This window comes from Protomyctophum parallelum (genome assembly GCF_964188405.1).
Source record: "Protomyctophum parallelum genome assembly, chromosome: 23".
NCBI classification, from domain to species: domain Eukaryota; kingdom Metazoa; phylum Chordata; class Actinopteri; order Myctophiformes; family Myctophidae; genus Protomyctophum; species Protomyctophum parallelum.
This window is the reverse complement of record NC_139715.1, coordinates 14049356-14193534: the sequence shown is the minus strand read 5'-3', so window position 1 is coordinate 14193534 and position 144179 is coordinate 14049356. Positions and strand designations below refer to the sequence as shown.

Genomic DNA, 144179 nt, shown 5'->3' with positions numbered 1-144179 from the left:
GTTGTTCTTGAAATGGAACCATTTGTCAGTGACTATACGCTGGCATACGCACACAGTCACACAGTCACGTGAGGGGAAACCACAGTCTGCTCGTTTTGCTTAGTGTTTTACATTTTTGTACAATTACATTTTCAGCACCAAAATAAAATACAAAGTAAACTAGAAGCAGTTTGATTCTTCTCTGGGCTTTATCATTCCCTCGTCTCTGGCATTCACTATTTCGGACATCTGGATTCTGGGCCCTATGGCCGTCATTTATCAATCGAGTGTAAAATCTGCCACAGATTCGAGTGCAGGTTTCGTAGTACTCCCACGTCGCCACGGCATTTATAAAGTTTCCTGAGCTTGCCTTGCTGCCCCCTCTCTCATACACACACACACACACACACACACACACACAAACAGACGCACGCACACGCAACTTGTTGTATCTTAAATAAATAAACCTGCATGAATTAAATAAAGCTGTCTGTTTCTCCTCTCGCTTCGCTTCCCTTGCGGCTGGTAGCTCCTACCTATCTCCGATGCGGTTTCAACTTGCGCTGGCACGGTACATTTGGCATTCGAGCGACGCGTCGGGTTTATTAAACGAGAAGGAGATGGCACATGTAACTCCAGAAAGACATCGGCCTGCTGTAGATTAGGCTACAGTATAGGCTACCCACGTTAATTGGGACTCTCCGTCATGGCGTGCACCCATATTTTGGCGTACGCACGGTTGATAAATGAGGGCCTATATCTATAAAAAAGTACTTTTGCTTTCTTCTCAGATCAATGCAGTACCATAATCATATAGTACTTATAACGTCATATTGATAACATCTACATATGGGAATAAAAGGGTCACAGGTACGCAGACAGACAGACAGACAGACAGACAGACAGACAGACAGACTTTCTCCTGAGCAGTGACATGGCTCTCCAAGTCTACAGACGGGACAAATACGTATTAGCGTATTAATTATACGTGTGTGTGTGTGTGTGTGTGTGTGTGTGTGTGTGTGTGTGTGTGTGTGTGTGTGTGTGTGTGTGTGTGTGTGTGTGTGTGTGTGTGTCAATCAATCAATCATTCTTTATTTCAGACCCAGGAAGATCCATATCACAAACAATACAATACAATGTGTGTGTGTGTGTGTGTGTGCCATTGGTTAAGGATATCCATTTGACCAATTATACCATTTGCATGTGCATGCGTGCGCCGCGCACATGCGTGCGGCGCATGAGACAATAGTTTGTGGAATCCTCCTGATACCCAATTAGGGAGCAGCTTTTGACATTACCTCTAACATCAAGACCAGCCCAAAATCCAACTTGAAAGAAACGACTTTGAAGCACTTTGACAAAATGGCCTCGCTAATGAGGGAACCCGAGTGCAACTTTAATCCGGGCTGACATTGTGTGCACCCAAAGGGAGTACACGCTCCCTGATTCGCCGCCGTAGACTATACCAGGACTCCAGAACAATACAGCAGTATTCTGTTGCAGGCATGGTGGTGCATTTCAGACTGCAACACAGTGTTGTTTTCGTCGAATAAAACTATGACGAAAAATGTTCGTCGACTACCTTTTTTCACTGTCGAAAACCAAATGGAAACTAAATGAAAACTAAGCTATGATGACTAAATATCGATTTTGTCAACAAATAAAAACTAGACTAAAATGTTAGGAAGGGACTAGTGGACACTTCGTCTTTTGCCCAGAATTATGAAGTTGGTTTGAATTGACGTACTTAGTTAGTTGCTAGTCAAGTCAGCTATCCTTGGGGCATGTAGAGGGCACGTTGCTGTGCACACTGCCAGTGGGCCAAGGAAGGAACTCCAATTACTCCATGTATTGTTTTTTAGCCTGGTCGCCAGAGAATATGCCGCTCAACGTTTCTGCACAGCACAAAAAGTGGGGAGACCTATAATGAAGTCCACACTGTTGTCAAGTGGTGAGAAATGCCTTAAAACATGTATAACATTCCTTTCGCAGTGTTGAGATATAGTTGTTAATAGTCTCAATGTTCTCTTAAAAGCAATTATAGAACAAGATTGTGGTTTTGGCAACAGGGTGATGAGTCCGGTTATAGCTGTTCCAAAACATTATACGTTTTATAACATTACATTATAAAACAGGTATTGCATTTTTACAGTCCTTGATTAAGAATGACTGATTCACATTTGTAGCTGTATGGGTGTTGAAATTGAAGTTGTGGGTCTGTCTGTCTGTCTGTCTGTCTGTCTGTCGTCACAGCACCGATGGGGAGCCAACTAAAAACTGAACCACAGACTGTTATGGGATTAAGCAACGCTGAGGATAAATAACGGATCTTGCTGCATGTGGTTTTGTTCATTCCATGCACAGCCCATAAAGCAGGTCTCGGCCTAGTCTTGATACATAACTTATAAACTTAGGTTTGCACATTAGTAATTGTAATGTTGTAAACAGAGTTTGTTTTGCTGTTAGTGGGTCAATCTGGTGAAATTCTGGTGAGGGATAACATGCAGAGCGCTGCAGACGAGAGGAATTATAGATATAGAGATATGCAGCCTTCTTCAACAACCCTATTAACCCATTTAGGCCTGACGTCGAAATTAAAATAAAAAATACTTATAAAACCATGTTTGTGCATCAGTGGTGCTCAATATTTCATGTAAAGGACCCCAAAAATGTTATGTAATTGGCCACCGACCCCCATCTGAAAATATGTAAACCCCTCGGAATCAAAGATTTGAGTTTTTCGCTTAAAGAATATATATTCAAATATTTGCGCCACACTTTCACGATAAAAAAAATATCAGATCTACAAGCTCGTAACGCGTAGCTTGTAGATAGCTAAAGTATAACAGAATAATTACGATAATGTAATGAAATCAGTGGTAAGCTTACGCCTAAATATGCAAATTATAGAGGCCACCATTATGGAAAACGGTTTAGTACTCAAAGGGGTCCTTTTATTTGATTTAATTTTCTATTTATCTGTATTTTTGGTTTAGGATTTAGGCTTAGGCTTTAGGACATCTAAAATACAGATTTAGATTATCCCATGTAATAATCCTGGGCAAAGTATACATTTGGCCCCAGGTGATCAAAAATATATTGAAGTCAATGGAGGGACTGCAAGGGGATAACATTGGAGCGCAGGCTCTAATCCAACCGATGGATTGCTAGCGCATTTCAATTGATATCAAACAAGATAAAAAAATTTTTTAGTTGGCCTCTCCTTCTGCACCATACTCCTTGCTCTTCACGCATGCGCGCTGCCGTTCACTTCCCTGTATACGGCTCAGAAAGAATGCATCGTATCTCCTAATCTAAGGAGCTCTCCGTGGTTTTGACCAGATGGATAATACTAAGCTCTTCATTTCTGACTTTATCGTAACGTAAGCAAGCAAAAATATTTCTCCCGGTTTTTGTCTGGAACCGAAGGGGGCTTACAGAGTAAAAGTGGGCCATATCTGCGCGGCACCCCGAGCTGTTATTTTGAATTGCCGATTGTGTTAATGGGAGGATGGTATGCACTTGGTTGAACGTTGAAGACACCCAGGCGTGGGCGGCACCATCTACCACCATGTCTTACTTATAGGGTTAGTAAAAGGCTACGACCGACCCTTGGGTGGGTGCTTAGATCATACTATACTCTCATAGGAGAGGAGGGGAGCTAGGGAAGGAAAGGATGAAACAGAATATATTGTCTAACAGTCAAATGTGCTGATATGGCTCTCTGATCTTCACACAGGCGTTCGTGCACCCATAAACATGCACATGTGAGTAAAGTATTCATGAATATAGCACACGCGCGCGCGCGCACACACACACACACACACACACACACACACACACACACACACACACACACACACACACACACACACACACACACACACACACACACACACACACACACACACACACACACACACACACACACACACACACACACACACACACACACACACACTCATCACATTCTGTGAAACGATACACAGACATACATGTAGTAATAGTACACACGCTTCGCTGTCATGTATGATATCAATTGGTCGCGTTGCACTTTTGACTCTATCCATGGAGTGCATATGCAGATCCTATGGATGGATTGACTGTGTGAGGGGCAAAGACTTTAATTACCATACATATTGACTGCACACGTGCACGGCTTTGATGTTCAGCCGAGGAGGATGACGACGAGGCCCTGATGCTGTATGTGAGGAACCTGGAGGGCTGTGAACGGAATAAACAAAGTTATCAAAGGAAAGAGGAGATCCGCACACCGTTTTAAAAGCTACCAAAACAATTGATTGACAACAGAGCGAAAAACAGTTCAACGTTTCGGGCCTCAGGGGCCTTCCTTCGTCAGGTGTGAACGGTGTGCGGATCTCCTCTTTCCTTTCTTAGTTATTCTTTTGGATCCTGCACCCGTTTAAATGTGTAGATGTGCGTCATAGAGTATTAAAAGGATAGAGACTGAACCGGAGTGACAGCCCCCCCCCCCGCTATTAATTTCAGTGGAAGTTGCTCAGTGGTGTTTTGAAGCACACGGAAGAACCGTCTACTTCCACATTTTTTCGATTTGGACACATTGAAATTTGGCGTCCAAAATTTGCAAGAGAGCGCTCGATGTTAAAGCCCAGGTGCACGGGGCTTCCTCGTCATAATTCCACGGGTCCGCCTGCAGTCCCAGCTCCGAGCGCCTCAACGTTGGAGAGCCTCACTGGGGGCTTGATGTGCGTGCACCTCTTGACCATTACGTTTTCACGTATCCCCGTAAAGTTACGTTTTCACGTATCCCATGCCAGCAATGACCCCACACACACACACACACACACACACACACACACACACACACACACACACACACACACACACACACACACACACACACACACACACACACACACACATATTATTTGAGTGCTGAAATGTTGCTGACAGACCACTTTCTCATTCAACCTGTGCATTGTAGCACTTTCTCTCTCCACACAATCCATCAAATCTCCCCCTGTGTCCCACCAGCATCTCAGGCTTTCACACAGACCAGCTATTATAGAGTCTAACTCTTAAGTCGATGGCAAAAAACAAACACACAAACAAACAAAGAAAAAGAAAGAAAGGGAAGAAAAAAAACGAAACGATTACAACAGGGATTAGAATTAGTGGAGAGTGATTTGGACCCGCGGCATTCCTTGGTGGGAAGACAGAGGCATGGATCACAGAGATGTATTTGATTACCGTGCTGGTAATGACGTAAAAGGAACAATTAAAGTTGCTATAAGCAATAATATGTCAAAAATGTAATAACCTTTTTTTTTTATTCAGACAGCCAGCAATGGGTAGAATGCTCCCAAAATAAATTAGTCTCTGTGACACATCTAGGGAATGCAAACTGCATTCAAAGATTTTTCCTAGAAGCTTTGTCATTGGTCGATTTGCCTGTCTATACTTCCTGATTGGTTAGTCATTGCGAACAGGTTTTTTTCCGACGCTTCTAGGAACATCTTTGAATGCAGAGACGTATATTATATTTGGGGAGCGTTCTACCCTTTGCTGACTGTGTGAAAAAAAAGGTCATTAAAATGTTGACATATTATTGCTTATAGTTAGCAGCTTTAAGGGAAGGGAACTGGAGAAACAATAATAGAAGGAGTAAAGAAGCTGTGCACAGATAGTCAGATACTACAGTCTTGAGTTAAGAATGGGTCTAAAGGAGCTATGCTGAGCCAACGATTCCGTCTGACAATATACGGCTGGAAGATTCTGAAGCCTCGTCTCCCAAACAAAGCGGGGCTGCATTAAAACTTCATGACAAGCCAGGAAACGGCTTGTAAACAAAGCAGCTGCAAAGTTCGACAACAGTATAATAATAAAATATAATAATAATATAATGTAAAACGTTTTCTTTGGCGACCACACACACACACACACACACACACACAGGATTCGATCGTAAACAACATAGAAGAGCATCTTGGGAGTTCTAATGGACATCCTTGTGACAATTTATTTCTCATCAATAAAAGTACATACAAAGAGCGGCCCTTGCTTCTCGGTATTGTGTTTTGATTTGGCCCAATTTGAACAGCGCCAGTTAAAATTGCGCCAGTTCAAACTACATAATATGACAAATGCCCAAATTGAAAAGTTTTACGGCACAATTACCAAAGCCCAATTTGACGTGTTCTATATGGCACAATTTCCAACTCTATATATCAAATGGCTAATTACAACGAGTTATACAACATTCCCAAAGCTTCTCCCAGAAGACAGATGCAGTGTGGAGGGGATCTAAAGGTGCTTTAAGGCAGCGGTTCTCAAACCTCTTTGGCTCAGGTCACCTTTTGTAAAATACCTTTTTCATCCACAGCACCCCTGAATTACATTGTTACTTAAATGTGCCTTACATTTATGTCATATAGACTACTAAAAAATATATATATATATATATATATATATATATATATATATATATATATATATATATATATATATACATACAAATAAGTAGCTTACTTTTTCCACTGTACAGAAGTACAGATACTCCAAAACAATATGCTTACAGTACTCAAGTAAATATACACCACAGCTGGTGTTTGTCAGCGTGTCAGTGAGTGTAGGCTATTATATATAGTTTCACCTCTCTTCCATTTGCACCCCACCACTGTTTTGCACCTCAGGAAGCACGGATGTCTTCAAAGTACTGTAACCTTGGCATCCGAGGTTATACTTTGAAGACATTCCCCTGACGTAAACCTCTCAATGTACCAGAGTGGAAATGGTGGGAAATCAACAATACTACACAATACAACAGCAGGAGAACAAAGGTGTGTGTGTGTGTCATGTGTGTGGGAAGGTGGGAATGGTGAATTCCTCTTGTTACATGGAGGTCATGACTCATGACTTTGGAGTCGGTGAGAAGTGAGAAGTGGAGCATGCTTGCTGAATGCGGCCAGGTCACTGTGGCCGGTATGAGCCGGCAGGCATCAGGATGTGTATGCAGTGGTGAAAAGGGAATTACAATTTTAGTGGCACTATTGTGTTGTTTTTTTTAAGAATAAAATCGAAACACTCTACCCAGCTGTATGGTAGAGTATGTTAATACAATATAACATATACAATTGGTTATTGCGACAGAAGGTTAACTATATGTTGTGCATTTACAGTCAGTGTATCACTCAAAATCCCAATGGGGAAAGCTTCCATATATGGCGCCCATCAGATCTTCATCAGGGATGGAGATCCCTGATGTCATAGTTAATGCGACTTGCTGTCGCAATTAAGCCCAATTATGGAGATCCCTTCATCAATATTAGTATATGGATATATGTGTCTCCTGTTCTGACATTCCATGTGTTGATCCTTCCCCATCCATCCTTCCTCTACGATGTCTCCCTTTTGACTGATACCTGTCCCTTTAAACGTATATTTATAAAATCCTCCTGCTTATCTGAAATGCAGAGCAGCTGTGGCCCGTAGATCACAACAGTGTTCTTTGGCATATTCTGCCAAAGACATACAGCCAGTGATATTATAGTAAAGCAAGTAAGTGAACATGGACTCGAAAGGGTCAGGCAAGCTGCTAGTACCAGAAGAGAGCTTATTGGGGACTAATTATTGTGTTCACAGAAAAAGTGCAGTCCCGGAACCTCTATCAGCTCCCACAAAAACAGAATATGTCTCTTGACTTACACCAGGGGTTCCCAAAGTGGGGTCCGGGGACCCCCAGGGGTCACTGAGAGTTCCAGGGGGTCCCCAGCTAAATGAAAATTAGGAACCAAATGGACCCTTATGGGTCTTTAACTCTGAGAGTGTACAAATGGAACCAAATGGACCCATTAGGGTCCATTTGGTTGGCACCATTTTGGTTGGCTAAGTGCCGCCAGCTTGAACGGCTAGCCAAAATACGCGGTCTAACTGCTCACTTTGAGGCCTACAACTCACAGCAGCAACAATACAAGGAATGCACCTCCCACTACTCCTCCACTATCCAATCTGGCAGCAATAACCCCAAAACGCTCTTCTCCACCATCAGCAACCTGCTCAAACCCATGGACGCCGCCACCACCTCCTCCTTCACTATACCAGTCAATGTGAACCATTTCTCACATTTTTCAAACCAAAATTGATTTTCTTTCTCTAAATACCATGCTTAGAGCTCACTTAATACGTTTACGCACTCATTTAAACCTATTATCGTAGAACAACAATAAAGTCTCTCTCTTTCACACACACACACACACACACACACACACACACACACACACACACACACACACACACACACACACACACACACACACACACACACACACACACACACACACACACACACACACAGTCCCCCTTGTGGCTCCTTGCCTTCAGTCACTCTACCTCTCTCTCTCTCCAAGGGGATTGTTCTCACAGCCCTGATCAGAGACCACCACGAAGATAGCATAGCGTTAGCTAATGGTCCTTTGTGTATTCCACTCCTGCACAGACATTAATCCCCACAATCCTCAAGGCAGAAAATGTTTTTGTTATTTAATGTCTGGACACAGTACAATCCTATGTTTATATTCCTTTGGCATGATTAGACTTTTTGAATTGTAACATTGTATGTCTTGTCTAAAGATGAACCTGGTTAGCTAGGTTATGGTAAAGCAATACAAATATCATAACCATATATGAATAATATGTCTACACTCTTCGCTCCTGGGATGTTTGCTACTGTATATGCATTATGTAAATGTTGTGCTCTATAAGAAGGGTTAACAATCAAATCAAACATTTAACCAGGGACACATGTTATGGTGTGATTCATTAACATTGCAGTGATGTTTCTCTCAGCCAGAGGCCTTCCTACATTCTGAGACCATTCAGCAGAGCGCAGCTTAATTTCCTTTATTAATTGGTCGTAGAAACAAATATTGCAACTCCTGCACATCATCTTATTCTCCTAGTGTGACATGTGATTTTTTTATATGTGTTTATTTTTGCAATCTGTCTGTCTGTCTGTCTGTCTGCAATCTTCTTCCCCCCCCCCCCCTTTTGCTTAGGGAAATAAAATACAAAAAGCGTTGCCATAAATCAGTATGATTCACGGCCTCTTTTAAGAACTAAACAAGACATGTAATGGTGCAAGGATTTCTTCTTTACGGCTTTGTTAGAAGTTCAATTGATTTACCAGTTGGTTCTGTAAACCAATAGGGTAGGCAATTATAAGCTTTTAGCTTCAGCCTACACCTTGTCGGGCCACTCAAGTGTATAATGTATTATGTATTGTTATGTGAAAGGTTCAAAATAAACTAAACTAAACTAAACCAGTTGCCTATTCAAAGTAAAGTGATTAAAACAAGGGAGTAAAAGTTAGATCTGTGAACTCTTGAAACTTTTCCAATCAAACAACATTACGCACAACAAAGGCCTTCAGGCTTTCAAAATAGTAAACTTCAATTGTACGAGGTTTGCAAGGGAGTAGAATTAGAAGTAGAAAATGAAAAAGGCCTTTTCTCTGTCTGTCTGTCTGTCCCTCCCTCCTTTTGGGATACCCGCCTGTGTCTCCATCCGTAACTTTTCTACGTGTGTCAGTCAGTCAGACAGACAGACAAGTGATACATGACATAAGTACAAGGACTGTTAATCTCCTAAATATGACTTTCTTTTTGTCTCCACCAGGCCGAAGGCATGTGGGGAGAGTATGTTTTGCACTCCGTCCGTCCGTCCGTGTGTCCGTGTGTCCGTCCGTCCGTCCGTGAGCAGCTAATCTCGGCCACTGTTAACCCATCGATGCCAAATTTTGCACACACACTCCCTGGATGCCAACGATGAACCTCTGCCCCAAACTTTCCACAACGGCCTGTTATAGCGCCACCAGGAGGCCGCTTTGTGCAAAACAAGTTTTTGCACAGTACACCTACAGATTTTGTCCAAACATCACGCAAATTGGTACACAGTCTCTCTAGAGCCATTCAACGAAACCGGTCTTTCAGATTTCTCACACTCCATCCTGATTGGTTAAGATTGGCTTCCAAAATTCACAGGAGTGCTCAGTTTCAAACAAAATGCTGCAAATCATGAGCACATTGCGTGATTTCCGTGAAATTGTGCACCCACATTCCCACTAGGCCGAGGACGAAATGCCACATGAACAATTTCAACTCAGACTCAAGGTGGCGCTATAACTGGCCGAAAAGTGTTTTTACCTCTAACTGCACGGATCTGTGGATAACTTTGTATGCCAACTCCCTAGAGGCCAAGGAAAAACCTTTGCCTGGAATTTTTCACATCTGCTCTTTATAGCGCCACCAGGAGGCCGACATATGTAAAACACATTTTCTATTATTACTCCTTCAGATTTTATCCAAATTTCACGCAAATCGGTATACACTATCTCCATAGTCATGTGATCAACACGGAGCGGCACCATTTCCCATCTTCCATCCTGATTGGCTAAGATTGGCTTCCAAAGCTCACACGATTCGTCCATTTCGAAAAAAGGCCACAAATCACAAACACAGTGTGCAATTTCCGTTAAATTATACACGCACATTTTCACTAGGCCGAGGACGACATGCCACAATTTTTCCCTCAAAATCAGCCTCACGGTGGCGCTATAACAGGCCAATTCCTGTTTTTAGCTATAACTGCATCGATCTGTATACAACTTATGTATGCACACATGGAAAAACATTGTACCTGCATCCCTCCAACACCAACCTCCGGCCCAAATCTTCCTCAACAGCCTGTTATAGCGCCACCATGAGGCCACAACCTGACCTGCCCTGGTGGAGACCTGTGCCGATTGTTTCATACTGTGTTGCACAACAGACATTCTGTTAAAGAGAAGCGCATGGAACCGGCCGGTTGCTTTAATAGTGCGAGATTTATAGATTTTGGGCCTAAATAATATATTAGAAGCTTTTTATCAAGAATTGATCAATGTCAACATGGTCCACATACAACACTGTATGTGTACACAGAAAAAAGAAAGAAAAATGTTTTTTCTTTTTTTTCTAATGGGCACAATGTTGCCCAGAGGGAAAAGGCCAGGGGGTGCTGTAGCACTAGGGCCTAGTGTCTATCTGTGCACACCACTGGAGACAAGACTGGGAGTCCCAGTCCCACTGGGACCCTGTGGTTCACAAGGAACACACAGCGTTTCTGTGCACACACTGGCAGAGTCACCACCAGGCACCCCCAATGCAAGCCAATGTTAAATGGACTGCAATCAATAACCCCTCTTAGGAGAACAGTTGGTTGTGCACGGGGTTTGCGCACACATGTTTGTTTGCTTGCGGTTCATTAGACCTAATTGGATTTGAAAATATCCTGGAGAAAGGTCCCAGCTGAAGGGAGCAGCACGCTATGCGTGTTGGAATGTGTTCGTGTATGAGTTTGTGTGCATGCATACATATCTCCACGTGTAAACACTGCAAAGACAATGTTGATCACACTGCCTTTACTGAAACAATATATATCAATATATAAATATATTCATATATCAAAATATGAATGAAAAGAGAAGCGAGAATTATAAATACTACTTTGCAGTTGTACGCCTCCACCAACCGGTTACATCTCATAAGACTTTGAAGCAAATGAATTAATGTGTTTTGTGAGATCAAGTGACCTAATAATCACTTCATCCTCCAAGTATTGAAGGACGAAAAGGAAATGCATTCCTGGGATACCGTGTTTACAATATTGTGACGGACAGGAGGACATATGGGCGGACATACGCACGCACTCACGGACGGACAGACGCATGCGCTTCTGAGGCCGAATTCAGGCCAGATTGACACATTTGCAAGCGACGTGTGATGTGTGAGTGAGGGGGCTCAGCAGCACCAATAGCTGACCCTGTACAAATCCATGTAATTAATTCACCAGCTGATGCTGATGAGATTGGCTCCTATATGGTGAATAATTGCAACCTACAATGACATTGAAGGTTGATGGGTAATTGGCTAGTGTTTTTTGGATCAGCAACAGGCGTGTCACCACACAATGACACCATTTTTGCATGCTGTATAGCACGAGAAATTATGATAATTCATTTGGATGGTTAACCCATTCTGGGCGGGAACCCCTTTTGGTGTTTATAGCATTAGCTATTGAAGAATAGCAGATCTACAAGCTCATAGCGCGGCACTACGAGCTTGTAGGTCTGCTATTTTTTTAAAGTCTTGAAAATGTGGTGCAAATCTTTGAATATATATTCTTTCAGAGCCAACATTTAAGTCAAATCTTTTCTTCTTGGGGGTCCCTGGAACAACATATTTTCAGATGTAGGTCGGCGGCCAATTACAAATATTTTTGAGGGTACTTGACATGAAAATGCTTGAGAACGACTGACAGAAACATTGGGTTTTTCAGAAAACTGTCAGAAGTTTTCTGTTGTTAGAAGACATTTGTAGAATCGGTCTCAGGTCTAAATGGGTTAATGCCCTCAGGCTGGGGGGACGGGGGGACGGGACGTGAACCGTCTCCCTCACGTCTTAGTACGTTTTACTTCTCACACTTCCCTTAACTTCTATTATCTTCCCTTACACTGTATTCTCTTCTATTCTGTATTCTCTTTTCATCCGCTCAGTCACGTTGCAGCACATGGCACTCCGCTCTGCGTTGAGTTAAAAAAACAAGTTCACTTTCATTTTGCTTGTCTCTCTCACCTTGCATACTTATGACCTTGTACAATGGAGGTGGCTTAATTAATAGCAGCAGCGCTGTTATCCAGAGCGACGTAAAAGTGTGAGCTCGGCATGAGCAGAGTAAGCTCCAACAAACACCAAACAACACGAAACAACAAACACCATGGTAAACAGTCTCATGTAGAGTTCAGAGAGAACAATGCAGTGTCACAAAGAAAGAATACCGGGTAAACAACAATTAACCTAGCATCTGTCCAAAGAATGCATCATTTTATTCTCACTCTATATATGGAGTTGGAACAACAGATGTTCAGGATGCGGAGGAACACACCATGACCCTGCCCTTCACGCCACTCTCCGTGCTCCACGCCAATCTACCTGATGATGACCCTATTTATACCCGCCCAGAACCACCCAGAATACTCCATGCTTTTCGTATCCCTCCTCCATGCCCTGTCACCACCTCAGGCCCAGCCGCATCCCCTACCTCCCAGTGTTGTTTTCGTCGACTAAATACTAAAACGAAAAAATGTCCGTCGACTACCTTTTTTTACTGATGAAAACTAAGCTATGCAAGTGTAAAATCAGCCATTACGACGGCATCAAGGCCCGCCATAATACATTTTAGTCGACTAAATCAACTGTAGATTTAGTCGACTAAACTAAAATAGCTAAAACTATATTTGCAATGCTGATAAAATGCAGTACAGCCGTCGCTTGCCGTCTGACAGCCATTAGCTCTTTTAAGATGTATTGATCTTGAATCGAACTCCATCCATTTCCTTGACCATTAGCAAAGAAATGGCATGGGAGGGCTGCCTCATAATTGGCAACCGAACAGTACAGGCAGTGTCACAACTCACAATGTCAATTTACGTGACAAATTATGATATTCACCTCTTAACTATAATTAAGCAATTCAAGATATGTGTCCCAATTGCTTTCTGCCAAACATGAGTAATTGGAATATTATGTTGGACCCATATTCTCTTTAATTGGGATGTGTCAAAGTAATTTGTTTTTGCTCACACCTATTTACTTAAAGGGACAGCTCTCCCCCTATCCACAAGGAGGAGCAGTGCACCAAAGAATTATGGGAATTGTAGTCCAGGAAGGTAGTGAGACCAGTGTCCATGACATCAGAGACAACAGGCTCACTGCTACAATCTAAAATAACTAAAACCACATATTACACACATAAATACCCCCAGGAAAGTGATCTAAAGCTTCTAAACGTCATTAACATATATTTTTTTGCAAAAAGGGTGAAGTGTCCCTTTAAAGCCTCACTTATGTAAAAAAAAAAAAAAAAGTCGTTTCTACAACAGCCCCAGACTGTACATATTGGTTGTTTTCCCACAGTGAAGCAGACATGCACAGTTCATAAATGTATTTTTCAAATCCATCTCTGCTGGGCTTCGGGTTACTCCGCCACGTACTCCCAGCTGTGATATAATCTGAGAGTACAGTGAAATAGCACGTACCCACCATAGTGTATATATATGTTTGTTCCTTCTATATATTTTTCTTCCTCTCATTAAATCTGGGTTGGGAGTCCAGAAGCTGCGGTATAGCTCATGTTTAATTTATAGGACGGTGGGGGGGTCGGTCAGGGATGGTCGACTTCAGAGGAAATAATCTTTTTAATATGCTTTTCGTTAGAGGATGTTCAATATGTATCACTGTAGTTTTCCATTATTCGTGTGAGAATCTATAGGAACAATGTGATGTCAAATTAACTGCAGTCTGAGTAGTTCAGTTTAAATGAGTCACCCAAAATGAGGGTCTTGAACAATTACAGCCAGGTGCAGAGAGAAGAACGAGCCGAATAAAACTGGCTATGTCGAAAGTATAGGAGCGGCAGATTGTCTGAAACAACCATGCAGAGACATGGCACAATATGACACTGTCCATGGTGCTGAAATCTGTGCACAATGCTGTCCAAAGTGTCCATGGTGCTGAAATCTGTGCACAATGCTGTCCAAAGTGTCCATGGTGCTGAAATCTGTGCACAATGCTGTCCAAAGTGTCCATGGTGCTGAAATCTGTGCAAAATGCTGTCCAAAGTGTCCATGGTGCTGACCTGTAGAGCTTGTTCTGTGTGTGTGTGTGTGCGTGTGTTTGCGCGTGCATGTGTGTGCGCGTGCGTGCATGTGTGCAATCAATCTGACATGCGTGCGTGTGTACACGCGTGTGCATGATCATGTGTGTGTGTGGTCGTGTGTGCATGCGTGTATGTGCGTGCCTTGCATATACATATAGCCTGTTTGTTCAGTGGCAGTGTCTTTCCAATTATAGTAAACAAAACAGGAACTACATTTTCAGGGAAAACCAATTTCTCGGAATCCGGAGAAATAAAACTCATGATACAGAATGCATATGCGAGAAGTGAAGTGAAGAAGTGAGCGGACACACTCGGAATTTGAACAATAAAAATGAAAATAAAAATGTATTTTCTGTTCATTAAAGAGCTGGCCCTGTTCCTGAACAAAAGCGATATCATCGTAATGTTGAGCTTTGGCTTATTAACAAAATAAACCATAAAATATGACTTCTGTGGAATATGACTTCTGTGGATTTAAACATTGCTTACTTTCATTAGAGGGTGAAAACACTTGTCTGTAGGGGGTATGTGAAAACCAATGTCATCTCCTGTGAGCCAATACACCCTCCATGGTCATCGGTTAAGACTTTACAAAATGCCTAAATGACTAAAGGACACATCATTATAGTGAAAGGCAGCTACAGTGTTCCACACAGACTAAAGGACACATCATTATAGTGAAAGGCAGCTCCAGCGTTCCACACAAACAATTTATCGCTTAATCGTTGAAATTCTTCCCCCGAAAATCCAATAGCAGTTCATTTGGATGAGCTTCAAATACCGTTATTCATCATCTATGTGAGCTGTATACAACAAACAGCATTTCAATTCAAGTATTAAAATGTTTGGCTGTTTTCCAGAGGCATTCAAAATAATCCAGACCAGTCATTTTTATCAACATGATATCCACGGAATCTTTGAAATTTCCTCTTTTAAATGAGATGTGAGGATTAATTTTTTGCACGGTAATGGGCTCGATAACGTTGATAATAGTGCTGTAACATAAATCAATTGATCTTTCCAAACATCACAAATAATGCATTTCCCTCTGATGTGACTAATCAAGATTTAGTTTATCATAATTTAACACCGACCTTCACCGGCTCCCGATCAAACACACAATCCATTTCAAAACACTACTAAGCACCAGGTACGTGCACAACATAGACATCAAAGGGGGCTTGAGCCCCTGCCCTTTTACCCGTCTGTAAAACAACTGTCAACTGCCCTCTCCAGACCACGAATGCAGCATTTACTATGGTGTAAGAAATGCAAATGCCCTCCTCTCCTCTCCTTTCCATGCCATACCGGAAGGCAGCATTCAGGAGAATTGCTTTTTTCCCCCCGAAGTCTCCTGAACTTGAACGCAGCATTTTGTGTTCACCGCATCTCCAGTAGATAAAGAGTGCGTGGTTGTGCCCCGAAAATAGCTGATCTACAAGCTCTCAACGCGTCGCGACGTGTTGTGAGCTTGTAGATCTGCTATTTTTGTCCAAAAGTGCCCTCTTACGGTATTTCAGCCCGCTGCCTCTCTAACACTCTCTGCACGTGCCTGCTAAGCACCCACAACAAACCACTAAACAACCTGGCTCCCCCCTAACTCTGCCATCTCCTCAAACGCCATGTCCCCTCCCGCATCCTCAGGTCTGGTGAACAGTGGTGATGCAAACCTTTGAGGTCCCCCAAGATCACATAGAGCGAAGTCTTGATGTCACTCGCTCATCCCCTGGTTCACAGAAGTAATTTCTCTATTGGAGAATAACCTGGGGTCATCTTAAAATCGTTTCATATAAGCGTTGTGGTCCAAAAATAAACAAGCTGTCTCTGCGTTATTGCCAGGGAGGCGTGTCTCTGTATCGTTTGCGACAGTCAGTCACTCATATACAATACAGTCTGTGTGTAGCGAAAATGTAGAGAAAATGTAACTAATTCAGCAGCAGTATAACAATAGCGTTTTCCCTCAGTCAGCTGATTCTTCATATCCATATGAGTGAAAATGCCGGAATGACATTTTTTTTCAAACACATTTCATATATGAGGCGATCTAAAATCCCCCTATGGGGATTACAATGCAAATAAAAAGTACATGAACCCGTGGATTTGCCCCCTCTACCGATATTGATCCATCAAACTCCGGTGCTCTATACCGTACAGAGCTTTTGCCCCAAACCACATGTCACAAACACGTGCTTTATACGTATTCATGTGTAAATAAACTAATTACACTGCCTTATCATAATGTGCTCCAATCTATCTGGCGTACCGTACTGGTTACGTGATATCCTAAGCACTTCAGTATAATAGGTAGATTGAGTCTAGACATGAGCTTGGTGTGGTTGTCACCAGCCTGTTAGAAAAAAAAACCTAGCAGGAAATTAGCTTGGGCTTTAACATGGCTGCTGTCAAGAATAGCCCCATAAGATCTGTCATTGTCTATGCAACGGAATCATGTCATTTTCATTATAACCCAGCATGTCCACTCAGCAGTGAAAGGCAGCAAGGCAACTTGGAATCTAATGAAACCGCAATTCCACAGGACAAATTGAGTCTTGAATTCAATTTAAATGAGGACGCCTTGATAGTAGTGTCTGCTGTTGATTATGTGATCTCCCCTGTTGGCCCCATGGGAGTATAGTTCATGTGATTGTGTTAGAGGAGACACTGCAATGCACGATTGTATGGAAGCAATGCACTGCTGTATTGTCCACTCATAACTCAAGGGGTCTGTTTATTTAATTTCATCAGGTGCTAATGCAGATAACTCGTTTAAGCAGGCCTATTCGTATTTGTTTGTTACTTTGTTTCTTTATGTGTTTGTTTGTTTTTGGGACACCAGACAACTGCCTGAAAGAACATAATTCGAACCCCAGATAGAAAATAAGCTTATGATTCAAGCCGGCTGTGTTTTTATCCACTATCATGCAAGAACAGAATAGTTAAGAGTAAATAAACAGAAATAAAGTGTCATTATGGCGTTGGTGGAAATGCTTAAGAACAACATAGCCTCACTTAGTTGTGCAAACCTCCGTTAACACTTTGCAATCTGCAAAGCACACAAAAAGTGATCATGCGGGTCTATGACAATACTGCAGTACTGAATTGTGTCTGCCTGCCTGCCCCTCCTTAATTCATAATCACGTTCACTTCAACTTCTAGAGCCCTTTGCCTAAAAAGGTGTTCTAATCCAGTCAGAATAAATTAAGTAACATGAATTAATGCCCTAGAGAGTGGTTTACACTACACTCATTCAATTTGCATACGTTAATTGTAGTGTGGTATAGTGAATTGACCCTAAACCTAGCTGTTTTCCATATCCGCTATACCTTTCTATTAACTGGGCTCATATGAATAGCGGCGCCTCACAGCATTGCATGGGCCTTGGGTTATTATTGTGAACTGAAAAATTATTTCCATTCGATCTTTCGACAGAATTATAAAAAAATATATAGCATTTTGGCAGATGCTTGTGGTTGTAGCAACCAGTTTGTTCTCTGGAGCTACCATCTACAATCACAGACAACAGAATCCATTACAAAAGAAGAGTACATTGTAGATACATTATAGATCGCTTGTCATCTGTTAGAATGAGATATTTAATTTCTGAGCGCTGATCAGTAATGGACAATAGATATAGCTTTCAGCTTAGCAATCAAGCACAATATAGAGAGAGAGAGAGATAAGTGGCCTTATATGTGGCCCATAGGGCATCTCCTGTTTCTGGAGCTTGATGCTTAGTTGCTAGATCAGTTTGATTACGCACAAGACTCTAGAGTCTAGACTCTAATTTGCAGTTGACCAAACACCTTTCTTGCCACATGAGAAATTAAACAAATCTGGAGCTTGAGTTGCATGCTTCTACCGGTTTTTTGTTATTTCCACCAGTTGTATAGTAGATGGTGAGTCCCCCCCAGCCAATCCACTGCCTTGTCGTCTCCACAGGCAGCTGTCTCTAGTAATCAATCAATCTGACATCAATTTGCCACATGCAGGCAGCTGTCATTCAATTTAGCAATCAACAGTCTCCACTAGTCTCCACCTCTAAACAACGTTCCACCCCAGAACACAGGACAGTAATACAACATAATACAATAGCCAAATATATGCCAAACTATCTAAATACAAAATATACAAATAATAGTAATAATACAGGCACTTGCACCAGCTAAACCACAGTACCTTCCCAAACGTGAGATGAGATGCAGTGATCAAACACATTCATCTTCAAAGTTAGTTTTAGTTCTCTCACGTCGTGAATCGCCTAGCAATTCACTCGCTCGATTGAGTCGATTCACTAAACTAACTGGGGTTGCTAAAGTAACCTAGAGTTTCAAGCCAATATATATTTCTATATATTATATATTGGACAGTATAGTAACACTAGTTCATGAACAGTGGTGCAGTCTCAGCAATTGTGGGCTTTTTCAGGAGAGAACCCTTAAACGAGTTAGACAATGCACTTCAAGAACCACTTAACCCTACTTAAGAGTGAGACAGTTGACCCCCCCCCAGCAGCTCCCGTGAGCTGGAAAATGAGCTTATAAAATCTTTGTGGTGCTAATAAAAGATACTATGAGCCACACTGTGCTGTAATAATATCCAAAAATAATCCATAATGTGTGTGCCGTATAATGCACACACAGTACACAGCGGCTGCTATGTGTGTATATATATATATATATATATATATATATATATATATATATATATCTTATCACAGGTATTACTGTATGTGAAAAAATAATTCGTTGCTGTCGTGAGGAAACCTCATAACTCCCTTTATGATTTTCTTTTGGGCATAAATCAGTGCTATTGAACACTATCTGTGTGTTGTTTCGAAAGTATTGAACCAATGGAAAGTAGTCAAAAGTGCTTTGGACAAAACCTCTTAAACCCTCAAATGTCTGCTAAAGCAACTAACTCCACCACCACCACAAATTTACAACACCAACTTTGATGAGGCTGTATTGCTTTGTTTTAAAAATATAAGGTTTTCTTAATTTCCTGAACATTTTGGAGTTATAAGATTTCCTCCCGACAGCAGAGTTATGTTTCTTTGTGGAAAAAGGAAAAAGCCAAGAGACCCTTTGGTTGTACCGTTTGTACCAGAAGAAAAGCCTTTCTTTCCCCCCTCCAACTTCCAACTTGCATCGTTCCAAGTAGGCCAGTGCCCAACGGGCACCGCTCTAGTCTTAACGATTCTCTACTAACCCATATAATTTGCTGCATGGTTGCCCTGTTGAAACACAGCTGGCATCGTCGATATAACGAGTGGATTTAAAGGACATATTGTTTACGATTGTGCGTGTGTGGTTTTTCATGACATTTTCTTTTGAGCGGGACATATTGGAATATTTGTTCGGAGAAAACAACCTTCTCAAGTATAAACCGTGGCCTCCAAAAATTCCACCCCGACATGCGCTGAAAATAACCAGTATTTTTGCAGTTCTATTATGAACAGCCCTACAATGAAGCTGCCATGACATATCTAGATTGGCATGTGGGATGATTGTTTGACATTTAGCATCAACATCAGTAGGTTGACCTACTGCACTTTTAAAATATCAACTGTTGTCACACCTGGCGACTCGCTTTCAGAGTGTGGCCAAACTGAATGACGCGTTTTAGAGGGATTGACATATTGATATTCTCGAACCATCACACTTTTGCCCTGCATTGTCAGCAACCCTTTTCACTGTGCCATTATTTGGTGAATGTTATCTGTGTGACAGTTAAATCCTGTTTGTCATTTTGAAAAAAGGTTTTTCAGCCCAGGGTACGTGGTCAACAAACTCTGGACTTTTGTGTCAGTTTTAAGTCAAATTGCAATTGTCAAATCAGAGACTTAACCCATTCAGGCCGGGAACCCCTTTTGATGTTTTAAGCCAGGGCTGCCAAGTTATAGCAAATAGCAAGACTGAGACCTAAAAATGTGGCCTTTAACAGGTTCCGTCCATCCGACGTGTCCACACGTCATAAGCAATCCAACCGTTCTTCAATGATATCAAACGAGAAAAGAATATTCTGAAATTCTTCCTTTTTAAAATTTTGAGTGGGACTCCAAAGCCACCGTACGCTTCGCTCTTCGTTCATGTGCAGTCCCGTTTACTTCCCGTTTACCACTGTATCGTATCTGCTGATCCAGGGCGCTCTCCATTGTTTTGATCAGATGGATATACTAAGCGCTTCATTTCTCATCCGCCTCTCGTATGAAAATATGAACGCTTTGGATTATTTAGCGATATAATGGAAATGAGAGAAAGGTAAGCAAGCAAAATAGCGGCCATGTCTTCCCGGCACGCCAGAGCTCCTATTTTTAACTCAAATCTTTGCTTCTGAAAACATTTTTTTAAAACATATTTTCAGATGGGGGTCCTTGACATGAAAATGTTTGAGAACGACTGACTAGAATCGTCCTCAGGTCTAAATGGGTTAATTGTGGAAGAGCATTGCATTCATACATTCAACATCGTGATATGAACATCTGAATAATATATGTTATTATGGTATCAGTGGGTCATAGAGCGGCCATCTGGATACCAGAAGGCTCCGCGGTTTGATCCCTGGGACCCTCCTAGCTTTGTGTCCGTGAGCAGACATTAACCAATTAATTACCATGCACTGATCATTTTCAAAAGCCACTTCCTGAATGGACTGCGTTGGAAGTGGGAAAATTATAGGCATCATCAATGCATCGAAAGTATTGGCATTTAGAATGAGACTCACATGAACCCTAGCCTATTCGAGGGGGGAACATTCAGAAGAATTTGCAGATTCACAAGCTCTCGATGCGTCACAACACGGCGCGATGTGCGCTTGTAAACTGGGACATTATATTTAGTGTGGAGTGAACACAGTAGGGGGCCTAGACAGCATAGAGCCCTCGGGAATCCGCATGTAGGGCTTAAGTGGTTAATGCTTGCAGCTTGCATGGCACACTTTAACGGCCTTGCATTGATCTGTGTGTGAGTGTGTGTGTGTGTGTGTGTGTCAGAGAACACACGACAAAAGTAGCGTGCAAATTCAATCTTTCCCCCACGCACACATTCACCCAGGGAGGTGAACTTTATGGAATAGAATATAAATATAATGGAACAAATTAGAATGAATTAGAATAGAATAGTCGTGAATACAAGTGGCCAAAGTGAGTTTTCTCTAACGGGTGGCTGGCATCTCCCTTTAAGATAATAGGGTGAGAAGTTCAGTCACGCGAGAGAGACTCGGAGTAGAGTCGCTGCTTCTTCTTCCTTGTCGCCATTGACTGGATCACCACCAACACCACAGCTGACAGACCGAGAGGCATCCAGTGGACCCTATTCTCCCAGTTGGAAGACCTTGACTTCGCTGATGATCTTGCTCTCCTATCCACAAACCACAACAACATGCAGACTAAAGCTGACAGGCGTCCTCGAGGCAGACCAAGGCGCAGATTGAAGGATTACATCGACCCATTGGCCTTGAAACGCCTCGGGATGCCCCAGGAGGAAGTTACTAATGTTGCTCTGGAGAGGAATGTCTGGAGCTCCCTGGTGGAGCTGTTGCCCCCACGACCCGACTACGGATAAGCGGTTGAAGATGGATGAATAGAATAGAATAGAATAGAATAGAAAGACAATTTAAAAAAAGTACAGTTTGCCGCATAGAGAGATAGGAAATAAGGGCAGATATTATGCGTCGTACAGTATAAAACACTGCGATTACATGGGCTGCCTTCTAGCCTGCTCCGCCACAAAAATACACAAATGAGCCACTGGTTTGTTTGGATAGTGGTTTGGACACAAGCCTGCATGATACACACGTACGCACACATATACACACTGACGCACGCACGCAACGCAACGCACACACGCACGCACGCACGCATGCACATCAACAGCCTTAGGTTATCAGCAAAATAGGCGTCGACCCATGCATCTAACTGCATGCCACTTTTATGCAGAAATAATTTGTCAACTCACTTTCTTTTGGTTGGTGGCGATCTGGCCGCACGCACACTTCACATGTGTGTGTATTCAATTATGTGCATTGTATCCACAGGCACGCCCTGTCGCCATTCAGCATTCACATTTCATATATAGCATTCATAGCAGCAGCAACAGACTGCTGGAGGCAACAGATGCTATTTGATTATTATTAAGTCACACCATGTCTCTAAAGATGGTGACAGGAACCGATGTGGATGTGGGGGTCGAGTGGTTGGGTGCTTATGACACAACGATGTGAGCAAAACGGGGACTGATGCCTAATTTATGCTTCGTTGCACGCCAAAAATAGCAGACCTACGAGCTTGTAGGCCGTCTATTTTCGATGCGCAGCGCCGCCGTGCAATAAAAAATATGAATCGGCCATGAGGATGAGTGTGTGTGTGTGTGTGTGTGGGGGGGGGGGGGGGAGGGTATCTGAACAAGGTGCAGGGAGGGCATACTTGGATGGTGGGAGAAAATGTGGGATGGAAATAACGATTATGCAATGTGAAAGACTAAGGGGTCAGAACAGAGGGAAGGAGAGGGCATGGGGAGAGCGGCATGGAGGAGAATCGAGGAGGGAGGCTGTTCTCCAGGGTGTGCATGTTTTAATGTCACTGTCAAAGGACTCTCCAGTCCAAATAACCCGCTCATCATAAATTCATGACTGAACATGCAGTGACAAATAAAGGCAGCTACTGCTGTGCAAGTGTTGTGAAACTGCTTGTATACCGTGGTAGTGATAAAACGCACAATTTAAGATGCTTGTGCTTGGCAACGGGGCAGCTGAAGAGGTGTTGAATATTTTACATCAAATCAAGGCCAACATTGCCTGGAGATCCATCTAGACTTACTGCAACAACATAAGATGCCAAAACATCTCTCTCTCTCTCTCTCTCTCTCACTCTCTCACACTCTCTCTGCATGCTTTGGTCTCCAACCAACAAACACTCACTCAATTTGAGAAGCCCGCAAAGAGTAAAAAAAATAGAACACTTTGATTACTATTCACCTTTCGGAGAAGATCACCACTGCTATACTGCCAGAGAACATGAATTATTCTAGTGGTACAGTAACTATATGATGGAACAAAAACGGCACCCTTCCGGCACACAGTAGTAGACACAAGAACTTGGGCCAACAACCACACAAGAGAAAAGTGTGGCAGGAAACAAGAGACAAGAGTGCAGGAAACACATGAGAAAAGAGCGCAGGAAGCCCATAATGCATATTCCAAATTGGAATGAATCATCGCCTAATTGACACTTTGTGTAATACAGAGCTCTGGCAATATGCACATGACGGCCACTTTCCTGGTTAACTCATAATTGCGAAGGGCTGAAAAGCAGAGGCTCCATTATTCAGTGCTTGGAGGCACATACTGTACTCCAAAGCACTCTGCCTCTAGCATAATAACAACCGGAGGCATCATTAACTAATTTAATCCGTCCGTCTGCTTCTGATCACAGTGACTGATCATTTTGTACACAGGTTTTGTGTAATATTTAAAACATGGCGTGAGTTTACTCTGAGAGGCAAGAGTTTCTTCCTCAAAAGCTAAAGTATATCCTAGGCAAACATTTAAGTTCCTAACCTCTGTGGTAGTGAGCTGACATAGGAGTGTGGGGTAAAAAAAAATGAAATTCCAAAGGCACTCCACTCAGTCGAGTTTAAAAAGCCGTTAAAACATTTAAAAACGACCTACACATTTCGGGCTATAGAGCCTTCATCAGATCACACTATCCATGTCAACTACCAATACCAAGGCAAGGAACTTAAATATGTTTACCTATAGGCCAGCTTTTTTTTCATAACCCGGTCGTCCCGCCCTAGCCTGACACTCGGTCTGAATTTTCATTTCGTTTCACTTCTTTATTCAGACTGAAAGCCTCCCCCATGGCAGCAGTTTACGGTATGGGCGTTGTCAAAGCGGCAGTCTTAGGCGATTGGTTCATACCAACCAATCAGAATAGTAGGAAATAAGATGATGTTGTCAATCATGTGGCGATGTCTAACCCGTTTGCTAACCAAACAAACACAGCCAACAAGCGCTACTATAGCATGTAAACAAAAGCGGTAAAATATGTCGATGATGATGTTCTGTAAAGAAACTATTTATCATACGTCGATTTATTAGCCAGATTGATACGGCCGTGAGTCACCGCAGTGCCATGTTTGTTGTCTGATGCTGTCGAGTGAGGGGACTGATGGCCAATCAGAGCTGCTGTGAACAGATTTTCGACCGAGACTGACGCAGTCGTAGGGAGAGTGACCAGATCTGAATCGCCAGAACATTATTTTCTTAATGGGCGTGGCTAGCGATTCAGGGCTGGGGCCAGGCTAGTCCCGCCCTGCCACGGGAGCCAACGGGCCCCGCCAAAAAGATACATGAATCAACAACCCGCCCGACCCGCAAAAACTCAAAGTAGCCTATACCGACCGGCTTTTCAACGCCCAACAAGTCCAGCCCATTCAATTGCTTTTGAAAGAGAGAGATTTACATCTGTGCAGCATTTCATTCGTAATGTTCCCGATTGTTGATGCCATCTGTTTCCAATGTCATATTGTAGTAGGCGAGTGTACAGTAGACCCGCCGAGCCCGCCCCACGATGATTGCGCTGAGAAACTTGAGAAAGTGGGCCCGCGCATCACTATTACCAACTAATGAACCCTCTCCAATGAGCATTGGAGAGAGTTACTGATAACTACTACGGACCACACAGTGCCTCCTCTTCTCTCTACTAAATGAATCCTCTTGACTCAGACACAGAGGGGATTTGGGGGTTTTCAAATCAAATAAAGCCTGCTTTTTTTTTTATGCAACGGTATGTACAGTATTGTGCAAAACGTCACTGTAACATCTTTTCACCATGGAAGCTAATGGCTTGTTTTCGCCCACGGAGAAAACAAGATAATGACGATTTGTGGGCGTTCCTGATCCTGTACATGCCTAGCCTATGGCTAACAGTTTAAAGTTGAATAGCGCTCCAAATGTCTTCTAGCCTGTCGCTTTGTCGCTGCTATAGTGTGAAGGCAGTATAATAGCACAGCATTCGTTTGGTCTATAGAAATAAAACATTCCATATCAGAAACGCACAGCAATGCACCAAGGGGCTTTGTTTGTTCCATTCCATCCCAAGGTTGATGATAACACTTTGACAATATTGGCAATACAATATACAAAATACAATACGATATTGTGCAATGTGTCCCTTGCTTAATCTTTGCCATTTGGAATAAATTGCCTTGGGAAATGATGTACTGTCTCTGTGGCGGTGCAGCCTTTCATTATATGAAAAGGACGCTGCACACACACACACACACACACACACACACACACACACACACACACACACACACACACACACACACACACACACACACACACACACACACACACACACACACACACACACACACACACACACACACACACACACACACACACACACACACAGTTTACATGTTGAAACAAGAGGGCAGCTATTTACGTTTCCATCGTATCGTAAGACCTCCAACCTAACGTAGGGTGGAGAAGAATGTCTCTTCACTCAGAGAACAAAAGGTTACAGCATAAAGAAATAGAAAACAATATTGAAATAGCAACCTGTACATTGAAACTGCAGGATATCGGTTGACGGTTACACAAAACACAATGAACCTAGCTCTGTTTAAATAACATGCTATCTAAATCGCATCCTTATACTGGAGAGAACGTCGGCACTATCATTATAATTACACTCTGTGTGAATGCTTTGGCTTAATTAGAGACATTTAGAGCTGCAAGACATTCTGCTGCAAATGACCAATCTGATGCCCGCTGGGGTCCGACGTTGAAATGGGGGTTGGAGTACAACATGGAGTAAGGGTAGATGATTGTAGTGTCTGCACACTAATTATGTGCGAGAACTGTGAATCTGCCACACCACACATAACGTGTGGTGTGGCATGTTGAGTAGAAGCTTGAGAACACCATGATGAAAAGCACAGGCTTACAGAAAAGCCCTTCAAGATTAATTGGAGAATGCTATAGCCGTGTAACATCTTGATGTTATAAAGATGGCCTTTGTGTGTGTGCGCGTGTGTGTGCTCTGTATGGCACGGCACTGGCTATTATACAATATGGCATTTTGTCCTTAATCAAGTTTATAGTCTTAAAAACTGAAAATACATCATAAAAACAAGCAAGTTAAAATTATCTATGAACTTTAAATATGACTAATAGTTTTGACATTCAAATCCGTACAAGCCTGCTACAAATTATACTGTGACAAATAAAATATCTTTTGGAAATGTAGTGGTGCATAAATGGAGGCAGCAAATAAACAATTTACAGTGCCATTGTTCCAGAGCTGTTAATTGGACAATACTGCAGGTTCATTTGCCAGCCTTGCTGTGGTTGTAACAAGATTAATTCGCTTGGACACGGTTCTCTCCTATAGATTTCCAAGACTTTATCAAGTGGAAGGAGTCAGGTGACTCACCTTGTGTGAGGTACGGTGATCCATCACAGGTAAATAGGCTTAGTGTCAGGCAAGCAAGCAAGCTCAATTGCCATCTTTTGTCATGAGACATGAGTCATTGACAGAATGTTGCGTGAGCCTTCCCAGGTCGAGCCACTATGTCTTGTCCAGTACATTTCAACATATAGACTCTCTGTCAATGGCCCCACACGGTTCTGAGCTCTTGTGACCTCTAACCTCCTAAATACAGCAACAACACAAGCCGATTTTAAATATAAAGATAACAGGCTCGACAACACAGCAAAATATTACACAGAGGGACTGGACCACAGGACACAAAAAACCGTGGTAGAAAAACTGGTGTAAGGACTATAAAAAGCCTTCTGGGGAAATAAAACTAAAAGGAACATCAAATACTGTATCAAATCAAAGACAATACCAAGGTGTTTAATATTCCCTCCATGTTGACAGCATGTGTCACAGAAACGGTTCCTATTTTATTTATGCTCTATCTTCCGAGTGCGTTCAGTCCCTTCTAACGTCACCTACGGGTGAGACTCGCTCAGCCGCCAACTCAAAAGCTCCCTGGATTTCTATTATCTATTTGGTGAGAGGTATTTTTGGTGCAGACGCTGTGAATGCCGCCTGTCGACAGACTGTCAGGGACTCACAAAGACGTTCTATCTTTAAACCGTCAGCCGTCGACGGCAAGTGGGTCAGACCGCATGGAAAAGAAGCCGCGAAACAAAAAAGCGAGAATAGTACTTCTGTGGGAGGTCTCTCCTTATGAAGAGGCCATGTTCTGGCATTTGAGACAGCTGATATTCATGCTGTGATGGTTGGAACCTGCACAGGTTACTGCAAAAAAAAAGAAGAATGAATGACCTTTTTTTTCAGTCTGTGATGATGAGATCCAACCACTTTCTGTCACATGCAATGTTGACCTCTCGAGCCGCCGAGCCCCACGTGCAGGAATTGTCACGCCTGATTCCAATGACGTGTAAGCCGCCGAGACAGATGCAAGGCATGGCAGGTTGGGCTTTGAGACAAAACACTGAGACCACCGAGTCCAAATCCCATTGACAAAAACAATGACCTTTGCCAGCGTTCGTGGCGCGCATGGCTCATATGGATTGCCCCCCTCTTCCTAACAGTGATCTACTTCCCGTTTAGCTGGATCTGAAACTGCACTTGCCTCTATTCTTGGCAGCTCAGTTTGACCTGTGACAGCGTAGCCACCATGTCCTTGTGCAAAGAAGTCTTCCTCTGGGGGGAGGCGATTGCAGCAAAAGGTGGGGGTGGGTCACATTGTACAGTCAGGGAAGAATGTTCTTTCTGACAGCAAGCCCTTAGTGCTCACGTTATACAGTAGATGTCCTTTTTCAATTCAATTCAATGATGTCTGTCATGCAAACAACGTCTTTCGACGTCTATAGATAGTCTATATTTAGATCTTGATTAGACGTTGAAACTAATCTAAGCCTAGACCGCTAAAACACTTACATTTTTACCCCATTTTTTAGATGGCAATTTAGCTGTCTAAAAGCCGACTAATGCTCAGTGGGGTAGGGCTGTATTATAATGTGTTGTGCTGTGTTAACATGCCATCTTACAGAGAATCAGCTTACATTGTTGATGTACTTAAGTAAAAGTATCCATACTGCAATATAGAAATACTCATGTTTACTCATATACTCAATGTAAAAGTATGGAATTCAATATGTACTTGAGTAAAAGTACAAAAGCATTAGCTTAAAAATGTACTTAAGGTATAAAAGTATACTCATCACGCAGAATGTCCCATATTCCAATCTACAAGCTCACACGTACTTAGTAACGTTCCGCCACTGTGTATGGCCATACTGTATATGGACTGGACTTTCACAACTCGTCAACAAGCCTCACTGCGTGAAGCAAACATTCATTCACTGTACAGGGTCCTGTGCTGTAGATTTTTATCAAGTGGAAGTAGTCAGGTGACTCGGCCCCGTGTGAGGTGACGGCCATTCTTCACAGCTAAATAGGCTTTGTGTCAGACAAGCAGCAAGTCAATTGCCATCTTTTGTCACGCGACACGTATTGATAGAATGCCTCGCCTTCCCAGGCCGAGACACTATGTCTTCTTGTCCACTGAATTGCACCCGGTATAGAAAGACATGGGACAATTATGGATGCTCAGTCTCTGTCAGTGGCCTCGCACTGCTCCAACATCCGGTGAGGTAACAATTTGGACAGACGCTGAACGCAACCCAGGCCCCGGACACACGCACATGCATGCACGCACGCACACACGCACACACGCACACACGCACACACGCACACACGCACACACGCACACACACACACACACACACACACACACACACACACACACACACACACACACACACACACACACACACGCACACGCACACGCACACGCACACACAAAATGTACTTCATTAAGTGTTGTTGTCACAGAGTAACTTTGATGTCTTCCATGATGGATTCCTGTTGAGCACATAATCTAACACTGTATTTGTGAGGGAGGCTGGAATTGGATTCATTCAACAGCAAGTGTCAATTGATTTGCAGTATATTTCAGGGACCCTTTACGGAACATCAAAACAACCTAATTTCTTCGGGAAAGAAAAAAAAAAAAAAAAAAAGTTTGTTGTTGAGACATTAAATGTATTTTTAGTCTTAGGTTATATGCATGCTTTAAGTGCACATATCAAAGGGCTGCCATGGTTACATAAGACAGCGAGTGGTCACTGCTGTTTACAAGTAATGTGCCTTTAACCCATTCTGGGCGGGAACCGGGAAGCGTTCATCTGCCCACATTTTGTCCAATATGCTCAGGCACAATTACGGAGACGAGGACTAATTCATACATTGGTGACAAATGGTCAGTGAATCGTAAAAACGATAAAATTACCTGTCAAAAAAATATGGCAGAATGTGGAGTAGCCGTTTGGCCTCGAACAGTCACTAATATACTATACCTGTAGTTAATAAGCCTATGTGCCTATGTACAGATATACTGTACATCTAATGACCATATTTTTCCCTATATGCAGGTGAGTGAATTATGGAAAGTCCAGTTTCTCTATATTTTACTATGGACTGCCAGGGCTCGGCACTATTCCACTGACGTGAAACCTTCTTTAAATGTAATATTTAAGTGTATTTTAGAGGTTTGGAATCCATTATTTACCTCAGTCTGCCAATGTTACCTGCTAATTATGCACACATTTCAGAGATTGCTGTATTAGCCTATATCCTTCTACCCTAATAGACAGGGGGTACAAAAGCACATGGCCGTTTATCCGTGCTCCTTCTCCTACCAAACCACTCCGTTAGCACACATCTCTCCTTGCACAAAAAATCCTGCACACCCCCCGAATCCATATGCACTACATGGCTTCCCCACAACTGCCATATTTACTGTACAAATATTACTTTTGTCAGACACACTGTTATTATTGCGCAACATGTGATGCAAATTACTTTTCACTGCACACACACACACACACACACACACACACACACACACACACACACACATATGCATGTGCGCACACACACACACACATACACAGGGCACAGCAGCCCGCTACAATACAGTATGGTAAGGTACAGCACAGCACAGCAGTGGAGTGGAGTACACTACAGTGCGGTGGAGTACAGTACAGTACAGTGGAGAGTACAGTACAGTACAGTACAGTACAGTGGGATACAGTGCAGTGGAATACAGTACAGTACACTACAGTACAGCGCGGTGGAGTACAGTACAGTACAGTACAGTGCAATGGAGTACAGTACAGTACAGTGGGATACAGTGCAGTGGAATACAGTACAGTACAGTACAGTACAGTACAAAAATATATAAAAAAGAAAGATGTTCATATTGTTGCAGAAGGAGCGTAAAGCACCGATGGCTCTCCCACGAGCAAAGACCACCAAAAGTTAACCCCACGTGTTCATGTGCATGAGGCTAAAACGCCAGCGGGGAAAACAGAAGAGGATTTGGAAAGCGGTTCTGCTGAAGTTGCAGGACTGTGTGAATATGATATAACTGGGTGAGTGAATCAGGGTCGTGCTGATAAATGACCATGCCCAACTAGAAATGAAAAAAAGGCATCACTTTTGCGAGGTTAGGTCGAGTCGTGAGTCAAACCACGTTTTTCATGCCATGTGTTTATTTCATCCCTGTTAAGGCAGATTCCAAATGACCCTTACAATGAAAGAAGCATTAAAAATATATATAATAATTGTCACCGTTCTTCTAAATTATAGACTTCCAGAGACAATAAGGTACACACTGGTAGCCAAAGTGCCAATATTTTATTTATTTTATTCTTAATCGTTTGGCACCTAACTGCCTTTCCCCTCGTTCTTCTCTTATTCAAATTTGCAGTTTCCTCAGCTTGAAATATAGATAAATAATAATCTATCTATCCCGTTGCCATGTGCACATGCATGAAGGCATGCACTGTATGGGCGGCATGATTCCCACCTGGCGAGCATACGGGGACAACATGGCCTGTCATCAAAAGAGAAGACACGTTTATCACGCAGAGATAATTATTCTAATGAACACACATTCATGACGCGCACGCACGCACGCACGCATGCACGTACACAGAAATGTGTGTTGAAAAGTGTGTCCATGGTAACAGAGCAAGCTTTGCGAGTGCTTTCCCTCACCATTCTAATCTCCGTTTGGATGGATTCAAGGCCTTCTCACTGTTCATGTAGAAAAGCGAGACACGCGCACGCACGCACGCATGCACACACACACACACACACACACACACACACACACACACACACACACACACACACACACACACACACACACACACACACAGCACATGTGGATGCGGTATTCATGAGGCTTTCTGTATGACCGTGCTATACAGGGGGGACTGTTGCTCAGAATGTTAAGGGTCTACTCTGTGGGAAGGGAACATGAATCATAACCGACTGTAATAATATTGATACATTATTTTACAGTAAGTGTTGTCAGAAGCCAGGCAGATAGCCTTGGCTCTGAGGCTGATGTGGATACAGGCTAAAAAAGTGCAGTGTCTTTACCCAGATCTTAATCCGTTGGGTGTGAGTCAAATGCAAACCAGAGGTCATACACAATGGAGTCGTATTCTTGACGATAACCGTGACGAATGGCTATTAAATAAACGGCCAAATGTGCTTTCTCAGTGGTCACTGAAGAGCCCTTGAGGTAAACAAGTAAGACGCCTGAGGGCGAGAAGCGACCTGGCCAGGGAATGCCAGAGGCGCCGCAGTCAGACTCTCACAGAGAATGCCGTAGACCAGGGTTCCCCAATTAGCGGCCCGCGGGCCATCTGCGGCCCGCGGAGCGCTTCTTTTTTTTTTTTTTTTGGGGGGGGGGGGGGGGTTCCCAGATATAAATGGCATTACATTGGGGTCAGTAGCCTCTGCATGTCAAACTGGGGGTCCTTTTCAAATGGGGTCTTGCCCTGAACATTAATTTCAGGGCAAGACCTCGACCTCGCGCGTGCCGACTCGTACCGCCTGGTACCGTAGTCAAAATATGGCCCTTGAGGAAAATTTATTGGGGAACCCTGCCGTAGACATTAGATAGATACTGTACGTGGTATAATATAATCTCACAGGCCTGAAAAGAGAGAAAGTACACAATTATACTGTCATTAGACCAGTGGTTCCCAAAGTGGGTGCTGCCTTGAGGGAGTTCCAGGGGGTCCCCAGCCAAATGATAGTTTGGAACCAAATGGACCCTTATGGGTCTGTAACTCTGAGAGTGTCTCAGAGTTAAATTAACATTGATTTTACAATATAAACTGGGGGTCCCAGAGATAGAAATGCCATTACATGGGGGTCTGTAGAGTAATATGCATGCCAAACTGGGGGTCCTTGGAATTAAACGGGTTGAGAATCACTAGAGTCGTAAAGATATTCTCTTATGGGGGTGCCTGGAATATCTTTTCAAATGGGGGTCCGTGTACGAATTAGTGTCAATTTGGAGGTCCTCAACATGAAAAAGTTTGGGAACCATAGCATTAGACATTATACTGTATACTGTATGTACCATAATTTGTCTCATATAGCCTACTGTAAGCCAGAAGGGAGAAAAGGTACCCACTTATTATCAGGTTGCTTGTGTCACAGTACTGTATGTGGCTCTGTGTTGCCATACTGTGGCTGTGTGTGGGCGTCGGCTTTCCTCCCAGCTTCCAGTCACCTCTTCGCACTCAATTCACCCTTTGTCAGCCTTCTGATTGGTCCCTGAATGACTAACCACTAGGCTCTTTCTGCCTTGTTCCGTCTTGTTTATGTTGAATTCGCTAAAACATAAATTTTGGAAGAGACTAAAAACAAACATGACATGCCCAGTCACCGTGCTGTCATCTATGATGTTTCTTTTTACTGACACAAAGTTTAAAATAAGAATTTAATGCACAGAATATCAAAGCAAAGCAACAGAAAAACATGTTATTTCAATGGTAGTGGATGGAGAGAGAGGATTTTTTTCCAACCACGAAACGGCAACCAATGGGTGCGAAGAGGGGCACAACCACGGGCGGGACTTGACAAAGGGTGAATTGCCACACCTGCCGGCCACCAAACTCATCAGCCCTGACAGTATTTAAGCCCTGGTCTTCACTCCACTCGTCGCCAGATAATTGCCCAACCTTCCTTTAGTACTATACCTGGACTCTATAGCCAGTGTTTACGTTCTAGTGAAGTTATAGTTTAATTATATTTCCTCCTTCTGTGTTTCTTGCAACTCAAGCTCTTCTCCTCTCCTCCAGAACCCAGCTCACCTGTTCTGCTGCCTGCTCGTCTGCCTCCCACCTGCCTTGGCTGCTCTCCTCAGCCTCCACGTTTGTTTTCCATGCCATCTTCCACATCCTCCAATTCACCATATTGTGAATAAATACCTTAAATTTGCTCCTGTGTGTTTGGCTCTGCATTTGGGTTCAACTTTCTGCACACCATGACAGCTTTGTGCTTCCTGGAATCTTTACTTCACCACGGAGGATTGAAATTGCCACTTTTCCTTCCGAAGAGTGTTTTGCGTCTTTGACTGCTGAAAAGGTGGAGAGAAAAAATAGAATGGAGGAGAACAAGTAAATAGATCACTCTTGTGGAAATGGAAATGGACGTGCCAAGTGCCTTCTCAGAGCTTGCACGGCATCAATCACGCTATGTGACAGCGAGAACAGGCCTTAAATCCTCGGAGCTGTGCAGCGGTACACTGCGTTCCTTCTCCTCAGTGTCCTGTCACACTCAATTTCCCGTGCTTCAGGAAACATCTTCTCTTTGCTTTGCTTTGAATCCATGCCTTTGCACTCTTCACGGTGTTCAAGTTGTACTACGTTGTACTGATCTGTGTGTGTGTGTGTGTGTGTGTGTGTGTGTGTGTGTGTGTGTGCGTGCATACAGTATGTGCATGCGCCCGTGAGAGAGAGAGAGAGAGAGAGAGAGAGAGAGAGAGAGACTGTGTGTGTGTGTGTGTTTGGGGGAGGAATGGTGCATTAACGAATAAACACTTATTAGTATGTACATCTATTCTACATCTGCTGTACCTGCACAAACAAATTAGAAGAATTGAGAAGCCGCTAAATGCATTAATCAACATATTCACTGAATTCAGCATCATCCAGAGAGACACACTAGAACTCCCTATTGGGTTCCCTGGTGTGTGTGCGTGTGTGTGTGTGCGTTTCCAAAAAGGCTGCATCAACATGAATCCTCCTCAATTGATTACTTTAATTGGCTCCATTAGGGGAATGAGGCAGCGTGAGAGAAAAAAGAGAAAGTGTGTTTGCGCGTGCATGCGTGCGTGTGTCTGCCAAAAACGGATGGGCCAGTTTGTATATACACCACCGGCCACTTCTTTCTGGATTAAACAATGTGCAAATTCACATACTGTAACGCTATGGCCTTGTGTATCCCTATATGCTGTATAGCAGGGACGTGCAGAGAGTGTTAGAGGGGCAGGGGCTGACATCCCGTTAAGAGGGCACTTTTGGACAAATATAGCAAAAACAGCTGATCTACAAGCTCACAACGTGTTTGCGCTGCGACGTGTTGAGAGCTTGTAGATCAGTTACCCGGCGCAACCCAGCACTCTTTAGCTAGTGGAGCTGCACTGTACGACCTGGATTTCTAAACAAGTGGTCTGGAAAGGGCAGTTGTTTTACAGACGGGTAAAAGGGCAGGGGCTGAAGCCCCCTTTGATGTCTATGTGTGCACGTCCCTGTACTGTAGGGTCCTTTAAAGTGCTTACATTCTGCTCTTGTGTTGAGTAAAAGCGGTCGATTTGTTTTTAAATCAGCATAAATCACCATCATCAATTCTTCAGCATGCACGGACTCCTTCTTTCTTTTAAAATAGAAGAAAAGATGAGGACAATTCGGGAAAGGAAGGTTATGCATGCTAATAGCAAAGCTACATCTTTGAGAAACTGCATATTTGGAGTGACTATAGAGTGAAAGGGTTTACTGTTTATTTAACCAGCCATGGTAGGCCTATGCATTTATATGATTTGGAAATTAGAATGTAATAAAACAACATTTTCAGAGGAATGGGGATTTCTTTTTGAGATAATGAGCCTTCAGATTAATGAGATTTCAGTTAAATTACAAATTATTTGGACTATTGGCAAAATAGTAAATGGACTACATTTGTGTTGCACCTTTCTCCAAAGTGCTTTACAATGTATTTCACATTCACGCATGCACGCACGGACATGGTGTCAGATCAATGGGCATTGCACGCAATGACATTTTACATATATACTTATCTTTAAATGAGATGAAAGCTTTTCTTATGAAACAAAAATAAGTTTGTTTAGAAAAACTAAGGCAACTTTACAGTTTTGTCAGAATATCTTAGCTGAGCAATTAGCCTTCAGGAGGGGGTAAAGTTTCAATATTTGTGTTTGTACCAAACAATATTGCTTATTTGCGGTACGAGCACTTATCATTGAAACCAGAGGAAAAATAACAGACTGTAATTAAAAATGTCAAGGGATTTATTTTGAAGCCATGATGCCCAACAGGGCAGGGGAGGACCAAGGTTGGGAACAAACTGAATGAAAATGAAACAACTGTGAACTGTAATTAAATGGTGCGTTGTTATATATAGCGCCTGCTTTGTCCATGGCGCTTTACATAGATTATACATTCACCATAAACACACCGATGGTGGAGGAAACCATGCAAGGCACCAACCTGCTCATCCGGACCAATTAGGGGTTCAACGTCTTGCTCAAGGACCCTTGGACACTAACTCTGGGGGAGCCCACAGGGATCCAACTGGGAACCTTCTGGCTCCCAAGCGGCTGCTCTACGTCCTCTGCTATACTGCCGCTTGTTATATAAAGCAATTTAACACTATTGATAATAATACAAGATAATATCACTTACACCCTTAAGCATCTCCACGTCTCGAGCGAAGTATGAACAATTATACCAGCAGGACAGGACATTTACGTGGTTAGGTGTCCAGAAGGTGCGTGGGCTGGGCAAGCGCATAAGCATTCGAGACATTCGTTTGACGATGCACTGTGGCAAGTCGACCGCGCGGTCAAGGACAGAACCAAAAGTACCAATTCGCTGCACCAACCAACTCACTCCAGGCCCAAACAAACACGCTCCCGAACGTACAAATAAGCTGTACAGATGCAGATGTACACCACATTGGACGCACGCACGCACGCACGCACGATAATGCTGCAAGTGTCCATGCCGGAAGTGTACTGCCGGAGGAAGCACAAAGGCAAATCACTGATCATCTGGTGGTTAATGTGACAGCGATGAGCGCACACGACATGCAAGAGGGAGGGTGACACATTAGAGAAGCCTTGCGGCGGTGTTCGTAACCCGTGCAACGTGTGGCTGTCCGTTCCCTCTTCGATGCTCACGGATGAGCGCATACACACTGCCGGGCTGGTGGGGCGTATGCAAATGTGTCCTATATGTAAATCCGTTTGAATAATATCAAGAGGAAAAACATCCAGGCAGAAGTCTTAAGAATGAGGTCACTCCATCTTGTTAAATAGTGATGAGGAGGATTTTAGGATTAGGCTACGCATCTGCTAATGTGGAGAGTGGGAAGTGGGTGCGTTCAGTGTTTGTCCAAAAAAAACAAACAATATGTACATGTCTCTGTATGTGCGTGTGTGTGTGGCGTGCACGTGTCATGTGTGTCAGGGCCTCAGGGGCATGTGTTCCAATGGGCATCGTTAAAGTACCAGTGGTGTAAAGTAACCAAGTACATTTACTTTTTAAGATATCTTTGTGGCTTTCCCCTTTATTATTATTTTTTGTAGAGGGATAGAATCATAGTAGGACAGGAAATGGAGGAGAGAGATGGGGGGGTGACATTCAGTAAAGGCTGTCGGGATTGGGAGTCAAACCTGCGGCACACTGCCAGACTGGATTACCAGCCAAGGTGCCTGGACCGCTGAGCCACGGCCCAGGCCCAAGTACATTTACTTAAGTCCAATTGAGGTATTTGCACTTTACTTGAGTACTTCCAATTTCCAATACTTTTACTTCTACTCCACTACATCTCAGAGGCAAATATTGCACTTTTACTACACTTTATTTATTTTAAAACTTTAGCTGCGACCGGAGGTCGCGTTTGAAATCATTGCGTTTGACACCTAACCCACAATCCCTGTCACTCTGTCACGTCACCAACCTAACTCAAATCCCTGTCGCTCACCCCAGGCAAAGCCCCCAGGTCATCGTATCAACAGCCCCCTGGCCACACACTTGGTGTGTAGGCTACTGTATATCGCTGATGACCAGAGGGAGTGCACTGCTAACTGGCATTTGCGGTTGTTAATCTATCTACAAATGCACGTGACTGTGTGTGTGTGTGTGTGTGTGTGTGTGTGTGTGTGTGTGTGTGTCAATGACTTAAGGGGTGTGCCGTATGTGCCGAGTGGTTAGTCGGCCGGACCATAGCTGTAGCAGATATTTGTGAATATTCGTTTCTGGACAACCTGTTTGTGGCTTTGTGTGAACGCGCACACCTTCAACTCTCACCTGCAACTCTTGTTCTTCAGACTAGCGGAAAACACAGCTTTGATGCTAGCTAGGTCGTGGGGAGGTAAACGGTGGAGGGGAAGCTTATGGTCCCCACACACCGAGCACGTTTCTCCATCGGTTTTCCGGAAAACGCGCCCAGTGTGCAACCTGCCAACCACCTTTACTGTTCACTGCTTCACAGATCATACATTGACTGCAGCTCTACCCAAGCATTTTGGTTGTCAAATTCACACAAGACGGAGAGTGCAACTGTTCTCTCCTACTTTATTCTCTGCCATTTTCCAGAAAATGTTCACTTACTGAATTCAAGCCTAGAGTACAATTGCTAAAATGCTATCACTAAGACCAAGGTTCAAACATTTAACATGGATATTTTTGAGCAGGACAAAGTTAAGGTTGCAGCACGTCGCCATGTTTGGTCAAATATCACATTGCCAGCACAGTTGAGAGTAGGGCTGGGCGATATGACAAAATCTCATATCACGATATAGAATTTATTTTATCACGATAACGATATACTCACGATATAGCATATTTTTTACGATACCTATTTTTTTATCTAAAATAATTGATTTTTGTTCAGGTCGAGTACTTTACTGTACTTGGACTGTACTGTACTGTACTGTACTGTACTGTACAAGCTCTCCTCCCTGGCCTCTGTCTGTGTTAGGCTGCACAACAGTGACACTTGGTGGTGACAATAGTTATGCTATTTCCGTGCTCGGATACAGGGACAGGGACACACATGGCTAATGTCTATAATGGTTGCACCACTCAAAAAACAATTAAATTCACATTATCCAGTCTACTTATATGAATATAATACTGATGCCCTTCCCATGCACAGACAGGCCCAAAGCAAGTACAAAAATATTACAAAATAAAATGTATATAATAATAATTAGAGGCTGAACTCAATTGTTCAGCCTCTGTAGACATTTTTAAAGCACAGCTCAAGACCCACTTCTACAACATTGCTTTTAATTGATCTTTTATTTTTTGTTATTCATGTCCTCACTGTATTGCATCACTGCTTGTTTTTTAATGTCGTTGCCTTGCTTTTCTTTTTTTCTCCATTGCTCTGTAAAGCACTTTGAGAGCTGCATTTCATGTCATGAAAGGTGCTATACAAATAAAGTTTTATTAGTATTATTAATAATAATTATTATTATGACAATTAAAAAGAAAAAAGAAAGAAATAAGACGTTGCCATTCAGACACATAAGTACAGGCCTGTGTCTGCATTAAATTGGCTTAAGGAAAAAATAAATATCTCATGTCACAGTTTGTCACTACAGTTGTTTCAGTTCATTTAAGCTCTGTATAGGGAATCAACATGTTCTGTTGTAGTTATAGTTTAGTTTGTTAAAGACGTTGGGCAGCTTAACGATGTTTAATTGACTACAGGCGATAGAGTGAGAGAGAGAGTGAGAGAGAACGCGATCGTATATGGGAGTCTGGGACGAGTGGGGCTTTTTCTTTTCCTTTTTTTTTGATGATCACAACAAAGTCAGCGTCTTGTGTTGTTGTTGTAAGCTGTTGCTGAATTAAGGACTTTTCAAATGGAATAATTTATTTGGAACAATAAAACAAGACAGACACGCACGCAGCAGGAGGACTGCACAGGTAAGAGGAACGTCTTCGTCTTGGAAGAAGTTTGCAGTGCACCCGACGACGGACAAGCTTATTGTTCAACTGTGTAAAACATGCGTGGCTCACGCAATTTATCAATTTGACCCAACATGAAACCTGCATTTATAACAGTGAATGACCGGTTACTTTAGGGCGCGTTCGGAAATAGCGCACTAGGCGCACTGTGCAATGCAAACTGATAGATGAGTTCGCTCCGGTGTGGTATTTCCGAACGTGCCCCTTACACCGCTCTGAATCTCGTCAGCCATCATCTCCCTTCATGTAATCAAAACCACTTCCATATCCATACAATGGAAGACGTTGCCCCTCTTTTAGGTGCAAGCACCACCTCGGCTGGTCGTGTTGGCCTTAGAGTATATAATAGAGAAGACATCCGAAAGGTGTTGGCTCACTGTTTTCAGTGCGCGCGGTGGGCTGCTGGGCATGCCGTATATAAGCGCTGTGACGTAAAATACTGCCGTAAAGCGAAACGGCGATATAAGCGATATAGCTTTTTTTTCGTGATAGACATTTTCTATCGAAAATACGATATATATCGTCATATCGCCCAGCCCTAGTTGAGAGCCTGAAAATTAAGGACCAGTCTGGACTCTATTGAGCTGTGAAATATACAGTACTGCGGGGCATCAGGGCCAATGCACTGGATCACAGAAGCACTGGGCTGGGTCGCACAACGCTTCAGGGACCGTGTAGATCCAGGCTGTCACTGAGACCCCTGGACCTAATTCATTACAGTCACTACAGAGCCAGTTGGGCAGAATATAAAACCATTAGCAAAGCAATATTTACACTGACGTAAAGATAAATGACCCCCTCCCAAAAAGGAAGAAAGTACAGGTACTATTCAGTATCTGAATTACATATCGATGCTATGGATAGCTGCATGTTTTTATGCCCGGTGCAGTAAGAGATGTCTAAGGTCGCGATTAAAACGAATCCTGCTGCACATTGTCGGAAAGTGCGCTACGTTTGGCAGGTGTGAAGCCTCATTCGAATTCTAATGCGCATCAAAGAACCGCATTCTACTCTGCCAAAAAACAGGGGTTTCGCTTCGCTTCCATTCGCACTTGATTTCGATTTGGTGTAGGTGGGAATGCAATCGCATCAAATAAAGGAAATGAAGTAAACAATGTGGCGGTCTGACAGATGAATGAGGAGTAAAGTTGCGCGCAAGCAGAGCGCGCAAGTACTAGTTTCGCCCAGGACGATATTCGATGCGTATGCACCGTCCCAGCATATTCGATGCGTATGCACCGTCCCAGCATATTCGATGCGTATGCACCGTCCCAGCATATGACGTCAGGGTATATCTGCGCTCTCAATGATGACGTAATAAAGATGTGGATTAAAGGACCCAATGCCAGAGTGTAATTGGTTTTCGATGGTGACGTAATGACGATATGTTTTAGTGTCGGGAGGATTAAAGGTAATGCTGGGACGGTGCATACACATCAAGCAGAAACTCAGCTTCACAGAGAAGCTGAGATTTGACATTTTGTAGCGGTCGACAGTACTTGCCAGAGTGTAATTGGTTTTTGATGGTGACGTAATGACGATATGTTTTAGTGTCGGAAGGATTAAAGGTAATGCTCCTATATACATGTATGTAATCTGGCACCACTGCCGTATCAAGCACAAGTAGTCATTAAGTAATTTGCAGGGACGGTGCATACGCATCGAATATGCTGGGACGGTGCATACGCATCAAAAGTGGTGCAAAGTAACCACAGTATACCGCTAATCAACTTACAAATTACATATACATATACACAGAGGCATTTAGTATTAATATCACTATAATCCAAGATTAAGTAAATTTAAAGCAATTGACAATTTAAAATAAATAATTAAATAATTATACTGTATATGTGATAACATATTTTATTTCAGTTTATCGGATATCGATGATTTATGTTTCTTTGAGAAACTAAAAAGGGATCCAGAATAATACTAAATCGATAAAACTGTATTTCTTTTATAGACAGAAACTTGTACCATACTTCATAATACTACTTTTTTACATGCATAAAGTAGGTAGCAAATAGCTAAACCTAATAATTCAACATTTCAAACGTTCCTTCACAGAGAACCTGAGATTTGACAGTTTGTAGTGGTTGACAGTACTTGCACGCTCTGCTTGCGCACTAAATGGCCTACTAGTGTGCAACAAGCAAGTAGGCACTCGACAGAGTACAGTTCTAATTTTATATGATGATCGGATAGCCGAATCTATAGGAGTACAGATGGTATAGGCCTACTAATTAAGGATCATGTTGTGCTCCCGTCTCCATGTGCCTCGGCCATGTTCCCAAAAGAACAGTCAGTACGCACGCATGCACGCACGCACGCACGTCAAGCCGATCAGAGAATTATCGTGATGCGAACACTTGAGTTGTAAAAATATCACAGTGTATCTATGACTATACTCTGAGATTTGTAGTGCATGGAAATGCACCAAACAAACATCAAGTTCACAATTAAATGTTAAGACATTTAGGTCGTAAGGAAAGAGTATGCCTATACATGCTTTAACGTACTATACAGCTCGTTAAAGAACGGTCTTGTATTAACTAAAAGTAGCCATGTGCAGTGTAGTAAATGATAGAAAATGATTCGTTGAGATGCTTTGAAAAATCAAAATCAAATAATTTTGAATTGTAATCAAATTGAATCTTGAGGGCAGTGAAGATACTCCTACTATTTGTAAAGTAGGTCGGTACTGGCCACTAACCACAAATTATGTAATAAAAAATACTCTCTGGCCTACTCATAGACTGCTATGTGAGCTACATGGGGGAGATGGTGATCGCTGCTGCGTGCATGTTCTCATTTCAAGGTCTCGCAGGTTGCTGGGGGAGATGCTTGGCTAGCCGACGGTGAGATTTGCGGCGAGATGCAGAGCTGCTCTGCTGCTGCCAAGGTGTCGCTAGATTTATCGTTATGGATTACTCTCAGATCGTGTCACGCTGGTTACAGATGTTGACTGCAGGCAGTGTGTGTGTGTGTGTGTGTGTGTGTGTGTGTGTGAGTGTGTGAGTATGCGTGCGTTTTTTTGACAGCCTGTGCCAAATTCAACATGGACACATGCACAGCACTTCCGTGTTAAATTCCAGACGACTAAAGGGTCCGCGGACCTAAGGTTGGGCACCCCTGATTTAACCCATTTTGGGCGGGAACCCCTTTTGGTATTTTAAACATTATGTTATAATTTAGCTATTGAAAAATAGCAGATCTACAAGCGCAGCGCTACGAGCTTGTAGGTCTGCTATTTTTAGGAGGATTTAGAAGATTTTTTTCAAATTTCGAGGTCAGGCCTAAATGGGTTAAAGCACCAAAACAGCATCATAATCATGAGGGATGATTGCTCCGAGTATGTTTGATGCTGTCAAGCCGTCACCAGGGTTGAAATAATACCACTAATAGCGAGCACTACAAAAGATGATTCCTAATACGGGCTATGCGCACGTGTGTGTCCGTGCGTGACTGCATGTGCGTATTGTTTATCAGAGCAGTTGAGACAAAGAATCATCGAAGTTCATAATAATGATCCATAATGCATAAATTATGCATAAGGGTTCTGGAGAGGGGAGGAGTCATTTCGGGGAGGGGTCAGAAATAAATTATGGATTTAGATGGTTCTTCGTATCAACTGCTCAAATGTTAAGATTTAACACTAGCATGTCTGAAAGGTCATTTTGACTATGATTATCTTTACCCATGAAGCTTTCAGAAGGTTCCCCTTCCATGACCATCATCATCCATCACCATTCTATCATCTAAGCTACTTGTGTCTGATTTTAATTTGATTGATTAGATTTTTCAATCTTTGAATATATATTCTTTCACAGTGAACGTTTTTAACTCAAATCTTTGCTTCAGGTCCCTGGAACAACATATTTTCAGATGTTGTTGGCCAATTACAGATAATCTTGGGGGTCCTTGACATGAAAATGTTTGAGAACGACTGATATAGAAACATAGGGTTTTTCAGAAAACTGTCAGGATTTAGAAGACATTTGTAGAATCGTTCCCAGGTCCAAATGGGTTAAAAGTCAACTCAAAGGGTCCAGGCCCTACAACATATTGCATCTGACCTGGATATACTCTTATGGATGTGCTCTTCAACCTGCATGGAATTTGCTTTAAATCATCACATTAACTTGTGTAATATGGAATTGTTCACCCATTAGCGCACTGTACTTCGAAACTATTTAAAATCCAGGCTGCATATACCTCAATTAACAACAGTTTTCATGGGCACATCAAGTACTATTTGCACGCACGCACACGCACACGCACACGCACACACACACACACACACACACACACACACACACACACACACACACACACACACACACACACACACACACACACACACACACACACACACACACAATATTAAATCATATAGTGAAAAGGCCATGGGTAGTGGGTGTTTGTTTATTTTACTGGGGAAACAAATAGGAGAGGAAACATATTTTTATGAGCACAGACCAAAACATGGAGTGTAGAAACATGGTCAGTGTTTGCCCAGGGAGCTGTTTGTGTTGCTTTGTTTGACTGCTAAATCTCCCGACAGACCCAAATCAAATACAGCCTTGCTGCTGTGGAATTTGTGGTGAACGAGGGCATTATACTAACCGTGATATTGTCCATGATAATGACCATGATACTGACATGATACTGACCATGATACTGACAGTGATTCTGACATGATACTGACCATCATACTGACCGTGATACATACTGACATGATACTGACCATGATACTTGATACTGACATGATACTGACCATGATACTGACCGTGATACTGACCATGATACTGACATTACACTGACATTACACTGACATTATACTGACATTATACTGACATGATACTGACATGATACTGACCATGATACTGTCCAAGATACTGTCCATGATACTGATCATGATACTGACATACTGACCATGATACTGACATACTGACCATGATACTGACAATGATACTGACGTGATACTGACCGTGATACTGACATGATACTGACATGATACTGACCATGATACTGACCATGATACTGACATGATACTGACATGATACTGACATGCTACTGACCATGATACTGACATGATACTGACATGATACTACCATGATAATGACCATGATACTGCCATGATACTGACCATGATACTGACCATGATACTGACCATGATACTGACCATGATACTGACATGATACTGACATGATACTGACCATGATACTGACCGCGCTACTGACATGATATTGAAAAGATAATGACCATGATACTGCCATGATACTGACATGATACTGACATGATACTGAAAAGATAATGACCATGATACTGCCATGATACTGACATGATACTGACCATGATACTGACCTGATACTGACCTTGATACTGACACGATACTGACCATGATACTGACCATGATACTGACATGATACTACCATGATACTGACATGATACTGACATGATACTGACCTGATAATGACCAGATACTGACCATGATACTGACATGATACTGACCATGATACTGACATGATAAGCCTACTTACAATAGCTAATATACTGTATGTGGAGTCTGTTGGGGAAAAGGACAGCCACGCCCACCTCCCTCGGTCAGGCTGAGTAAACAGATGTAAGCAGCTTGTCTGTGAGGGGTTTCCCTTGAAGGGGTTCCAGCTACACACTGTACATCATACTGTACATGCTGGGCTCTCATCTGTGTTCTCCCTACTCTTATATAAAAATCACTCTGCAGAATAATACATCTCCTCTGATCCCAACTGGATCAGAGGAGGTGTTGAAGAGTGCAAAACCAGTTTTTCCTTTAATAGCCCAGAAGCATAATAAATTGTTTCACCAAAACCCAAGCAGCTTCAGCTTCAATATCACTTTCATTTGAGAGGGAGATGAGAGAAATAAAGAAAGAAAAAAACAAACAGGAAGAGTTTTGACTTGTTTATAGATAATATACTATAAAGGGCCTTGCAAACGGGGAGCGATAAAACGCGCCTATGGTTCATTTTCAATGAGACCTGCGTTTTTGCTCTGAGAAGTCACGGTGAGACAACGTATTTACGTGAGCGCGGTCCCATGCATTTGTTGTGAATTTGTCTGTCCCATTTAACGTAGATCAGTGGTTCTCAGATATATACTCTATTTTGAAACGTTCACATCCGCTGCTAAACTGCCTGTATGGATGGGCCTCTGAATGCAGGAATTATGGTATCATCAATGGACAGCTGGTCCAGTATCCTTTGAGGTCACACGGAGGAAGCCAAGGCTATGCCCTTTGAAGCTGTATATCATCACCAAGGCATTATAGGTCAATTAGAAGGCAGAGGATAATGTTTATTTTATTAATAATAGTTTTCCTTGATATTCTTTGATGACGAGACATCTTGGCCAGAATATTGAACATTGTTCTCCTAATAATTTTTTTATCCCACGATTTTGTAACCCATTTTTCACCCCTGTGTCAATCATCTAATGTGATCCTGGGCTCTACACACCCTCCGCCAACCTAGTCCCCATATATGGGGGACAAGGGGAGAGCAACGGACTTGAACTCATGCTTCCTTCATGCCTGAGTGTCCAAGTCGCTCCTTTACACCTGACAGGGGGGGTGTTTCCCTGGTTGGACGTAGCGCGTGGAAGGAACACGTTATGCCAGCCAGTTGGAACATTGTTGAGCGAGAACATCACATTGACACACAGATGGCATGCAAACACGGGGAGCTCGATCAGGATCAAGCAGAGCAAATGAGAAGCTGTGAAATATTAACCCATATTAAATGTATTCATTTACTTTGTTGTTCCACTGGGGGGGGGGTGTGTGTGTGTGTGTGTGTGTGTGTGTGTGTGTCAGACACGCACACGTGCACGCCGCACACGCACCACTCCCTCCAGAGTGTCCAGAATGCTAAAATCCTACAGAGACGAACTGGGAAGGATTTACATTTTTTGATTCACCCAGCCTTGCACGACCACAGAGCTGGCTCAGACCACAACACTGTTCCTAATGAAACAGCTGAGGGTTTGAAAATAGCTTTGAGCTTTTGTCGTTTGGTTCAGGATAACGGCAAGTATTACCACTGACACCAGTGGGGCAGTGATCATAAATGCCAGAGGCTTAGATATTTATTCATTTATCTTGAAGGATTTAGGTTTCACAAATCAAATTATACCCCTTAACCCATTCTGACCTGAGATCAGATTCATACGAGGTTTCCGCCGGACACACACTGGTCTGATGAACCCATTCTGACCTGAGATCAGATTCTAAAAATGTCAGTCGTTCTTCGATTTTTTTCAAAAATCGCAGACCTACAAGCTCATATCGCGCCACTCGGTGGCGCGATATGAGCTTGTAGATCTGCTATTTTTAAATAGATAAAGCATGACATGATGCCAACACCAAAATGGGTGCCCGGTCAGAATGGGTTAAGCATTTTTGGAATTAGTTTAATCAATTATCCGCCTAGACACTAAAACCGAACATCAAATGAGGCACTGAAACTGCCAACATGATGCATCTACACTACGGTACTCTGTGGAGATAAGCCTGCAACATATGCGAACATGTTGTTCCGCGTGCTGCAAGCACAATGATTTAATTTGAGAAATGATTGCTTGTCCATGAAGCGGAGCACAGGGAACGGACAAAAGGCACCGGGACGACGTCAGGCAATCAGCCAGGGGATGTTTCTAATATGTGGTGCCAGGGTGGGAAACACAGTCATGTTCCCAAGTTCATGACTTGAATAATTTATGGTTGCATTTCGCTGGACACGGACTTGGGTGAATATTTAATGTGACGTATTTGCCCTGTGTAATAGGTTTGACTGAAGTCTGACACTGATGCGCTCAAAGGGAGACCTTGCAGAGCATAAGAATCACTTTCGTTCCCCCATCAACTGAGAACCCCGGGGCTGCTGCTAGGTCTAGGTGGACTCTGTGTTTCGGCACGTTGCGTTCGTGTCACTCAGTGACCGTTTATTCAGAGCTGCCCTGCGTCATGGTGTGTTGTGCTGCTCTTTTGCCTCTTGCTTACGACAAGTCGCTGACAGTGAACCTGTGCATAAAGGAATATACAGTATAATATAAGGGATATTTTTTGTGAGGGTACCTACCCTGAATTCTATATCACCCATAAAGGTATATAGAATTCAGGGTAGGTACCCTCACAAAAAACAAGCCCCCCCCCCCTGGCCAGCCCCAGGTGTAAAGGATCAACTTGGACACTCAGGCATGAAGGAAGCATGAGTTCAAGTCCGTTGCTCTCCCCAGGTTGGCGGAGAGTGTGTAGAGCCCAGGATCACATTAGTAATTGACACAGGGGTGAAAAATGGGTTACAAAATTGTGAGATAAAATTATTGAAGGAAAAAGGGATATAGAATTCACCAGTGGTGGACAACATACTCAACCCCAGTACTTAAATGGTAAATGTCGCATTTATATAGCGCCTTTATTATCCAAGGCACTTTACATATTGTGCATTACATTCACCCATTCATACACGGATGGCAGTTGGAAACCATGCAAGGCACCAACCAGCACATCAGGAGCAATTTGGGGTTCAGTGACCTGCTCAATGACACCTCGACACTAAGGCTCAATCCCAATTCCCCCCTTCGTCCTGGCACTTAGCCCTTGCCCTTGCTTATGCGCGTTCACGTGAGGAGGAAGGGTTATCTCAATTGTCTTTGGATCGAGGGGTAGGGCCGAGGGCGAGGGGTAGAATCCCCTTCGTTTGAAGGGATATCTCGACGGGACTTCAAACGGAGCAACATCACTGAGTGCTGAAAGGCGGACGAGGTAAGAAGCCTTTTATGTCCTTTATTATGGAAAAATATTATAATAACCAATATTATTTGAATGTATTAACAATCTGCATCGCCAAAAATATCGCAATCTCTAGCAAAGGTTAACGTTACCTCACGTGAACCAACGATATGATACGGCGTTGCATTCATACAACGTTACCCATTCATTTGGCGCCGCATCGGCGCTTTATTCCTTTTTATTTATCGCCGGTGCGCCGGTGATACAACTTGGATGCAAGCTAGCTTATTAGCAGGCATCAGTCCGATCCCCCAGACCACGATATGTCAACATTCTGCAGTTTTGGAGCTTAAAATCCGTGAAATAGCCTACTGTACCTACATAACGCTGGCTACTCGCTGCAGTGATAGCTGGTATGGTTTTATCATGACCAATGTTAAGCTAATCCCCACAAGTTGCAAAACTTACATAACTAATTAGCATTGGTGTTGTTTTTTCCCCAGGCAAACCAGCTACGGAACAGATTGCAAGCTGCTGTGCAGACTGTACATTGGATGGAGATGAATCACAATGGCATTTTCATTGATAGAAAATGACTCTGTTCTTAATGATATTAAAAACAATGAACAGTGACCACAGCCCCTTCTTTCTATACTGTAAATTGTTTTTCCTTTTTCTAACCCTGTATATATATCTGTACCCATGCTATACAAACTGTTAATACAATAATCAATGAATCAGGTACAACTGTTGAGCAGGTGTCAGAATGAGCTATGCTGAACTACATTCTGCATGGTGGGCTACCAAGATGAGACAAAATTACAATATATTTATTTCACCATAACCACAGCAATGTTATATTTACGTTCCATCTCTACAGCTTAAATCAAATGGAAAGTAGTTTCCAAAGTGGGTTGTGGGCTAAATGATAGTTTGTACACTCTCAGAGTTAATTAACATTGATTTTACAATATAAATTGGGGGTCCTAGAGACAGAAATGCCATCAAAGTTTGGGGACCACTGGCCTGTAGTGAGCTTGCAGATCAGCTATTTTCTGAGAACAGGTTGTATATCAATATCTACAAGGGACGTTCAATATTTAGGGACGTTCCAATTCCTATAGTGGGATGATTTATCTCCCTACCCCTTGACACTCATTATGTAGGGACAAGGGGAAGGGGCAAGGGCTGAGGGGTAGGGTTAAAAAAGGAATTGGGATTGGGCCTAACTCTGGGCGAGCACGGGTTCGAACTGGCAACCTTGTGGTTTCCATCCGGCCACTCTACCCCTGAGCCACCACAGTCAAAATGTATTTTTCATAATAATGCATAGATGATATGATGCATGATATTTCTACCACAAAGCTAGAGGCAGCTGAACAACGCATCGCCTATATGATATTATGCTATGACCATACTATAATTTATACACGCTACAGTACATGGGGGTTTCATTTGCATACCAGTTCTTCAATCACCACTACACAAGCTCTCTCTAACACACACACACACACACACACACACACACACACACACACACACACACACACACACACACACACACACACACACACACACACACACACACACACACACACACACACACACACACACACACACAGCATCTTAGGATGTGGGTAGCATGGAAATCTGAATGCCAAGGGGGAAGACATCGTTCAAACTGTGGGGGATAAAGTAATCCACCCATGGGGCCTATTAACTTTGCCTGTCTGCAAACACAATTCAGCGAGAGAAAAATAAGCAAATAGTGTGTACGAGTGTGTTTCATATGAAATAGATGATAGATTCAAATGTGTTTCTGGTATGGGAAAAAAGGGTCAAACTGAAAGGGTAAACGGTCATATATGCCACCTTCAGGAAACCTAGGAGCTGGGACCCAATCTGTTTAAGGATAATTGGTCAGGCTTTGCCTGAAATTTAGATAGATAATACTGAAAATGCATACAAGATAATGCATATCCCAGTGACCACTGTTGGACTGATAATGAAGAAGTGTTCGCTGCATAACACCATCTAGGCATGGCCTAGAAAATAATGTCCCTCAAAACTCCTCAAGCAAGGAGACTTATGAGGGAATCGCTTTGAAGGGGCTACAGAGGTTCACTGGCTGAGAGGGGAGTAAAGGTGCACCGGTCAACCACATCAAGAGCTCTGCATATAAAACTGGCCTGTTGGGAGGGACGCAAGAAAGAAGCCATTATTCAAAAAGTACAACCTTAAAATAATGTTGGGTTATATAAAGCTCGAGAAAGACCTGGCTAAAATGTGGGTAGCTATTTTTGTGGCCAAGAAGATAAGTATGTGTGGAGAAATCCTGACTCACTGTTCTTTCCTCAAGAAAAACACCTTCAGCTTCCACCTTCAGCTTCCATAAGAACGATGAGCGCAGTTTGATGCACACTAATCAGAAGCCACATGATGAATGATTAACTGTACATGTCACCCATTGCATGTTTTATGTACGTATAATGCATGTTAGTCATTCATTTTTCTTTTGTTTTTACCCAATTTTTTCTACACCTTTTTTCTCTCTCCTAATTAAGTCTTATGCCATTTTGATTCCTCCCACTTTTTACCAGTGCACTACTGGCTCACATGAAACACTGTATGACAACACCCGACACAAATGTCTTAAACAAAGGGCACATTAGTCTTACAAACATCCAGACGAGAGCATCCTTAATTAGCGAGTCAGTGGTACGGTAATATAACTGGATAAATAATATCATTTTAACGTATTTGTTTCATATCTTGTGAACATGGATAACGAGTAGTAAAGTTTACTGATGTAGAACAGCTTCCCTCCCATTAACGAGTTACACAAGTTATGTTTTCATTGTTTAATTTGCGCTTTTAATACGTTTTAAGACTTTCCATCGGACAGAGCAGGATAGGTGCCGCTCCGAGTGGAAAGGACTGACTTGACATTGGTTTAACCCCCGTGTGGAGGGAAGAAAGAGTCAAGTCCCGTGTCCAAGGTATGGTCCACCTTGGACACGCTTTTCTGTGGGTGTGTTGCAGGTGTATTCAATCATGAGTCATGAATGAATCATCATGACCAATGTCAAATGACTGGGCACCACTATATGCTCAGTTCAAGGCTCTTCTGGTCATTTCCATACTGTCGTGGAAGAAAAAGCTGAATTTCTCCCAAGAGCAAACTGACGTCCTTGTGACGGGAGTTGTCAACAACGAATCTATACAGCAACTGAAACTGAACAGCAAGAGCAGTAACAATGCAATAAATGAATAATGTCTGACACTGGTTGTATGATAACTATTCCTCATTGTAAAGCCCACTTCATAACTAACATTTCCTAAATGAAGTTATGGTTTGTGTTCAAGGAAACAAACAGTAGAGGGTGCTGTTTTTCCCCCCTTTTTTGCAGATAGGTAAAACTCTACACTCCACTCCAAGCTATATGCACTTTTTGGGTGTCACGCACGATTAATTGCATTTGGTCATGCCTTTCTTCTAGTCAATGCCACCCCCAGGCCAAAGTCTCCACTTGGTTGGCACATAATGGTGTGAAACTTTTTTAACACGCTCATGCTCTCTGGACGATGAACTCTAACTATTTGAGTTGACCCGTTAAACTATCCTCTAGCTGCATTCTGAGGCTAAAATGTCAGTTTTTCTAATCTGGCCATGGCCTTGCTTCTAGAAACAACCTTCAGACAATATTTGTAGTTGTCGGCAGTACGTCTACTTGGGGGTGCTTTTAAACTCCAAACCTAACATTAATAAAGAAGCTAGTAGATTACACCTTTATATCTACTGTATATACAGTATATGTGGATATCATGATCATACAAAGTGTGGTGCATTGTTGATTTCGTCAAAATGTTCGTCGACGACCTTTTTTCACTGACGGAAACTAAATGGAAACTAAATAAAAACTAAGCTATGATGACTAAAACTAAATATACTGACAATTTCGTCAACAAATAAAAACTACTCTAAAATGTTAGGAAGGGACTATAGTGGACAAGAGATCCAGTATAAGTCATTTTACAATTAGTTGCATGCTGAAAATAGCAGTTCTACAAGCCCACAATGTGATGTGTTGTGGGCTTGTAGATATATTATTTTTTTTAAGTGTAAAATGAGCCATTACGACGGCATCAAGGCCCGCCAAAATACATTTTGTTCGACTAAATCAACTGTAGATTTAAGTCGACTAAAATCTTATGATATTTCGTCTACTAAAACTAGACTAACACTAAAACATTCCAGGTGACTAAAATGTGACTAAAACTAAAAGAAAAATAATAATTGCTGAACCTTACAAACCCTCCCGTGCACTCAGATCAGCCAACGCAGGGAAGCTGGATGTACCTTCACTAAAAACGCAGGGACAACGCTCCACACGTCCCAAACTCTTCTCCCTTATGGCTCCAAAACTATGGAATGCAATAAAAACTAAGCTATGATGACTAAAACTAAATATACTGACAATTTCGTCAACAAATAAAAACTACTCTAAAATGTTAGGAAGGGACTATAGTGGACAAGAGATCCAGTATAAGTCATTTTACAATTAGTTGCATGCTGAAAATAGCAGATCTACAAGCCCACAATGTGATGTGTTGTGGGCTTGTAGATATATTATTTTTTTTAAGTGTAAAATGAGCCATTACGACGGCATCAAGGCCCGCCAAAATACATTTTGTTCGACTAAATCAACTGTAGATTTAAGTCGACTAAAATCTTATGATATTTCGTCTACTAAAACTAGACTAACACTAAAACATTCCAGGTGACTAAAATGTGACTAAAACTAAAAGAAAAAAAATAATTGCTGAACCTTACAAACCCTCCCGTGCACTCAGATCAGCCAACGCAGGGAAGCTGGATGTACCTTCACTAAAAACGCAGGGACAACGCTCCACACGTCCCAAACTCTTCTCCCTTATGGCTCCAAAACTATGGAATGCACTTCCCATTACAATCAGAACTGCAGCCTCACTCCCAATCTTCCGCCGTGGTCTGAAAACCAACCTTTTCAGACTCCATCATGGCCCGTATTGCACTTGCCCTAGCCCCTTAGATAAGCACTTTATACAGACTTGTTGCATGTTACATAGCACTAGAATTGCATTTTATGTAGTCATAGCACTTTATAGTATACTAGCCCTTACCCGTTGTGAGATATTCCCCCCCCCCCCCCCCTCCCTTGTGGCCACGGGGGTACTGCGCCCTGGGTGCACTTTCACATTTTTAATTCACTAATAAATTCATTATTAATTTATAATTTGTTAAATTGGAAAAAGGGCTTCGTTAAGACCTCAATATTATTATGGTCAATGCCTGTGTGAAAAGTGATTGGTGCAGGTGGTCAGGAGATACGGCAGAGTTTCTGACAGACAGACATTGACTGAATTAAAGTATATTATGTATAGTATAGTATGTAGTTTATATGTATAGTTTCATTATATAGATATTCCACGGTTACGTTCTTAGCTTACGCATGTTTCATGATAACTACTTTTTATGTACATATCATATGTGATGTATTGCCATGCTTTTGTTCTTGTTTAATGTAAATCGCTCTGGATTAAGAACGTCTGCTAAATGCCTACATTGTAAATTGCATTCAAATGTCCTTTCTGTTGTAGTGTGGCTGCATTCCTGTTGGTCTACTAACGAATATATTACATTCCTTCCAGGGATGTGCTATCCAACCTCACTTGCTACTTCAACATGTCATCGCAGACATGTACAGACAAATAGGATTTACACATCACTGCAGTGCCAAGTTTATACTCTGTCGCAACAACAGTGCCATGCAGCGAAAATAGCAGCCCTATACTAGGTTTAACAACGCATTGGATATTTTCATAGTGTATTTAACAAAGTATGAATTGGGCTTCAGGGTTTGCATTTGTCCATCTCGAGTGAAAAAATATTGGCCCTAGTAAGACAATAGGCGTGTTGTTATTTTGCCACCCATGAGGGATTCTGGATGCAAAACCCATTTCAGCCTAATGTCTCATTAATTTGCACGATAGACAAATAAACAAAAAAAACAACATGTTAGGCTATACAATGTCCTGACCTTTGGTGTTCACCGTGGAGAGCACGCAGCACCAATGAAATTGTTTTGGATCTAATGCCGTCAAGTGTGGCTAAAAGGCAGAACAATCATGGGAGCCTTTGTATTTATTCCAAGCACAACCCCAGGGCAGCCTGTAAAGCCACAGGTTCGTACAAGCAACGTGATTCCCTGTGCTGTGCATTGATGTGGATCGCTGAGGGTCAGTTGACATGCCAGGAGGTGGGCTGTGTGGACATAATAGTAAAAGGATGAAGGGCAAACAGACTGTCCACAATCTCTGGATTTGATTAGGTCTATAGAGAAAGCCATCATACTGTTGCCGTATAGATTACTTTTACTTAAGTACTGTACAATTTTGAGGTATTTATACTTGATTTGAGTACTTCCAATTTCCAATACTTTTACTTCTACTCCACTACATCTCAGAGCCAACATTTGTACTTTTACTTATATTATATACTTCACTACAATTACTTGAAAACTTTAGTTACTATAGTTACTGTGGCGATTTTAATTTTGATTAGAAAACATACATTAACCACAACCCTACATTTCGGCCATTTGAAAATAGCAGATCTACAAGCTCACAGAGAGCTTGTAGATCGGCTATTTTTAATAGATTTTCTACACATTTTGATGCCGATACTTTAAAGTAAAACAATTGAGTACTTTTTCCACCACTGGATATCTGTGGGAGTCATTTTGGGGCAAAAGATTAAAAGGCGCATTTGGTAACAACAGTACAAAATATATCTCGTACAAATTTGACACAAATGCCCATGTCATATAGATGGAACTGGAAGTTCCATCTTTACTCTCAAAACAAAACTTTACTCTCAAAAGAACTGGGGTGTGTAAAACAAACACAACTACATTTTAACCATTTAACACACAGGCTTAAACACACACAGCAAAGCACCTCAAAGCTGACGAGAGGGTACAATGCCATAATGCACCCCCCTCCTCAGACTCTCCTCGTCACGACGGCCGTTCCCATGGCAACTGGGGGAGCAGCGCAATAGAGAGTGGTGGGAGCCGCTGTTGATCGGGGGGGGGGGGGGGGGGGGGATCCGCGTCAGGCACAGGGAAACCTCCGCCTGCAGTCCGACCCCTCCTACCCGATCACAGGCAGGCCAGATTAGTGTGTGTGTGTGTGTGTGTGTGTGTGTGTGTGTGTGTGTGTGTGTGTGTGTGTGTGTGTGTGTGTGTGTGTGAATGTGAATGTGAATGTGAATGCTGTTTGGACCAAATGTGGCTGATTTGTGTTTCATTTCTCAACAGATTGGATCCATGGCAGCTTACCCAAAAGACTGGACAAAGTGCATAAAAGGCTAATTGGACACGTTGCATTGAAAAGCCACAGGGCAGAACAGGACAATAATATAAGCTTGTAACTAACGCCCTCACACACTTTTAAGTGCCAGATATTTACAGAGTAAAACAAATTCAAAAATATTCAGCATTATATTTTGATATGGAGCCAGCTGTGTTGGCTCACATCATTATTCGGGCCCCCTGCCGTTTGCCATCATGCTCCAGCATGAACCTCATTACCTCCTTAGCAGGGACGTGCACACATAGACATCAAAGGGGGCTTCAGCCCCTGGCCCTTTTTTTTACCCGTCTGTAAAACAACTGCCCTTTCCAGTTTCCAGACCAACGAATGTAGCATTTACTAGAGTGAAATAAATGCAAATGCCACTCCTTTCCATGCCATGCCGGAAGGCCGCATTCAGGAGAATTGTTTTTTTTCCCATAAAGTCTCCTGAACTTGAACACAGCATTTCGCGTTGAACAAATTTGTTTAGAAATCCATGTCGTACACACCGCATCTCCACTAGCTAAAGAGTGCTGGGTTGCGCCCCGGAAATTGCTGATCTACAAGCTCTCAACGCGTCACTGTGCGACGCGTTGTGAGCTTGTAGATCTGCTATTTTTGTCAAAAGTGCCCTCTAGCGGGATTTCAGCCCCTGCCTCTCTAACACTCTCTGCTCATTAGCTCTCAAACTAGGCTGGACCAGAGCCAGCAGGCTCAGTCCAGTGGCGAAAGCACTTAGGCCTGCTGCACAACAAGTCGTGACCGCCACGGAAAATAAATAAATAAAGAAGCCATTATTTAGCATAACGATTATATATTATCAATGTTCATTTAAAATTGAGAGAAAGAGTTACATTTCGTGAATGAGGAACATCTTGCTGACATACATCCTTTACACTGTAAAAGGATGTATGTCTTTTACAGCCTTTGCTATCATTAATGTCCCACATTTTATGATCAGAAGCTAATGAAACCAGACTACGATGCATGTTTTGCCAATGATGTAAATCAGACTGCACTTGCTGTGTGTAAAAGCACAGCAATGCAGACAGACAGACGTGTGGGTCTGTGTAGCTATGTCTAATACATGTAATGCTTCCTCCAGTGGAAGATGAGAGTTGAAGGGGTGGAGGTGGTGGAGGGGCTGACGTGTGATGAATTGTTAGCATCTACACTCACTCGATACAGCATGGCCTACAGGCATGTGTTTAAGTCAATATTAGAGACACAGCGTGCGTGCCGGGTGTCTGAGGACCTTATTTAAGTTCAGGGACTGAGGGAATCCCCCAGACTCTCAGTGACCCCGACAATAAATAAATGCGTGTATGTGTGTCTACGTGCGTGCGCACGTGAATACCATATACACACATGGTTAATCACGTGAATACCATATACACACATGGTTAATCAGGGGGTAACAGCTGTGATGACTCAAATGGGACTCATTTGAATGAAAAATATATAAATTAATTGGTTTAACAAAGCTGTGTGGTATAGGGTATGTTTATACACAACCGTGAGAGGGGTCTGAGGGAGCAGTGCCCTTGATCAGGGCTGGACTGAGACAAAAATTCAGCCCGGACACTTTAGCGGAATTTGGCCCAGACTGGCCCACCACAACCAGTGTGCAGATACTCTACTGTCTTTTCGGGTCGAGGCCCATACAAATACTTGAAATACAAGCCCTTAACACACCACCACATTTACAGTACAACACCAATGATATACACATTACACAACCAACAGACAGCTAATTTAACATTTGGCCCACCAGAGGGTCGGCCCACAGGGGTATTCGCCTGGTACGTCCTGTGGCCAGTCCACCCCTGCCCTTGATCCATCTGCTGCATTATCAGTCACACACACACACACACACACACACACACACACACACACACACACACACACACACACACACACACACACACACACACACACACACACACACACACACACACACACACACACACACACACACACACACACACACACACACACACACACACTTTTTTTTCTTTTTTTCAAAATGAGACAGGTCACCTGGTTGCTATACTTAGACACACAATCTTTGTTTTTGTTCCATGCTGCACCCCCCCCCCCCCGCCCCCCCCACACACACACACACACACACATCTGGGTGCATCCCTCACCCACCTACCCACCCCAATAAGAGCTAAAGTTGTCTGAGGGGGAGGATGGTCAGTTAATTAAACCAGAAAGGAAGCGGTCTTCATGAAAAGTTAATTAGCGTTAATGAAAGCAGGGTGTGCTGCAGCACTGGTGCACTGATCCATGTGTGAGAGAGAGAGAGAGAGAGAAGAGAGAGAGAGAGAGAGAGACAGAGAGAGAGAGAGAGAGAGATAAGAGTGGTGTGTGTATGTGTATGTGCGTGCGTGCGTGGCCCATGTGTCTTTTTTTTGCACAGTGACAATTGCATTGCCGTCGAATCCAAGGCTAAAATTACCAAGCCTCACAAGCTGGGGTTGTGCAGTGCATGGAGAGTGCTGCATGTGGCTGAATAAATCCTGGACTGTGTGAACCTGGGAGTCGATGCTGCCTCTCTCTCTCTCCCTCTGTCTCTCTCTCTCTCTCCCCCCCACTGGAAGCAGAGCAGGTGCTTCCTCCACGGCTCCGTTCTGAAACGCTACAGCCCACTAGCTCTGCCAACTGTGATGAATAGAGCCTACTAGGCCAGCAGAGGTCTGGCCTATAGGAGAGCTAAAAGCTTTCTTTCCACTGGGGCCAAATGCACCACATCTAATTCATCTGACCATTACATTGAGTTTAATGTACATGAAAGGAACACAAAGCAATATGCTTCTTCCTTCCAGCGTTGGTCTTAATAAGGCTGTTTGAACAAATACATTTGTAGCAAAACTTGTAGATGGGGAATATGTTATTTGGAATGTTGTAATATCATCATAAATCAAAAAATATCCAATAGGTCTGTTTGCAAATATTTCCCACTGTAAACGAACCTGCTTTGATATACCGTCGCTGTCCAGCAGAAACCAGCAAACACCCTTTACTTTATTATGTTCCATGGTTGTTTTGTCTGTACAGTATGTATGTGTATAGTTTCATGTTACAGTGGACCACAATGGAAACAAGCAAAGGCTTTTTTGTGTCTAAGTGCCAATAAACTGCCAATTTTTTGTGTCTAAGTGCCAATAAACTGCCAATAAAGAATTCTATCTATCTATCTATCTATCTATCTACGTCTGTGAGTGTGTGTTGGTTAAAAACTATATTGAACGAATGACTACTACCGGTAGTCAACTAGTACGTCAAATAGTGGATTTTACTAGTCGACTAGTTGAATAGTCGACTAGTTGCTTAAAGCCCTACTATTGTGGATCATGAAGTATCACATAATGGATCATTTTGTGAAACCAATCATTGTATTATGTGAATATCATGAGAATTATTTTAAAGATGGGGGTGCCGTGATATTTGTATTTTTTCTGTTTTGCCTATGGAGATAAGATAACATTACTCTAATAGACCCCCAAGTGTGGTTATAATATTCAAATATGTCTTCCCTGTGTATTTTTGGTTTCTTCCTGAAAGCTGACAGCCTTTGAGTCAAAAGGCCCAATCGAAACACCATTTTAGTGACATCATAACCCTAACCCCTCCCACAACAGCTGTGGGGGCGAGGCTTAAGTTCAGGTGGGTGGTGCTAAGGTGAGAACCAGGCATACTTAATGAACCGGTGGGTGTGGCCACATAAAAATATAATTTTAACACTCTGTGTACACTTTATTGAAAGAAATCTTCCTCCTAGTATAATCATTGTAACTGATGATCATGTTTTATGGGGGAAAAAAACCCACGGCACTCCATCTTTTAAAACAAGTGGATTGCACACATCCAGTCCCTCGATGGCCGGTGCTTGACAAAAGGTAGATACAGAGAGGTAGTGCGCACACAGCTTCAGCTCCACAGCGTTGAATTGTTTAAAAACACCGACATACAATGACACGACGTTTCGACCATAGCTGGCCTTCATCAGAGTCACCTGATGAACCTTAATTGTCACCTGATGAAGGCCAGCTGTGGCCAAAATGTTGTGTCGTATGTCGGTGTTTTAAAATGATAAAACACTGTGGAGCTGAGGCTGTGTACTCTTTTCCTATACACCACCTGCATATAACAGTTATAAAACCTTTCTATTGAGCAGTGTGTCCCCATGGCAACAAAACCACACTGTGTTCTGATCTTTAAGAACTGTATAGAATGACCTTGCATTGAGGCATTTTCTACATACTGCACATACTCGAATGACAGCCTTAAAAAGGTTCTGCTTGTTAGACATGCAGGTGCGTTGGTGACATTAACAGTATTCTTTACCGTGTAGCTATTACTTACAGCCATGCTCGACTGTCAGTGCTGTTGGAGTGCATTTTAACAGGACATGCAGCGATAATCCCAAGTGTCACTATTGCCCTACGCAGGTCCCTGACAAACATTCAGATACAAACACATGCACGCACACAAGTGGAGCCAACTGCACACACACACACACACACACACACACACACACACACACACACACACACACACACACACACACACACACACACACACACACACACACACACACACACACACACACACACACACACACACACACAGAGAACATGTGTCATAATATGAGATGGAGTGATTATCCCTGTCATTTAGATATAAAAGTCCATAATGATTTCATAATTGCGTCCTTGGCTGGCGGCGTGATTATAGGTCTACACATGGGTCATAATGTGCTGACACAAATGATGATTGATATTGATAATGAGTCCTGCCAATCACCACTTAAAATACCTCCAGTATACCATGATCAGTGAAAGAAGCAGACCCAAATATAGACACGGATAGTGAAATGGAAATAAAAAAGGGACTTGCTTCAGGCACACACACGGTGCAGCAGTGCAGTCGAGGCACAAATGCACAGATGATGAATGTATCCATGCAGGCCCGGGCCGTCTCAGGAGTCACACGGTTCGGCTGAAACCAGGTGACAGACAAGCGGTGTTGTTTTCGTCGACTAAAACGAAAGAAATGTCGACTACCTTTTTTCACTGGCAAAGAATAAATGGAAACTAAATGAAAACTAAGCTATGACGACTAAAACTAAGACTAACTAATAGTAAGACTAAATATAGTCAAATAAAAACTAGACAACATTTTAGGAAGGGACTAGTGGACAAGAGGTCCAGTATAAGTCATTTTACAATAAGTTGCATGCTGAAAAATTGCATCCACAAGCCCACAACGTGTCGCAGCGCGACGCGTTGTGTGCTTGTGGATCAGCTATTTTCAGCAAGTGAAAAAACAAGGCCCGACAAAATTCATTTTGTTCGACTAAATCAACTGTAGATTTAGCCGACTAAAACTAGACTAACACTAAAACATGCGACTGAAACTAAATGAAAACTATTGAAGAGACTGACTAAAACTAAAATCAAAATGTGCTGCCAAAAACAACACTGCGGACAAGCCGGGAGGTGTGGGTGGGCTCAGTGAGTGTACAGACTACTACAGAGTCAGGTACAACATAACTGTTACTAGAGGGTCATTACGTGGAGCCTGCTGGGTTTATTTTCCCCATGGAGGTTGACACTACAGCCACCTGGCATGAATAGCAGGGGTGTAACGATACATCTTTAACAGTGATACGATACGGTTGACGATACGACACATGGACGATTATTGGTTAATTGTGGCGATACGATTCAATGATTTAAAAATCGTTAAAGTAACTATTTAGAAAAGACATAAAACCTGAGTGAAGCATGTGGATAGAGCAGGTTTTTTAAGGGAAACATTATTATAATGGATATAAAGTAAACAGTGATTCTCTGGCAAATACCTAGACGGTTCAAATATGTTTTTTTTTTTTTTTGGGGGGTGGTGGGGGTCACAGTGTGAAAGGGATGAAAACCACTGCCCTTAGGTGCAGGCAAGAGCTAAGTGGAGGTGGTCGCCTATAGTGTACTGGGTGGGTCCACGCGTGCACACACAAACGCACACACACACGCACACACCCACACAGACACACCACCATACTTACAGTAGTACTGTATGTGCACCCTCTTGTAACTCCCAGAGGCAGAGACGTGGTGGGCCCATAATTCAGCCCGGGAAGTGGAGTTGCGGAGGCCCTCTAGGCGTGCAGCCAAAGGCTGCGTGCCGACGAAACGAAACGCAGACGAATCAAGGGCGTGCAAGCGCATTTTAGGTCACTTTAGGTCCTACAGTGACCTAACAGGCTGCGCTGCAGCCAGGATGGCTGAGAGTGGCTGCTGTGCACAACATTATTATGTCACAAAGCAACATGATTATATAGGCTGTTAACTTGTTAAAAGATAATTGTGTATCTTCGAAATTAAATATGTTAAAAAAACAAAAAAACGGCTGGCTAAGCTATAAACCCAAGGTGGAGGATCTAATGAAAATGTTAAGGAAGAGATGAGCAGTGCTCCTCCTCATACATACTGGTTTTGGAAGCAAGGCTCAAGCTCTCTAGATAGATCGTAGGAATGTGGCCAACTGGTATTCATTGTATTTTCTTTGCGTGTGCGTGTGCGTGCGTGGGTATGACCTACAACACAGCTTCTTTGTCCGCTAACGCGCTTCGGAGGGGCAAGCTGCATAATAAGACTATAATGCTATTAAGCTATTACAAGTTAAGAGTCATTACATGCTGCCCAATTACTCAAAATGATTAACCCCGCCATAAAACATTAAGTGTTCCGTGGATTAAACTTTATTGAGGTGCATGCTTGAACATACAAAGAAACACATGAAGAAACATGCACACACACACACACACACACACCAATCTTTGTTTCTGCAAGTATGCTGCTTGCTCACATGCACGTACACACAGTGCACGCACACACAGTGCACGCACACACACACACACACACACACACACACACACACACACACACACACACACACACACACGGTAATAGTACAAAGTGAGAGAAATGGGGTGATTATTAGCCCTGTCGTAGATGGAAAGGCTCATGGTCTCATAATTCTGACCTTGGCTGGAGGTGTTATTATTACGGTATACACATGGTCATAATGTGATGAGAGAAATGATGATTGATATTGATAATGAGGCCTGCCAATCACCACTAATAATTCCCCCCAGGATCCAGGTTACGCCTATTAACCTCACACACCCTATGTGTACATAGACACGTACACACGCACATGGGCATCATGGTCATGCAGCAGCATGTAAGGCCAATTGAATACAGGCACACTAAACTGCAATTGTGCAACGGAAACAGAACCTGGGGGAAAACACAAAAGTGTTATCCGTCTAGCATGACCTTTGACTGCAGTATAGCTAAAACTTACCACAACACACCCACCCTCCGTTCACACACCACACCTTCAGGACTGAATTCAAGAAGATGTCCCTTCTGACTCATTTCCCCATGGCCAGACCTCGTCTAACCCTGTACACTCAAGACACTGCCGTCGCTGCCACCTTTAGATCTCCAAATCTGGAGCTGACCTGTTCTGACAGTCCATATGTTGTTCTTAACTCATCAAACCCTGTACACCCTGTACACACTCCATATATGGACAGTACAGAATGCATTCCATAATGTTGATCTGACGACCCATGCCAAAGAGCACTCGCCCAGAAGCCTGCCATCACCCAGGTGGCTGTGTGCACGTGTAACAGGTGCAGAGATATAGTAAAAGAAGCAGATGCAGTTGCATCGGGGTCCCAGCCGGCCGGTAAACTGTAAACTCTCCCTCTCTCTCTCTCTCTCTCTCTGGCTCCCTCTCCAACACACGGTTAAGTTACGGGACAAAGACATGTAGTTCATTGGGAGGTAAATGGAGACGCTTTATTGTGAAGGGCCCTTCACGGCGCAGTGTTTAAACTGGGCTGCTTACTGGCTGCACGTTAAGAGTACAGACGTATTTTCTCCGGTCTGTCTGGTGTGGCTGTGAACAGTTGTTGTTAGCACTGCAGACTCTGCAATCGCCTGGTAAAGTTGATTTTTGATTCTTTGAACAGTCAAAACAAGACATAAAATTACCACAGACACTTTCAAAAGAGAGGGCAAGATAGATGGAGTAAAGGTGGAATTGGAACCACAACAAACACAACAGCTCCATCCACACGGAGTGGAGGTGAGTGAAGTCGCATGCCGGTGAAAGGAAAACCGAGACAACAGTAATCATAAAAGATGGACACAAAGTTGATTTTTGATTCTTTGAACAGTCAAAACAAGACATAAAATTACCACAGACACTTTCAAAAGAGAGGGCAAGATAGATGGAGTAAAGGTGGAATTGGAACCATAACAAGATAGATGGAGTACAGGTGGAATTGGAACCACAACAAACACAACAGCTCCGCATTCCACGCTGAGTGGAGGTGAGTGAAGTCGCATGCCGGTGAAAGGAAAACCAACACAACAACAGTAATCATAAAGATGGACACATGCCCACGTTAACTTTACTACTTGAATTGAAAAATTAAGAGACCGTTTAATCAACTTTCCCCGAATCCCAAAGCCGTCCCAACAGCCACAGCCTACAGTATTTGATTAGCTTCGTTAGGAATGGTTACGGACAACGTGATTTTCGATATGCAACCTGAGTGAGCCTACATTATGTATATGCCTCAGGTATGCTGCAACTGAGCCACGCTGAGGGTTTTAGTCTGAAAGTGGAATTTACGGTCCCGTTCGGCGTTCACGATTTTGTACCCCATTTTGGGCGGGAACCACTTTTGGTGCATGATGTTATACTTTAGCTATTGAACAATAGCAGATCTACAAGCTCATAGTGCGGCACTGAGTGCCGCGCTACGAGCTTGTAGGTCTGCATTGTTTTTTTTTTATCGTGAAAATGTAATGCAAATCTTTGAATATATATTATTTCAGAGCCAACGTTTTTAACTCAAATCTTTGCTTCTGGCATGGGGTCCCTGGAACAACATCTTTTCAGATGCGGGTCGGCGGCCAATTACATATAATCTTGGGGGTCCTTGACATGAAAATGTTTGAGAACGACTCAGAAAACGGTCAGGATTTAGAAGACATTTGTAGAATCGGCCTCAGGTCTAAATGTAAGAGGAACATTGAACATTCTAGCCGCCACTGACGTGTAAATAAAGTGTTCAACTGGTATTCATGGGAAAAGGCTGCTCTCTAAAATAACAAGCAATTTGTCTCCACACGTGCCTCCACACACCTGGCTTTGATGGCAGGAGTTACATCCAAATCTCTCCATTAGAGCTCCGCACGCTTCTCTTTGGTCTCATTCCAAAAGCTCCGTTGATGGCGGTTGCCGTGGCATTTATAGAATAAACATATAATAATAAACGCCATATTGTCTAGCAACAGGAGATGGACAGAAGTATTCAGTCAATAAAGAAATATGGCTGGAGTTGCATCAAACGATGCAATTCCACTGCTTCATTGCACCCTGCTGGTTATTTGATGTCCACTGAATACCCACAAACACACAGGGATGAAAGATGTCTGGAAACATGGGTGAAAAAAGAAAGGAGGGGAGGGGGGAAAGGAAAAAAAAGCAAACTAGAACTTGTATTTGAAATGACTGCTAAAGACTATATGCTGTCAGGTTCACACCCCCATCCACACCCCCACCACACACACACACACACACACACGACAGAGGTGACACCGTGCATGGCATCAACCCGCTCATCGGGACTCGCAGTTGGAGGTTCAGCGTCTTGCTCAGAGACACACGAAAGTCAAACGGTCCGGGTATCGTATCAAACACCAAACGCTGCGGACAGCCTGGACAGCCGCGGTAGTTTGTGAGTTACTGCCACTGCCATGAAGTGTACGCGCACGCGCACGCGCGCACGCACACGCACACACACACACACACACACACACACACACACACACACACACACACACACACTTTGCTCTCAGGTGGAGAAGCATTTCATTTGCTAAACAAAGTGGAAGGCTGCCACAACACAGGGGAGTAATGGAGAGTGATGGGCAACCATGGGGAACCACGGGACAGAGCATAATTACTCCTGCTGTCAACGTGGCAGCATCCATCACTTACCCACCGACTCAACTCTAAAGGCCCTCTGCTGCGTGTTGTTCTGTGTGCTGTGTGTGTGTGTGTGTGTGTGTGTGTGTGTGTGTGTGTGTGTGTGTGTGTGCATATTTGAAGAACCTTAATTCATACCTTATTTCATTGTGATTGTATGGTCTAGACTAATTGAATGATCAAAAACATTTTTAAAAGATGTATCCATTAATAAACTACATTTTAGCCCTATTGCTTATGGCAGTCCATCATAGTCGATGATGACTTCATATCTCATGCGCCACATGTGGCGGTTAAGACCAATTGCTGATCCGCACACTTTTCCACACGTGGGGCAGGGGTGTGTTGAGCCTGGTTGGATAGTCCCTGCAGCGTGCTCATGCCTCCCGGGAAGCAGTGGCTCAGGGGTAGAGTGACCGGATGGGAACCGCAAGGTTCCCAGTTTGAACCTGGGCTCCCCAGAGTTAGTGTCGAAGTGTCCTTAAGCAAGACACTGAACCCCTAATTTCTCCCGATGTGCAGGTTGGTGCCTTGCATGGTTTACTCCGCCATCGGTGTGTGAATGGGTGAATGTAATGCACAATCGCTGTGCAGTGCCTTGGATAAAGGCGCGCTATATAAATGCACCATTTACCATTTTAGTCAATTAGACAATTTCACAGGACCGCGTTTGCTCGCGTCAACGCCCCTCAACTTCTCCGGCCTTCCAAAATAAACGCACGCCTCTCATTGAACATGAAAATTGAAATACCAAGACGCGTCAGTCAGTCCTCGTGGGAAACGGCCTCATGACTCATGCGTCTGATGTGTGATTGTACGTGGGCGACGTGCGTGATCAGACTGTAGATGTTGTCGTCTGTTTTCTTCACCTGCCTGACAGAGCCATGCTGAAGTGCTCTTCAGCGGAGAGTTAGTGGATGTTAAACTCACCAAATGACACGTTGTTGACAATTCTACTTTTTCATCATCATAATTAGATTTTCTTTTCTTGTTTTTTTCCCCTCAACATTCTGAAGGCTGGCGGTGCCTCAAAAGCGTGACTAAACTGCATGACAGGAATAAAGACAACAAGAGGAATATATTCTGCAAGCAATTGTCTTCCCAGGTCTTCACAATAAATATCACATGAAGCACTTTGTTTTTTTACGTTCAGCTCTCACAAGTGATATCTCCTGTACAAGACTGACACTATCGCAGGCGCTCTTTTGAGGCCTTCGGCTCTATAGCAACATGCATAAGTCATATCCGTGTGACCTAACTTGCATTTATCACACGGTTTAGCAGCTGAATATTTCATGGTAATGTGATGCATTACCATCTCTAGCCTGGCTGTTACATGTGATCGTACTAGTACAGTAACTACTAATCAGAATCAGGGTGACCATATTCAAAATTCCCCAATAAGAGGACACGTGCACACTGCACGTGCAAGGAGCGGTGCTCCGCGGGTGAAACATTGCCAAAGATATAGGCTACTCAAAGTTGGTTTATAAATGCCTTGCAAATTAAGTACTCGTCAATTTTGCAGAAGAGGTCTCACCCCGCACAGCTGTCTTGTGCTTTGCAGTATCAATATGGGCTTGCACAGGTCGTATAGGAACCTTTATTTGCCACGGAGACATACGTTCCAGCTTTGCAGACAGGGTGGAACTCCACCTCTCAAAGCGCGTTTTTCCAAATGAAGTTAATGAACCATGAATGTGCATTGTAAATACAAAGCCCGCCCTTCAAATTGTGTTGCCACATTATTGTTGACTGACACGGGTCACTAAAAATGTATTGAATTACTAATGACACATGATGCCCATAATACACACAAGGCCACTGGAAACTCATGATACCACAGGGTGCTTAGTTGATGATATTGTCAGTAAACAGATCAGCATTGGAATGAGTGTTTTGGAAAAAAAGGGTATTTTCCTCCTTAAAGTCAAATTTCTTTGAGAGTGCATGTTGCATATGTCATACACAATTGGAATATTAACCAGCACCAGATTTTAACTTGAAGAGGCTATATATGCTTTCTGTGTTTGCTAATATCAGGCTCAGTGTCGTGGGTATACAGCTAAATGGGACCCTCCATTGTTACACTCTGAGTTGCTCTCGTATCACATATGGGAGGCATGATGGTGAATCAGCCTTGAAGCAGTAGCAGATGATAGATTGTGACTGTGTGTGTAGACTAATTGAATTGGCCTGCCAAGAGTTCAAACTAAGACATCTCATTGTCTGGAAGGTCTACTGCCTACTGGGCATGTCATTGCTCCAGCCCAGCATGCACGCACGTCGCACGCTCACACACTCACACGCACACACAGGTGGGACTATGCATAGTTCAATGCCACTGAAGCAAGCAGTTAAGAGACTGTCACTCAGCTATGAGTCAGCCTGCTCAACAGGCCGGTACCCCATACCCTCTCCTCACTTCTATTGTGTGTCAGCCGGTGATAATATACAGTGACGTACTGCGAACATCGGAGGTGAAAAGAAAGGATACAGGAAAGAGGAGTTCTGCAATAAATAGAGTCCCTAGAACTCCTCTTGTCGTGTGTGTGTATATGTATGTATGTGTGTGTGTGTGTGTGTGTGTGTGTGTGTGTGTGTGTGTGTGTATATATATATATATATGTGTGTGTGTGTGTGTGTGTGTGTGTGTGTGTGTGTGAGGGTGTGTGTGTGTGTGTGTGTGTGTGTGTGTGTGTGTGTGTGTGTGTGTGTCCTGGGACTCCTTATTTGGCCCCTGGTGTGACTATTGTCGTGGCAGACCCCTAAACAGCGCTTGTGCTAACGTTTGGGGCGGATTAGAGCAACATTGCAAGTCTGCATGTTACGTTTGTGACGTCCCTCTAGGCAATTTGAATTGCAGGGTGTCCAAATCAGATAACACTAACAGCCAGGAGCAACATGAAGGACACAGGGTTACCATAATTAATCTGATTGGAAGCTCTTTGCTGCGTGTCACTCCACGTCTCTCTTCCTCTTTCACTGTACTACCAAAATAAAGTCCCCAAAAATACCAGTGAGACGCCCTGAGGGTGAGATTGCGCCGAAACAAGAGAGCTTCTTAATACGGCCCAGTTGAGAAGCAGGAGCTAAACTATTAATCATGGTGTCAGATGTAGAGTTGCTGGACAGAAGCGGACGGCACGGCAGCCCGGCAGCCAGAACCGGCGACGGTAACGGCAGACGGCGTCAATGTTCAAATATGGGAGGAGACCCCAGGGCAGGCCAAGGCGCAGTTGGAGGAAACACATCGACTCACTGGCCTTAGTTGGAACGTCTCGGGATCCCCCAGGAGGAAGTCACTAATGTTGCTCTGGAGTCTGGAACACTCTAGTGGAGCTGTTGCCCCCGCGACCCAAATACAGATAAGCAGTTGAAGATGGATGGATGGACACAGACACAGGAAGCTGGCTATAGGAGCCTAGGGACTGGCATCCCTCACAAATAGCACAGTTCAAACATCATGGAGTAACCGCTACAGCTAGCGCCTGCACAAATCGGCATTGCCAGGCATGGGCGGCAGACACAAGCGAGGATCCTACTGTATAAAGTATAACCTTTATTCTTTTGCTGAGCATGCATGCTCCTTTTCAGCAGCACACAGGCTTCACATCCACAGGTACACAAGGGGGATAAAACTGGGTTGTTGAGTCCTGCAGTGATCAAGGAGAACTGAACAGCGGATTATTTTTGAGTGGTGCAACCACTCCAAGGAACAGCAATGTCCGTGTTCACCTGTGACGTTAATGAGCACCAGTATGACTATTAGTACCAGTAGGGGCGCTGTTGTGCCAGAAACAGAGAGTGAGATAGTGCTGCACTGTTGCCTGCTAATGGTAGAGAGAGAGAGGGGGGGTGGAAGATGGGAGTTGCACCACTCAGTTCACACGGGTGTGATTTTTTTAAATCTACCAGCCTGGGTCTCAAGCCTGAGTCTCCCATGCATTACCAGAAACGCAAAGATATAGCCCTGATTGACCATGGTGTGAGAGTGTACATGTTCCATTTGTACACAAAGTTATGAGGTTCCTTGCAAATATAACATTTGAGAACCACTAGTGGACTTAAAATGTGCTATTCTCCATATGCAGACCGCAGCCATCTTACCATATAAGTTAATGGCAAGGTGCTACCTAGTTGCAACTTCCATTGGCAGCCCATTCATCCAAACAGAAAAGTCCTATCTGATTGTATTAAACAACATCAAACTCACCAACATTGCAGCTGTACAGAAAGCTTGAATTATTCTCTTTCTATCCTCAAAGTGTTCGTTTCATAAAAATCCACTGTATACATATACATGTTATGAGCTACTTTGTGTCCTTGCAGGTGATTCTTTTTCTAAGTGCTGGAGTTTGGAAGTGCTCGTTAGATATCACTCAACTGACCTGTGTACCACCTGTTTTGAATTAGCACATAATGCAGGAGGCAGCGGGACATTGCTTTACTGAAAACGAGTGCTTCCAAACTCTGTTGTAAACATGGCCGCGGTCTGCAAATGGTCAATAGTGTCGTATAGTAACATAGCCTACATATACATACATTATTAACATTATTATGCTGTGTAAAACTGAAGTTCTATAATTTGCCACGGACACATTATGTCTGTGTACGGACACTGCTACAGAGCTGATCATGAGGTCGTGTTGATTTTGTTGACTAAAACTAAGACGAAAGATGTTCATCGACGAAAACTAAATGGAAACTAAATCAAAACTAAGCTATGATGACTAAAACTGAGACTAAATATATTGACAATTTCGTCAACAAATAAAAACTAGACTAAAATGTTAGGAAGGGACTAGTGGACAAGAGATCAAGTATACGTCATTTTACACTAAAACATTCCAGGTGACTAAAATGTGACTTAAGACTAAATGAAAGTATGACGAAAACTAAAATCTAAATTTACTGCAAAAACAACACTGCATGAGGTTATATCTTCCCTTCTTCTCTGGAGTCCTGCCTCAAAGCAGACCAGAGGTAGAAAACTGTCACTCCCTGATGTCATCGCTAGGGACACATGCATCATTAAGCAGGGACTGGCCTGGGATGGCAATGAAGGACCGGGATGTCTGGCGTGGCGATCGAAAAATGATGATGATCTACCTCTCAAATTATATAAGACAGAATCCCCGCATGGGAGATATTGGGTTTCCGCCAGGGCTATAGGCTACTTGTTAACAAGTCGGTGTCTTGTTCAATGCCAGGTCTACATCTCTCAATACAAGGGTAGTTAGCTATAGACCACGTCAAACAATGCAACAGATGTGGTTGGAAGTTGTTGTGAATATTACATGAACCATACGCATTCGTACAATTATTTCATAACACTGTCTATCTTCCCTGTACTGTGTATTGGGCACTGACTGTAGGCACAATGCTAATTGTTTTCAACGTGCATTTTTTTTCTTGCTCATGCAGCAAACTGAAAACAGATGTGGCTGCACATTTCTCCTCATTACTGTATGCAGATTATGGTTTTGCTTCCCTGCTCCCATCACATTAAAATAGTTAAACCCATCATGTCCCACGCAGCTGTGTAGACTTACATTATTCCCAGTGTCTCGGCACGTCTGCCTCATCTGCAGTGGTGGGAAAAAGTACTCGCATTTTGTACTTGTGTAAAAGTATCAAAAACACAATATAGAAATACTGTGTTACAGTACAAGTAAAAGTCCGGAATTCAAAATGTCCCAGAGTAAACAGAGTAAAGTATTGGCATCAAAATGTACTTAAAGTACCAAGAATAGAAAGTAGAATGCCCAAGTTTTCAAATATTTTGAAAATAGCAGACCTACAAGCTCACAATGTGTCACATCGCAACGCATTGTGAGCTTGTAGATCTGCTCATTTCAAATGGCCCAATAATAGGGCTTGAAGTGGTTAATGTTTGTTTTGTAATAATAATCAAAGTAACTAATAATACTAAAGTTTTCAAATAAACGTAGTACAATATTTTCCTCTGAGATGTAGTGGAGTGGAAGTAGAAGTATTTGAATTAGGAAATACTCAAGTAAAGTACAAATACCTCAAAAGTGTACCAAAGTACAGTACTTAGTTACTTTCCGCCACTGCTCATCTGACGTAATGGTCCCAACAATAACTCTATATTCAATAATGTAGCAAAACAACTTGCAAACCTCTTCACCATACCTCATGTGTTAGACTAATTTATTCACGAGTTTCAAATGTAGTCCTCCACCTTAAAATGTTAGGAAGGGACTAGTGGACATTTGGTTGCATGCTGAAAATAGCGTAAAATCAGTGTAAAATCAGTGATTACGATGGCATCAAGGCCCACCAAAATACATTTTAGTTGACTAAATCAACTGTAGATTTAGTCGACTAAAACTAGACTAAAACTATTCAACAGCCTATTACTAAAACTAAAATTGAAATTTGCGGCCAAAAACACTGATACAACGGGTAATATCCGGGTGGGGAATGCATTTCCAACTTGCATTGTTCCCAAGTAGGCCAAGTAGGCCGTTGCCCAAACTTGGCTTGTGTGTGTCGCCGATGACCCACGTGTATCTGTGCAGTGCTGAGTGGGAATTGAGTCGGACTGGCGGTTGTCCAGAACCAAAAAGATCTGTCCGCAAGGTGAATGTGTGAGAATGCACATAATTACTTCCTAACATGAATGCATGTCACACTGCTACTGTGGTGTTGCGACTTGCAGCCAACGCTGCAAGTCGTATCGCCACATCACTCGCTATTGCTGTATATAGTCACGCTGTAGGTGCTCATCTTCCTTGTGGCTTCATGGCCGTCCTCCCCCGTCCCTCAGAGCAATGTGAAGCGGCCATGAGAACCAGGCAATTATCCTATTCTCGCTCCAGGGTGCAGAAATGAAGGGTTGACTCATCTACAGTACACTGTGTCTAGGGACCTATACTGTAGCTGTCCAGGCGAGAGACACCTTCTCTCCGATAGTCACCTTTCCCCTCTGGTGTCGTTAAATCCTGCTGAGCCACACAAGTGTGCCGTTTCTGTCATGCCACAATGCTGATATTTACCTTTGCGGGGATGTCTGTGCATTTCCGAAAAAGGTCAACAGCAGGTTTACCCAAAATAGCTGTGCACTGCACATAACATAATTACAGTGCATGCTCAATAGAGCCAATGCTATAAAAGTCAATTAAGCTGTATTATAATGTCCCCCACGTATCCAACCCCTTAGTCAACTCAATTTGGTTTGTATCACTTTAATTCAGTTCTATTCACGGCATTCCTTGGTGGTGTAATTCAATTCAGTTAAATTAATTATCCTTTTCTCCTCCTAGCTGTGAGAGTGAGTGGACCATCCCGCAGGGGCCTTTTGGGACACTCACTTTCCAAAACACATCGTCACAGAGTTTCTGTCTCTCACTTGCCCCAGCCGCCCTTCCATTTCTGGCCTTCTACAATGCAGAGGTTCAAATTATTTAAAGTATGTTTTATGATATTTATGTTGTCTTGTAGGCCTTTTGTCATACAGTATGAATTATACACATATCATACAGCGGTAGAGGCCTCGCAGAAGCACCTTCTTCCCACTACACACTCCCTGTTAACAGGTGCCACCCCAACCTGCAGAATACGTGCAGTGACAAACTATATCACACTTCCTGCCCGGCTTCCCTCCCTAGAATATGACCAATTATATTCATATAGGGGGGCCAGAAGGTAGATCGTGATCTACCAGTACATCACAAAGGCTGTGCAGGTAGATCGCATGACATGCCCCTCAACAATACCTATTAAAATATAAAAGGGTGAATTGAGTGACTTCAAGAAGGGCCTGTCAGCTCCCTCACAGGCATTCTATAGCAGGCAAACACCCAATGCAATGCTTTTGTTTTGGTGAGTAGATCCTGCTAGCTGGTCTTTTGAAAGTATAGCTCTCGAGTCATAAAAGTTTGGGCAGTCTGTATTATAGATGCTCAAGAAAGCCGGATGCACCGTGGCGAAATGTAACCCCTATAGACTCCACGGTTGTGGCAAGGTACTTTGGGGTGTATACTTAGTTTAGACTAGTCATTGGTTAGACATGGGTTAAGGTTAGTTTTACGTGTGCTGCCCCGTGGGAGGTTAGGTTTAGGGTGAGGGTTTGAGATAGGTTGTACTGGACTAACCAATGACTAGTCTAAACCAAAAACTGTCTAAAGTCTAAGTACTGCACCCAGTACTTTACCACTGCTGTGCTTGATATTACCAGGATTCAATCATTTTTATGGTGGGGCATATTCTGCATAATATAGGTTTTGCATGTCGATAGAAAACCAAACTCATTCTCCTGAGCCACACAGCATTATTCCACTCAGCCGCAGCATTATTTAAGAAGCTCGCTACAATACTTGTAATCCCATGCCAATGTTTCCTCCAGCTGGCGAGTCGGCCTCATGAATCCTTGCAGCGGTATAGGAATTATTTATCTAGTATAGCTGAGGAGGAGCTGAGAATATCAATATGGTTTAAGAGGCCTCACCCTCATTTCCTTTCTGTAGAATGTGAATTAATTGGAATGTGTCAGGCCATAGATTATCAGATCGCAGACCTCTGTAAAGGTTTTCAAACGTTGTCTGACTGCCAGAGAAGAGCAGAAAAGGCAGAAAATGTTTAACCATAATAGACACAGTAGAATCAAGAGAGCTGAGGAGAACAATAACACAATCAAGCGAGAGAGGTGTTGATGTCACTTCTCCGCTGAGTATACTCATGTAATTGTTCCATTTAACATCAGCAAAACACTGAGATATCTTTGCCCAGCCCAGATGTCCAATCAAATATAGCACCGTCTGGAAATGGAGGTCCATAATGAAGTCTGCAAAACGCAAGCGTTCAATATGCTAAATGCAGCTCCTGGAACCAGTGCCAGGGCACAGGCCTCGCCGCAGTGAGCAATTGTCCAAAGAGTCAGAGGAAGCGACTGCGGCACAGTTCAGTTCCTGTTCCACAAGTGTTTCACTGTTCCTCAGATCTCATCTAAAAACGGAGGAGTGCATCAATTGCTCTGCTGAATCTCCATCTCTCCCGAGATGATTTCCCCTGTTCTTGCACTCTCTATCTCTCTCTCTCTCTCTCTCTCTCTCTCTCTCTCTGATGTGTCTGCTCTGTTGCTTCGCCTGAAAGGAATCTTCTCAAAGTGTGATTGAGCATTGAGGTACTCATCAACAACAGGAGAGGAGATTCTTGGATCTTTCACCTAATGAGGTGAGGGTATAGAGCACAGGCGGCAATTTCTGTTAAAGCAAGCAGATGCACTTCCACATCGGGGATGCTTTCCTTTCAATTTGTCCTGTGCAATCAATGCAATCTGTGGCTTGGTAATGTGCAGCATTGGCATTCTGGCAGGGAGAAACACATCGAGAAGTGAGACGTAAGTGGCAGTCAAGTGAAAGACCTGGTGTAAAGAAGCCCTGGGAAATTATATCCATCACTGTTGATTTTGTCGACTAATACTAAGACGAAAAATGTTCGGCGACTACCTTTTTACACTGACGAAAACTGAATGGAAACTAAATGAAAACTAAGCTATGATGACTAAAACTAAGACTAAATATATTGCCAATTCCGTCAACAAATAAAAACTAGACTAAAATGTTAGGAAGGGACTAGTGGACAAGAGATCCAGTATAAATCATTTTACATAATAGCAGATCTACAAGCTCACAACTCATCGCGCTGCGACGCGTTGTGAGCTTGTAGATCGGTTATTTTCAGCAAGTGTAAAATCAGCCATTACGGCGGCATCAAGGCCCGCCGAAATGACCAAGTCATGTGCCTTATTCTGCAGGACTGAAGGTGCACAACAAATTCCATGGTGATCCTGCCGGTATAGTTTTTCAAATATTTAGTTTGGGATCAAAGTGTTTTACAGACGGACCGACATTGCCACCACCAGAGCCTGAAAACAGCCGGAGAGCCAATCAGGCCTTATTGTTCCTCATTTCCATTGCGATGTGCCAGGTGAGAGGAGCAGCACACGGTTGGCGCCCCCCCCCCCCCCCCCCATTTACAATTAGGGAGATGTCAGAGGTGCCTCCGTATAGGTGTCTAACTCAATACGATAGCCTGCTGTTTTCTGTCATTATAACTGGCCTACGTTTCTAATGCTGGAACCCAGCTGTTTCTGGGTATCCGTGGCAGCCTAAATTACTATCGGGGACTGCATCTGTTCTCCAGAACATGTTACCTACAGAATAGGTAGTTTGTTTACCCATTTTTAATAAGAAACACTGTTTAGTAACTTTTAAAAGTTATAGTTGCAGAGTCAGTTGAGAGGGAGGGGAAGCTATCAGGGGTGGAAATAGAAGAGGGAAGACGAGAGAGAGGAGACGTTTAGAAAGCTGCAGGCATGGTGGAAAAAGTACTTACATGTTTACTAAAATAGTATCAATACTGCAATGTAGACATCTTGTGCCACCCTTACCACTTATCCCCAAACTTATTTTAAAAACAAATAGCCGATCTACATCGACACATTGTTAGCTTGTAGATTGGCTATTTGAACTATTTTAAAAGGCTTTTCAAAATAGTAGGAGGCGGAAGATATATAGCCCATACTCATACGTTACAAGTAAAAGTCCGGAATTCAACATTTGAGTAAAACTACAAAAGGTATTGGTGTCAAAATGTACTTAAAGTACCAAAACTAGAAAGTAGTCATTGTGCAGAATGTCCATTTCCCAAGTTTTCTAATGTATACAAATCTTTCGAAAATAGCAGATCTAGAAACTTGTAGAATGTAGATAGTCTATTTTCAAATGGCCAAAATGTATATAGGGCTGAAGTGGGTAAATAATCAAAATCTAAGTAACTAATAACCAAGAAGTTTTCAAATAAATGCAGTGGAGTAGAAGTAAAATTATTGGAAATTGAAAATTGAAAAGTACCTCACAATTGTCCTTTGGTACAGTACTTAAGTAAATGTGCTTAGTTGCTTTACACCACTGCAGATTCTGTCAAGTGGTGACAGTTTGAAGGGGTTGAGGGGGAGAGAGAGGCTACAAAGTAAGTGGTCAGAGAAATGAAGAGGAGTAGCGGAGAGAGGTCAGGGAGAGCTGCTGCTAGGATAGAGAACACTATGTCCAACATTATTACCAGCACTCTGAGTAGAAGGAGATAAGGAGAAAGTCAAACAAAGACATAATAGAATAGGAACATAAGGATACCTCTTACGGACAGGTTGAAATCACCCGGTGGAATGAGAGGCGGTGCCAACTGCCATCTTCCTGATAACAGTATTCAGCTCCTCAAGGAAATCCCCAAGTGGACCTGGAGGGAACAATGAAGCACATGTAGCATGCAATTCAAATCTGGAACGTTCAAGATGAGAAAGATTAGAAACACATAATTGTGCTGACCCCCTTCTATATGCTCCCTCCATCCCCACTCTGAGTGAAATGAAGTGATTGACCTGAACACTTGAACTCTCTGCACTTTATATTTATTATTCACAATCACTATTGTTGTTTTTGCACTGTCTTGTCCTGTTTTGCACTTGTCCTAATGTTGCAACTGCTTGCACTCTGCTGTCCACCAAACCAAATCCCTAACATGTTTACATGGTCATTGCAATAAAGGCTTCCGATTCTTATTCTAGGTACGTCATAGATCCACTGTTCTTACTGTATATAATTATTTATCCGCGTCTATAATAAACTTCAGAATGTATACAGTGTAGAAAATGTGTTGTACTTAGGAGATGATAAGTAATCCTCACCACCTCAGCTTGTAGAATTTAATAACACAAAAATGCAATTCTTACAGCAAGTTCAAGGCAGGAGAACAGCAGTCCAAAATGCAACACTTTACAGGGAAGACATGAATGAATTTTATTTATATAGCACCTTTCCAAACAATAAAATATATGCAGGCAGAAGAACAGCAGTTCAAAAATGGAAAGCTTACAATTAGGAATGCAGGCCGTAGATCAAAGGGTGCAAAAACACAAAGATTCCAGGTACAAACAAAGCACTGACAAGTCCAAGAGCAAAAGCGACAAAGTATAACCTGACAGTTCAGTCCAGTTGTATAGGTGGTGGGTTGATTGCAGAAATGTCGTCAGGTGTGAAAAAGGCATGGCACTGTTGGGCTAATGAGGGAGTGTGAGCAGGTGTGTGGCAAGGACTGAGAGATGGAATGGAATGTGGGAGTGCTTCATTAAAGCAAACATAATTAACTAACCCTGTCCCTAACCGCACGTGGCATGCAGCCACGGCGTCAGAATGACGTTCCCCAATGTTAGATACAATGAAACACAGCCACTACTTTCTCAAATCTTTGGTTCTATTTTGATGAGTCAACTAACTTCCTCCTGAAATCAATTCCCTTCAACAAGGCAGGATAACAACAAGGCAGGATAACAAAGCCACTTTTGGTTTGATAATGTGAATATTTGGGTGAAATGTTGATGAAGAGCCTTTATTCATACTGACTGAGCAGTCGTTTTCCCTTTTTCCAATTACTGATACAACACGGATATGCATGATTAATTCCCCCAAACGTTTGGACGCCGAGTTGGTATAGGCTCTCGCCTAATTTGTATGCCAAGCAATGATGAGCCATTCTAGTTGGTTCTGAAATTTGAAATCTCAGCCCTCAGGTCTCCTCCTCTGCAGTCTCCTCATACATTTTAAAACACATATTCACATACAGACTCCGACTAGTCATTCCTAACGATGAGACGGCATGACGTAAAAGTGGAATGTGTTTTCATTTGGCATCTGACGGCCGGCCTCCCCAGACAGTACACCAAACTGAAAACACATGCTTATGAGCTTACTCAATTCTGCCTTTCAGAGCCAAAACAGGACAACTGATACATTACAATCTTTCATTTTAACATCTCAATGTACTGCTTAGAGCAAGATATTCTATCTTGCTCCGAGATAGAACATCTCGGAGCAAGATAGGAGAAGTAATTTTCTCTAAGAGAAGTGATGTTTATGAGCAGAGGGATTTAAAAAGGCAAATAAATTGTGGCAGTAATGCTGACAAGCGCAACACATACGTGGTATAAGTTACACTGGGAAGCTACAGTAGGCCACCGCAAAGGTTTATAGCTGTGCCTCTGGAGGTATACATTGCACTCCAGCACTTTTAGCTTCAACATAATCAAATATTCATAACATAGCATCAGCACTGGCATTTGGGCTCTCAACTGAGCCCAGAAATTGCATTCCAATTTCTGCCTTAAAAATGAGCGGATTTTCCCGATTGTCTTTTCATTATTATAATCCAAATGGAAGGAACCTCCGACTGTCTGGTATCGTATATTCTCCTCAGCGGGTTGAGCAAATATTGAACTGAACTTGCACACAGGCATTGCCCATTGGCATATGAAGCTCGCTTTTCACTTTCCCCAAATGTAAGTTCTTTATTAGGGTTTTTTTGAGCGGCGCTATCCCCCCCTATGCAGTATGCACATTTTCTTGTGACTGTCAGAGTACCCGTTCCTCTAATCTGTCTGCCCATACATGGAGATTTCTGTATCCGTCTCTCTGTGTCCATTTATTCCTATGGAGTTCTGGGCAATGTCCAAATATGGAGTGTTGTGATGTCAGAACAGGCTAGCTCAATATATGGACCATGGGCATGGGCAGAGCCCGGGCAGAGGCCTTTTGTGGTGCTTCTGGACAATCGTGGGTCGGGGGGGTAAACGGTTCTAGAGTTACGTGCATTACAGCCGTACAGACAGACAGACGTGGAGACGCATTTATAGATAGATGTCTTCTGTTCTCAGCATAGCGTTTGAGGTCCAATGTGTGTTTGACTGGAGCCACAATGTAAGCCTTTGTAGCAGAAACCAAACTTGAAACTTGGAAAGGGAACAGGATCCAGTGAAGATTGTGCAAGAGCGAGTGGATTTAAAATTCAAACACACCACCCAGCAATAAAACAGCTCACCGGAAGCATGTGTGACTATGCTGGACTAAATATGGCACTTCACGGCAGACGGGAGTGGCGGTAAGAAACCATTGCAGGGTCGGGCGGGAGTGCATGCATGGGAGCGGAACCAGAATGTTCCCTCTGGGTTACTCGGTTGGATGTCATGTGTTTTTCTTTTGCTTGGCTTCTACTTTTGGGATTGGAATCAATTTGGAATTATTTTGTGTAAATAAATTGAATTGAGCTTCCACACCCCTACTCGGTAGCAAGTTTCTGATCTCAGGTTCGGTTTCTGAATATCATAGTAGCTCATTGAAAAGAGGGAAACCAATTACTGTCCCACTATAGTATAGTATAATAGAAATTTTCTGTTGACTTTTTTTCTTTTTTCTAATATATTTTTTATCCCACGATTTTGTAACCCATTTTTCACCCCTGTGTCAATCATCTAATGTGATCCTGGGCTCTACACACCCTCCACCAACCTAGTCCCCATATATGGGGGACAAGGGGAGAGCAACGGACTTGAACTCATGCTTCCTTCATGCCCGAGTGTCCAAGTTGCTCCTTTACACCTGACAGGGGGGAGTTTCCCTGGTTGGACGTAGTGCGTGGAAGGAACACGTTATTCCAACCAGTTCCTTTCTTTCCCCTCCATCAGGCGCCCCGGCTGGCTAGAGGGAGGCAGTTTAGTGACCAGGATTACTGCATGTTTTTTGTGAGGGTACCTACCCTAGGGGACACGGGGAGAACATGCAAACTCCACACAGAAAGGCCCTTTCGCCAACCCCGCCTTCGGGTATGGGCACTGATGACGCAGAGGAGGAAACACGCCGCCAGCACCCACAGCGTCCCGAGCGGGAATCGAACCCAGGACCTTCTATCTGTGAGGCAACAGCACTACCAACTGTGCCACCGTGCCCCCTCTGTTGACATTCTTTAAAATAGTCATTGTGTTGGGGTATTCAAGCAAGTTACGCGAATAACTGCTAATTAAACAGCCAATTAACTTTGTTAAATGTCTTAACGCATTTACTAGACAGACCCACTTTATATAAGGATGGTACATCTCTGATGGTGCTTCTCTCCGAAGCAACATCAACATGGACATTTCAAAGAACAAAACCAAACTGGAGAAAAAAAATGACCCAACCACTTATATTGGTACATAGGGGGGGGCACAGATGTCTTACAATGCTTGGCCAATCCACAAAGCTGATTTGTTGGGTTGGTCAGTCAGGGAAGCCGGTGGGTGCCTGGTGATCGTCTACCCCTAGTCGTGTGCGGGGGCTTGTCCGAGGGATTCCAATGACCCTCTTATATACAGGTTTAATGTTTGTTGGTAGTTAAACAAACATTAAAAACGCCATTAACAATGGACACAGTTTGTTTAGTTGCTATAACACAAACATTAAATGCCATTAACAATAAAGAGAGTTTAATGTTTGTTTTGTCTGTGTTTGTTTTACATCACCATTATTACATCACCTAATCATATAGCATCATGAGTTAGACTTTAATATATCACAATGAATCACAATTAATCAATCACACCATCACTTTCTTTCCCACAACATTGGCGTAATTTTGTTCTTGTCGATGATGGGCATCATTTGCAGGTGGCCTCTTCCCTGCGTTCGCACCACGTGTGACTGTACCCTTATACTGTCAGCCAGGGGTTGTAAGTAGGACACAAGTACAGGATGGTGTATGCAGCACACTGCAGTTGACCCAAGTGTATTCCTCGAGTCAAGAAAACACACAGGGACACACAGCCAGGGATGCAGGATGATCAGGATGATCAGCCATGGGAACAGAGCCAACAGTCCGTCTATAGAAACCCATATAGACTATAGAATAATGGGATATGTACACTTGCTGTATAACTACAAAGGATACAGTACAAACATTACTCAAATACACGTAATTGGCTCCAATTCAAAAGTCTTATTATTTACAAGTCTCAAAAATGGTTAAGCTCAGACACTGAGAACCTCAGGCACTGTTGTCTCATGTGTATTCTGTACTGTACCTGGTATAAAATCCCATCTTCTCAGGCCTTTGATTAGTTACACAATACTGCTTTGTGTATCTCTGTCTGTATTAATGTTTTTGTTCTTTCATTTGCAGCACGTTGTTGGATTTGCTGTGTATGAAAAGGCTTAAAGCAAATAGCATGTGGTTCAGAATAATTCCCCATGCATGCTGCTACCTCTGAGTGTCGACTAAAATCTTATGATATTTAGTCGACTAAAACTAGACTAAAACTAAAACATTCCAGGTGACTAAAATGTGACTGAAACTAAATTAATCTTAGGGGCCACAATCGGCATTCAAAGATTTTCCTAGAAGCTTTGCCATTGGTCGATTTGCCTGTCTACTTCCTGATTGGTTAGTCATTTCGACCAATGACAAAGCTTCTAGGAACATATGTGAATGCAGATTGTGGTTGATTTGATTTTAGTTCACCTGTGTCCTGTTAAACTGGTGCCTATTTAAGCCCTGTGTTCTCTGTTGGATTATTGTCATGTAAACCTGGGTTCCAAGTGTTGCTCTCCTGCAAACTTCTGTTAAAATAAACTTGATTATAAAAGGTGGTTGCACACTGGACGCGTTTTTCGGAAAACCGGTGGAGAAACGGCGCAAAAAATCCGGAAAAAAGCGCTCTGTGTGCAGGGACCTTTACTTCCTCACTTTTGGGTCCTACTAGTACTTGACTTACATCCTGACACCTTCAGTGGTTCACAGAGAATGGCGGCATATCAACAAATGCATGGAATGAGAGCAACATCCCCTCCACGTCCTGAGCCTATATTCCTACCTACCACCACAGTGTCGTCATCTCATCATGTACAATTCATTAACAGTAATGTTAATCTATTCAACTTGACTTGTTGATCGAAATGCTAAATTCACATTTTCTCTGTGAATAATCCAAGTTGGACTGAGGCCAATTGACCCAGGTTTTCTGAAAAACTTCAAATATTTATATAGTAGCATCACATTTTTAAAAATGTTGAATACTGTACACATATACTGTACAGAACCCCAAAAGGGGTTTCCGTCCAGGAGGGTTACAACACCAAAAGGGGTTCCCCGCCCAGAATAGGATAAATAAGGCAGTGGGTGTTACTCTTGTATTATTCAGCCTTTGGCGGACCTAAATCTCATATGCAGCGTCTCTCTGATATAGGCCTATATGTCTGTTGGCTATGCACACTCAAACACACCGTCTGAAGAGATTCTTTAGTCTACTGACACATGAGTGACTGCTTCAAGGTCACCTGTTGTCTCTCCCTCTCTTCTCTCACCTTTCTACTTGCCTCCGACACCTCCAGCACCCAGCCATCACACTTAATTGTGTGCGCGCACACACACACACACACACACACACACACACACACACACACACACAACCCCCCAATGTCTTGGCAAGGACGCGGTGGGCTGACTCATCTACAATTGAGCTGTCATCTCTGTCACTGCAGGCGTGTGTGTGTGTGTGTGTGTGTGTGTGTGTGTGTGTGTGTGTGTGTGTGTGCAACTGTGCAACTGTATCGTGCATAACTCAAGTACTGTTTGACCCATCGACTTCAAACTTGTTGTGTATCTCTGAGGTCGCAATGGCCAATCAACCGGATTCATTCAGGTGTTGGAGGGACAGCCGCACCCGCACACACACAGACACACGCACACACACACACACACACACACACAATTATCTGCGTTTCCCCTTCATTTGTACTTGGTACCTAGTACGCACGCACACACACACACACACACACACACACACACACACACACACACACACACACACACACACACACACACACACACACACACACACACACACACACACACACACACACACACACACACACACACACACACACACACACACACACACACACACACACACACTTGTAAAAAAATATATAAGCATGAGCTTATATGAGCATCTGGGCAACAGACAGGCCTATTAGCCCACAGGACGTTGCAGTGCCAAAATAACAACGGCAGCATATGTTTGCGTAATAATTGCATTAATGTTGTACACGTCTCTCCGGGGGTTGGCTGTGGTTGAGGACTGGTTGAGAGCATTTAATTGGCATTTCGCTCATTCTGGAATATGGGTACAGCTGGTGATCGCTAAGCATTGACAATGATTTAATTTTGTAAAACAAACAAAGCATCAATATTCGTTCCTCGAGTGCAAATTTGGCATCCCTAAAGAAACACTATAGGCTACAAACAACGTCCAATGCGTTTGGTTAACATCTGCTTTCTAGGTGACGTCACTGACGTGTCACTGAGGCAGTGAGCATGAGTTTTTTATTTATCATTATCATTGTGTTAATAAAGCTGCTCGGATAGACGGTTGAAAGCAATTTGCTAAAGTTTCTGTAGCATTTCATTATGATGAAGGTGCACCTGCTGCTTATGCATAATGGGAGCCTACGTGTGAGTGCACGTGTGCGTGCGTGCTGGATTGTCCAGAAACGAAAATCTAAATATCTGTCCGTCTGTCTGTCTTTTATGTCCATGTATGGAGGAGATCCCTGATGTTGTCATGCATGCTGATGTCGACTGGCTTGTGAATACTGCACAATATTCTATTCTATTCTATTCTGCTACAGTGCCTGATGTATTCTGGCAGAGGGTACTACGGATACGGATACAACAATGAGAGGTATGCAGTCCAAAAGGAACATCACCCTAGTTAAGACCAACCCGTAGGCGTAGTGAAAAGAAAAATACGTTTTTCACACTTTTAGACCATATATGTGGTCATCATATGGGCATACCTAACAATGGATGCCAAAAAAATGGGCAAATTCTCATTTGTGTGTTTTCATATCAAAATATTTTTTAAATTAATTCCTGAAAACTGCTGCGTGATGACGTGTCGAGGCCCACGTCGATAAAAGCCAATAAAACTGAAGCTCACCAGTTTGATTCCCATATCTGCGCGTCAGTCAGAACACAGGTGCTACTGATTACAGAAATCCTCTGTTTTTAATCCAATTGAAGATGACATCCAGACACTGCAGACAGTTTATTATACTTGTTTTCAACCGAATCATCACGCTAAAATATGTACCGTATATAGGTTGTGTACAGGTTAGAAAAACATCCATTGGCTTTTCTGCCGTCTCTCTGTCACTTTGTAAAAAAACCACTGTGCATGAAGGCATTGAAGGGCTACACACACCGTCTGCGAACGCTGTGCGTCAAAACAGCCGCCTCCGTTATTTTCAATGAACCTATCGCACACCGGCGGCGGCCGACGCGCATTCACGCCTCGCCTGACGCTCCGATACGCCAACGCCTGTGCCGCATCACTGCGCACCCGGTGTGTGATGGGACATATAGGACCCATAGCCTGGAGGGATGCAACGCTCTGATTGGTTCAGAAACTTCAGAGCCAGCGTTTCCAGCATAGACAAGCTGAAACTTATAAATAAAATAAAATAAAATGCCCACCATTTCTGTTTCACTACGCCTTTAACAAGGTTAGACACATTTGTATAAAAAGACAAGACATGTATATACAAAAGGTTGCATAGGGCCTAGACATGTATCTGCACATTATCTGGCTTTCAAGATGACCGTGAGCCCATGCACCTATAATAAAATCAGCTTGTATTTGGTCCAAAGACCATACAAAGAGTCACTGCTTTATCAGAGGCAGTGCAGGAATCTGGGACTGTGGTCATTTCCACATGATAAACCCTTTAGAACAACAAAGTAGACGGAACAGGTTTGCCATGGCAAAACACTCCATTTAGTGACTACATCACCTTGCAGATATACAAATTGTTTTAGTGCCCTGCAGCTTTGCAGTGATGTGTATCCAAGTGGACGCACGCGGGTGGACGCACGCACGCACACACGCACGCACACACGCACACACACACACACACACACACACACACACACACACACACACTCACACAAACACACTCTCATCACTGCCTTTTGGACATTCATTAGGATGCAGGGTGGGGTGATAATGTGGTTTCAGCAACGGAGGAGCTGGCAGAGCCGTTGCCCTGCTGCTGAATTAAAGATAAGCCAAACACCTTGAGAGGCCAGATTAGAAGCCCTGCATGACGTGTGAGTCTGGACCAGACTATATAGCCCAAGTTGTGTGTGTGTGTGTGTGTGTGTGTGTGTGTGTGTGTGTGTGTGTGTGTGTGTGTGTGGTGTTGTACTTGTAAGACGTCAATTACATTAGCACACATGTTGCAGTAGATTAGATTGCATCTGGTGTGCAATGCATGTGTAAGGAATGCTTATCAATGTGCGTGCACGTATAGAGGGAGAGACGGAGAGAGAGGGGGGGGAGAGAGGGAGAGAGAGAGAGAGAGAGATGTGATTGTGTGTGTGTGTGAGTGTGAGTGTGCCGTGCGTGCGTGCGTGCTGGTTATTTATACATTAAACTTCTTGTTCTATAAGTGCCAGCTCCTCCATGCACTTCCTCACAGTTTGTTATTGACCCATGATGAAGGTCACAGGATGGATCAGCTGAGCAACCAACATGCCAATGTGTCTGTTCACTTCGAAGCTCTTTGTTCCCTCACTGTCATCTACCAACTACAATCACATGCTCAAACCCCCCTTGGGCCCTATATATATCTGTGCACAATCCTCCATTTTGTGTTATATCTTATATGCATTAAAAATGTCCCTTATTGTGTGCAGGAGCTTGAGGCACAAGAGAAGAGTGCCATCACTGTTACAGTAACTCTGAATGCATCGCCAACATTGTCGATGTTGCTCCCCACGCCACAGGGGAGAAGCGATATGACACATTTAAAATTCAGTTTGGCCACTTGATAAAGAAAAGAAATCTGCCGTGTGTGTGTGTGTGTGTGTGTGTGTGTGTGTGTGTGTGTGTGTGTGTGTGTGTGTGTGTGTGTAATAGAAGTAATGGCTCAGATACTTCATTAAACTGGGACATGCTGAATTCAACTGCGTAAAATACTGAATTATATATCAGATTTGCCTGAGTGTCAGTTTGGCTGAAGGGATAGTGGCAAAAGGGAGATGACTTTTGCAGTAAATGTAAAACTCCTGAGCATACAAATTTTCATGAAGAGGCCAAGTCGATGTTATTATGAAAACAAAACAACAAGAAGGCCATGCAGGTTTTGTTCAGACAGAAGGCTATAGGTGAATTATTCCTAAAAGTTAACTTTTTGTTATTTCCGTCAATAAGGCCTTAGGCTGCTGCTTCATAATAGAAGCAAATATAAAATATTGGCATCCTGCTTTGGTATGTACAGTAGGGACTAGGGAGTAGGGACACGTATAGACCATCTGTGCAAGTATGATTTAATAAACAGCCAGCAGGTAGAAATGATATAAAGAATTGACTTGGAACTCCCTCTATTAAGGTAGGCGGATAGATATATATATATATATATATATATATATATATATATATATAGTGGTAGCTTAATAGACATCTGTCTGTCCTCTTTGCATATATATGTGCAACCTGCTATTCACTTGAATGAGCTTATCCACATCTCTACACGTTAGCCACACACACACACACACACACACACACACACACACACACACACACACACACACACACACACACACACACACACACACACACACACACACACACACACACACACACACACACACACACACACACACACACACACACACACACACACACACAAATAGTGCATTTACCATTTACCACAAGAAATCTCCTACACACAAATAGTGCACATGTTGTTTAGTCTGTTGTTCAGCATGTTTTGTGCACATGCAATTTTTTGCATGCATACCCAGCCGCCCACTCGCACGCACACACGCACACACAATGGCAGATGGGGGGAACAGACGATGAGCACCGCCAGATTCGTGTCTCATGGCGGGATCCATCGCTGACACCGTTTAAGCCAAGAGAACACCCCGGCTTACATTAACACCCTACATGTGCCCAAATATGTACATTATTTTGAAAAGGCTGCAGTGTGAATATATGCATGTATGACGTGGAAATGTTGAGTATGACATGTGAAACAGTGCACCTCTTTGTAACGCTATCCACCAACAGCCCGTAGCAGCATGGACAAGTACAAATGCAAAAGCATTGCAGGCTATATAGGCCTAAGCAAAGCATCGTCAGCGTGACATTTTCTATTCAACTCTGCCTGGCTTCATCATGGCAACAAAGAACAATGAGCTATTAGCGAAGCTCTCAAGCACAATGAGAGATTCTCTCTCTCTCTCTCTCTCTCTCTCTCTCTCTCTGTCCATCCCAGTCCCATTAGAGCTTGACAGTTGGAACGGCTAAAAATAATCTTCAAGACCAAGGAGGAAACAGCAGGATAAGAGCTTCCACCGACTTGCTCTTCTTCATCTCCCCCCCCCCCCTCTCTCTCTCTCTCTCTCTCTCTCTCGACACTGCTGACATTTCGTGAACAGAGAGTGTGTCACGCGGGAGGGAGAGAGAGAGAGAGAGAGAGAGAGAGAGAGAGAGAGAGAGAGAGAGAGAGAGAGAGAGAGAGAGAGAGTGGGGTATAGAGGGGTAGTTGACTCAGAGTGCAAAAAATATTCAGCGGAGACGTGACTCCCACATCGACACATGGCTGCTCTCGTCGAGCTCCGCTGCGCAACGGGTGGCCTTTTGCCCCGCTGATAAACCTACAGTACCATCCAGCGAGCCCCGTGCAGGATTGCTACATCTGTAGTTACAGTAGACTATATGGGAGAATGTACATGCTAGGGATATAGACACACATTTCCTGACACAAACACACCAATACATTGTGGATGCAGGCGCAGGCCGTGCGGTTGAGGGGGGTTGGGACCAGTGCGGTTTAATGGAGAGAGTGGGCCCTCCATGTGTGACGTGTTGGGCAGAGAAGCCCTTTGCTCTGCAAAATCCACGCGCCACCGCTTTTGGCAATCAGTTTCAATACAATACTAGTGGTTAGCTTCATATCCCACTTAAAACTGTTCCCTGTACTATGCAGTGGTAAGGTTAACAGTCTCTTGGCCCACAAAAAGCACATTTTATGCACACTGTAGCCGGCTATGATCGTATATAGACCAGTAAATCATGGTAATGTTCAATGGTAGGCTGTGTCTCTCTGCGACACTAAGCAGTAAATGGTATTTCGTAGGGCGTGTCAGTTTAGTAGAGCTGTTTGCTGTTGCCTGTGTGTGCTGTGCTCTCGCGCACGCACACACGCACGCACACAGCGTGCTTGATTCTTAAATGGCTCACCCAGCCTGAGCTGGGTGTGTGTGAACCACTGTTGTGTGATTTATGGCCCGGTGGAAGCCATCTCTCTGTGAGCTGTGTCGGACTATGAATGTCAGCTCTGAGCCGTGCCAAAACTCATCCATCCAAAAAAAAGCAGAAAAGAGTGAAAGAAAAAGAATTTAACAAATGGGCCGAGTTCAACGGAGGTTCCTATTAAGTCTCTCTCTCTCTCTCTCACTCTCTCTCTCTCTGCCTATTATAAGATGGTGCAAAATGAACTGCTCTTCGCTTTTTGACCAGGCTGGTGTTGCTCCTGTGATTACTTTTTACATTTTTGTGATTATATATTTAAGAATGGCATGTAGTTAAGATCCTGGTTTTGGTCTGTATTAGCAGTGCTTAACAAAGGACCTTTTAAAATCAAAATCTCTCTTTCTCAACTGCTGTACAGTAGGCTAGGAGGGTATAGGTTATGTTGAATTGTGGGCCGATGCCTTATTAAGTTAATACAAGTTGTACTATTTCAGACATTACTCAATGTGGAACCAGGCCAAAGTTCACAGATTAACGCTTACAGATCAATGTATGCTTACACTTGATTTTCTCAGGCACTAAATGCATTCGTTTGGCATGAAGGGCTGAAAAATAAATAACCCGTAATGTGCTGACGGTACTCTCTGGTAGCAAGCTGCTAGAACACTTACTTAAGAAAGAAAGAAAGAAAGAAAGAAAGAAAGAAACTAAATTGTTACATCACATGTTTACAGACATAAAACAGTGGGTTTAAACAACAAGGTAAGTTGGCACATGTACAGTGTGCCCCATAATTACTTTTTTTAACATTCAAAGTATTGATGTCCTCCCTCCCCATACATGGATATCGACGTCACGTCTACATCATTGCAAAGTCATATAAAAGGATTGTGAAAACCTCTCCATAGTGCATTCACCCCAACCATCTGCAGTTTTTTATCGCTGAACTATAATATATGATAATATATATGATATAAATATCATACTCCCATACACAAATATGAGCGCATCCGGAAATGGCGTTGCACTTGATGCAATCACAGTGCACAATTTCTCAGAGACGATGTTGCAACAAGAGATACACTTCCACGTCATGAAACTGAGTGGTCAGTTCATGCTATGGGTCGGTTCGAGGCCGGTCCTCTCCAACTTGGCCGTGTCGATGAACAGCAAATATGACTCTACGCCATTGTCCGCGTTGCTCCTGGGGGAGCCGTCCGATACTTCTGCAAATGCACTGGCCCAGAGGTTAGCCAAGAAGACCAAGAAACAGGTGTTTGTGAGCTACAGTATTCCGGAGACAGACCCACAGCTTTCAATCCTGGTGGAGAAGAGGATCAATAAAGAGATGGAGGATCACCCCGAGTTGTTTTAACCAGATGACAAACTAAAAACAAAATCACTGTAAAGGACATGCAGTACGGCATAGCTTTAATCCAACGTTTTGTCTTCCGACTACCCTTTCTCTTGTTTTTCATTCTTTATGCAAAATGTTGGGAGCTTGCATTTCAAACACACTCTTTTAGGCCTATAAACTTGATATGTGACAAAGACAGTTTAATTTCTAAAGTTTCTAAAGAGAGCGGCACGCCCCTCTGCACAAGCAGTGAAAGAGTCACTGGCTGGGAAGAAAGTATTTACATACATAATGGTTCCCGATTGGTCCCTCACGAATCACAACTCAGCGGTGCAAACCTGCGGAGGGCAAAACAAATATTCAATGGCACATTTGTCTGGTTTCCAGGCTAGCTTTATATATTGATGATATTATAGATGATGATATTGATCAGGGTCCAGGGATCTCCATATATGGGCATGAAAGGGACAAGGATTGACAGATAGCAAGCCCCAGCCACAGAGAGGAATCAATGAAGCCAAATGGATGTGCTGGCCGATCGTATAGGTACTGCAGTCCGAGCCGAACTGGGCCTATCTACGTCATAGAATTGCTCACGCACGCATGGACGACTAGTGGTGCTCGTTCGTGCTCTTTCTAGTAACTGACAGATGGAGATCGAAATCTCTGTCTTGCTGTACGTCTGTAGTTTGCGTATCTCGGGAACCATCTAACCAATTCACCTTTAGCTAATCCCCGCGCTCTCCCACTTAGACACTCCCACTTGGACACTTTCTAGCCGGGCTCATTCATTCCAATGTAAATATCATGGATTTAACATGCTTAGCTGTAATTGGACCATAGCAGTTTGGGGAGGGGCTTAGCTATAGGTCACATATATGTCCACATACAGGACGAACATATTTCACATTTTCATCCCCATTGAGTAATATTCAAAAAATCACACCCATGTGAAGTGAGGGGTGCTCTTATCCTTATATACATCTGTCATAAATCATCTCATGAACAACTGAATTTATGTGATTGGTTAGCCAATTTGCTCGACTACATGTGATGTAACTTTTCCCTTCATTGTCAATGGGATTTAATGTTTGCCAATTGCAAAATAAAGTTAAATATTTTAGAAAATAATAAAAGGTGAAAATAAGTAGAGGTACTTCTGTGGCCCATTGGCAGTGTGCATACCACGTTTGGAGATGATTGGTTCAGCAGTTTGAGACATAACCACCAGACAGACACACACAGACAGACCATATCATTATAGATGGCTAGCTTCATACAGAGCCAATAAGCCATAAAACATAAAAACTGGGCTGGATCAAAAGGTGTACTTCAGTCTATATTAGCTTAACTGGCAATTATATTTCTGGGAAATGGAAATAAGCTTTTTCTATCAGCAGGCTGAAAAGCTGAATGACATGGCAAAGAAAGAAAGAAACAGATTAGCTGTAGCCGGGAGCACTATTAAGCTGTCTGCTCAAGGGCTTCTGCTCACCTTTAGAAAGTGTGTGGCCGTGCGGCGTGCGCATGTGTGTGTGTGCGAGTGGGTGCGTGTGTGGACTGTGGAGTGATGGACCTCTGGGACAGAAGAGGGATTTGGTGGGGGACATACAGCAGTCAAGGTCGCCAAGTCAAGTACAGACAGGCATGCACACAAACACACAAGCAAACACACTTCCGAGGGTGGGTGAGGAATCAACACAGTACTTCGGGCCCTGGAGAGGGAAAGGACAAAGATATACTCCATACGACGTGGTCGGGCCGTTGCCCCCCCACCCACACACACACACACACACACACACACACACACACACTTTTGGAATTCCAGACCGCCTCTATTTAAGCGTACTACAGCTCCTATAGTAAGTCAAGAAGTAAAGGCTGATGTAAGTGGAATTGCCCTGCAGGATGACCTCATGCATACTCAATGGAGGCACACTCCGAGGAGGTGACCAGAGGGGACATCAGCTGACGTGCTAGAAGCTTGAACTTAAAAGTTAACACACACAATGGATCTAGGGCATTTCTACAGTATGTATCTTTTTTTTTAATGCCATTGCCAAAAGACAATTTTAAAAGTTCTACGCATAATTCTACGCATAACTGTAGTCCCAATGTACCATTACAACTTGCAAAATGTAGGCATTTAGCAGACACTCTTAATCCAGAGTGATTTACATTAAGCAAGAACAGAAGGCATGGTACATCACATACATAAAAAGTAGTTATCATGAATCATATGTGTTGTAGTATACAACATGCTGTGTACTCATACAAGGTACTTGTACGTGAATATGCAATGTACTTGATATGTATTGTACTGCCTGGAGTGTAGCCTGAGCTAACGTGTTAGGTTTCTGGTCTAGAGGGGCGGGTCGCGGCTCAGATTTGCGCACGCCCTGATTGGATCTCATCGATCTGTCCGTCACCCCCGGCCCCTCCTCTCCCCCCTAGTGCAGCGCTACGTCACATAATTTGGAGCGACGCCCACCCGGAAGGGTTGACTCCCACTTTTAGACCAGAGTGGCCAATCCGTTCCTCCAGGCTTTCAATTTTTGCACCAACAAAAATGAAAGCCTGGTACCGAGGCTACCTGGAGTGTAATAGACTAACTGTCTTGTTAGCCACTGGAGACAGCTCATAGAGCAAGGTCAACTTGCTGCTAGCTGATTGTTATTGTTATGTCTCAGTGGCACGTCATTAGGACACCAGGATCCAGGGCTATATATATGATTCTGTATGTGTAATAAACTTCTTCTCCCGGGCCGGCCTGTCTGTCTGTCCGCCGCCGAACCAAGGAACACACCAGAACCAGACGAGGGTCCAATACTTAGAACAGTATCATAACAATGAACAGTATCATAACAATACGTAAGCTAAGAACATAGACTGTAAAAAATATGGACAAAGCGTTCCCCGGGTCTAACATGGACGTAAAATGAAGCCTGTTATTCCTGCACTGTAAGTCGCCATCTTTCTAGATCCGTTTGGGCCCAGCTGGCCATTGGCTGGCTCGGTTTGGGCCCAGCTGGCCATTGGCTGCCCAGACAACGAGGCGGGACTTCCCCCCTTCTTCTCCGTTGGTTTTTATTTTGACTCGAGTGGGTGGGGACTCCCGATCATAGACTGTAACGGTAGCCACGCCCCTCAGAACATACGCGACTTTATGATAATTTATTTTATAAATGGGACCATAATTTTCCAAAAAGAATATTATGACATTAGAAATTAGACTTTAAACTAGTGACTGGAAGCAGAAAGTATTCATGACCATGTTTATTAAGGTAATACAGTCTAGGTGAAGTTGGGCCCAAATACATGGACTTCTATGGGGCTATGGGTTTTTTTTGGGTCCAGTGACAGCGCCACAACAGGCCATTATATGAACTTTCAGGAGTTTCAGGCTTCACAAAATATCTGTCTGACTGCCCCCCTGGCTAAGAACTTAGATATTCCAGATCCCATGCAGTTTTCAGAAAGTAAAAACTTCCTTTGATCATCACAAACGTGAACGTCATCAGGGAAACACAAAGGTTTGGGTCACACAATTGGCACGTGGTGAGATTAACCCAGCACCTGCACCTATCGCAATGCACCTGCCAAATGATGTTTGTGGTGATCAGAGGAAGTTTTGATAAATGAAAATGAAGTCCAGCTGCACATCACATCACTAAACAACATATGGTGCGCACACTTACCAGAATCACATATATCCGTGGATATACACGGCTTGGGCGAGATATCCACGCTGTGGGGCGAGATATCCGGACGGGCTGTGTATCCACGGATAGCCCAAGCCGTGTGTAGGCTACACACAGTGTAGGCTATTATGGCAAGGCAAACCATAAACATATAAACACTAAACAGTGCAGCCATGCAGGCACACACGCACGTGGTACACTGGCACAGTCAAAGACCAGAAAGGAGCACACAACAGAGGCGGCATAATTGGCGCACACAGCGGCCCGGGGCAGCCATATACAAAATATAACATTAACAGTCAGTACGTAGGCTACAGTCAGGCACAGCTATATATATGTCTATGGGCACAGCAGTCCGACCGTCACAACTCACAACACAATAGAAGACACTATAACTAAGACAGTAGGTCTATAATATTAACATTTAGCACAGCCATCAGCAGGCTCATCATTCAGAACACAATAATAGTAGCCATTGCTATTACCTTCGACGTTCAGGACATGTTGTTTTCCTTCTTCTCGACAACAACTCCAACGCCAAAGTCCTCAATAAAATCCTCATGGTCAACGCAACTTGCTTGTTCATAATACTTTCTGAGCCACGCAGTAAATAGCCTCGGAAACCCAGACGTTTTTTTTTCTTCCAGTAAATAAACAACAACCACACTGACAGCTGACAGGAGAGATTCACGCGCCCCGCGTGTAAAACTAAACCGGAAAGGGGACAGCAACACCGCCGTCAACACGGGGTATCTTTTTGGGGAATTGGGAGAAAGTTTGCTTCTTTTCTCATTTTTGGCACAGTGCAGGTTGTCAATGAATGGCTGAACTCCGATACAGTTAGAAAGGGGAAAATAATCACTTCTTCAAGTAGGCTATAACCAATCCTATACAGTTTGGATTCTGTACACGTCACACGCATATAGAGCAAAAATAATGATATGGGGGGAAAAAACGAATGTTTTATTAATTTTTTATGCCCTACTCTGAACCCAACCCTATCACACCAGATCAAGTAATTTCCCCAAATTCAAGGTACCAAAAGTTAACTTTGAACTTGATAGGTCTGCTTTTAGCTTCTGTGGCCCTAATACATGGAATGACCTGCAAACTACATTAAAGGTATATTCAGTGATTTCACTCAAAAAACCTTAGGTTTCGTTTTTGGCTGTGGGACCCAGCCTTTCGTCCAATCAGGATAGAGAGCCAAAAACGAAACCTACGGTTTTTTGACCCCCAGGGGTTAACTGGGGACAGGGAGGAACTCCTTATATGGCCAGCACACTCTATAGTAGGGAGGATTATCACAACTAAACAAAAAAATAAGTGATATTTTAATTAAGTGAAATCACTGAATATAGGCCTACCTTTAAAATTTACCACACTGGTAGTGGTACCCCTTAGTAGTTTCAGACAGTTTTCTGAAAAACCTTATGTTTCTGAATCAGTGGTGCTCAATATTACATGTCAAGGACCCCAAAATTATATGTAATATGCCTCCGCCCCCCCATCTGAAAATATGTTGTTCCAGGGACCTCCCCAGAAGCAAAGGGGTTCCCGCCCAAAATGGTTAAAGACCTGTAAGCCTCGGACAAAGTCAACTAAGATGGTGCCAAAATCATGTCAATAAACAAAAGAACTTGGGCCGAACGAATAATTAGAAAAAACTAAATGTGTACCCTGCCCTTTTGTTCTTCTTTCTAATTATTTGTTCGGCCCAAAGAATTGTGTTTATTTTCATGAGTTGTCACCATCTGAGTTGGCTTTGTCCGAGGCTTACAGGTCTTAATATAAATACTTTCTGAAACGTCTGTGGGAAAAAGGAATTGGAAATTCTCTTCCGGGCCACTCATCGGGCGCGGGACTGCAACGCTCTATAGAGCATATATTGTAGCAGAGGGCGTGGTTTTCTGGACCCACTGAAACATCTGCCTTCAGTTTTCCCATAGAAATTTACAAAAATATTTATATCAATTATTTTAAGCCTAGAATCAAGCCACCCGGGATCCTGGTGGTGAGTCATCAGATGACCATAAAACCTTTGATTCTGTGGAAAAAAATGAAAATGCTAAACAAATGGTATTTATTAAATGTAGTACATCATACATACCGGTACTTTATTTATTTTACAGAATCAAAGGTGTTATGGCCATGATTCACCAGGATCCTGGATGGCTTGATTCTAGGCTTATAATAATTTATATTTTTGTAAATCTGTATCGGTAAAACGAATTGGAGAATTTTCAGTGGGTCCCAAAAACCAGGCCCACTGCTATGCCCTATAGCCTGTTAGTGAACTGTTAGCCGCCAGGGGATCTGGAAAGGGACGGCCCTCAGCCCCCACCCCCCACCCCACCCCCCCATGCATAAGTAATGGTCAGAGATTAGACCCGATTGATAAAGGTCCTTATCATACGACCTGGCTGTGACCCGTTTGGAGAGTTCATCTACCTCCGAGGAACTCCTTTAATGATTTCCTTCTTGAAGACGTAATTAAACCCTCGCGGTCGACTGTCTTGATTCATTAGCTGCACGGCGAGCTTTGCCAACCTTGATCAATTACACGACCACCTCTAGCAGCCAGACTTTGCTAAACACTGTCACGTACTGTAGCTCTCTCGGTTCGTAGTTGGCTTCTCGGGAGAACGGAACCAACCAGAAGTTGGTGGTGGTGGTGGTGGCTCAGGGGTAGTGTCTGGATGGTAACAGCAAGGTTGCCAGCTCGAACCCGGGCTCCCCCAGAGTTAGTGTCGAAGTGTCCCTGAGCAAGACACTGAACCCCTAATTGCTCCTGATGTGCTGGTTGGTGCCTTGCATGGTTTCCGCCGCCATCGGTGTATGAATGTGTGTGTGAAACTGTGAATGCATAATCTACAGTAAAGCGCCTTGGATAAAGACACTATATAAATGCACCATTTACCAACCACCATTTACATTGTGTTTACAATTACATATTGTTTTCAATATAGTGTTCCCATACATCCATTAACTGACATAATAAATACTTTTCGTGGCTAGTGAACTTTGAACCCTGAAGCGCAAAACCAAGATGGCAGACACGTACAACACAGTTTAATCCATGAATGAATCACAGTTTAATGTTTTAATCACAGTTTCATGGATTTTAATCACAGGTTAAAGGTATATTCAGTGATTTCACTCAAAAAACCTTAGGTTTCGTTTTTGGCTGTGGGACCCAGCCTTTCGTCCAATCAGGATAGAGAGTCAAAAACGAAACCTAAGGTTTTTTGACCCCCAGGGGTTAACTGGGGACAGGGAGGAACTCCTTATATGGTCAGCACACTCTATAGTAGGGAGGATTATCACAACAAAACAAAAAAATAAGTGATATTTGAATTAAGTGAAATCACTGAATATACCTTTAAGGATTTACACAGATATGTTAAGCAATGCTTAAAATTAAGTGGTGCAACACAACTCAAATTGAAATTCATCCTTGATCAACAAATCCTTGATTAACACTAAACTTAATTTAATTATTCTTGGTGCAAGTGGCCCTAGATTGTATAGAGAAAGAGGACATCTTTGCTGACACCTGGCACTTAATGGAAACCTCCAGAATATTTCAATAGGCAAAATAATCAATCGGCAAAAGACGGCAATATTTCAGCAGATTCCAAACCTACAGTGGCTATACTGCTTGCTGAGCAGTTGATGTTACCTCAGCGAAGCACATTCCTAGTATGTGAATGCAATGATTCTGACATTACGGCGATACATACCGATTCTGGCAGCAGGGCTCTTGAGGATGGCAATTGGCAATGTTGTATTCTGCCTGTTTAACACATTCTGCATGTCCAACACTTTGGTCCCAAACAACGTTAAGCTACAACATGCGGTGAAACACAGTAAATGGCATTTGGTATTTTACATGCAGGAGAAGGGCAGTTTAGGCAGGTGCATTCAATCATTCAACAAATGACATTTCAGCTTGTGACATGGACAGGCGAGTCCAACTTTGAGTCTACAAAGTAATAGGAACCATTATTGTCCTTCACTCTTTGTGAATTAGTTTCCTTTGTTCTCAAATGGTTCCTATTTGATGCAACCTTTAAAATCCAAAAGCATTATATCATTCTTTCACTTCAAGGCCAATATTTAACACTGTTAATTATCATACTTTGTTCCTCAGTTATTTGTGCATGGCTATCTAGCTTCCTGTAGGATGACTATAAAAGACTGGATTATCTGTGTACTTAACAATTAGAGGAAAATGTGTTAATCAAAATCCAATACTGAGGTAGTGATTTATTCAAGGTTTTTATTGTTTGTTTATTACACAATACAGGCATAATTGCAGCCAGTGAAATGATCTTTTTACATAATAGCGTTCAAAACAGACATTACATGCAAATAGCATAGGCCTATGTTTCAAAATAGAATAAAATAAATATGAAACTAACATTAGATTACAAGAGTTGCTATAACATACCGATTTGTTTTGACCTATTATCGAATCATAGTTTGTACAAAATCCTCCGACTCAGCATTTAGTAAAAAAAAAATTGGCATTTTCTTTTAGCACTATCAGACGATCTTCTTGCTACAGACATACTGCTTGGAGACATTCCAGATGGTGTGTCTATTAAACTTAAAGGACCACTTCACCACTTTTCAACGTATCCTCATATAATTGGTCCTCACTAATGTTCATGATAAAATGCCAATTTTTCTTCTTACTCAGTCTGTGTCTCATAGGAGGCCTGTGGGCAGTTCAGAAACCCATCCACCAGTGACATCATCGTTTTTTAAATATAGATTTAGATTTTTATTATCATGAAACAATTTTATCATTAACATTAGTTAATATATGAAGATAGGTTGAAAAGTGGTGAAGTGGTCCTTTAATGCTGCGACTTGCAAACATTGCAATAAAATGTTGCAAACTTTCAGCAGACTGAAAGATTAAAGACATTACAACACTTATTGTAATTATTGGATCAACATAAATTAAACGGGATATTTCACTTTCTACATATTTTTTGGGTAATTTCATCATCTAGTTAAGTACCTAGTCTACCTATGGTAGTCTAGGTACCCTCACAAAAATGTAATCCTGGTCTCTAAACTACCTGGGGGCGCCTGATGGAGGGGAAAGGAACTGGTCGGAATAACGTGTTCCTTCCACGTGCTACGTCAGGTGAAAAGAAGCAGCTTGGACTCCTCATGCATAGAAGGGAGCATGAGGTCAGTCCGCTGTCCCCCCAGGTTGGCAGAGGAAATGTAGCGCCCAGGATTACATTAGATAATTGACACTGGGTGTAAAAATGGGGTGCAAAATCGTATTTAAGAGGAAAGGCCTTTCCAATAAATGCAAATAATAACATGCAGGATTAACAACAGAAAGCTCTTGTTTATCAGAAGGAATATCAACCATTACTGCTGCATTAACAGAAAAATCCTACATGCCGCTTAGTTTGTTTTCGAAATGGTGTGAGCACAGCAGATTTGTTATGGGTCATTAATTGTGTAAACAGTACCAATGGAATATGTTCAGCACTACAGGGTTGGAGACACATTGTCCTGCATACCTGATTTCAAGTGCATACTGTGTGCTGATTGCATTTTGAAATAATGGCCAAATGTATAAACACTGACGACTTATTCCTACATATATGACTTGTTTATTTTTCCCCCCACACATTCACAGTTGGACTCTGTATCAGTGTTGATTCCGTCGACTAAAACTACGTTTTACATTTTAAATGTTAAATGTTCGTCGACTGCCATTTTTCACTGACAAACTAAATGGAAACTAAATAAAAACTAAGCTATGTGACTAAAAGTAAGACTAAATATACTGACAATTTCGTCAACAAATAAAAACTAGACAAAAATGTTAGGAAGGGACTAGTGGACAAGAGATCCAGTATAAGTCATTTTACAATTGGTTGCATGCTGAAAATAGCCGATCTACAAGCTCACAACGTGTCGCAGCGTGACGCGTTGTGAGCTTGTAGATCGGCTATTTTCAGCAAGTAAAAACAGTCATTACGACGGCATCAAGGCCCGCCAAAATACATTAAATCAACTGTAGATTTAGTCTTATGGTATTTAGTCCAATAAAACTAGACTAACACTAAAATATTCCAGGTGATTAAAATGTGTGGCCCCTTCCTAAGATAAGACCTGTCTTGATCCCACGGGGGCATGCAGTTGCCAAAGGCAGCACAGTGCAGTTCAAATATAGTTACGGCCCGGGTAAGAAAAAGTACAGCAGGGTAAAAAGACATCACATTCAACAATATTTGACACAAGATACAACACTACGAAGGCCTACCCTTGACAGTGTTTGCAATGGTGCAGGTCACTGCAGGACAAAGGAAATAGAAGAGAACGCACAGTAAGCATGTCAGATACCGGTAGTTCCCATACTTTGATGAACTTTTGTTATTTCAGAGCAATACGTCTATTGACCATCGTGTGCCTTGAGGCACAACGTTTATTGTTAGTTTTCTTGGGAAAGATGAATCATGAATCACTCCCTCCTGCTAAACCTTCCAACAATCTCCAAATGAATCCGAGTTGTCCACAGTGGGGTCATACTCTGCGACGTGTCACATGCACGAGCAGGAACGGAGCGGTGCACGCTCGTGCACACTAGAGCGCGTCCCCCTAGATTCAAGAGAAGACCTAACCTCGGGGAGTCGGGTCACCAATAGTGCCCAGTGTTCTAGGTTTACTGGCACGGGACCCTATTTTCACGCCGTGTCAAATACCGTGCCCAAATCAAATGGCTACAACTTTGCACCTGTTGCAACCTGTTGTTACAAAAACAGGTTTAACTGTTTACCTGAATGCGCGTGCCGTGACGTGACGTCATTAAAATGCTGTGGTTCCTGGGGGGGAAAAAATCACCATTACACTTAGACCACTGGTTGTCAAAGATAGTGTCCAGTTTCCTTGATATTCACAATGTTCATCAACTCCTACCTGATTCCCCTGAACCCCACAGGGCCATACCACCAACTTCCAAGCAGCGCCTACTTGGAAGCCTCTACAATTTGTGTGCAAATTGAAAGGGAGAAAAGTAGATGGCTCAAAGGCGTAAAATACATGCCATTAAAGTGTGATGCAGAATGTAACTGCAGTTTTCTGTGGTTTCTGTGACGATAAAGAGGCAATGATGTCTTTGCCTGCTATTAAACTGGCTCTTGTCCTGTCCTCTGACTTTCAGAGATGAATTAGAACTTATAATATGTTACTATATTTACTGTAATGTATGCAATACTTCTCCTGCAAGTTATTGCCCCATTCCCACTTGAATATTCCCAACTGAAAAATGTTCCCCCAGCTTTAGAATCGAAGGGAACATGACATGCTCGTCACGTCTTAATAGAGCTTAAACACTAAACAAACATGTCTCTCCTTCCTTGCTCATAAACAATTTAATATGCAATTAAATGCTAATTGTTTCCCCCTGTAAACCACATTTAGTGAGCCGGGAGAAAACCGTACACCTATTTCCATACCAGCACTCTTAACGTGGTGGAAGTGGTGAGATCCTTTGCCTCTTTTTGCAAGTTTTTCTTTTATGGTCCCATGAGTCTGTTTAATCAGAGTTAACGCCATCTGGAACCAAATGAGAGCGCAGTACGCACGCGCACACGCACGCGCACACGCACGCACACGCGCGCACACACACACACACACACACACACACACACACACACACACACACACACAATAAACGCATAGGACAATAAAATCTCTCTCTCTCTCTCTCTGGACAGAGTGATAGAAGGCGGTGCAGCCATAGTGATCAATATGTTTGTACTATAAATAGCCAGTAGCGCAGTGTGGCGCTAAGGAGGAGGGATGCAGGGGTAATATATTTGACGAGGGAAACCCGGCGGTGCTCAGCATGGATATGCTGCTGTGCATTTAACGTGAGCTGGCGACTGGCGCATTAGAGCCATTTGTTACCTGGCCAACACTTTGAAATGCTGATTGAAATAGCACACTGCATGACGTCCACTTATTGTGGGTAGCATGGAAATTATTTTTGTGTACTATTTTTACTATTTATAATAATAATATTATGTGTCTTAATATGAAAGCTGTATTCTCAAAATGAAATATACTTCTATTCACCTTTTTCCTGGGCTGTGTGTGCTCCAGTTCCTGTTGATTTCATTGGATATCATTGGACATCTGACCAGTTTCATTGGATTTCATTGGATCATTTCATTGGAGTCCTTCGCATTTCTTGAGAACCATCTGACCAATTGACTCCCACAGTGTAGGCCTACAAAGCTGAAGTGTTTTTTTTGTTTTTTTGTTTTTTTTTTTAAGATATTTTTTTGCGGCTTACGCCTTTTATTGATTTTTTAAGGGACAGATAGTAGGCTGACAGGAAACGGGAGAGAGATGGGGGGATGACATGCGGTAAAGGCCGTGTCGGGTTCGGGAGTCGAACCCGCGGCACACCGCGACTGGATCACCAGTCCGGTGCCCAGACCGTTACGCTACGGCCTGGGCCTGAAGTGTTTTTTAACTGCCACGATCAAGAAGGCACAATTAAGCCACGGTATTGGTCACGGTGCATACATTTTGCATTATCACGTCTCATTTGGCGACGGCATGATATGGAGTGAAATTTTATTACAGGCCTCTTGGCATTTGATAAATATCAGCGTATTGCGTATAGGAAGCTCTGGTCTTAACTCTCTCCCCACCATAACAACGGCTCAAAGCATAGTTTTGTAGCGCGGTGTCGACAGACAACCATGCTCTGCTCTTTGATCACTTTGATCGCATCAAATCAACAAGAGCCAAATCAGATTGACAAATCATGGAAAATGGTGGAGATGGATGCACTGCTGTGATTCAAAGTCAATTAACCACCACACATTGTTGTGAATTATCTCCATGCTGTCCAAATGGCAGCCTCTGGTGGACATTCCCCATTCTTTGCATCCCTAAAGAGACACATGTGTTTGCCATCACACCACTCAACTCATTAGCCAATCACAGTCCAGGTGTGTCCCTATATAACCTCACTCCACTGTCCTCATTCAGTTTTCAGCCTTCACTCAGGCCACATGCAGCTCTCACTGAGTCTACACAACTCCAACCCAGCCATGTGTACTTGACGAATAAACTATGGCTCATGCCTTAATGCAGGGGTTCTCAACGATTTAGGCCGGGGACCCCCATAGATGCTTTGGCAGTGTCTCGGGACCCCCGCCCCCTCCCGACCCCCAATATAAATTGACCGCTACAATAACCTTAATAATAGACCATAAATAAATACTGAAACCAGATATAACATTAGGGAAGGTGTATGTGTGTACTATGTAAACTCTTCATTTCCATTTTCCAGCAATGCAGTTGCAAAAAAAAGAAATAATTACACGCAATCACAGCCTGTTTGCATGTCTTTATGTCATAATCTTGTAGGCTTCTCTCAAGTTTGTGCCCTGAACTAAACTTAAGGAGAGCACGCCAGGACACAGTTCTAAGAGTGCCCCCCCCCCCCCCCCCAAAAAAACACTGTGTGATACATCTGTGTGCATTATGCTAATTATGCCTCATCAGAAGCATATAAACATAACAAGACAAGCCCCCCCCCCCCCCCCCCCCCCAGGGAACAATGACAGATGTCAGTGTTTGATTATGGATGTCAGCGCTGAGGACAGAGTCATCCCCCGCCCACCCAGTGACACCACCAGGGTCCATTTATTCTTTTACTCATGGAAGATGAATTAGCCAAAAGCAGATGGGTGTTTAATTCAAAGCAACATGACTCGTCGATTGGAAGAAGGGATTTATACCACAGCCTGAATGAGGACGCACAGTGCATGGACAAGCGCACACGCACAAATACTACAATAACTAAACTGATCTGTCATCATTTGGAGAATTATTTCATTCCGTCTGACATTTTGCTCAAATTAAAGGATATAAATTGCACAATTATGCATCATGCATGAAGCCTCAGGGAGTCTTTTGGAAAAGGTCTAGTCTAGCTGACATTTTACAATAAAAGTTGTTATTTTGTGCAATGAGGCGTACACAACTTTTACAGTTGATTATGTGCAAAGTTCCTGTGAATTGATGGATCCTTGTGTTAAACTTTTAACACTCAGTCCCACGAAAACCCAAGAGAGACAGCCGGCAGAGACTATATAATTCCTAACTGGCTCTGCATGATGAACATTATAATGGTTGAACGCTGAAGACCGGCTTCCGGTGCACATCAGTCCCCTGCTGTGTCTCATGCCTTTCATGTTATAAATGCTTTTTATAGACTTCCCACTGGTACTGTATTTGACGTCATATCCATAAGATTTTCTAGCTGACTCAAACTACTCGATCCACAATAATGTTGACACATCTGGCACGCCTCTGATATCCAAAAAGTATCAAAGAATCCTTGCAACCTAATTGGCCGGCCAGGTGGGACATGTTGACCCGTCCCACTCAACTGATGACTCCCGCTGCAGCCACTGAAAGAATTGTCTCAGGGAATTAACTTTCTAAATATCTCAACAGTCTTGAGAAGGTATGATATCATCATTGCGAGGCTGACTGGCCTGCATAACACATCAAATAAAGGACAAGTTTCTGAATAAAGCAGACTGCATCCCTCCGATCCCAGACATTCACAGCCTATAAACCACCCTGTCTTGTTTGCAGGGAAGCAGGTTTCTGCTTACTTCGGAACCAGGATAATCCTACCTTTACCGTATACTCACTTCAAAGATTAATACAACATGAATATATACATCCAGATACTGTCCAATACATAGATGTGACGGGCAGTTGCTTCCATCAATATAAAGTATGACTCCCAGTCAAAAAGCACTTTGTGTTTGAAAAAGACACTTGTGCATTCCAAGGTGTGATTTGCGGCCCTAAAGATTAATACAAAATGAATATCAACATCATAATACTGTTCAATACTTCGATACGGAGAGGGAAATATATAGGAGCATTCTTAATCAGCCAAGCATCTTCGTGGAGACAAACTGATGAGTAGCCTATACATTATTACAGATGAGTGACAAACTAAAGGTCAGATGAATGAATTAATGAAACAACATAATTAATATGTATCCTCATTTTTTGATCTGAGTAACACACAGACATAGGATGTCTCACCGTGGCGGTTCCCTGGAACAGCTGAAACAATGCACAAGAGTGAAGAGTGCAAAAGACTAGAGCCCCCAGGAAAAGGAATTGCATTTCCGCTAATGTCTGTATGGCATTTACAAGATATGCAAAACAATGCAGAGATATGAGACATTCATATCATCTCTTCATGCTCAATTTTGGCGAAATAATTACTGCCATGTCCATTGCTATTTGTTGGCTATCTATCACTATGTGGTCTTATAGGGTACATTCGTTCAGAAAAAAATAAAATAAAAATAACAGTTTTTTTGTTTCGTGACTTGCTTGGAACACAGATAGCCTACCCGTGATGCTCTTATCATGTGGAGAATGGAGATCAAGCCATTTTTCAAGAAACCAGGCCTTAAATAAGTATTATAAGACAAAACCATTTGGGATATTATATTATTTGAGTTCGAACCCGGGCTCCCCTAGAGTTAGTGTCGAAGTGTCCTTGAGCAAGACACTGAACCCCTAATTGCTCCTGATGTGCTGGTTGGTGCATTGCATGGTTTCCGCTGCCATCGGTGTATGATTGAATGTGTGTGTGAATGGGTGAATGTAATGCACAATCTATGTAAAGCGCCTTGGATAAAAGCGCTATATAAATGCACCATTTACTATTTACAGTTTCCCTACAGTGCTATTAGTGGAAACTGTGATCCATAATATCCAATATTTGTCAGTTTCAATGTTGCACTATGCAGGCATCTGAACCATTAGATACTATCACTACGTAGGAGCGCTATAATAGCACCAATGTATCTGCTCTATTGCCCTCCATTCTGAACATTTTAACTCACATTTCAATCTCTCTGATTGTGCTAACAAACACTACTATTTTGAGATGTTGCACAAATACTGTATGTTCTGTTGTGTGGAAAGGGCAATTATCCACAAGTCAACATCATTTCTGGGATTTGATATTTCCGTCACTCTGAAGAGCTCACGATGACGATGATATTATAATAATATTCGTTTTTTGTAACACAATTTATATTTGAAATGATGTGTAATATATGATGACAAATTAATCATACTGTATTATATATTATATAATAAAGTATCTGTACGGCTATAATTCACTCACTCTAGCTGTCTTCACAGGAGTCTTGGAGTATCTAAGTAGTATACAGGTAAGTACTAAGTACCTATTGCATAACTCTATAGTCTTATATAAGCAGCTAAGTGACCTTAGTGGATAGAACGAAACTGGGAGGTCTGGGTTCATACCAAAGACTTGGAACCCAATGCCTCCCTGCGGCTTGGCACTCGGCATCAAGGGTTGGATTGTTGTCCAACTCTACTCTAGTGTTACATAAGTACCATGTGGATGAAGTGTTGTGTGTAACTCTTGTCTTATATAAGTAGGCCTATCCATGTGGATGAGGTGTTAAATGATCCGTGCCAGTAATACCACAGTCCAAGCCAGGTGCATAATGCACAAGGTAAAAATAAATAAAAATACTATGGAATAAAGGGCGAAAATAAAACCTCAAGTGCAGCCTCAGCAGACAACGGTGCAAAGGCTTTCTGATGAGTATGCAGAGAACAAAGACGACTCCGACTGCTAACAGCTGGCTGGGTGTCACCCAGGATCACCAGAAGCATTCTGATCTTTTGCAATGTATCCAGGTAATTACTGATGTTTGGTGACAGTGGTGAGGGCAACGAGTGCAGGGCACGCACGCACTCACGCACGCACACACACGCACTGCACTTTCACCTATAACAAGACGTTATAATTAAACAACATATGGCTTGCGAGGAAACGTGTAAATTAGCGAGCAGTATGTTGAAAGTGTGACATCATCAGGGAGATTGTGAGATTATATATGATGCGAAGCCTGAGGAGCTAGTTCAGGCAGGCAACTCGTGAGCGCGCCTACCTGATCAGGTGACTAGGGCTGTATTTTGCGTGTCTTAAGTACCAGGTCTTATTCCCTAACTTGAGTAAACTAAAGACCTGGAGGCGAGATCAAAGAGCATTGATCACGCCTCCTGGTTTAATCGTTGAAAACAGAAGAAACTCCAATGTACTCCAGGGAAATGAAATGTGCATAAAGTGCTCTTTCATGTGCACAGGCTAATCCGGCTGGAAATGGAACACACATCAATAGTATCTTCCTGTCAAGATAGTGTATAGAATAGCCTGTGGTCAGTGAGTGAGAGACACCTGGGATATGCACAATCTGTCACCACGTTCCTCTGGAAATTCCCCACGGTGTGGAATCTCAGAGTGGAGAGTACTTGGACAGGCACGGCACAGCACAGCAGGCTTTGCAAAACAGGGGCCAAATCAGCAGATACATCTGAGTATATGTTTCTTGGATGTTTTCACTGTCTAAGGGGCGATTCACACTATGGTCCCAGGTGCGCACTCGGGACCACTTGACAGATGTTGTGGTAGTGTGAATAATGTGCACTGTTCCCGGGAGCGGATCGCCCAACCGTCCCCGGGACCGCATGGGGGGAGGGTCTCTGGACCGTTGAAGTGTATTCAGATACGGATGGTTCCAATGTGAATGCATGCGTACCTAAAGGAGGAAGTGGACTGTTTTTTTTTTAACGTGACATAATCCCTAGTCGACGAGCCAAGCGTCAACAAAAAAACACACAGACGCTGCTGATCTTATTCTGCGGACTACATGTGGCTCTTGGGCTTTTCTTGGCACAGTCTCCAAAGTAAAACCAAATAATAATAATGTTGAAGTAGAATCCATAGCAAACTAATCAAACACGACACTGGAGCACAGAACTGACTGACACAGTGAATAGCAGGCAGGCTGACAGTGCAGTAGTATAACGGCAAAGAGCCTAAGAGGCATTGCAATGCAGTGTGTCTGGATTTATTGGAGACAATGTCGCAGAGTTGATGGTCAGTGTCCATGCGCGCCAGCCATCAAGTACACCGCCACATGGAGGAGCAAATTGTGTTATGCAAGTGTACCCGGGTGTGCTGTCCATGGATAAATATTGCGAAAATCGCAGATCTACAAGGAAAATGTTTGATCAGTTTGTATAGAGGCATACCCTCTATAGTATAGTTTGTTGATTACTTTTTTTCCACTATTACCTATTTTTAAATGGATGAAATGTATAGAGCTCAAGTGGTTAATGTATATGTTTTGTAATAATAATCAAAGTAACTTACAGTACTTGTTACAGTACTTTCTTTAGCCTTAAGGTTTAGCCTTGGCCAGGCACTAACATAAGGGATAAGGGAAGGGAAGGGATAGATCTGTTAAACGCTGAGTCAGCTAAAAGCACCTGGCCTGCTCTATATGCATCCAGAGGGCTGTGCTGAATGAGAGAACAAAACTTGTAGGAGCTTGCTTTGCAAACGTGCCCCACACACACACACACACACACACACACACACACACACACACACACACACACACACACACACACACACACACACACACAGCACAAAGGGAACAAAACTGTTGCCCTTTACTGTGCGCCCACGCCGCCCATACATGCCAGCATGGAGTGGCATAGTAGCATTAACAAGCCATGGGCCATCAGTACAACATTTTCCCCTCTCAGCCTATTCCATATCCCACTGAGTTGTACTTTTCACTCCCTCTTGCATCTTTTTCAGTCAGCCATGGGTTTCATATCTAAGGGGAACAGAACATTCAAATAGCTCAAGCAGTTGACACACTACAGATCCATGGGTTGATTATTTTTGTGTGCATTCCAGACCTACAGCAGAAGTGCGTGGATGTGGGCAAAGTGACAAGAAAGTCCAACATCGGATGAATGATATTAAAAGCTTAAGTGTCCAAAAAAAGCATTTTTTTGTATTATTATTTTTATAATTTTTATCCCACGATTTTGCAACCCAGTTTTATCACCCAGTGCCAATTATCTAATGTAATCCTGGGCACTACACTTCCTCTGCCAACCTGGGGGGGCAGCGGACAGACCTCATCCCTCCTTCTATGCATGAGGAGTCCAAGCTGCTTCTTTTCACCTGACAGGGGGAAGTTTCCCCGGCCGGACGTAGCGCGTGGAAGGAACACGTTATTCCGACCAGTTCCTTTCCCCTCCATCAGGTCCCCCGGCTGGCCAGGGGGAGGTAGTTGAGACCAGTATTACTGCATGTTTTTGTGAGGGTACCTACTACCTACCCTAGGGGACACGAGGAGAACATGCAAACTCCACACAGAAAGTTCTTCACCAACTCCACTGGCTACCCATCAAATACCGCATAGATTACAAGATCCTCCTCAACACATTCAATGCCATCCATAACCTCTCCCCCCCATACCTGTCTGATCTCATCCATATCAACACTCCCACCCGGTCACTCAGGTCTGCCTCTTCCACCAACCTCACTGTTCCCCCAGCTCGTTTGTCCACCATGGGGGGGTAGAGCTTTCATCCGCTCTGCCCCTCGCCTCTGGAACAGCCTTCCCCCCGACATTCGAAACATGGACTCACACCCCACCTTCAAATCCCACCTCAAAACTCACCTATTCAGACAAGCTTACTCCCAACTTGAGTAAAAGTCTGCTGCAGGCCTTTGTGTGTATTTTAAACTTGCTGTATTGTATTGTATTTCTTTTCTTTTTTGTTAGGCGACCTTGAGTGACCTGAAAGGCGCCATATAAATAAAATGTATTATTATTATTACTAGTCCTTACCCGTTCTGATATATTTCAACTTGTATAATATATTTGTGTGTGTGTGTGGTTTTTTATGAATAAAAACAGCAGTATAACATTAAAGTATTCTTCCAAATGCATGGTAGGGAAACGTTTTCATGGCAAGAGCAAGGACCGCAGCATTTACACTTATTAGCCCACAGAGCCCCATTTGAAAAGTATCAAGGACCCCCAGTTTGACATGCAGCTATATATGGACAGTCGCACAGATCCAATTTGCAGGTGGATTTGCGTCCAAAACGGTCTCAATTGTGAGCTTTGGCTTGAGAGAACTCATGGCTTTTGCAACCTGTGATGTTGTGAGCTTGTAGATTAGCTGTTTTCACCAGAGCGTGCGCTGTAGCCACTTCACGCTGTGTGTGTGTGTGTGTGTGTGTGTGTGTGGCTTATGTTCAAGACAGTTATATCTCGTGTTGTGTTTATAGCTAACTGAAAAGTGAAAACGGCCACGCGATGACGCACGCGCACACATACGAACGTGCGCACTCACAGCTTAAGTAGTTTACACACACACATGCTCACAGCGAAAGTAGTCTGCACACACACACACACACACAACCTCCGTGTTGGCTGGGGGCGGTGTGAAAAAGGGTATAGGTGCGTGGAAGAATGCGCTAGGGTCCTTGAGGCTGTTCTTCGTGGCATGTTGTTTGTTGTATGTAGTAATTGTGTTGAGGGGGTTGGAAATATCCCGATCGCTCGCCCGCTGTCTATTGCGAGCAAAATTGACAGCGGGCGAAACAACTGAAGTTAGGCAGAAAACTCGCGAGCAAAATTGACAGCAGGCAATCATTAATGTGTCAAATCTAAAAAAGGGCTCCGTTACGCCCTCCATATTCATATGGTCAATGCCTGTGTGAAAAGTGGGAGCGATTGGTGCAGGCAATGAGGAGATAATGAGGAGATAATGCGGTCGGACACACACTCACTCACACACACATACACACACTCAGACATTCGCTCTATTATAGTATAGATTAAAGGCCCTTTCGCCAACCTCGCCTCGGGTATGGGCACTGATGACGCGGTGGAGGGAACACGCCCAGCATCCCCAGCGGGAATCGAACCCAGGACCTTCTAGCTGTGAGGCGACAGCACTACCGACTGTGCCACCGTGCCCCTAAGCATTGTTAAGCTTCACAGTTGTCACTGTGGAATACAGAGGAGTGTATGCAAGGGATAATCAATGGGGAGCAGGTCATTATTGAGAAATAACCAGTGGGAAAAAAATAGACTGAATGGGGTTTATTTCTCAATATTGACCTGTTCCCGGCTTTAGCACGGCTGGTTAATAAATAAATGAATAAATTGAACCAAACGAAGGATTTAATTGCTTACAGTAATTAAAGTAGTCCATTAAGGCCATGTGTGTCACATCGGAAAACAATGGGAAGTGTTGATAAAATACAATCAATATTCGGTTACTATATTCTATTGCTCACTTCAAATGTTTTTTTAAAACATTGTTTCACAATGTTTAGCTAGGAAATTATATGGTGTGTTTGTCTTTGATTAAATGCAGAGGTCTGTTATCAAGTTCAATGGTCATTACTCAAAAACAACAAATAGGGCCTAGATGAATTCAGGGATTGACCAAGCATTCAACCAAGCTGTATAATAAACATGATTAATGTATACTTTTTAGCTGCAATGTGGGTGTTTTAATCTTTTATGTAAGTTTACTTGAGGTTAAACGGTTTTAATTATTTCATGAAGCTGTTATATATGCATAACAATCATAATTAGCATGAACATCAGTGTAAAATGATGTCAAATCCCTGCATACCCACGCCTAATTTAACAGAAGACACACAATTATTTTAATTAAAAAACTTGTACATATATGAACCCAAATTACATAGTTAGAATTGAATAATGCATTACACTTTCCAATCCCTTCAACCTACAGTATATGTATCCAGTGTAGGTTGCAAATGTGCTTTTTGTTTTGCAACACTCTCATATACATAATTATCCACACATTCACACCTGGAAGCTGAGCAGCTCTGGAGCGGTTGGGGAAATGGTTTGATAAATAAAAAGGCACTTCAGTGGTACCGAGGGATATGGGTGACAGGCCAGAATTGTCCTGCTGGTCCGTGAGATTAAACCAATAAGTTCTGGTCTCAAGCGTGATCCTCCAACCATTAACAAGCCATTGCATGACATCCAGGCCAAACTGTCTGAAACTGTCAAGACGTATTACCAAACTAAGGTCCCTCTAAAATTGTGTTATTATAAGGATGTTGCATTTTAATTTTGTTTACAGAGTATGTAAATCAGCGGAACACACATTTGTCATCCCGTTTGCAGCATTGGAATATTTAGCTTGCATGTGTCGGGTCTGTGGTGTCAGGCATTGCGGTACATTTTTCACTTCCTCCCCTCGTGGGTAATACGGGACTGCATTTAATGTTCTGCCTTGCCAGTTTGCACTCACAATGTAATTTGCATTCCTCATTTCACAGACAAAACTATATATACAGCTCATGAAAAGGATAGACACAGGCAGCAGAGGGTGTGCAGGTATAGAGTTGTCACGGTGGCTTTTGCATCTCCATAAGTGCATGCATTATTATCAAGCCAGGGGGGATTTACTGTTGCTGCTGTCGCACTGTAAGACATCATGACATCAAATCAACAGAAATCACGATGAACACATTCTGTTTTGAAAAGCGCACACAGATTACATCTCACTGTATTAGAGTTAAAATGGTAGGCTGAGAACCTCAAAATGGTCGAGGATTGAGCAGAAATGTTATGACATGATCCAAATGTGTGAAAAGCAAAAAGGAAAGAATGAAACTACAGAAATGACAGTTACGGCAATCTGAGGGTACTTTAGTAGCGCCTTATTCAAAGTGCTTTACAATGCGCATTGCATTCATCACTGGTGGCAGAGGAAATCATAGTTTCAGTGTTGTATTTTACTAAACTTTGTTTAACGAGATTGCAGGCCTCGGCGGAAAACACCTGCTGTTAGCAGGGCTAAGAAGCCACCTAATTGCAGTGGCGTATCTACAATAAGGCGGCCAAGTCCATTTGAAAACACGACTGAGAAAAAAGAGAGGACATAGCTCCCCCATATCTTGCAAGTATGATCGAACCCTACAAACCCTCCCGCGCACTCAGATCAGCCAACGCAGGGAAGCTGGAAGTACCTTCACTAAAAATGCCGGGACAACGCTCCATACGTCCCAAACTCTTCTCCCTTCTGGCTCCAAAACTATGGAATGCACTTCCCATTACAATCAGAACTGCAGCATCACTCCCAATCTTCCGCCGTAGTCTGAAAACCCACCTTTTCAGACTCCATCACGGCCCGTAGCACTTACCCTATAGCCCCTTAGATAGAACTTACTTAGATAGCATTTTATACAGACTTATAGCATGTTACGTAGACAGCACTAGAATTGCATGTTATGTAGTCATAGCACTTCATAATATATATGTATAGTATAGTATAGTATAGTATAGTATAGTATAGTATAGTATATATGTATAGTTTTCATTATATAGATATTCCACTGTTACGTTCTTAGCTTACGCATGTTTCATGATAACTACTTTTTATGTATGTGATGTATTGCCATGCTTTTTTGTTCTTGCTTATTGTAAATCGCTCTGGATTAAGAGCGTCTGCTAAATGCCTAAATTGTAAATTGTATAGAGCGCGACCCTCAATCACCCATTGGAATGCAAATGCGTGCCTTTTAGCCTTTGTAGCCTACTCGTCTGGCAGGCATATCTCTTTGAAAACCTTTAGTGCTTCCGATTGCGCAGGGCACGACGATGATACACCTTGCCTGCCCAAAATCGAATTCCTGGAAACTCTACTGCCTAAATGTTTAATGGACAAGAGAGAGAGAGAGAGAGAGAGAGAGAGAGAGAGAGAGAGGGCAATAGAGTGGAGTAAGACAATGGGCAGGTGAGTGAGAGAGGCTGCTACTGGGAAAAGACTGTCTGCAGATGGACGCAATGTTTTCCGTATGTTGACGGGTCTGAATAATATGAGACTGTGAGATACTAGAATATAGATATATTCTAGTCTAGATATATAATTAATGCCAGGAATCTGTGTCTGTGTCTTTGCCTGTGCCCACTGACAGTGTTTTCCGTGCCGGGCCGGTTGTGTTGCTGTTGTTCCGTGATGTTGTTTCTCTGTTGTGTGTCCACTGCTTTGTGTTTCCCCGTGTCATGTCATGTATCTGCTGCCGGTGTATATTCTCGGGCCATCGCATCATGGAAAGGGAAACCACATAGATCTGGGTTGAAAACGCACGGGTAGTGTCGGTGGCATTTCGCGGCTGCGGAGCACGTGTTGTGCGAACGCCCTCTAGGGGGTGCCTGACATGAAAAGGGTAATGGCGGTTTCATGGTGTTATTTATAGCACAAACTGCAAAATCCAGTAAACCACTGTTGAAAGGAGATGTAAAGAGCAGCTGTGGGAGTATACCTGTACAGCAGCTGCATGTCTCTCAGTGCAGTGACATTCTGTGATTATTTGCCATAATCATATAAAAAGGAATTATATTTTTTGGCCAAATACAACGCCACTGAGTGTTGAGGGGGGTGCGTCAGCTAGGTCAGGAGGTAACAGGGGGTGCACGGCCACTGCTGCCCTACATGAGCAATAAGCCTAGAAGCCTGAGCTGGCATCGGATAATGGAGACTCACTGCATTCACTGCCGCTTTATAGTGAATGCAGGTGCATTTGGATCGCTCTACTGTATCGCTAACAATGTTTAGATTTAAAAGTGTGTTGATGCACCAAGCAGAAGTAACCTACACCTGGAAGTTAGAGTATGAATTGTACACAGCACAGTACATTACACAGAGTGCAGTGCTGACTTTGCATGCTAACTCTGTACGTGCGTGCATGCGTGCGTGGCGTGTGTGCGTGTGTGTGTGGGAATAATTCATTCGTTTGACACTTTAAAAAAAACGTCTTTGCCAGTGGCTGTCATACATCATTTTCATTTTGTCAGATCTATATATCACGGGTTCCTAAACTTTTTCATGTCAAGGACCCCCAAAATGATACTCATTAGCCCACGGACCCCCATTTGAAAATATATGCCAAGGACCCCCGTAAGAGAAGATTTTTACAGCTCTGCAGTAATTTTCAACCATTTTCATTTCAAGGGCCCCCTGTTTGACCTGAATTAGGCTACGGTCCACATTTAATGGCATTTCTATCTCTGAGACCCCAATTTATAATGTAAAAACAATGTTAATTTAACTCTGAGAGTGTACAAATGGAACCAAATGGACCCATTAGGGTTCCATTTGTACACTCTCTGAGTTACAGACCCATAAGGGTCCATTTGGTTCCTAATTATCATTTAGCTGGGGACCCCCTGGAACTCTCTCAAGGACCCCTAGGGGTCCCCGGACCCCACTTTGGGAACCTCTGCTATATATGCTGTCTAGTGTCATCATATAGCGTGCATTTGGTATCTCTCCACAGTGCTACAGACACCCTGAGACATAGTCAAAGAAGTTGAGGGACACATTGATCACCTCCATACCAAACACGACGTTGGGGGCTAAGGCGATTCTTGTGTACATCCACAAGAGGAAGTGCAATCTGCACCCCTCTCCTGCTTCTTGAAGCTCACCTGCTATCCAAAGCAACATGCAGTGCTGACCAAACCGTACAGAAAGTAAAGCCCTCTGGGGATTGCGTGTGTCCATTTTCCATGGGCATTCTCTGACAAAGCCTCGGCCATTAACAAGTTTTTTGGAATCAGCTTTGTGAGATGGAATTAAGGGCCGTATCCTCCTGTCTTTGTGCCAAGGGCTGTTTGAAATGGAATTTGGAACAAAATAAGGGTGACTTAAGTGATGATTAGGTTGTGTGCGAGTCCTGTAGTGCAAAGAGCCACTAATTACCATGACATGGTTGGAGAAAGCTTTTCCGCTGCCCTAGATGCTTTTGCACTCGGGAATGCTTTGTCGTGCATGTCCTGAGTTTCCTGAGTTAAGATGGGTCAGAAGGACTTGTCCTTTGGCTTGGAACTCAAGACTATATGAAGCAGCAGTTGGTCAGTGTACTCGTTTGTTGAGAAAGGATGACTCAGAGGCCCCCGGAGGTCAACAGCAGAGGAGAGAAACACTCTTTACTGACTGATTACTGCAGGTCTCAACACTCTCTCAGTGGAGAACTATATAATAATAATAATAATAATAATAAGCTTTATTTATATAATAATAATAATAAAACTTTATTTGTATAGCACCTTTCATGACATGAAATGCAGCTCAAAGTGCTTTACAGAACAATGGAGAATAAAAGAAAAGCAAGGCAACGACATAAAAAAAAACAAGCAGTAATGCAATACAGTGAGGACATGAATAACAAAAAAATTAAAAATAAATGATCAATTAAAAGCAATGTTGTAGAAGTGGGTCTTGAGCTGAGCTTTAAAAATGTCTACAGAGGCTGCCTGACGAAGGTACAGTGGGAGCTTGTTCCATGCCGACCGTAGAAGCAAAAAGCTGCTTCCCCGTATTTGTTAGTTGCCATTTTTTTAGGCAAAGCGAGCAGGCCAGCAGTGGAAGACCTTAGGGGGGCGGTTTGGGACAGGCAGGCAGTCATGTAGGTAGGAAGGTGCGAGACCATTGAATACATGATGGGAAGCCTCAATAGAGTGCTACGGCAGGGTGGAGAAGGCTAATCTGAAGGTGTGTTTTTAGTTTGTGTTTGAAAATGTTGGTGGAGTTGGCCTCTCTGATTTCCTGAGGAATTGTATTCCATAATTTTGGTGCGTAAAACGAGAATGCTGCCTCTCCTATTTTTTTTCGTGGTTTATTATTTTCTTTTGTGGTTAGTAAACCTGCTGTTGAGGATCTTAATGTTCTAGATGGAGTGTATGATGGTAAGAAATCTGTTATGTATGCAGGGCCTTGGCTGTTGAGTGTTTTGTAAACTATAAGTAGTACCTTAAAATCTATTCTATGGGAGACTGGAAACCAGTGGAGGGTGTGTAATACTGGTGTGATGTGTTCTCTTTTCTTTGTTTTTGTTAATAATCTAGCAGCAGAGTTTTGTATGAGTTGTAGTCTGTTTATGGCCATTTTTGGTAATCCTGTGAATAGAGCGTTGCAGTAATCTAGGCGGCTGGTGACAAAAGCGTGGATGATCTGGTTGTGTTAGGAAGGGTCGTATCTTGGCTATATTTCTGAGATGAAAAAATGCAATTTTTGTTATTTTGTTGATGTGGGATGTGAAGTTGAGGTCTGAATCTATTATTACTCCGAGGCTGGTTACTTGTGGTTTAACCCACGCGGCTAGATGTCCTAGAGAGTTCATCACCTGATCTCTTTTTAGCTTAGGGCCTACCAGTATAGCACCTCTGTTTTATTTTCGTTTAGTTTTAATAGGTTTGCGCTCATCCAGTCGGTTATATCCCTGAGGCAGGCGGTGAGGTGGTTTACTGCATCTGTGTTGTGAGGTTCTATGGAAATGTATAATTGTGTGTCATCTGCGTATGAGTGATAATTGACGTTGTGCTTTCTAATGATGTCTCCTAGAGGGAGCATGTAGAGAGAGAACAATAGGGGAGCAAGGTTACTCCCTTGAGCTACACCAAAGGGGACAGCATGTTTGCCAGATACACTGTCTCCCAGGCGAACACAGAATTGTCTCCCTGTGATGTAGGTTCGTATCCAGTTTAGGACTTTCCCATTTAGACCAACAATATGTTGAAGACAGTGGAGTAAAATATTGTGGTCTACCAGGTCAAATGCCGCGCTTAAATCCAGGAAGACTAGCACCGACACCTTCCCAGCATCCATGTTGACCCTGAGGTCACTGACTATTTTTGTCAGTGCTGTTTCTGTGCTGTGATTTGCCCTAAATCCGGATTGCAGAGGGTCTACGATATAGTTATCTGTGATAAATTGATTTAATTGTAGAAATACTGTTTTTTCAAGGATTTTGCTCAGGAATGGGAGGTTTGATATGGGTTTGTAGTTCTCCAAGTTGTTGCTATCCAAGTTGGGCTTTTTCAGTAGTGGTTTTATGATGGCTGTTTTGAGTACCTCTGCACAGACTCCTGTTGCTAGGGATGTGTTTATTATCTGCAGGACTATGGATGAGATACTGTTAAAAACATTCTTAAAAAGAGTGTCAGGGATTGGGTCAAAAATGTATGATCATGGTTTGATTTTGCAAACTATCTTGTTGAGTTCCTCTATTGATATGCTGTTAAAATTGTTCATGGTGTTATGTCTGACTGTGTGCTGGAGTGATCCCTAATGACGCTATATTGTTCCTTATGGATGTTATTTTATTGCTAAAAAAAAGTGCAAACTCCTCACATTTCTGTGGGGAGGATGACGGTTCTGAGGTGGGGCGGGGGTTAAGTAGGTTGTCTATGGTGTTAAAAAGAGTAATTTTTATTGTCTGAAATGATCTTTGAGAAGTATGCTCTTCTAGCATCTCCTATACCGTTATTGTATGTAATCATGGTTTCTTAAAAAAAAAAAAAGTGAATTTCCAGTTTAATTTTTCTCCATCTCCTTTCTGCTGTTCTACATGCTCTCTTGACTTTAGTTCGTGAATGTGATCATTTTTCCATGGTGTTTTTTTCTTTTGCGTTTTCTTTTTATCTTTAAGTGGGGCCACTGTGTTAAGCGTGCAGCTTAGTTTATCGTTGAAATCATGTATCATGTCCTCCAGTCGTCCACCCTCGGTGGTGGGGCACATCGAGTTCATAATATCAGCAAATTTGAGTTCTGCTGCCTGATTTATTGTTCTCTTTTTAATTATGGGTTCCCCTGCGATCCTAACTGTTGGTAGCACACAATAAAAAAATATGCAATGATGGTCGGATAGTGGATTTTCTGATATTGAGATATTTTCTATTTGTATGCCATTTGAAATTATTAAATCTAACGTGTTGCCAAGTCGATGGGTGGGTCCAGTGATATGTTGGGTGAGGTCAAATCCTTCCAGAAGATTCGTAAATTCTCTAGCTTTTGAGTCTGCCTCATTATTGATGTGTATATTAAAATCTCCATTTAATATTATATTATGATATTTGGTGTTTATGATGGCCAGCAGCTGTGGGAATTCTGAGAGAAATAAATGTAGCTTTTTGGGAGGTCTATAGATTGTTAAAATCAGTGATGGTATCTCAGCTCTAACGATAAGGGCTAAATATTCAAATGAGTTGAATTTACCCAGGTCAGTCTCAGTGCATATAATATGATCTGTAGAGGTAATGGCAATTCCTCCTCCTGTATGAGTTTGTCTCTCCTTATTGTGTGTTATATCCAGGGGGGCACGCCTCTATAAGGGCTGTTCTATTTGTTCCTAGTGAGGATTCAGTTATGAGCATGACATCTATTTTCTGTATATATGTATATATATAAATGTATTGATAAAGTGAGACTTCTTTGTTAGTGCTCTGACATTCCATAAAGCCATTTTTGTGATTTTTTTCTCTGTGTTACTAATAGTTGGCTTCTGACACTTGATGTGGATCAGATTGCTTTTAATAGCTGTTCGTGATGATGTTGTGGTGGGTCTATGCTTAATCATAACCTGTATGGGCATGGGTATCACTGTATTTCTGTTTGGCTGGCGTCAATGGTTGGGGTTAGTGAGATGTCTGGATATGTTTGTGGCCAGGGCTTGTAGACCTTCCTTGCTTAGATGTACGTTGTCCCTGTATAGGCATTGGACTTTCCAGAATGTATCAAAGTTAGCAATATACCCGTGACCATCTGCTGCACAAAATTGAGCTAACCTGTTATCACTTGCATAGATACGGCTGAAGGTTTCAGAGTTCGGGTTAAGCCTAGGTAATAGGCCAGAAAAAATACATTTCTTTTTCAGCTTATGTAGAGCCTCTGCTATGGCTATATAGTCTTTATGTTGTTTTTCAGACTGTTTTGAGCCAATGTCGTTGGTCCCGCAGTGCAAAATCACAGTGTGAGCAGTTGGGTGTCGTTGTATAATATTTGGGATATGTTCGATCAGATCGGTGATTTTTGCCCCCGAGACAGAGTGCGTTTTGCATTTTGAGATCCGAATACCACGAATAATGCTGTCTCCGAGGAGAATATATTCCGTGGGAGTGGATGTGCTACTGTCAGTGGTGTTGATTGATGCTTCAGATCTGGTTAAGTATTCATTTGTTGACAGACCTGCATTTGTCGAGATTGATGATGCTTCTGATCTCGTTGTGTATGCAGTTGGCACAGCTGAGTTGATCGTGGGGGGCGGCAATGGTGGATCCCGGCCCCAGGTGGTGGTCGCTTTTCCTGGACCAGAAGTGGAGCGAGGGGGTTGTGTGTTAGAGGTGCTTGGTGGTGTGGATCTGGGTCGACGCTGTTTGCTCCCAATTCGGGGGGTTGAGGTGCGATTCGGGGAGCGGTCGGGACCGCGGTGATTCCATGGGCGAAGTGGCGAGTTCCAACGTAGACGTGATTGTTCTTGTATCGGAGAGAAGCGGTTGAATGGGAGCTTGTATCCCCCGTTGCGGTCGTCAGTGCTATTCCGGTCGAGCGAGGGATGCGGTGGCCTCCGCGTATTCCCCCTCACCACTTGGCTCCAGGAAATGCCTTCGGTGTGTCCCCGCTGGCGATCAACGTCGCTCGGGAGGCCTCCTCCCGGCCCGGTGACAGTCGCTCGGGGCATCGGAGGAGCAGCGGCGGCGGTAGAGGTTCCCTCCCCTGGGTCCCTCAGGCAAGACAAGCGCTCCTGGAGTCTTACCTGACGCCGTAAGAGTTCGTCTACCAGGCTTGAAATGGATCGGATCTCCTCGTTGATGGTCCATATTTCATGTACCGTCACAACCGTGGGAGGCATTGTTCGGGCTTGGTAAGTGAAACTCATCCAAGAGAGCCAATCGGGCTGTGAAACAGTTTAGGCATTTCTAGCTTCTCGGCTGAAGGCGAGCCTCACAGCTAGCAAGCAGTCTGGCCGGCTGGCTTTCTTGGCTACAAACGAGCCGCAACCAGCTAGCAGCAGATAGCACAGTAACAGTTTAAAATATAATAATCCCAGGTGTCGCTCACTGAGATCGTAAATATGATGCAAAGTGTATGAACATCACAGTGGTATCCAAGGATTCAGAGTTAAAATACAAACTGTTTAAAATAGCGGTAAAATGTCACTGTGACGGAGCTTCCCGACAGAGCGACTACTCTGAAGAGTAACCGCAAGGTTGCCAGTTCGAACCCCGGCTCCCCCAGAGTTAGAGTCGAAGTGTCCCTGAGCAAGACACTGAACCCCTAATTGCTCCTGATGTGCTGGTTGGTGCCTTGCATGGTTTCCACCAACATCAGTGTATGAATGTGTGTGTGAATGGGTGAACGTAATACACATTCTACAACAGGTCGTTAAGAGGAAGCAATCTGATTGGTTGAAACAGCCTTCTAGCCGGCGGTTTAACCAGCACTGTACACCACCTAATCAAAACAAAGAATTCAGCTCCTCTGTTCTCCCAGAGCGCTAGCAAACTCGGTGGCTAGGCTAGCTAGTTTCTTTGGACATTTGTGGTCGTAGTGACTACATCTGTCATTAAAAAAAAATCTATGTAAAGCGCCTTGGATAAAGGCGCTATATAAATGCACCATTTACCATTTATGTCATCTGCTGTGCTATGTGCATCATTAGCCTATAAACCGTAAGAAGGGCACATACATTTCAAAGCACTCTGTAGCAACCAAAGTGAACATATATGTACTTGAATTTCTTGTAAATGTCATGAAATGAGTACTACCTTACTCCAAATGCCATTTTATTTTTAGGGAGTCACCTTTGTTTCAACCAGCCCAAATCTCAAGAGGCTCAGCTGCGGTTTTGGGGCGGCCGCAGATGAGTGGGTAGAGAGGCTGTCTGGGAAAGGTCTACCTTAATTCCCCCTCGGTTCTTTATCATGTTTATGAACTCAGCTGAGATTTTATTGTCACACAGACAAAGCTTTATAAAGCCAGCAGAGGACAATATTGATTCACAGACAGGGCGGAATTATTTGTCATATGGGAGCTTCCTCATCACAACAACTGAATACATACAATACGAGACAGCACTGGATATTGGACTGCTGTGAGAAGCGAAACGGAATTAATCGTTTTTATATTGAATTTTACATTCTGTCCTTCCATTTTGTGCTGCAGATATGTGGTAGTAGTGCTTGTAGTTATAGTGCACACTGGCTGCATGCCTGCTTCCGCTTGCTACTCTGCTTTCAGCTACGGCCGCTGGCTAGCCCTCCTGGAGGGTGAATAGAGGAGGCGAGTGCGCAAGTCTCCTCCTGCTGGTACAAAGCCTCTGCAGCGCATCCTCTTGGCCACACACAGTAACTGGGCAAAGGTGAATATCCCACTGCCGACTGCCCAATGGAAAACAAGCTACTGGCAGCGAAGACACTACAGTATGTTCCGGATCTTCCAAGACCGAACCACAAGTAGGCTACGTCAGCTAAACGTGGAGGAACTCCAGTCTGATGAAATTATATATTTCACTGCAATTCAGTCAGTGTAATTTGGCCGGGTGTTTACAACATAGTATTCTGTGGTCTGACGACATTTTAATACATAATCTGCTTATAGGCCTACTAAATGGTAAATGGTGCATTTATAGAGCGCCTTTATCCAAGGCGCTTTACATAGATTGTGCACTACATTCACCGATCACCCATTCACACACACATTCATACACTGATGCCGGAGGAAACCATGCAAGGCACCAACCAGCACATCAGGAGCAATTAGGGGTTAAGTGTCTTGCTCAAGGACACTTCGACACTAACTCTCAGGTTTGAACTGGCAACCTTGCGGTTACCATCCAACCTCTACCCCTGAGCCACCGCCGCTACTCACTTTGTTAGGGGTACTTCCTGTTTACGAGGTTATTTAACAAGAGTGAATGTTACTGTATACAGTACAATAACCTGTATGAGGGAATACCAAGGGTACCAAGCAGTGCAAAGTAGGCTATACCAACGAGCTGACCAGGTATGCACTGTATGAATAACCGGGATGACTGCTATAGCGACGATAGAGGGCTTATCTGAGGACGAACTAGATAACTTTTTCTGAATTCCTTAAATAGAGGAGATCCAGGCTGATGGTGATTAGATGCCACCACCATAGCAGCAATGACAGGTAATGACACGAGGGCTCTGACAGAACAAAGAAAAGAACAGATCACCCCCTCAATAGTAATCAGTAATGTGAAATGCCAGTTTTACATAATGCTTGCTTATTAGGCCCCCTCAAAACAGTCTAATATCACAACTCATGAGTTGATAGTTTATTTAAGCAATATTACACGAGAGGGTGTGGGTTAATGTGATTATTGCCACGACAGGGATGCGGTCAGGAACGAGACGAAGTCGAGTTCCGCAAGCATGAGCATGAAGTGGCAATAATCACGTTAACCCACACCCTCGAGTGTAATATTGCAATTCTACCACAGTTACCACTAAAACTAAGAAAATCGCTGAAAGAATATATATTTTTAATGACAGATGTAGTCACTACGACCACAAATGTCCCAAGAAAGTAGCTAGCCTAGCCACCAAGTTTGCTAGCGCTCTGGGAGAACAGAGCAGCTGAATTATTTGTTTTGATTAGGTGTTGAACGGTGCTGGTTTAACCCACGGCTAGAAGGCTGTTTCAACCAATCAGATTGCTTCCTCGAAACGACCTGTGGTAGAATAGTTGATAATAGTCCAGGGTTCCCCAATAGGCGGCCCGCGGAGCGCCCCCTTGTGGCCCCTGGAAGATTTATTTTTTGTTTTTTGGAGGGGTCCCAGATATAAATGGCATTACATGGGGGTCAGTAGCCTATGCATGTCAAACTGTGCATCCTTTTCAAATGGGGTCTTGCCCTGAAAATTACTTTTCAGGGCAAGACCTTGAGCGTGCAGACTTAGCCCCCAGCCTGGTACGCTAGTCAAAATATGGCCCTTGAGGAAAATGAATTGGGGAACCCTGATATAGTCTCTCTCTCTCTCTCTCTCTCTCTCTCTCTCTCTCTCTCTCTCTCTCTCTCTCTCTCTCTCTCTCTCTCTCTCTCTCTCTCTCTCTCTCTCTCTCTCTCTCTCTCTCTCTCTCTCTCTCTCTCTCTCTCTCTCATATCATTGGAATAATTACTTTCACCTGGATAACCATGGCGTACCTAACACACAAGGGGCCTGCCAATCCGTGCTTCTGCCCACAACTCTTACCGTGGCACTTAATCATCCCCTGACAGTTGTTTTGTTAGCACATTAAATGTGCTCAGGGAGGGTAAGCTAACGAACCAGCTCATCCTATGACCCAGGTGGTAGCTGAAAGTCAAAGTATATAACTGAGCAGAGTAAACTGGCCAATTAAAGTTTTCTACAGTCACAGAAGAGAATTGTTAACATACTGCACTGTATAGGCTGAAGGGTCCCTTGGTACACACCACAGGTCCTGTGGAAGCAGGGATTGTGGCGAGGTTCATTATAGGTTAATTACAGCTTCATTAAGAGAATACAACAGTGCCCTGAATGTGTGGGTGTTTGTAAAAGTCTGAGCTCTCGAACGCTCAAACAGCATACAAAAGCATACAGCGGACTGAACTCATGCTTTCTTCTATGCATGAGGAGTCCAAGCTGCTTCTTTTCACCTGACAGGGGAGAGTTTCCCCGGCCGGACGTAGCGTGTGGAAGGAACACGTTATTTACGACCAGTTCCTTTCCCCTCCATCAGGCGCCCCGGCTGGCCAGGGGGAGGTAGTTTAGAGACCGTGTGAAGTGAGGGGCCCTTTTATCATCTTACAGCGATGTAATGATGATATAAAACAAACAGTGACAAAACAAACATTAAACTGTCTTTATTGTCAATGGCGTTTTTAAAGCAAACATTGAATTAAAAACAAACATTAAACCTGTATATAGGAGGGGCTAGGGACCCTCAAAAACGTGTGAAGTCTTATCATCATACATCATCCTTTTTATCCTCAATACGTACTTTGCTCAGCCAATCAAATCATCTCAATTCCGTGCTCAGCCAATCAAATCATCGCTATTATTCACACAAACACACACAGCTGGCTATAGGAGGGGCTTTTATTTGTAATGTTCATTAATATGGTTGTCCAGTCAAAATAAACAAATAAAGTAAAGTAAAGTGAGGACCTCTGCATTCTTAACAAAGTACTGCAAATAGTGTACACAGTATATACAGGACTCCGATACTGTACGGTGCAAATGTTTGCACTCAATCAACACATGAACGAACACAGTCTCTGATAGAGGTCTATTTTTTGGCTCAACAATGTGAGCCACATGGGGGCCAACAATCTGTGGAGAGGTTTCCTGGCACAGGGAAACAATGTGATTGAGATGAGTGCAGTGTGGCGACGCTTAGGCCACTGTTATTTAGGCCTGAGGACGATTCTAAAAAAAATGTCTTAGGTTTTCTGAAAAACCTATGTCTCTATGTCAGTGGTTCTCAAACAAACAAATGGGGAGGGGGAACCTAGTCACGCACCAGTGATTTTTTTTTTTCATTATTCTTTTTTTTTGGAGTGCTTCAGGCCCTAAGGACCTGGTGTCCCAGGCGGCCGTGTGCCCTGCCTGCCGTTTGGGCCGCCCCTGCCGCCATTGGTCTCTATTGGTATCTCTTGATTGGTCAATGCCATCATGACGTCATCACGTCAGTATGTGTACAGCAACGTACTCTACGTGCCCAGGAAGTTTCAAGTGTTTACCTAAATCCAAATGGGAATTATTGGCGAAAAACTGGCTTTCTCAAAATGCGTTAAAAAAAATTCAACTGGAGTATCTGTGGGCTACAATTTTTTTCTTTGATGATGGTGAGTAAAAATCCACATGGATGTCTGCATGCTTATGTTCTTCATTAGTTTGCATCGTGTTTAGACACAATGCACGTTCGTTCTGGTCTGTAAGCAACGCCAAAGAAGGACTTCAAAAAGTGATTCAATTGTAACACACGCCATACCATTTAATACCACTATATGTATATTTGACATATTGGCCAATATGAGTGTATTCTAAATTAGTTTAGGATTGTATAACATTGTACAACTCAATGAATCAAATATGTTTTGTGTAATCAATGTATTTTCCCATTGAACTGACTCAAACGCTCAAACTGGTACACCCGTTTGATACATTTTCTTATCACATCCATGGTATGAAAACAATGTTAAAGAGTTGCTTCAATGAAATATAATTGATTTAGGTAGGCTGAAAACGATATGTTTAATGGTGTTTTTTAGCGTTTTTAGCGCCGTTATTAATCCCTTATGCGCAACAAATGTAACACTGGAACAACGTCCACGTTCGGTTTAATAACTCCCGACCTGTTTCATCAATTGAAAAACTTGAAGTGGTTTATGGTAGCAGACATAATGTAGGTCCATTGTCTGAAAATATTACATATTATGAAGATAAAATGATCTCTGAGTAAAATAGTGAAATGTGTTACAACCATGGCGCTTCTCCCCTATTTGGCCGCCGAGCGCCGACCCCCATCTGAAAATATGTATTTCCAGGGACCCCCCAGAAGCAAAGATTTGAGTTAAAAACGTTCGCTCTGAAAGAATATATATTAAAAGACTTTTCAAAAATAGCAGATCTACAAGCTTGTATAGATTTTGAGTTTGTCGATCTGCTATTTTTCAATAGCTAAAGTAGACGCCTATAACATAATGCTTAAAACACCAAAAGGGGTTCCTGTCCAGAATGGGTTAACTGTCGTCACAGAGTCACTTGCTTTAACCACTAAGCCTCAACTCATTTCCCATGGGACGCAGAATACTGCTGTCAGTCCAGTTTAAAACCTTGTGTAAACACATGGATTGAAACCAGCTCTTCTGCATGGAAGGTGGCTGGCATATAGGCTAACCATTGACCAAAGGGTAATCCCCCTGGCAGAGGGAGGTTTTAGGTTTCTAGGCGTCAGGGATAATGGGGTGAATGCAATTTACTACCACATTAGATCAGAGACAACCTCTATTATAATATGCCAAACGACTGTCAAGGAATGAAGATGGATTTTCGCCTTTTTCAAATCTCACTGTAGTAAAACATAGATTGGTTGAGAACAGTGAGGTCAACTGGGAGAGAGAGAGAGAGAGAGAGAGAGAGAGAGAGAGAGAGAGAGAGAGAGAGAGAGATACACGCACGCACACATGCACACACAAACACACACCCACAAACACACACCCACAGACTGAGGACAGAGAGCAGTGAAATTGTGTTTTATGACCATTTTGGATGCAGGACGACCTCGCCCGAAACCGGGCCGGTACCCTGGGCGCGTTACTGTGGGTCTGGAACTTCCGGGGACCCCCCGGCGACCCCCACACATAGTTGCACCACTCACTGTGTGGCATGTGTCCTTGGATCCCTGGGTCTGTCCCCATGTCCCTGGCTGTGACCGAGCACGAAAACAGCGTTACAGCGTTTGTTCACCACCAAGTGTCACTGTTGACACTTGGTGTCATTCCTTGACAGTCGTTTGGCATATTATAATAGAGGTTGTCTCTGATCTAATGTGGTAGTAAATTGCATTCACCCCATTATCCCTGACGCCTAGAAACCTAAAACCTCCCTCTGCCAGGGGGATTACCCTTTGGTCAATGGTTAGCCTATATGCCAGCCACCTTCCATGCAGAAGAGCTGGTTTCAATCCATGTGTTTACACACAGACACACACAGGCCAGGGAGGAGGGTTTGTACAGTACAGTACAGTACAGTACAGTACAGTACAGTACAGTACAGTACAGTACAGTACAGTACAGTACAGTACAGTACAGTACAGTACAGTACAGTACAGTACAGTACAGTACAGTACCACTCACTTCACAAGGATGCTTCAAAAGGTCAAAGACTCTCCCCATCTACCAATCCATGCAGACATATTCAACCCACCCACTGCTCGACTCCCATCTAGACGACCATCAGGTGACTTCACCATCCAATCACCTTGGAAAAGGGAATGGTCCCAAACAAACACCTGGTGTCAGACCCCAACCAACAGGTCCCTGGCACCACCGTCCCAAGGAGATAGTGGTCTACGCTCAATAGATCCAGGACTGGACATGACCCCTGCTTGGCCAGCCTTCACAAATGGGGCAGTAGCCCAAGCCCACTGTGTGCGTGTGGTGAGGAGCAAACTATAGAGCACATCATAGTTTGTCCTCTCCAAAGACCGGAAGGAGGATTAATCACCCTCCATACAGCAGACCAGGAGGCAACCGTTTGGCTTAAGGACTTTGCATTCGCTAAATAAAACTTCACACGGGTGTGATTTTTCATTTATTTAACTGGCAGACACAGTGCTGTAAAATAGTGCTGTGCATTTTTAACACTCTCGTGGCTAAATGAACCCTGAAGGATGTTAGTGTGCAGGGTACAGGACTCCTCACCTCTAATACAAAGCTTCCTGCTGGTATACCAGAGAATGAGACACTGTGCAAGTCCATTTATTAGACTACAATCATCAACACTTCATGGTCTGTCTTAACAAGATCAACAGGACGTCATTTATTAAATCTCTATTTAATCATCCTGTCAGCATGCTCAGACGACACGTGCACGCACGCACGCACACAGAGTCCACACTTCACAGACACCATGGGGTATATATATTTCACTCCATGATAGGATTTATCCTTCTCTCTGTTCCTCTCTTGTTCCATCAACCTCTCTCCCAGGTTCTGTCTCCACTGACCTCTAGATCACGTGACCTGTAGGACCTCTGCTGAACACCATTGACTCCCTGTGTACACCATACTACAGTATATAACTGCCGGCCCTGGGGGCCACATGCATGCAGCCTCCACCTTCACTTAATGTGGGCCGCAGCTTAATATCTGAATACTGATATATTATTGATTTCAGCTGTTGCAATTCCAAACATGCAAGCATGGCGCTTTAATTAATTCAGTCTATATTAGTACATTAGTATATTGGTATAGGACTAGGTACTACTACTTGTATGGACCTTTTATGTTCAATGTAGTTAAGTTCATAAAGTTAACAGTATAACAAAAATAATTAAATTAAAATGTTAATTTGTTATAGAATGACAGAAACAAGACGTCAAAATAACTACTGAATATTGATAGACAAAATTTTAAAACTACAGCAGAAGATGTGACATGGGTCAAGATTAAGCAACTGCATGGCCTGGCTATTAAACCTAGCCTGGAGGCTGACATTTGGCAGAGAAGGCGATTCAGTCTGCATACAGAGCATGTAAACGCAGTTAAATAAAGTGCCATTGTTGCCCTGATGACCTCGAGCAGCAATGAATGCCCGGGTAATAAACTATACTCATCTCTAGCCTCAATATGGCTGTATAAAGGACAAAGTGCCATAATGCAACCCGGTGGGGAAAATACAAACATAAGAGCCTCAAGCCATTAGCTATACCACAGCCGTTATGTATACATGGAGGCACTGCCAGAGGATAGCGAGGCATATGAATGTGAGCCTGAGAAGTCAATGACCGCGGCTTTGGAATATGGCTCATATGAGTATATGAGTCATGCAGGCAATACTGTTGCATGATTGTGTAATCCTCTCGCCCTGTTCTCCCGCTGTCTCGGGATGATAATGGACTCACCTCTCACTGCTAGGTATAAGTGGCCAACTGGCCAAGCACATTCAAAGGCTCGACACAAAAAAAATATGTTTGCCTGAATACCTGGGATTTATTGGAGTTGTGTCCGTGACTCCATGTCTGGGCTGAGACGAGGGGAAAGTACCATTTGCTGCTGTCTCTCGCTCCCTGGAAGTGAATGAATGAATTAAAGATGGTGTGCTGTGATTGTTGTACTTTTATCTTCTTGAAAGCTGAAAGCCTTTGAGTCAAAGGGCCCAATCGAAAATACACCATAACCCTAACCCTCCCCCATTATCATACAACACACAGCTTGTGTGCGAGGCTTAAGTTCATGTATTTGGTGCTTAGCACATTAGTATACTTAATGAACTGGTGGGTGTGGCCGCATAAAACCATCATTTTAACACTTTCTGTACACTTTTTGGAAAAGAAAATAGTATAGGCCTACCTGATGATCATGTTTTAGGGGGGGGGGGGGGGGGGGAGAGAATCATGACACTCTTTAATGCAACAACAGCTTTAACTAGAACTGTACTCTGCCGAGTGCCTACTTGCGCTTTGTACACAAATAGGCCATAAATGACCTACTAGTGCGCAAGCAAAGCGCGTCAACCGCTACGAACTTTTAAATCTCTGGCTCACAATGGTGACGTAATAAAGATAGGTTTCAGATGACATATATACATGTACTGTATGTATATGTAAGTTGTATATTTGTATATGTAATTTGTAAGTTGATTAGCGGTTACTTGGGTCGTTTGATGCGTCTGTCTGTAGCCACATATGAAGTAATGAAGATATGTACCAATGCCAGCGTATAACTGGCTCTCAACGGTGACGTAATAAAGATATGTTTCAGTGTCGGGTGGATTAAAGGAAATGCCTTTATGTATATATGTAATTTGTAAATTGATTAGCAGTATACTGTGGTTACTTGGGTTGTTTGATGCGTATGTCCCGTAGCAGCATATGACGTGATGAAGATATGTACCAATGCCAGGGTATAACTGGCTCTCGATGGTGACGTAATAATGATATGTTTCAGTGTCGGGTGGATTAAAGGTACATGTATGTAATTTGACACCAATGCCATATCAAGCACACATTAATCATTACGTCATACGCTGCCACGGGACATACGCATCGAAAAACATTACTTGCATGCTCTGCTTGCGCAAGTAATGAATGAATGAATGAATGAATGAACCAACCAACCAACCAACCAACCAACCAATCAATGATGCTGGTAGTGGTGATCATTAGAGAGGCCAGGCTTGTTTAATGACGGCTAGTTGAGCTCCCCGTGTGCTCCATGTGCACGCTAATCCTTCTGATTTATTGAGCGATTTTCAGGTCCCTCTTGCCTCTCATCCCCGTCTCCTCTGCTTAATTACATTTTACTTCTCTTTCTCTGTCCCCACATGCACACACACACACACACACATGTTTTCTCTCCCGTGAGAGAGAGAGAGAGAGAGAGAGAGACACTGCAGTCATTTATAACCCACGGGTTGCCTGAGTAGTTAGTTTCTATTTATAAAATTAGCTCAGGGAAAGGCGGCGAGAGGGAGGGAGAGAGGGAGACAGAGAGAGAGAGTGAAAGGGAGAGATAGATGTACATTATTTAAGTATGTGGGGATGGACGATTGAGGCATGAGGAAAATGAAATCTAGAGGGACTGAGGGGAGGAAGGCAACAGTTCTCCCATTTGACACAGAGCCCATGAGGTACAGCAAACTTGCATGCATTAGGCCAGTGGCTCTCAACCTTTTAAGGCTGCAGCCCCCCACAGGGCTCGAAATTGTGACAATTTTGGTCGCAAATGCACCTGCAATTTCATGTGTCCTAAAAATATATTTTATCTTTCCAGTGTTCGTCTCCAAAACATGCTCCAGAGTGAAAGCACAAAGAGCACAGCTGGGTTTGAACTCACAACCTCTGGCTTCTGTTTTAGGTTGTTCTTTTGGTTGTCACTTCAAATGCGATCATGGGATCATGTACAGAGCATCTTAGTGTTTGCTGTTCCATCACGTGTCTTTACTGTTGTTATCATGGATGTTAGTCAGATAAAAGAGAGGAGAAACCATGATAGATCACAGAGAGCGTGATAGCTCACACAGTACGTGTTAAGCATCTGTCCACATGATCCAGACATTGTGGGTTCAAATTCCACTCTGCTCTTTATTCTGAAACTTTACTTTGAAGAAAGAAGAAGATAAAAGCCCACGGAAATCTCACTCAGTCTGGAAAGGTAGTGAAGGTTACCAGGTCCAGGTCACTGGTACCTGGATACCTGGATGTTTGCACTGCAGCACTCGCAGGTTCAAGCCTCATGCCACCACCACTTACTGAACAAGACACTTATAGAACAAGGAAAACAACTGAGGATAAGTAAAAAGAGTACATTGGAGTTTCTAGGTGAAAGTGATTTTTTTACGTGCCAAAATCTGCCATTGACCCCCATTCTATTATTTTACTGCTTTCTTTGCCAAAAATAGCCGATCTACAAGCTCACATTGCAATGCATTGTGAGCTTGTAGATCAGGTATTTTTTTGGCTAATGTTCCCCCAGAATATGTAGGCTGGGGTTCAAGTTATTAAGCGAAAGATTCTCTTACAGCACCTTTAAGAGTTTGATAACACAAGTGGATATAGATTAAATGAACCCTAACCTTAATGATTTGAATAGTTTGAATATCACTGCAATATTGTGAATTATAAGAATAATCTATCCAAATGTTATCCTTGACAGACTGGTAGGTTACTCACCTTTTTAATAATATTGAAGATGCTGCACACTGCACAGGTTATCCAGCAATAGGTGGGTGCTTTCCTCCTCATTTTAATAATCACTTTGGAGCTCTTCCAAGCATTGATGCAGTGCAAAATACAAACACATGCTAACGCAATGGTGGGAAATAGTGGGGGCTAATGTTGTTGCTAACAGTAAGTCAAAGCAAATTGGCGTTTCTCAAAACAGTATACAAAAAACAGAGCAGTCAATTATTAATAATACATCAAAAACTGTGAAAATGAAGAAAATAAAGTTGAAGAATCACTATAAATCTTAAAACAGGTCGGGGAATTTCATCCAGTTGTAAACAAGGAAGTGGTCCAGGTCTGCAACCATTTGATTGGAGGAGACAATGTAAGGAACTCTAGGATTGGCTGAAGGCGGACCGATCTGATTGGCCGAGGAGCAGAGTTTCAGCACAGAGATAATTCGCCACAGCACAGAGAAGCACAGCACAGAGAAGAAGTTTGTGGATTTATATGCTCAGATGGGTGTGTTCTCATCTTCTGGACCACTTTGATAAGCGACTGGAACAAATCGTTCAATTGCAGGTGACGTTACAAACTGTCATCTTGCAGGAACATAAGGAGTTGTGGCTTATAACAACATTGTTAATCAATGGGAATCTGCACAAGACTGGGTACAGCAATGTTTTATATGTGCAGGATTGTAGATACAGTAATAATAATACATATACAAAGGTTCCACTGAGATTTGAACTCGGATCACAGAATTCCGACTCCTGAGTGCTAACCGTTACACCATGGAACCCTGATTCTGTTAAATTGGGTGTTGCACCATCTTCTAGACAACTCATGTTCCTCTGGTTAAGGTTCTGCCGAGACTTGAACTCAGATCTCTGGATTCAAAGTCTAAAGTGCTAACCATTGCACCACAGAACCACATTTAATGAGTGAGGATGTGGTGTCTTTTTCGTGAAAACTCTGATGAAACCTTTTTACGGTGAAGTAACCAGAATATGTAAAAAAAACAAATTAAATGTGCTAAACAAAGGATGTGCTTCGGTGTTTTTCAGAATGATTGCCAGTAATGTTACTCTGGGCATGTTGCTTACAACAACATCGTTAATAAATGCCTGTGTGCACACATGTTCCTCAGGTTAAGGTTCCAATGAGATTTGATTGCAGGATTCAGAGTTCTGATTGCTAAACGTTAAACCATGGAACACTGATTTTGTTAAATCGGGTGTTGAAATGTTTGAATAAGTTCATGTCTTGACTTGAACTTGGATCTCTGGATTCAAAGTCCAAAGTGCTAACCATTGCACTACAGAACCGCATATAACCCTGAGTGAGGATGTGGTGTCTTTTTCGGGAAAACTCTGATTAAACCTTTTTACGGTGAAGTAGCCAGAATATGTCAAAAACAAATTAATTTAATAACCAAAGGATGTGCTTCTGTGTTTTTCATTAACATCAGAATGTTACTCTCACGGGATGGGAACTGCATGTCGCTTACAACAAAATGGTTTATCAATGGCAGTGTGCACACATGTTCCTCAGGTTAAGGTTCCACTGAGATTTGAACTCAGATTGCAGAATTCAGAGTCCTGAGTGCTAACCGTTACACCATGGAACCCTTGTTTCTGCTCAGATGTGTGTGTTCTCATCTTCTGGACGTGTGATTAAGTGTAATTTGGTGTCACCTATAAAGTAAGTGGCTGTGTGGACTGTGGAGTATAGGGCGCTTGTGACCCACCTATACGTAGTCAAATTCACAGTGTTCATTCAAGACTGAATCCAGGACGCCTCCTTAGTAGGAAATGGGTAGGTGTAAATTCACACATGCCTGTAGAAGGCAAGGCCTTCTCAATGTCCCTACAACCAAGCTGAAAACCAAAGTTGATCGAGCCTTTGCAGTCATAGCACCTACTCTCTGGAATGACTTACTGTACCACTATCCTTAAAAAATGCTGAGTCAGTTGATGCCTGCTAAAAAACTCATTTTTTTCACAAACATTTTGATTTATAATAGTGTTTGCTTCAAATGTTCTGTTGATTTATATATACCAGCGTTTGGTTGCTCTTTTTGAAAAACGTCTGGGTTTCCGAGACTACTCTATTTGTAACTTTTATTTATTTATTGTTGCTTTATTTGAGCTTAATTATTTACATAGGAGACAGTGGGGGCTGTAGCATACCACTTGGACACAGGCCGGGGTCTGATCAGCCTTGGTCGGGTCGCCTGGAGGAGGGCGTCTGGTGTAAGACCCAGAAACACCCAATGATTCCAGGTTCACAACACTAATGATGTGTCCAAGTTCATGCATCGGTAGATGTATAGTTAACATTGTACAGCACCTTGTAGTTTTTGAAAGGCGCTTTATAGATACAATTACCTAACTTATCTAATACAAATAGTCAGGGGGCATATTTCTTCAACACAATATTCATTAATTTGTTTTTGACTTATGTATAAGCAGTTACTGGGTATTTAATGTGTCACATTAAACACAATACAAGTGAGGTGAGCTGCGTGAGCATCAGCATTTGAATATTGCAGTGAGATGTATCATTGTGTGAATTATTTTATATGAATGAGCTAAACTGGACAGACTTTGTATTAGTGAGCTGGCAAGGTAAAGTATGTTTAATGTCTGTGCAGTGCTACAGTAGTTAATTGGACAATTGGATATACTGTACTTTCCTGTAATGAACAATTGACCTGAGCCTATTGTCATTGCCCTGTTCACGCTCCATCCCCATCCACCCATCAGTGATTCAACACAGCAGCAGACACTCGCCTGCAGCTATGCTTTGATCCTGGTCTTGTCAAAAGGTGTACAACTGTCACCAGAGCAATGCCGACAGATAGATCATGCGGATCGTGTTCTGCCGCGTGGCCGCACCGATGTGCGAGACACAACAGCAGGGAAGGGAGTGACATAACTGTTTTCAATATGTTCACTCCACAAGGCTCCCGCGCATAAATTATTCCCAATCACAAGCTGTGAGGCGGCGACCCTTGCATCTGTCTCGTGACTCTCGTCGCCCTGAGCCGATGCAAGCTCAGAAGCGTAGTATGCCAGCATGAATACTGTGCCTGCGTGCGTGTATGTGTGTGTTGGAACCTCTGTGTCTGGCAAAGATCAGCAGAGGGATAAACACTGCTCATTAAACTGCTAGTGATTACTTGGATCTGTATATAAAGCACCTTGAATGTTCATGCTCCAACCCCTGCATGTACATGTGTAAGTTAGTAATCAAACAACACAACGTGGTTCTCAGCTGTCTTTGCAAGCTGTTTGGGATGAAATAGGATAAGATATTAAGGATAAGGCATTTTAACAATGCTACTAACAAAACTATCGTGGGGCTTTCATTCAAGAATATAACTGCCCTATAGAACAGAACACTCCCTGTAATTTGATGGTGGTTCGAGCAAGTAAAGTATGCTCCCATTCATGCTCTGTAATTATGGGTATTAATAGGCATCAAGGGTACACCAGCTCAGTGGCCTTGTGGTTAGAGTGTCTGCCCTGCACCTGGGAGGTCGGCGTTTGTTTCGCGCCTGGGTCATATGGTACCAAAGACTGTGGAAAAAATGGGACCCAGTGCCTCCCTGCTTGGCACTCAGCATCAAGGGTTGGATTGGGGGTAAGTCCCAGCGACATACTAGCGTCATGTCCAGGTGTTGCACTTGTACATCAAGCTGCGCTACAGAAACAGGAGATAGGCTCATGGCTTGGCAAGGCTTACTTGCTGAATTATGGGTTAGTAATACAAACTTAGTATTGATTTAACCTTCAGTTTGTAAGCCCTTGTCGTTGGTACAAAGACACAGAAGATCCATGTGAGAACAATACCTTTTCAAAAACCTTTCTAACCCAAATCTCAATTGTGTTATAAACCCTGTTCATCATAGGGTGTATCATATCATTTTATCAAGTTACAATTGAAAATAGTTGAACCTATCACCTTTGGTTTATAAACCTTTGTCTTTATGCTTTATATGCCACAAAGGCACGGAAGATGCCTCTGAGAACCATAAAATTAACCTTTTTGGTTGTATAGATATAAGTTTGCTTTGAAAAACATTTGGGTTTTTGGTTGAGGATTTTTGTTTTCTGCATATTGCTTTTGTTTTGTTATTTGACATGTTTAGTTTGATTTGTTGTTTCAGTTTTTATATTGACTCATTTTTGAACCTATGATCTTGTCTTTATATTTATGCCACAAAGGCATGTGAGATGCATGGTGCAGAGTTCTGTCTCCATGCCCCCAATTACCCAGGTGTAAGTAGTCACTGATTAGCCCCTCCCCTATAAAGCCTGGTGCCCATGTCAGCTTTCCTGTTTGCACTGACTGAGCAAAGTAGGAAACTGCTTGTAATTGCTTTAGCACCTTTTGAGTTTGGGCACAGCAAAAATTGGAGAGTTGAAATTCCAGGGTTAAACATTGCAGAGTTGATTTCAACTCCCAAAGTGTAATTTTAACATCTTCAGATTTAAATTGGGTTCAGTGTTGGAGTCATTTGAAAGAGTTGATCACGTCATTGTTACCAAACTCAGCCCAGAGTTAATTCCACCCCAAAAGTGTAATTATACCACTATCTGGTGTAATGGTAGCCCCTCTCGGAACCCTCCATAAAGCTTTTCTGAAATTTGGATGTCGCTTTGTGTAGGGTCCCTGTACATCTATATTTTCGTATGGGAATTTTGGAACGCGGACATAAATATGCTCGGTAACATTGTATATGCGCCGTTTGACGGCCTGTTTTCCTTTGAAGGCTTCTGAATCTGTGAACTATAAGTACCTACTACATACCGCTGCGAATATCTCCTGTGGCGCGGAAGCCGTTAAGTATTTTTAATCTTTGTTTGACCGATTTGGTCGCTTTGATTCTTGTTTATTGACATCCAATTGTACTGCCTCCCGATGTGCGGTTGGCTTGTGCCGGCTACGTCCCTGCCTCTGATCTGCTCTGTCATAGCTATAGCGCCACTAGCTAGCCAGATAGGCGGTACAATGAGGTGTCAATAAACAAGGAAGGAAAAGAAGAATCAAAGCGACCAAATCGGTCAAACAAAATACTTAACGGCTTCCGCACCACAGGAGATATTCGCAGCAGTATTTATAGGTACTTATAGTTCACAGATTCAGAAGCCCTCAAAGGAAGAAAAAAAAGTCGTCAAAGAGCGCAGACAGGCGTTATCCACGGTGTTTGTTTTATTTTTGTCCGCGTATCAGGTGGCAGGGTAGAGCTGGAACAGGACACCATGGTCTGGGTCTAAAAAATTTCAGAAACTTCAGTACCATTGGGTTCTGCTTGTAGGGCTAGTGTAATGGTTAAGTGTTTGGAGTTCTAAATAGTTGATTACACTTTGGGAGTGGAAATCAACTCTGGTCTCTGGATTTCATTTCAACATTTTCTGATTTAAATGGTGTTCACACAAGTGTTAACTCAACTCATCAGAGATGTAATTAAGCTCCTCCTGCCCACACCTGCATTTCAGTTTGAATTGATTGATGAAGAGAACAATTAGTTACACAGAACACAGAACAGCAACAGACATGCATGGTGGACAAGTCACATTTTCTTCAATGTGTGTTCTTTTAACATGATTTCATGGTAGTGCAGACTTATTGAAATAATTACAAATGTGTGCTGCAGACTGTATTAATGTAGCTACAAGGAAACATCCACGGAGATGTAGGAGACTGTAGGCCTATAGGCCTGTAGGTTTTACAAGATTTTTGATTTAATTGTGAATGTTACACAAACCATGGAGTCCATGGTCTGGCCCGACTGGCCGTTTTGTGCCAAAAATACAAGTTTATGCTGTAAACTGTAAAGGCTACAAATAGTGAACATTACATTATTCTTATTCACTCTGATAGAATTCTAATTGTATTGCCTTCTGTGTAGAAGAATCACTGAACATTAAAATTAGAGCCTGACTGATCTTCTGGTGGTAGTGTAAGGTAGGATGTTGTTGCTACTTTAAGATAAGATACTGTTATGTAGCCCCATATGTGCCCTCTCATTCTGTAGCTCCGAGATGAGGTCACACACTGGGCCCCTCACCGCCCCTCCCAAGTGTTTCTTATCCTTACCACACCATTAATCCAAAACGTGTAGGGCCCATGCAGGTTTACACTAATTCAAATTTAGGATCGGCCCAGAAAATCCAACTAGAGATTTGAACTGAGCCTTTACGTCCCGTATTTTGTCAGTCACTTCCATGTTTATCAAGGAAGTTGAAAAGCTTTAGCGCCTCCCCGGCGCCTCCCCTGGTTGAAAATTTCCAACTGACTTCAGTTCACTCGACATGCACGCACACTTGAATTAGTGTAAACCTGCATGGGCCCTACACGTTTTGGATTAATGGTGTGGTAAGGATAAGAAACACTTATTGTGGAAACGCGGTGGGAGGGGCCCAGTGTGTGACCTCATCTCGGAGCTACAGAATGAGCGTAGGGAGAGGGCACATATGGGGCTAACTGTTATGGTACTTTTCGAATGTAGTCTCCAACTTTATCATGATGATTTACCATCATGACGGTTTTGCAATTCACAAGGAAAACAAAAGCTGTTTTTGGTAGCCTAGTATAACTACTGCATACTCTAAGCTTCATTTGTAGTTGTGTTCATTTACTATTTATTTTATTGCAGGTCTGATTAAAAATGCTGGTCCAGGTACAGACAAATGCAGTCTGCAGAAGTATGTGAAATTGGATAAAGTTGAAGGACTGCTTGATTTTCTGCAGTTCCATGAAGGAAGGTAACATTACGCATATCATGGCACATCAAATTTGAACTCCTAGTCCTAGTGGGGATGGGTTTTGTAAGGGAACATGTTCTAGGTTTATTTTAGCTGGACCACATACAGGCTATAATAGTCATTTGCATGACACTATCATGTCCTCCTTGAATGATGTAACATAAAGCTGTGTGCATGACATTGACAGTTTAAGTTCTGAGATTTCTTATGAGCCAAGTATGACAACACGTATTTATAAATTTTCAGGAACACTTCTATGATGCCCACAGCAACACAGGTCTCCCAGGAAGTGATCCTGATGCTGCATCAAGTGAGTTGTATTCTTTTAACTTATTTGCAATAATTGCAGTTACAGATTCCATCACTATGATTAATTTGTCTAGATGTGGTGACCCGTCGGAACGGCTCCAAAATGTTATGGCCCATTGGGGCGACTGTGGCTCAAGTGGTAGAGCAGGTCGTCCAATGATCCATGACCATGGGTCAGTGGTTCGAATCCCGGCTCCTCCTGTCTACATGTCAAAGTGTCCTTGGGCAATGTTATGATACTGTTCTAAGTTTTGGACCCTCGTCTGGTTCTGGTGTGTGACGACCCGGTTGCTTATTTCCTTGGGTCGGCGGCGGACAGACAGACAGACAGGCCGGCCTGGGAGAAGATTAACATGACACCAGACTGGTCACATTAAAACGTTCACAAAGTTTATTACACATACAGAATCATATATAGCCTGGATCCTGGTGTCCTAATGATGTGCCACTGAGACATAACAATAACAATCAGCTAGCAGCAAGATGACCTTGCTCTCTGAGCTGTCTCCAGTGGCTAACAAGACAGTCAGTCTATTACACTCCAGGCAGTACAATACATATCAAGTACATTGCATATTCACGTACAAGTACCTTGTATGAGTACACAGCATGTTGTACACTACAACAGGCAAGACGCTGAACCCCAAATTGCTCCCGATGTGCTGGTTGGTACCTTGCATGGCTTCCGCCACAATCGGTGTATGAATGTGTGTGTGAATGGGTGAATGTAATAAAAGCACCTTGGACAAAGGCGCTATATAAATGCACCATTTACCATGCAATACGTTTCAATCATGAAAATAAAATAGCTTTGGTATTTTGTGTAATCTTGCTTGTCGGCTAGGTGTGATGTGAAAGCATGAACTCTTCCTCAACTAAACTCCCTGTTCTCTCTGTTGTGACTGCCAGAAATGGCCTCCCTGATTATGTTGCTGCTGCATCTTCTTCCACCATCACCTTGGGGCCCGAAATCTCCAAAGGTCAATCCCTGTGATGCAGTTGAGTCTTTAAGGTAATGATATTATGGAGATTAAATAAATAAATAATGTCAGTCTTCAGGGATGTGATTTTCATTAATGTAAAAGTAAGTCCTCTTCTGAGAAATGCTGCTTTTCCTAGACTTCACTGCTGTGTTTCATTCTTGTTTTATAACAGCCCTGTTACGCTCTATCATCAGTGTGTGAAGTTTGACCTGATGGTCAAGATTTAAATTATCCCCTGAGCAGGCAGGCTCTATTAGCTCAATGGTAAAATAAGAGGCAAGAGGAAAGTTACATAGTGCAGCTTTAAAGGTGTAGTTCACCCAAAAAATTACTTATTTTCTTTCAAATACACAGTTGTTCACACCCCATGAAAACTTTGAATTAGTGGAGATTTAGTTTTTTTTTTGTCACATTCCTAAGCCAATCATTTGATGACCGGCAGAGTCTCCGGTAGGTTACATTCCATTTTTAGGGTGAACCATATGTAAGGGATAATGTATGGCTAGGTGGTCATTATTGATAGATAAAATCACAGATGGGGTGATTTATCTAGAAACAATGACCACTTAGCCATACATTATCCCGCTTATTACACGGCTACTTAATACAAAATAATAAATTGACCCAAAAGTGACAACAAAACAAATTGTTTCCTTGCTTACGCCTTACGGTAATGAAAGTATTCCAAGTTGGCCCTGCAGAGCGCAACGAGTCTCCTCGGAAACAAGGAAGTGAGTGATCAAATGAAATACATTTTCGGGTACTGCATCTTCTATTTCTCGCTTCAAATGTCTTCAAAAACATTATTGAGAGCAATGTTTAGTTACGCTTCAATCATGAAAATAAAATAGCTTTGGTATTTTGTGTAATGTTGCTTGTCGGCTAGGTGTGATGTGAAAGCATGAACTCTTCCTCAACTAATTGACTCCCTGTTCTCTCTGTTGTGACTGTCCTTAGCCGATGATGATGCTGCTGCTTCTTCTTCCACCATCACCTTGGGGCCCGAAGACTCCAAAGGTCAATCCCTGTGATGCAGTCTTTAAGGTAATAATATTATGGAGATTTAAAAATAATAATGTCAGTCTTCAGGGATGTGATTTTCATTCATGTAAAAGTAATTCCTCCTCTTCTTTTCTGAGAAATGCTGCTTTTCCTAGACTTCACTGCTGTTTCATTCTTGTTTTATAACAGCCCTGTTACGCTCTATCATCAGTGTGTCTACTGTCTAGCATATTGGTAGTACAGTATGTCAACTTGCAGAGTGCGATGTAGCCTACTATAGAGAGAGTGGCAAGATCTTCACAGCTGCATGTTAGTTCTTGTCTAATGTTTCCTTATCCCAACCCTAGTTATGCTGCAGTTTGGAAGAGCATCTACGCAACCAGGAGAATCCACAGCAGTACCTCCTTGCTGTTGGGCGTCAGAAGAGCAAGATCGACAGCTTCTACATCGTCATGGATCAGCACCTCATCCCATGCCAGGCAAACCGTTCAATCGGGACATTTGAACTTTCAAAGCATTGTGTTTAATGTGATCAGTGATTTAAATAGGTTTTCAATGTAATGGTTGCCGGGGCCCCAGGGTGGTCTTTTTCCCAAGGACATGTCATGTGTCCGACTTCAATGACGACAGAGTACAGTATTGCATCCCAGGACCCCTGGAGGGTGACATGATTGCATCCTTTCTCAATTTAGTGAGTCTAGGATGCAGGATACAGGCTATTTGTACTGGGTCTTACTATGCTGTATTTGTGATCTTCTACACTTTCCTGAAGACGATGATGGGAAAATGAGAGGGACACCCAGAGTTGTGGAACTGAAAGCCCGGCTGCTGAACCAGACCATAATGGCATTCTTTGAATTGAAGTGGGTAAAGTTATTCTCAGCCAGGCTGTAGGCGTCACTTCCTAACATGCAGGTTTTTGGACCCTGTTCATAGTGTTGAGAAAAGACCACATTTATTTTTGTCATGCAAGCTATTTTGAGCATCATTCAAACATTACGAATGAAGTTATATAATATACAAACCTTCATCTGAAACACTGTAGCTCCGAATGCATGATGCTCATCAAACTTCTCTGTAAATAGCTTGCAAGACAAAAAATAAATGTCCAGACACTCAAGTTCAACCCAAGTGGTTGAAGAAACCTATTTTGACAAGATAGACTTTCATTGTTAAAGGGACACTTCACCCTTTTTGCAAAAAAAGATATGTTAATGACGTTTAGAAGCTTTAGATCACTTTCCTGGGGGTATTTATGTGTGTAATATGTGGTTTAAGTTATTTTAGATTGTAGCAGTGAGCCTGTTGTCTCTGATGTCATGGACACTGGTCTCACTACCTTCCTGGACTACAATTCCCATAATTCTTTGGTGCACTGCTCCTCCTTGTGGATAGGGGGAGAGCTGTCTTACTGAGACAACATGTAGTCCAGGAAGGAAGTGAGCCCAGTGTCCATGACATCAGAGACAACAGGCTCACTGCTACAATCTAAAATATCTAAAACCACATATTACACACATAAAGATCTCCAGGAAAGTGTTCTAAAGCTTCTAAACGTCATTAACATATTTTCTTTTGCAAAAAGGGTGAAGTGTCCCTTTAACCCCATTCTCACCACTGAGGGAAAAAAAGAGGTTTCCCCGTGGTGCGCAAAGGCCATATGATGCATTTTAGCCAGTGATTTTGTTATATATTTTATTTTTATAATCTTGTGTTTAGCTTCAGACCTCATACAACATTATGCTGTAAATGGGCCAGTTGTCCAGTCCTAATAGAAGGATAATAGGTCATAAAGTGATGCTCAAGTGCTTAAATAGTGTTTATGATGTTGGAATGAACGACAATTAATAAATGTTTTAAACTGATTTAAAGTGTTATTTGTCCAATTACTTCAATAAGAAGGAACTCTTGGGCTAGTGTTAAATGTTGAACTATTTCCAGTGTTAATTTAACTCTAGACAGTGTGGACCTATATAGAGTCTGAAAAAGAGTTGTGTGAGAGTCAATTCATTAACTCTGGTACAGAGTAAACCTCAGAGCAGTGTATATAACTATAACAAAATACATACATAAATGGATGCACCTGGGACGTATCCTCAGTGATGTATCCCAAGGTCATCGGGGTTTCGGGTCTCGCAACATCATACCCCTCACTCAGGTGACCCAGCCGGGGTGATCAAGTCCCGACTTACGTCCCAGTAGCTACCCTCGATCCCATTAGGGAAAAACCAGGGCCACACAATCCGTTCCTCCTGAACTACTCTGCCGGGACTGGGAGGTACCATTCTGGCACATGGAAGGACTAGGCTCTGTGGGTTAACACCTGTCCGGGCCCCTCCTACGTCTCACCAGGTCCACTCCTGCTCTCAGGTCAGGCCCTGTGCGTTGCACCAGACTCCCAGCACCAGGCACTTTATTCAGGAGTGGTGGATTCTCGAGCCGCAACGGTTCCGCAGGCTCCACCTTGCCCTTGGTGGTGCCGCAGGCTCCGCTTGAGGCTTGAATGGCCCTCCTAAAGGCCTCACCGTGGGTTTGTTATCTAACTCTGGTACAGAGTAAACCTTTAACTCAGAGCAGTGTTATCTAACTCTGATATAGAGTAAACCTTTAAC

At 42.9% G+C, this 144179-nt stretch overlaps 1 protein-coding gene across 1 annotated transcript; it reads left to right on the top strand.

Moving 5' to 3' along the window:
- Positions 1 to 90333: 90333 nt before the first annotated feature.
- On the top strand, positions 90334 to 90645 carry LOC310853908 (proteasome assembly chaperone 4-like; the record flags this gene model as incomplete). The annotated part of the gene is made up of 1 exon (XM_083758380.1): positions 90334 to 90645. The coding sequence occupies one exon, from the start codon at positions 90334 to 90336 to the stop codon at positions 90643 to 90645; it is 312 nt and encodes a 103-aa protein (XP_083614506.1).
- Positions 90646 to 144179: the final 53534 nt, after the last annotated feature.